Consider the following 141344-nt stretch of genomic DNA (forward strand, 5'->3'; position numbering starts at 1 on the left):
GCTGAATCAGAAGTGATGATACGCGGCGACATAATGTTGTAGCCGGTTGGGCGCGGACACCCGATATATAAGAGCAAGCCAGTCGGTTGGCGAGCCACAGTGCGGTCCGATGGGATAGGTACAACCGATTCTCTAGTCTAGTAGCGTGTAAGATCCCAACAGGAGAGAACGTGCCAAGTTCCAACGACGCGACGAGCAATGCTGCATTAACCGCGTCCGGAAACGAAGAAACCATCGTAACTTTTCCTTTCTTCGGATAATTATCGCGAAACTATTCGAACCAACCAATCTTCTCGAATGTTTGCCATTCGATAAACTTTTCCATCTAAATACAGAAAAGGTGAGTGTTTCGTACCAAATTGATCTTGATCGATAAGAACATCGAAAGTAATTGGTTCGCAATTGGGAAATCGATACAGGTGATCGTTCATCGCCAGGGAACAAATCTCGCGATTGAAATACGCGGATCGTAGACATTTAGAGAAGAATAGGAAGAAGAATCTGATAGGTAACGATTTTCCCACTTCTCTGTGCGAGCACGTGTACTTACGTAGATCTTCTGTTTCGCGTCTAACAAGCCGGCGAGTTAAAAATCTTCTTTCAACAATTCTTCTTTCAAAGTTAGATAATTCGTTGTGTGCGTCATTTTCGTAACGATAAATCACGTTTCCGATCAAACGTGTCTTACTATCGGCGAGACATTTCTCAAATTCGCGTAATTTCTCGTTTCAAGCCTATGCAAAAATTCTCGACGAGAGACAACGTTTCTTTCGTTCATTGAAACGAGAGCGTGGGATATAAAAGTTCGAGAACCGTAATAAGATCTGTTGCACGTCCTTCCAAAAGTCTGGTCCTACTATGCTGAAATAGAAACTTCCAAATTGTATAAATAAAGCGAAAATAACAAACCTGATTACAACAGAATGCTGACTCGCGTTTGCCCTATAACTCATCGATTAGGCCGATAAGCATTAATAAAAACACTATCGCAAATTGAAACCAATAACAAAGATAATAATGCTAATAACGAATAGCGTTATCTGCGGTTGACGTAAAGATCAACGATTCAGACAAGATAATAATCAATAACATAACAAATTAGATCCAGGAAAGGACTAGACTAGACGATAAAAGAATATTTTAAGAACAAAGATAAAATATTCGATAGCGACGAAGCTTTCTCTCGTCTAATACGGTCTGATACAAGCGAATCGTGCTCTTGCAGTTCGTCAGGAAAAGATCGAAATTTTCTGTACACATCGGCTTTAGCAAAGCACAAACAACTACGAGGAATCGATGTGCGAATACGTTTCTTTGAACGTCGATGAGAAATTAACGATCGTTTAGCGGTGATTTCGCAGGTATTTGCAAAGCATGCGTATAATCGCGTGTACAATCGTAAATAATTGGACTGTCGATACCGTCTGTGAGAATATCATTCCCATCGTTATAAACAGTGGCAATTGTTACATTCTCATGATGTCCATTCGTAGAATTAGGGACAGCGACGACGGTGTGCACGTGCGACACGAGGAAACGATTTGATGCTTTGGGAAGGGAAGTCTGCTCTCGTAGGAGGGCACCGTGCCAGGAAGCCGATATTGATGTGAACGAGACCCTACGGTACACACCAGTTACTACCTCCTTTTATATTAAGTTAACCCATTAATAACCAACATTAATTTTTTATACACGCGGCCGAGGATGTTGCCTCTGTCGATCGGATGCAACGATCGATAATTAGAATTTTTCATGTCTTCGATCGAATGTCTTTAACGAAGTCAATTTTAGAGTTTCGACGAACAACAAAATTAAGAATTAGATACACGTAGTTGCACGTTTATTATAAATAGTCTCGAACATTGAATATTTTATATTTAACGTACATACTTGACATTACGGATTTCTAATTCTTTATCGTTAACCGATACCGCTGACTACTCGTATAATTGAATTCAAATACACAGGATGAGCCTAAATAAAACGTTACAGGCTATTTCCTTAGAACCAACGCAGACGTCGATTTCATTTTTCCTATTTTACTCTTCGATGTTTCTAGGACGATCGCAAGGCGGCAAACATTTATCTTAAACGATTGCGATAAATTTACCGTTAATAAAAATTCCTTATTGAAAAAGTACCTCGCCATAGTTTCTTGCGTTTCCAAAGAGAATAGAAACGTAATCTTTCGTTCGGTTATTTCGTTTCAGGAAAATCACGGAAAAATGTGGCGTTTAGTGTTTCTTGTAATTAGCGCGGTAATGGCTGGGGAATCGGGTCCAGAAATTGAATATCCCGAAACTCCAATAGAATATTCGCCTCTGCCCCAGGAAGAGGATATGCCCTCGCCACTCCCGGGAATGTTATATCCACGGGAAAGTGAATCGCGAGAGGTAATTTGGAATTTCTTATTTCTATCGGCGGTACGCGTTGTCACGTGCTTAAGGGGGTATTCTGGTCTAGAGGCATGAATTTTGGGCGATTTTTGAAGCTCTGTACAAGCGAAACAAAAATATTTTTGTTATCCTTCTTTTTAGCATTTGTTTATTGATATTTCTAGATCACGTAAAAAATTCACTGAAAAAAAACTCAATATTTAAAAAGTTACGAGCTGGCAAAGTGGGTGCTGCTAAAAAAATGGGGTGCCGTGGCGTGCATGATATCAACCCTTCTGGTCATCCGAAATAAAAAATGTGAACGGATTCTTAATTAGTATGGATGCCGCTATCGTCTGAACCTTGGAAAAGACAATACAACATTTTTTCACAAAATGACGGCCGTTTGAAAAAAAATTTCTTATTTCGCACGTTTTTTTGACAATTCCGAACGTTTAAAAAATAGTAATATTAAAGATTTTGAGCTGAGCGTGGTCAGGACGATAGAGGAGTATATAAGGAATATTCAGACCAAATTTAAAATAAATCGGTTCGTTAGAACTTGAGATATCGTGCACGCCAACTCCAAAAAGGTAGTTTTGAGAAAAACGCGTTTAAAGTTTTGAGACAAGTTTACTCGGACAACGTCTACCGTCTACTATTCATTTGTTCCGGTCAGACCGGACCAGATGCCGCGTCACAAAAATCGCTGTAACGCATAAAATAATTGAAATTTTGTAAAATCCTTTCAAGGGCGTATTCTTGAATGTGTAAACTTTGGAAATATGAAAAAAAAAAAATTTTCGATTTTTTTCAAATTTCTAGACCAGAATACCCCCTTAAACGTGTTGCTTACATGTCGCAAATTCTAATAATAAAAAAGCTTTAGCTATGATATTAGGTGAAGTAAAAAGTTCTGAGCGCTTTTTCGCTTTATTTCGACGATGAAATTAACATAGTCAAGATTATTCGATTTAGATTAAATATGCGCCGTTTTGTTCGATTACTTTTGTCCATTTTGAAGGCAATTTCATAATTCCGCGGTTGAAGAAGTCCTCGTCCCTATTGGTAAAAAACTTGACCAGCTCATTTTCACAAGCCTCTCTTGAGGCCAGTTTTGTACCATCAAGAAAATTTTGCAAAAACTTAAAAAGGTGATAATCGCTTGGTGCCAGGTCTGGACTGTACGGCGGATGCGATAGAACCTCCCAGCCAAGCTCTCGGAGCTTCTGACGCGTCGTTAAAGATGTGTGCGGCCTGGCGTTGTCTTGATGGAACACAACACCTTTCCTATTGGCCAATTCTGGCCGCTTCTGGTCGATCGCCTGCTTCAGTCTGGTCAGTTGTTGACAATAGAGGTCCGAATTAAGTGTTTGCCCCGATGGGAGCAGCTCATAATGGATGATTCCCTTCCAATCCCACCAAACACACAATAAAACCTTCTTGGCCGTTAATCCACGCTTGGCGATCGTTTGGGCCGGCCCACCGCGATTGGACCACGATCTTTTTCGGCTGTTGTTCTCGTATGTGACCCATTTTTCATCGCCAGTCACCATCCGCTTCAAAAATGGGTCGATTTCGTTACGTCTCAACAAAGAATCGCAGGCATCAATTCGGTCCAAAAGGTTCTTTTGCGTCAATTCATGTGGCACCCATACGTCGAGCTTCTTCTTGAGACCAGCCTTATGCAAATGGTTCCAAACGGTTTTCTGGCTAATCTTCAGTTCCTGGGCAATGGAATAAGTGCTCACATGCCGGTCTGACTCGACGATTTCCATGATTTTATCCACATTTTCGACGATTGGCCTACCAGAGCGTGCCTCATCTTCGACGTCCATATTACCAGAACGGAATCGTTGGAACCACCGCTTTGCTGTTGCATTCGATACTGTACTGGGTCCATAAACAGCACAAATTTTTTTGGCCGCCTGCTCCGCCTTTTCACCTTGGTCGTAGTGGTACTGAAGAATGTATCGAATTTTCTCTTTTTTTATCTCCATTTTCGAACGCTGTAACACACAACTGGCTTCACCGAACACAAAACTGACAAAGAACCTTTTTGATGCGTAATATCACCTTGAAATCGGTGTATACTATGACTCGATGCGATGTGCACATCGTGAGATATGGCTCACTAAAGACATCTAGCGAAAAACGCTCAGAACTTTTTACTTAACCTAATATTAACATGTCAAATCGCTCATTCGACAATTAGGTTATTCAATAATGATTAAATTTAATAAATTCATCTGTTATTAAGGTGAAATCTCTAGATGGTATGTGGGATTTTGTCATTTCCCCACCAGGAGACGCGCTAATGGGTTATAGAGAGGCATGGTTTGCCGATGAACTATCAAAGGTATCGTAAAACAAAAAGAAACGTTTTTCATTTCTCTTATAGTTAAAGCAAATATAGATAGTATATTCCTATCGATTTAAACAAACGAAAGTAACGTTAAAGTAATACGAAAAGAAAATCGTTTCACAATATCTGTAAAGTAGATAGTGGATTCTTATAAAATATAAGATCGTATCAAGATACGTACAAACACATGTATATAAAAATCTTCAAAGTTCGTCGTAATATTCGATAGACGAGATAAATTTTTATTTACGTTTTAACTCTCTCGTTGTATCGATAGAAATATAAATTTGCACGAACATGCGCGATCTACCGAGAACGTTAAAGTCATCGATTGCAAATTGCTATGTTAGATATACTATATACCTAATACCATACAACCACATACATATATACGTACATATATCCTATATTATAATCGTCAATTTTTCATTAAATCGTAGCTTTATTTTAGTAAGTATTAAATTAGAGAAATTAGATTTCGGAAAGTTCAAAATGTAAAATAAAATGTACAGTTTAAGATGACTTGCAAATAGCGAAAGCGATACATTTTGCTTAATTGTACCTGTTGCATAAACGCGCAGAATTGAAGTTGCGTAAATATAAGTTTTACGAAATTATACGTTGTCAACGTGGATTCACTTATGTAGGTGTGTATACCGCTTCGTCTAGGTAGGAAATGTGATGCAAATGCCAGTACCTTCGTCGTATAACGACATTACAACCTCCAGGGATTTGAGAGATCATATGGGCGGCGTTTGGTATCAACGATCTTTCTTCGCACCTCCTTCTTGGCGAGAACAAAGAGTCTTTGTCAGATTTGGTTCTGTCAATTACCTCGCGCAAGTGGTAACTATTTTACCTTTCTATTATTTTACTACTTTACTATTTTTACAACAATTTTTTCTATCCTTTGTTAACGTCGTACGATCCACACAAATTCTTAAATACAAAGAAGATGTAACAAACGACAAATCATTAAACTTGAGATAGATTTATTATTAATATTTAGTACGCAATCTTTTTTTTTATAACAGCTTTCAGACGATTACGAATTGAACGTAGTAATATCTTGGTGATTTTTGGACCTACTTCGCGCCATTCTTCGAGGAATACTTTCTTCGAGTCTTGCTTAGACGTAATACGATGCGTTATAAATTTTGTTTCCTAATTCGGGACAAAGATACACTGCAGGATTTAGATTTGCTATATTAAAAATGATTCACCGTCTAACAGTATAGACTGTATGTTTGAGATCATTATACCGTTGAAAATAATAATCTTGTTCTACATTTTATATTTCCCCACTTTTGCTTTAAAATATTTAAATAATCACATTTGTCCAGGATATATGACCTCCTACATCAAGAAAAGCTCATACAAGCCCGTACCATTACCCCGTCACCCCTGTGTTTGATGGCTTGGACAATGTTTTATTCATCTAATTCGGTATTCGGTTTTCGCCATATTAAAACCCGTCCATCACATTGAAAAATATGAAACTTGCTTTCGTCTGAGAACGGTATTTTGTCCCAGAATGCTATATTTTCGTATATACATAATTAACAGGCAACTTCGATCACATATATCTTTTCTTACTTTGCTAATTCATGGTATTCGTCTTGCAACTCTTGATTCATATACAGCAATTCTCAGTGGACTTTGAACTGTTATGAGGCGTCTTTCCTTAGGTTCGCTTTTTACTATTCCAATTATTTCCGAGGATGTAATCTTAGGTTCTTCTCTTGTTGTATCGACTATCTTTCTTTTTCCTCGGTCTGTAAGCCCCTGGACGTCCGCTTCGTGTGCCACTTGTTACATCTTTTTTGCCAAGGAATCGTTTAATCACACTTCTCACGGTATGCGGTTGGGCACGTAAAAATCTCCAGCCGATGGCACGGAGACGCAGAGTTGTCGGCCAACTGCGGCCGGCCAAAGACTTTTATATGCCTAAACCCATACCGATACTTCGTTTCGAAAGGAATGGTACGACCGAGACGAATAAAATGGGAAAAACTTAGGACGGCGTTGCCTTGAAAAATAGATTTATCATTATTCGCAGTGTCCACTTCGAGCCTGACAAAGTTCGCACAGAAATAATAGTTGCCAACATTACTTACACGATGGTGGGCAATGTCAATTTTTCTCGTGTTACAGCGCGCCATATTCGAAATTCTCGAACTATTTCTTCGAACTTTGCCAGACAACGGTGTGTAATGCCGACATTGTTTGGGTAAAACCGACACCGCATACCCTGCGGACTTTGCCCGCAACATATAAATATGTATATCGTTTGGTTATACATACATATATATATATATATTTTCCTTTTGTATTCTAGTGGATAAACGATGATCTGGTAACCAACCATGAAATGGGTCATCTTCCGTTTGAAGCTGAGATATCTTCGTATTTGATTTATGGCGGTAAAAATCGCATAACCGTCGCAGTCGATAATACTTTGCTTCAAACCAGCGTACCACAAGGAAAAATTATCTTCACTCCCGTCGATAACGGAACGATACGCCTGCAAACTTACACTTTCGATTTTTTCAACTATGCTGGCATACACAGGTAAGCGGGGAAAAGTTAGCGTTTATACGATTTTTATATTCTTATATCTTTTCAACATCAATAAGATATATCGAGCGCTTTCGATACTCGAAACAAATCAAATATAGCTTTATTTACATATAAATAGCAAGGAATATCATATATGTATATATATTTATGTGTTTTTGCTACAGTAAAATAGCACAAAATATATATGTGTATAACTGATTTATAACTATCAAATGAAATTTATATTACGTAGTAAAATGGCCTATTTGTTGGCCTTTCAAAAAGTCTCGCCTTTCTCACTGATGCGTAGAAACAACGGTGACAAAATAGATTCATAGGGATACATATTTACGAGACGAACAAAAGCAAAGTAACAGAGCGGAATAATTTACGCGGAATAGTTGAAAAATACGTGCGAGCAAATTCACCGACTTTCACCGCAGCGATAAGATATCAGACAGAGTTAACGTAACGTTTCCAAATTACAGACCAGTTTTGCTGCATACAAAACCACGCGTCTATATCGAAGATATTACTGTAAAGACCGGACTAATCGGTGATACTGGTATCGTAAAATACATAATTCAACCGGCAGGCCTGCAGGAGCATGAAATTCCTATCTGTAGAGTAAGCCTGTTCGATGCCAAGGATGTTTTAGCTGTACAGGAGCCTATTTACGGACTTTCCGGTACGCTAAAGGTACCATTTCCTAAGCTCTGGTGGCCTAGGGGTATGAATCCTAGTCCTGGATACCTTTACACCCTAAAGGTATGTAACGTATACTCTATCTTTTTTCTCCGTTGTTCTTCCTTATTTCTAAAATAACAGTAACACAGTGGTTTAAACGATTCTTGCAAATTATTATCTTCTATCTATATTTCGACCAAAATTTGCCCAAGCCTGCAAAATATATTGCAAACGTAACCAGGAATAACATTACGATTCTAAGGTTACATTGTCGGTGGCGAATGACAGCAAAGTAGACGTCTACAGGCTTCCAATTGGCATCAGAACATTGGCCTGGACGAATACGAGTTTATTACTTAACGATAAGCCTGTGTACATGCGAGGATTCGGTAGACACGAGGATTCGATTCTGAGAGGACGCGGTCTCGATTTGGTCACCGTTGCTAGGGATCATGAGCTACTACAATGGATCGGTGCTAATGCCTATAGAACCAGTCATTATCCTTACAGCGATGAAGTACTCGATACTGCTGACCGGTAATCCCCACTTTCTACTTTTTATCGTATGAAAATATCCAATATTACTGATTACGTGTCTTTTTTTTAAACAGTTTTTAATGTAAAAGACGAAGCGGCATCGGGTAAAACCGAGACCGTGCAATAAGAATAATCGCGTATATATTATATATCATTTCTATAAAAAAATATCACATAAATCAGGAGAGGTCAGCATACTCTTCAATTCGATTTTACCTTTGACTGCTACATATATCTTTTACTTTATTTGTTTTCCAAAGGTTAGGCTTTCTCATCATCGGCGAATGTCCGTCGGTAGACACTGAAAATTTTTCACCGATTCTTCTTGCACGTCACAAAGACTCGTTATCGGAGCTCATAAGGAGAGATAAGAATCGACCTTCGGTAATTATGTGGTCCATCGCAAATGAACCCAGGACGCAACTTCCCGAAGCTGGTGAATACTTTAAACAAGTTGCTCATCATACGAAAGCACTCGATCCTACCAGACCAATTACCATTGCCATGGCTCGAGCAGTTCAGGTTACTTTCACAAACATTTATATCGTTTAGTCGCTATCGTTTTCCTCGTAGAATAGAATGTTCCAAAAAACTATGTATCGCATCTTTTCTCTCGACGAAATCTCGATATAAAGTCTACGTTTTTACACTTTTCAATGATGAATTTACCTAGTACGTGGTGACTGAAGAGCGAATGAAAAAAAATTTGTTTTTTCGCAAATTAGACGAATAACAACTGCGATTGTGAAATTTTAATTGTCGAATCGAATTGTATAGAATTGAGTTTGAAATGTCAATACTTTATTCTTTAAAAAAGTGTTCTGTACATTTGTAGCGTAACTAAGCGAATTTTCTTCGATATCGAACGATTTTTTTCCAAATACGTGCGTTAATTTATAAAAATTAATACATTTGACTCGAATCTTCGATAAAAATCAGATGATTATTTTGTAGGAAGACAAAGCAGGCGAATACCTCGATGTAATTAGCTTTAATCGTTATAACGCTTGGTATAATAACCCAGGTCGGCTCGATACAATAACGACCAGAGTCATAGAAGAGGCTGAAGCGTGGCACAGAAAATATAATAAGCCTGTGCTTATGTCCGAGTATGGAGCTGATACTATGCCTGGATTACACGAGGTAAGTTATCCAGTAATTACATGGAATTCAAACCAAATAAAAAACAGTAGCATCTTTTAATTTTTTCTATGCTTTAGGATTTTCCACGTTACAAACTTATGACTTAAACATCAGAAGTAATTGTCAATATATACATATATATTAAGATTAATGTCGACGATATTTTATTGTCTTTCAGCTAATTACAAGATCTAATTACATCTTTCATTCATATTTAGTTGGTTGAGTTTAGTGTTAATCCTTTTGCTGATGCGTTTCGTATTAAATATTAGGAAATATTTCACTAGGAATAAAATATTTTTGAATCTATATATTGTTGCAATCTATAAATTGTTAACAACTACTTTAGTATAAATAAAATCTTTTAAATCTTAATTAAAAGAACTTCTTTGGACTGCAGTTCAAATTTATTAACACTGTTCGTTATTTTCCAGTTGCCTGAATATATATGGAGCGAAGAGTATCAGAAAGAAGTATTATCTAAACATTTTGAAGCCTTTGATCAACTAAGAAACGAAGGATTTTTTATTGGGGAATTTATTTGGAATTTTGCCGACTTTCGAACAGCTCAAAGTAAGCAAAAGTATCGAGAAGAAAAAAACAATTAAAGCTATTAATTAATACAAACACTAATAGTCAATAATAAATTTATGTTTATAGCATTCATTCGAGTAGGTGGCAACAAGAAAGGTGTATTTACAAGAGATAGACAACCAAAAATGGCAGCTTATCATGTTCGAAAAAGGTATTATTTTCTTCAAAAGGAATTGGACGGAACAGAAATACCGACAGATCTTGAAGATTATATATCGCTTCACTATTCTTTTCATTCAAGGCTTTAATATCGTATCTTTTAGTATTTTACTATTTTTGTTAATCACTTTTTAAAGAGAACAATTTGTTATTTATCTATATGTAAACATTGTATCAAAATTATTTGCTTGTTTGTTTCTGTTTTAACATGTAATCTTCATCTTTATGAAAATGCTACCATCCCTGAAGTCTAAATATTGCCACCATTATATAAGCATACATCAGTTATTATCATTTTATGTTTAATAAATGCAAATTTTACATTGATTTTTTAATAAATGTTTTTATACAAAATATAACCGGAGATTTATGTTATTTTGTACCTATTTATAACAATTTAAAAATTCATTTGATTAACTATAATGCTATTTAAGCTAAAGAAAAAATTTTCTAGAGGAAATATATTACCGATTATATAGATACAGAGGAGAAGAAGTATAAATATATAGAAATATTTTATTGTAATTTCCTCGTACGTGTTCTAATGCGATATAGATCTATATATATCAACATGATTCATTGTTAACTTCAGGTTCAACAACTTTCAAACAAGCATCTGCCATTTCTACGAATATTGGTTCAGTCATAGCTAAAGCGATAGCTCTTGTTGGATTCTTATCTGTTAAAATTGCACGCATTATATTTCGTACATGCGGATTCTTTAAGCAGTTCTTCAATTCTTCGCTATGATGTAACTGGTTCAATTTATCAATGGGAACCGTGTCTTCTGTTGGAAAATCATAATTGATTTTATTCTTCGTATCTTCTATAACTTTGTTCTCCTGAGACTTCGACTTCGATGATTGACAATTATTTAGTTTATGCTCCTTACAGCAACCTATGGAACAACTAATACACACAATAAACTATTAAACTACAGAATAAAGTTGTCTTTATAAGAAATATAATATTTTTAAATCAAAGAAAGAACTAATGCAATATTAAGGGAATATTTATAGTTTTAATGTACTACTAACATATAAATATTTCCATATAAGGAAGTTTATCAATTTTGATTAAAAGAAATCTGTTCTTATTATTTATTCTGATAAATCTTCGCTGAACATAAACAGAATTTTCTTATCTCAAAACTAAATAAATACAAACTAATAACAAATATTGTTACATGTTACTATGCATTATCATATTAAATAATTTATATTTTGATTAAAATTACAACATTATCATTTACAACATCTCATATACATATGATATACATATGTAAATATATTCATATTTCTTAAAATCATTACACATTAAAACTTATTTAAAATATTGTAACTATGAACATAACCTCTATTATACTTACTAAGCTTCTTCACATACAGGACATTTATACGAACATTTCGTTTTCCCACATATGCAACAAATATTTGCCATGATGGTAACCACACTGGTATATCACAGAGTTTTAAACAATTAAATATATCATTCAAATCATTACGCACTTTATGCATCTACCGTTGGTGATTGTTTACTTTTGACCGTGTGACATGACAAAAATTGACAACTCGAATGATAAGTTAAATAATATATTTAAAATATGTTGATTCTATCTATCTATCATTCTATCAAATATAAATGACATAATTAAATTGAATATAAATAAAACTTCATAAAATCAATTTCCCGTGGCCTTGCATGTTCACCGTTATTTTCTTGTCTGACATTTAATGTCGAAGTTAACATTCTTGCCATGATCCGTAACTATTTTCATAGAGAAAAGTCAAGACAGAATTCAAACGCGATATTAATATTTACAACGTCATTAAAATTAAACAATTTGCTTAGCATCTAAATAGCTTGATTTTTAACGTATAATATATCATGTGTTCGAAAATTAACAAGATATCCTATTGTATTAACTACAAGTGCGTTGATCATATAGATTAAAATGGAAATATCAATTTTCCATATTTTTTCAACGATAAATACATATGTATTTATACCAGATATGTTTTTATTGCTATAGAAAAGAATTAAATAAATTCTAATTTCTAAGTTAATCGACACAACGAATGTATAATTTGAAGGGTTCAAATACAACAAATGTAGTTTCTTTCAATGAAAAGATTTCAGAAAAAGTCTATCATCGATCAAAAGGTATTTTAAATTGTTTTGGAAAAAAGTGTTATATAAAATTATTTTTATTCGTAAGTCCATGTACGAACGTTGTTCATTTATTTGTTATTTCAGGTCTTACTGACAGTTTACAAAAAGTAGAAAAATTAGAAAATAATAAAGTAAGTTTAATGATAAAATATATTACGTTTTAGGAAATTTTATATTGAATTTTATTTAATAATTTACTTAATAAATTTATCCTCTTAAAATAACAGCATGATGTATATCAATCACCAGAAATAAATATTAGGAATATAAGAAAGATCAAATATCTACCTATAAAATTTCAAAAACTAACGATTCCAAGGAAAAATACAAAATTGAGTTACCATTTCATTAGTAAGATTTTATGTCATCTATCTGTTAATAATTTTATTCTTATTATTATTTATTTTTAGCCATATTACTATATATGTAATATACTAAAATAATAATGGGATTTTGCTATAGAAAAGAATAATAATTCATCAAATGTATTAAATGTGCGAAGAAATAGTAATATCAAAGTAGGTATTTTTAGTTTATTCAAAACTAATATCTGCGTGATATAGTGTAAATAGATAAAGAGAATTTTTTTAATGTTACTTTATTAGCATATTTAATAATATTATTACGCTAAAATGGTACTGTTTGTTATTACCTCGCAGCAGAATGTACTCGATGATTCACAAAAGATGGCAGTCCAGTCAGAATTCATACAGGCGTTGGCAGAAGAAAAGTATAGAGCGGATAAAATAAGATTTGGGAATATAAGTAAAGTTAGCATACTTCTCTTGTATCTCCACTTTTTGCTTTGTTATTATCTCTCTTTTTCAAAAACAAGCCATTTTGTTGAGCTTTTTGAAATGTGTCCGGCGAAGAACAATGGAGATTGATTATAAGTGTTTATATAATATTTACAATTAATAATAGAGGTAATGATGCATTTTGAACAATGGTAAAGAATTTTTTATTACAATTTTTATATCAAAAAATGAAGCATATACGTATATGTGAAAAATAAAGTTAACATAAACCTAAAATTAAGTATCCGTGTTTATGCTAATATCTTTATTATCCAAAGAAAATAGGAGTTACTTTTACAACATTAAGTAACCAATAATTACAATCATGCATAGGATATAATAAATATAAATATATTGAGAGATATCTGATAGTGTAATTTCGAACGACATCAAATATTTTATTACTGCTCAGCTTCTACTTTTACGTTTAGTGTGGCACTAGAAATTAGCTTGTCACCTTGCTTGAAATCACATTTTGCAACATAATCTCCGGGTTTCATACTGCTGAACCAATCGCTTACATCGCAATCTGAAGCTGCTTGTTCACCCTAGGTGATGAAAACCACATTTTAATATCAATATGTAGCTTAAGTTATGTATACGTAATATATGAATACGTAAATTAAAAAAAAAAGAGGTACCTATATGTATAACTTGTGCTGATAATTATGTAAATGTATCGAAACATACACAGGTTTTACAATTATTTAATTGTGCCGGATATGTTTCGTATAATATACAATTAGTATTCTTATCAATATAATTAATATATATTATTTCATATATAATATGTAATTATGCAACATTCGACTCAAAAAGAAGAGATTTCAAAAAGTTGATGAAATATTTTGTATTATATGTATATAAATTTCTTACCTGTGCGACGGAGCACGAATCATCTCCCGAATCTGGGGTTTCTATCGACGCACAAATATCATAGTTTTCGAAGTCCTTCATTGGTTTATCAAATTTCTTGTTCTTTTGACTAACTATGTCATCGCCTTTATAAACCGTTATATCGGCCTAAAATGGAATATCAAAATATTGCTACCTATCGTATCAACAAGCTTTATGAAGAAATTAGAAAATATATTAAATTTTTGTAGATAACTATCTAATTTACTTAGGAAGGATGATAGGAATGGAGAGGAGAAGATAGAGTCCGAAATAGTAAATAATAGCGTTAAAATTAAATAATATTTCAATCAAGATATACCTCTATTTCACCTGGACAATCCTGTTTGACAAAAATCTGTGAAGAAATAAGATTATCCGCTAGGCTGTGACTCCATGAATCGATTAAGTCGTTGTCTGGGACATCTACGTAAAAATCGGTAACTGTAACTTTGGTGGCAGCCTAAAAAATATAAAGAAAGAATTATAACTACTAGAACTATATTATACAGGGTGGTTGGTAACTGGTGGTACAAGCAGAAAGGGGGTAATTCTACGCGAAAAAAGAAGTCGAAAATATAGAATAAAATTTTTTTTTTTATTTTTTCATCGAGACAATGATCTACATTGAGATCCGTTATAACGTACCGCGCGCGTACCGAGCGAAAATTCAAAGTCGATTTTCTCGAAAACAAAGCCTCGAACGAAAAATTGTTATTCTATACTTTCGACTTCTTTTTTCGCGTAGAATCACCCCCTTTCCGCTTGTACCACCAGTTACCAACCACCCTGTATATTCGATACTGTGGATTTATATAATTGTTTCAATCTTTACCTTGACATGCGATAATGAAACAATAGACAGAATAACCACTGATAATAATTTTTCAATCGATAACTTCATGATGACGGCTTTTAACAGAGATCGTTCAACAATTGTTAGCAAAATCTGTATGTTCTCCAAGTGGTGTTCGGTTCATATTTAAAGGCATAAACAACCTTCTGTGTACTGTGCTGTCGCTATGATTGGTTGTTTCGAAATAATAGATCATTAACAATCGCATTCTTTTAACATTATAAGTAGATCGAAATAAGTATAATTGTGGTTGCGTGACTTTTTATAGTTTATCAAACACGAAATCGCGGGAAGTAAAACTGAGTGCAGAAAAAATATCGTGTATGATATTGTAGAAAATAAGAAAAACAAACAAGATATCTAAGCATCAATTTTTATGTCTGTTATTTAACGAGATTATCGAGAATAGTCTGTAGGAAGTTACGTCTATTTCGTTAGTGTTTCGTTTTTCCTCAGATTTCAGATTTCAGATTAAATAACAATGGAGATTCTAGTTCTATCAGATCAAATTCCTATTATAATATCGACATTTGAAAAAATTGCATTTTACAAATAAAATTTGAGAAAAATTTTTAGATTCGTAAATTGCCTAACTCGATATATCCAAATTTCTCAAAAACGTTTCGCATGCACCAATTTTTTAAATTATCTAATGCGCTTTAAAGATTATAATTTCGAATAGTCCCGCACTTAGGATTGAGATCTCGATTGAAAATCGACCTATATCGAATATCATCGATACTAATTGTTATAGCAAGTATTCGATACAGAGTCTGTCGCACATGGTTTATTGTGGGCATCGTAGCGCAAATGCAAGTTGCCGAATTAATGGAGTTTGAAGATAACTCCGTTATGTTATAAAACCGATAAGAAATGTTGCATGCTTTTGCGGTGCAACGATTTTGCAGTGGTTCGCTTAACCAGAAGTGGTCATAATCAAATGTAGATGCCGGTTCGTGCAATAACATTGTTTTGTGTTTTCTGAAACGGGGGTGTGACAGTTCTTGTGCATTTCTAGAGTATATATCTTTTTTTCTTTTGAAATGAAACTGAACGTTGCATAATTTTTACCTTCTGCTTGTTCAGTGAACTCAAACAAATCACCATTGTGAGATATTTTCAACATATACGTTGTACTTGAGATTGTTTATTTTTCTTTAACTGAATCAACAATCCAATCATAGCCGAAAGCACATAAAATCGATCCCAATTACGCGATTTGTATCTTTTTTAAGAATTCGTGCCATATTTTAATATTATGCAGTTTTAAACGACACACGAACAGATACCAAAGTAGCCTGAGCTATTTATAGGTTAGAAAAATACATGCGTGCTGTTGTCAGTTGCGGCAACGGCGAATCATCAAGTAATCTTTAATGCAAACCCTATGCATTGGCTTCAAGCAACCAACATACGTGAAGAGATGCCGTTAAGCCAAATAAATCAAAGTAATTTTGTTAGTACCAGTGAAAGTGTAAATCCTGGCACTGAGATAGCATCAACTTGTTATACCCCTCCACCTTCGTATCACAATATTAATTTACCTCTGGGACACCCATCGACTCTGACTAATGATTGTGGTGCACCACCTACCTATGAAGAAGCCATAGATCCAAATGGTAAATAATATTCTTAACAGAATATGTATCTCTGTCTATCTCGAATTGTTTCTGTAATTTCATCGAAGTAAAGACGATATCTCTACCATCCGATTCTCTACGATATCATTGCAGAAAAATCTTTGTTCGGTTTAACTTTGAATAGCAATTTATAGGATTGGAATGTTGAAGAAGCGATTGTTTCTATTTTTTAGCTCCACCTCCGTCTTATGATTCATTGTTTGGTCGTATGAGGGAAGCTCATAAAGTTTCAAAAGGAGTGTTTGATTTTTTGAAAAATATTATTGTTTTACTTCTAGGCACTAGTAAGCAAAAATGTGAATTAATATTTTGTTAGGTTTTAATACAAGGATTATTAATTTTGTATTTCAATGGTTGCAGTTGGATGTACTATTATCTTAGGAGTAACAATAGTAGTTCCAATATGTATGATGGTCATTGGAGGACTTTATCTTTATGATTGCCCACAAGGAGAGTATATTCCTGTTTATTTATTAGTGGGTGGTGGTTTTGGTGTTTTCAAGCAGTTGTTGCATTTGTCTGCAAGAGTACGTCAACGTCAGGAAGAACGAGACGAGGAAAGAATACGACAATCTCCCACGCAAACATTAATTAATTGTTTTATGCTTGGCTGGTTTATTATAGGTTAGTAACACAAATATACGAATCAAATGTTTCTCTGGGTGTTTATAATTTTCCAATTTCTATACTCTGTGTTTGCCCACAGGCTCAATGTGGGTATATAAGGAATATGAGCCAAATTACGATCCATCTCTTGGCAAATACTGTAACAAAACATTGTATTTATTCGCCTTTTGGCTAATTACAGCCGTTTACATATTCTTGGGAGTGATAACCGCTGGCTTTTGCAGCATTTCAGTTGCAAGCATCGCGTTTCAAAGACCACCGCCTGATCTAATGTAAAACACTATGGCGTCATTTTAAAGGAGAGAAACAGTCGTTCAGAAATCTATCATTTTGGGAACAAAACGACAAATTGAAAACAAACATTTTTTGTGAATATACAAAAATCACGTTATAACAGGGCACAAAATTTCGTCCACGCTTTACGTACCTGAGATGCTTAAAACAACAATCTACAAACGGATCGTTTGCACGTTTAAAATGCACATAAAATGCGTTCGAGTTCCCAAATTTGATGCTTGCAATCGTCGCAACGTTCCCTTATTTTTCAAGAATACTCAATTGTGTTTCAATGTCTAATTAATTAAGGCGACTTTTGCTATGAATTAGGTCAAATCACCATAGGAAAGCCGATCGATTTCTTAAAATTGGTGTATACGTAGAAAAAGTGGAAAGGAAAGAAGGAAGTAAAAATAGTCGATGATGTTTTAATCGATTCAGGGCTGTGGATATTTCGCAACAAATGCGAATTTTTTTGATATTGTGCCAAGAAATCGTAAAACAGTAGAACGAAGTATTTTGCTATCGAAACATTGGTCGCCCGCATCAACACCTGATTCGAATTCTTAACTTGTGCAGAATCTCAGGACGTGTCATAAAAAGAAGAGAGAAAAAAATATTCTAACACGGAAGTGTCATCGAGCACTGTGATAACATATACGAGAAATTATGCCGTCATTAACGTGTTGAATCATGACATTCATATTGTGGCGTCTAATTAAACAGCAGCTGTTCTTTTACAAGTGAAAATGGTTACATTTACTTGTATAATAGCTTATTGTTGAAAGACTGCGATACTTCGCAAAACACGTTTTTTTATTCCTTTGCCCTCTCCTCCGTCCTTTTAAAACCTTTCGACCTTCATTGAGGCTTTATGTCAATGTAGTCGAATAACCGTTTTATAAAGACTCGTTTGAAGATTAAGGAGTAAACTATATATATATATAAAATATACATATGTATATTAAAATACACGCTCCTTTTAGTATTTCGAAACTATTTGAATGCCAGTATTTATTAGTACCGTCAGAAAGAACAATTTTTAAGACATCTTCGTATTTGATTGGTATTTAGGTTAATGTAATGGAGGATGGAGAATTTTCGATTGGAAAAGCAAAATGTATTCCTCGACGTTTTATTAATGTAAAAAAAATGTTCTCCACTTTCATACGACTTATGAACTAATCTGTACTATTTGTATTTTTTCAAAGCAGCATTTTCGTCTTCCTATTTATGTCCGGTTTAACCAAATGTTGTAAATATATTTCGAAATCATCTCTCTCTCTCTCTCTCTCTCCCTATATATATATATATATCAATCTATCTATGTATCTGAATATTTACGTGTTTCCATCGACGAACGTAATTTTGAAATACACACGCTTGTACGTTATAAAAGAGAAAAAGAAATAAAAAAGAAAACTTAAATAATCGAACGATACAAGCGAGCTTTCGCTTTCAAGAATACATATAGAAAACACACAAATCATTTGCTTATCTAAAACTATGTTAAATCGATCTTTGGAGTAAAGCTGAATAGACTGCAATCGTATGTCGAGCGTACGCTTAGCTAATATTATAAAAACGTATCCTCGTTCTATCTGTTGCTGATATTCAATGTAATACACCTTACGTATGTATACATATACGTTACATATATACTTTAAACACTTCGTCAAATGAAACTTCCGAACAAGACCTACGTGTGCCTGTAAAATAAGTTCTTTACATTGTCTGATATTATGGGCACATACGCACATTTATTATTATAATTTCCTAAATAAAGTGCTTAAAAACACGTTGCGTTTTTGCCTAACCATATGTAAAATTGTTATCGAACATGTACAAGTTTATATTGTATTATAATTATCTTTTTATACTTTTATTTGTTATTGTGAGAAATATTTTAGCGAATTTCTATAACCCTCCTCCTTGTGCACAAACCTATCACCTTACGGTAAGAAAATAATATTGAAATTAGATCATAGAAAATCTCGATTCTTTAACAAATGGCGCAAATGTTTATAATCGAAGAAAAAATTAATATTTCTTATTTCGCATTTAACGTTGATTTTTTTTAATTAAATTGCTTCAACGAATGATCCAGGATAATCAACGTCCTCGTAATAACGGCCGCCTTCACCTTCGTATTCGTCTTCGTACTTCAAGTACCGTTCCGGTGCCATTATTAAATCTTCCGAACACCTATCTAACAGAGAGTCCACAGATACCTAGAAATTAAATATTTTTTAAGCAATCAAACTAGAACGAAAAAATATCGATTTTCCTTCATTATTAGAGTTGTACGAAAGGAACTCGTATTTGCGAAGCTTCATGACAGATAGCTCGTTGAGTAACTCAATTGTTTACGGAATTACAAAAACGGATGTATTGCGTAAGATAAAGCGAGATTCCGAATGCAGATATCGCGATTTTATTAATAAACACAGTGTCGACAATCGGTCAGATAAAAATGGAAATAACTGGAAATATTCATTGAAAGAATAAGCAATTATTTCAGATGGTTCATTTTTTCTACTTGCATTTTTCTAAAGCGAATCTCTGCACACTCAAGCAAATTTTTGAAATCTGAATATCGTGGAATAGTTGTGCGGTATACGTTTATATATAAGCATGGTTTAGTGAAGAAGGAACGAGCACGCTGTATACATATATATAATTCCTATTGATTATGCATATCTCACCTCTTCCTGTAGAGGTACTGGCTCAGGTGGCAATAAATCAGCATTATACGGTGTAATGCAACGGGCTCGCCATAATGCGATAACGCCTTTCTTTAAAGCGAGTGGTTCGAACGACTCAGGTTTAGCTTCTTCCAGTTTCACACCCTCGGTATCTTCTAATTTTTTATTTCCTTCGCCAGCTTCAGCTTCTAACGTGACAGGTTCAGTTACTTGTCCTTGCTGAATCGAATATTTATTATCCTTACGTAAGAAAGTTAAATACCTTGAGAAATGAATTCTCACCTCGACAGGTTCTTCCTTTGTCTCGTCGTAATCAGGATCTTTCACGTGCACGTAGTGTCCATGTTGCATGCAAGCGTTTTCAAAAGTGAAGCAGCCACGTCCATAAGGCTATTACGTTACACTTTTGTTAATATTTATCAACGCCTTGATATATGTAGTAATATACTAATAAAACATTTTGGAAATAATTCGTATAAATATTAACTCGCCAAATTCAGTTGCCAAAATCCGTGGAATCGATGTCGAGGGTGAATTAATTGCCCAGGCCCTTGCATACGATCTTTGATCCACGTGCCCATAAATTTCGTGTTCGTATCGGCGTAAAGATAAGATCCCATGCCGTGTCGACAATTTTTCTTCCAGGAACCTTCGTAAACGTCGCCATTTACGTAATAATATACGCCAAAACCATATTTCATGTCACGTTTCCACTCACCTACGAAACGCGCGAATAACCTCGTACGAACATACGTCTGTACGTACGTTGATTTTCGAGTTATGGATGACCAAAGAAAATTTTTTCGAAGTCTTCGACGCAAAGACGCGCAGACGCTTCCGATACTTTCTTCGATCGTTCATAATTCGCAAATTATGCTACGTAGAACGTACGACTCTTAGTTACATATTTTAATATGTAGATTCATTGCCTAAAGCATGAACATTTATTTACGAATCACCCTATATGGTTACGAAAAATTCACGCCACTTAAAAATGTCAGATCTCATAAAGGATATAACCTAACAAACACGAAGATGGTACCCCGCTGAGGGTAGTCACCCACATGATAATCATACAGCCAAAAAATTCTACCAAATGTCCAAATCGGACAAATTGTGAATGTAAACAACTAAATAAAAAAAAAAAAAACTTAAAAATGTGAATCGTGCTTTAAAACGATAAAAGAAAGATAGAGATTTGATTAAATAAAAGGCTTCGGATAGTACTAAAAAAAGCTTAAAAGTTTGAATTTCATTATTTATTTATTATTAAATTGTTAGTTAGTCTCAAAATTGACCATCCTTTGTCGTCATCCTTGCCCAATGGCTATCTGTCGTTTCTTACCCTCGTATCGCGTTCCATCGGGGTACCAAAATGTTCCTTGACCGTATTTAACGCCTTGTCTCCATTCACCATCGTAACGAGCACCGTTTTTAAATACGTAAAGTCCTGCACCGTGCCTCAATCCCTTGCAATATCGTCCGACGTACATATCGCCGTTTGGAAGCAAAGCTTTTCCATTACCATGCCTATCACCTTTTTCATTTCTTTCGCCTTCGTAAAGCTGCAAACGTATTCCGATACGAAGGAAGGTTAATTACGAAGGTTAACTTTCCTAATAAGATAGCACGAAGCTATGAAATTCAATTTGATAAAACGATTTGATAAGTTTGCAATACCGTTGTAAATTGTGAAACTAAAAATTACTTAAAAGAATTCGTTGTGAACTGTAAATAAAAAACTCTCTCGATCGGAAGACAAGTTATTAATTTAACGTACTCCTAGTGGATTTACTTCCTCTTCCCCTCTCTCGCCAGCCATTTCTCGACCTTCTAACATATTATCGTATATGCGCGAACCACCCTTGCACTTGTAATGTCACGACGTCATTGAAAACCTAGCATCTCTGAAGTTATCTCCCTAGATCAGTATCTCGTTAAGAAACGAGATTATTCTTTCTATAGGTCTCAAAATTGCAAGTTATACAGATATCGTTTTACTATTTCTAATTATGCAGATTATTTTACGAGATTACGAGATTATTGTTTCTATAGGTCTCAAAATTGCAAGTTATACAGATATCGTTTTACTATTTCTAATTATGCAGATTATTTTACGAGATTACGAGATTATTCTTCCTATAGGTCTCAAAATTGCAAGTTATACAGATATCGTTTTACTATTTCTAATTATGCAGATATACGGCGAGCAATTGAATTAAATTGAACATTGCTATCAACGTTCCTTCAAAAGTCGTGCAATTTATTTAACCAAATAGAATTAATTTGATGCCAATATATGACACGCTATGAAAAAAGTCTCAGCTTTTTAATAATCTATACGATACAAGAATTAAAAGTACGAAATACAGTATGATCTTTAAGCTCGACAGTCAGCAGCATTTTGCACAGGAAGAAATTTCACACTTTGGTAGATCGGAGAAATAAAGCGGAGAGTAAGTGGAGCCATCGCACGTGCAACGAATACAGTATCGTACACAGGATGGTGGTGGTTCTATTTTTGGTGCTGGACATTGAGGTAGCTCTGGGCAAGGAGGTGGTAAGCAGTCAACCACGTACAGCGCGGGTGGTTTCGGTGGTGGTTCTGGACGTTGTCTACATACCTAGGAACAAAACAAAACAAAACGCGTTCGTCGTTGAAAATTATAAAAATTTATTTTAGGGAGCTTCAGGAAGAATTCTATCGTATCGAAAGAAGAATGAAAGTTTTGTAAAATATGTAAGAAGGTTAACCTTAAATCCAGTCTCGTTAATAAAAATTGTAAGTATTTTGAAACGTACGAAAGGTGGACACGGACGAGGACAACGACATTTTAGCGGTGGGTATTGCTGAGGAGGTGGACAGCCGTATTTCGGACAACAGAACGGCGGAGGCTTGCAATGACAACACGGTGGAGGCAGAGTGCTGGTACGCCTTTTTTCTTCGCGACAAGACATGTTTATCCGGAGGATTTATTTCTACGAAAATCGAGACTGTTTCCTACAGCATCTTTAGATATAAATTGTCCAAAAGGAAATAACAGCTTGCTTCGCGCGACTTAGAGATTTATCGACGGCATTGCCTAACAAATTTTCATCGGATTTGTTCGATACAAGGACAATTTACGCGGACCTGTGTATATTTGCTTCGAATCGATCACGTTTCTTCTGTTTTTCCTCTTTGACATAACTAAACGAATATGTTCACAAGTATGCTCGATTGTTTGATTTTTTACTTAAAAGTAACATAGCTAACTACGAGACCTTCTCTCCTTTCTTCTCGACGTTTACAAAAACAATAAGAATTACGAAAGAGTTCTGTTAATTTACTGTCGGATATAGCGGGCTTGATAGGTAGAATACGCTCCAGTTATCTGACTCGAAGTAACAGCAAATTGTTCTTTACTGTTTTCGAAGTTTCGTGAAAAGATATATGTATTTCCGACCAATCGGGGGGAGACGCAATCGCGAGGAAACACGTCAACGGGAGTCGTAAATTCCCGTTACGATTGATCGATCCCTGATTTCCGTTAAGATAATAGGGGTGGTTAAGATAGTATAAAGATTAACAGGGTTGTAAGGTTATATTTCCAACACTTATGAGGTACACTGTTAAGCACGTTTACGTTGAGTCAATGATTCATTTAAGGAGAGTAACCCGTTAATGACTCGTTGACTATTCTGACGTTGAAGAATAAGTAAGGTACAGTGACGATGCTGTGTCGGAGGAAAGCTAACAATGGGTATGCACGGGACCATCGGATTTGTTCATGACATTTTGGTCAGGAAAGTGAGGGCAGTATACATTGTTTCCGATTGGATAAACGAAGGTTGATGGATTAGGAAGGGTCTTAGCCGCCCTCGATAGAAAGTTGCTAGTAGGAAGCATCGTACGTGAGAAAAATTAACTTTCCCGTGTCAAGCCGATAATCTTTAGAAACGAAGTCAAGACGATAATCTTTAGAAACGAAGTCAAGCCGATAATCTTTAGAAACGAAGTCAAGACGATAATCTTTAGAAAATGATTTAGAAACAAAGATATTTGTTCGGTCTGAAGGACCTCAGCTAGCAAATTACTGAGATTTACGATGGGTCGTTAAGACGATTGAGGGTACGCAGTAAGAATGAGCGGACATTCGGTTCCCGTCTGGCCCTCGGTGTATGGCCTGGTTTAGGTAGAGTGCCGCCCGACGTAACAATATAGTTAAGAGGAATGACCAAAATATAGGCAGATACAGAAAATTTCTCTCTACGTATATCGAAAGAATAATTTATTAAAAGTATAAACAAATTGGTCTTCCGCGAGAATCGAACAATCTCGCGTAACAAGGAGCTACTTTCGGTGGTGGTATCTCTGGTGGTGGACAGCATATCGATCGCGGATAATAGCAAGGCGAATACTTGAGGCTGTGGAAAAAAAATCCGTGATATATTCCTCGTATATTCCTTTCGAAGTTAATGTTTCATCAACATACCCGTTGCGAGTGTAGGTAACTTGAAAATGAACCGAAGACGTGCCATTTGTCGGTGGCTGAATATTTGGACACGGTGGACACGTTGAGAAACAGGTTTTTCTAGACTCACAGCGCGATGGGTAGCTGGGTGGATATCTGCATAGCGCGTCTTCTAACGTGGTTGACATTTTTCTCTGTTATCAATTCGCCGCTATTATTATTGCTATGCCGAAACAACGAGTTTTAGTTTTACATTGCACTTGCACGTCGAAAGAGTATATTAAATAAATCGATAATTTCGAGACAGCGAATAGAAAAAGTTGAGAGAGATAAAAGTTGTATTAAAATTTTGTAGGTTATGTAGTTCAAATTGAACATGGTTTCGTAGATGGAATTTTGGTCGAAAGAAGAACGAGAGATTCGTACGTGTTTGGATAACGATTTCTTCTGTCTTTTGTTTCGAAAAGAGATAAAGATAGAAGGGATAGAAATAGACGACGAAAGAAGACAGTTTGGTAATCACAACAGATATTATAATAAATCATATCTTTACAGAGGCAGATACATTGTAAAACGAACAAGGATACTTTCACGAAATATACACGCAGTCGTACATTGATCCAGGAATCGATCGGCGACACTATGTACAACACAACCACGGAAGCGTGTACGATGCCCTGTCGAAAGAATTTACAGACATCGCGATTCCACTTTCCTCAAATTTGGCACGCAGTGCACCTGTTCGTATATTATTTCCTTTTTTATTTCTTTTTTCCTTATCCCAGTGTTTCGATGCCCTCGCATTCGACGATTTAACCAATCACAAATTCGCTAGTCTCGGTCGGAGAGAACGACACGCAGGAACCTGACGTTATAACCTTACTTTACACTTTATAATAAATTAATTTATTTCGTGTTTACCTTTTTCGAAGCGAACGAAAGATGGAAAATCCGAACGAATGATCAGCGTACGTCGATATAGAGGGCAAAAGAAAACATAAAAAACAGAGGAGAAGAGAAAACAATAAGTACTTAAGGCGACGATATTATATAACGAATCGATATTGTATACGCGATTCCCTGTAGCTCGTTCTTCGAAGAAACTTCAAAAATCCGGAGCTACGTCAATGGAAACAAACATTCACGATGTCAATTGACATCGGTTCATTGATCGAGCCTTCGTTCGGATTAGTCGAATTATTTGGATTCAGGTAACTCGATTAATCCGAACGAGGGTTTACCAAGTTCATTTCCAAATGAAAATGACGACGAAAAGAAATATGAAAACAAAAGAAGAACAAGTTGTATTTGTATAATATTTAAGTACATGGATCAATCAACGTCCCTTTTCTCTTCCACGCGTGTCTTCTATACGAGTTTCGCGATAAGTACCTGGCGATCGGTTCGCGCTTATGCCAACTCGATGATCGTTCCTCTCCTTTCTTGTTTTCATTTTATTTCATATTCTTTTGTTCTATTCTTTATCTTCCTCTTTTGTGTCGATACTCGTTCGTTTTTTACTTTTGTTGCTTTTGATTTACCGGACGGACAGAAGGTGGCTCAAAAGATCAAGCTGAAACCTCGTCAAACGATCGAGAACGATATCGGACTGGATTCCCCCATATGACGAGCGTCGATTACGTGTTCCGTTTCATCATGTCGCGGTACAGTCTGTTCAGAATCGATCGATCTCTCGAGCGAACGAAAATAACACCCATCGTTTCGTTTAGCCACTGATGAAACTTAAAATTTGAAATCTAACGTCTTTGCGTCCACTTGGGCTTTTATTTTATATTTGAATCGCCGCTAATCTTTAAATTCGAAGACCGTGGCGGAATTAAACACGCGTTAGAACGATAACAATGTCGATAGCTTACGACGTTGAGTGATAAGCAAAAAAAAAAAAAAAAGAAAAGAAAAAATAGTTTTTAGGTTATAATTCATTCCGAACAGACCATATTTTGACGTTATTAAATACAAAGTATTCCTAAACTGTAGAAGCAACGCGATTTGTGCTGAGAAACGCTACCGAACTATTTACAAGGATAACTTACAATCATAACTGAACGAAACCTCGGCAACGAAGAACGTTGTTTCTATTTGCGTTAGGATCATCGCCGGCTCGGTGAACATTTTCTTCTCGTATTCTTACACACATACTTTCACTCACTCAATTTCTCCTTTTTTTCTCTTCGCCTGTTCAATTTTACTTCCTCTCCCTCGCCCTCTCCGTCTCTCTTATTATCACTCTCTTCTCTTTTAAATAACTACTATTTATATACAATGCACACACACGATTCGTCGAAACGACGATCGAACACGTACCCTCTTTATCGTCAACCACGAGAGGTCATTCTAGTTATTGGCCCACCTCGTTTTACCCCTGTTCGATGTAAATCCCTCGCCATGATGTTACGTATGGTGTATGGTTTTTGTAATATCGTGCTCTCGAGTCTTTACGACCGAGGAAAATTTCAAGAACAATTCGTCATATTTGTCTTATACGGGCATTTAGGATTCTCACGATTATAGCGTTCTTAGGATAAGTTCAACGAATTGCGACGTACATATTTCCATCAAATAGTAAGTAACTAAGTGCCGTCAGATGTAGCTACTATCGTCGCTGTTTTACACGAGTAAAAGAACTCGCTCTATAAGCAGCAAAAGCCTTGTAAATTGCAACTCGAATGTATTTTACGAATCTCGTTATCTGCCATTTCCTTATCTTATTTTCCCTCCAAAATCTTACTACTTAAGCCTTTGTCAAACTAATTCTCAGGAATTAGTATCCCTAGAACTTTTGTTAGAAGCAACGAACACAGTTGTAGTCCTTTCTGCACACATGGCAAGGGATTGAATCATCGTGGATCAATACACTTGGAGGAACGAAAAGTTGGAACGTAAACCGAAATGGAGACAAGCTTCAAGACGCGATAGTAACCCCGTGTTTATCTTTATATAGGATGTGGAGAGCGTTCACGTGTCTCCGTAATTGTTCAACAACCGACATAACTATGTAACAATCCGTAGTATTATATTCTTATTATAAATTCACGTTGGAACGCGACTCCGTATATCCGTATATCGTTGCTCTCGTGTTGGCTCGTGAAACGACTTTCGTGAATATTTTAGCTCTTGTTCTTTTATGTCACTCTAATTTTTCTCTGTGCGGTTTCTTTTCATTTTGTTTCAAGCGGAAGCACCTTTCGCGTTCTAGTTGCGTGAATCGTCATCTAATGGCGTCACTTACAGACATTCTATGCAAACATTTTACATTTATCGTTATCGTATATCACATTGCTAGAAGATGTTGCAACTTTGTGTCTGGCAGAACTTTCAGTTACCCGCGGATATTTGGAACATGTGTGCAGACAATGTCTGTAGTGCCATACGCAAACAAATTATGCATCGTCGTTGTGATTCTGTAGCAGTGACGGTACGCGATTTCATAGAATATCATTGACTAAATTTCATCTTAAGAATTTTTTTGGAAATCTGCGAAACACGATTCTTTCCTGCGTCACAGCTACACAAAATCACAACGATGTTGCAACGCTTGTCTGTATTAAGCTTTTAACGTTAACACGATCATTGGAATGCTTCGACCCGCTCGTACGTACGATATTAGACAACGATAGCGTGGAACGTAAGTACTGACTCTAGAAATTCTTTAACATCTAATCTTTTCTCTTAAGTACACTAAGTTGTATATGCGTGTGTTTAGGACTCGTCTAGTTAATTCTGCCGGCTAGAGAACGATAGACTCTGCGCTACCCAAGCTCGTAAACGCTTGCTTACGTTCCAGACGGGAAATTCGCAATTCATCGAGCAAAGTTTACGACAGCCGCTCGACCCCATCCTCGTCTTTAAGTACTGGCCACACCTCCGTGTATATCACAGTCCGTCATTTTGCTACTCAGTCGCGTCAGTCGTTTTACAACGCCTGGTTATCGGATTACGTAGGGCCACGTACAGAAATTTTATTTTTACTTGACTGCAACGCCATATCGCGAATCGAAAATTGTCCTTGGCTGCCTAAATTATTACCAAATACGTAGGCGATATATATATATATATATCAATTTATTCCTTGCTGCATCGTGTCTCGAGGCCAAATCCGTCACAGACTTCAAAAATATTCAAAGCCCGGCCAAATCGAGTATAACATCTTAGTAATTAATAAATACGTACGCTCGTGTCTATCAATGTTATTCGAGAAATGAAATCTACTGAAAATCCCGACTGGCCCTAAATCGATCACCAGGGGCGGTATACGTCGATATATTTCTTTTCTGTCTTTATCTCTACTTATTCTCCTATCTAAAATTTTCCTTGCTCGTAATTAAGAAAACTTGTCAATTCCTGATACTTCGAGCTGGGTAAGTTCGACAGAATTTTTCATTCGCGGCCATCGACCGTTCGAAAAGAAAAATAACTTTTCTGTCGAGTCACGTTCGTCACGTGGACCCGCGGTCGGACTAACTGTAAGCTACTAGCGTCGTGTTTTCACGTTATATTTCTCGTAACTTTTACGTTATATATGTTTTTTTGTTTTTTTCTTTTTTCTCTTTTACTGTTATTTTCGACGAAACATCAGATTGGTGCAGCATAATCTTGGGTGCGTGAAAATTTCGCTTCATCATGCATAACGACGGTAACCGTATTCAGTCTAAACTACTCAAGATTATTGTACACCTCGTTTTATTAAGTACTTTCGTGATAGACATTTAAGTTATCGATACCAGCGACATAATCTAGCTTCCTTCACGAATAAGGTGCGATGACATCTAAAAACAGTATCGTGCGATCCAGGTCGATCGATCGACCCGAATCTCTTATTTAAATAAATCCACGTTCACTTCACCAACGCGATTGAACGCGTGGTCCCAAAAGACGCAATTTTAATTTACCTCCTTTACCCGTCTCTTCTCTTTCGTATCCAAATTCGAGGTTATCGAGGCTATGTGTGCGTAATCTACTAATGTCTAAAAACATCGTTTTTTTTTTTTTACGGGTACGTGTTTTGTGCTGATTTGCTGTTTATCGTCATTGCTACTAAACATATCTCTTCGAGATCGATACGTATATTCTCCGTCCCCCGCTCCTCCTCGATTTCTCGAGGTTTCTCGTTACATCGCACGATGCTTGGACCGTGTCGCCCGACCGGAAACTTCATTCGAGAAAACTTCGCGGTTTCATCGACGTTTGACGCGTTTCACGTGTAATACTTCCGGTCGTGCGAGAGGTCGAAGCGCGAACGGACATGGAGTCGTCACTATGTGTTAGAGCGGAAGTACTTGACAACGCTATTGATGAACTCCTGGCGCTACAATTGCACCTGGAACGCTTGAGTCGCGTTTGGCATTATGAAGGGGTTCGTCGTGCTCGATTGTCGCAGGTTTCTCGCCGCGATCTCAGCCCATTCCGCGTCAAACGGATCCGAAGGACCGGACCTGGTGGCCTGTCCCATCGCGGCCGAACCGAGCGACAGGGCTCTCGCGTGCAGCGGTGGCGCTCGTCGAGGACTCGTTTGTCCTTGAGAAGGAGATTGCACTGAGGGTGGCACCGAGCTGGTTATACTGCCTAACCATTGTTCTGGTTTTGGCAACGTGGCTGTCGTTGAAACAGGTTGGACCTGGAACGATAGAAGAACGTTGTGAAATTCTGTTATTTGCTGACTCGAAGTTGGAAATTCTATAACGATCCTACAGTAGCCTAGCGACAATTATCGATACACTCAAGAATCTAATTCGCATCGTCTGCATTTCTCTTCTTGACACAAACTGTTCGAAATGTAGAGAAAGAAGGTAATCGATAATTCCTACAAAGTACAAATCCGTGTCTCTTGACAATTCAAAATTGCTTACCGCTGATGTGGAAATAGTATTAGGTACTGAGGTTTGGCTAATCTGGCTAGTATCGTTAACAATACTGCCAGACAAAGCCGGAGATACGGATGCCACGCTGGTGGTCGGTGAGTTTGTCTTCGAAATCATCACTGAAGCCACAGGAGGAATCGGCGATCTATTCACAGCTGGCGTGGACACGTTCCCTAAGGAAGACGTAGACGCCGTACTAAAAGCTGGACTGGCCGAGGGTGGTGTTCCAAAGACACCAACGGTGGTGGTGGGTGCGGGAGTGCTCATAATTATCGGTGTGGGCGCGTTGGTTCTTGGAAGGATAGGACTGAGATTACTGGTTTTGTTCAGGATGGGCGTAAGCCTGTGATTCGAAGCTAAAACAGGCGATGGAGCTTCCTGCCAGCTGGGTCCAACATGGTTCAGATTACTGAGATCGTCGTTTTTGTCGTTATTGTTGTTGTTGTTGTTGTTGTTCAGACTCGGACCGTTTTGCAGTTTTAATTCGTCTAAGGAGTTACTGCTCGTCACTGTAAGACGATATAACGTTTCGTGATGTGATAAAATACAAAGTTATTTTTCTTAAGTAATAAATAACGGAAAAATCGATCGAATTTTTTTACCAAGGCTAGAAACTTAGAAATTTTATTTTACTTAAAGTCCCGTTAGTGAAAAATGTTAGCGTAGGCGATATGCTTGATTTTATCAAATAATCGCTATTATACGATAAAAAAAGTTGTGTTATATTTTCCATCGCAAATTTGCAATATACCTAATGGAGTATTATTAATCGTAGTGCTAGTGAAGAGCTGCTTAGCAACAGTGCTTGTACTGCTCTGCGCAGGGATTGGTCCAAAGTCATCGCTGCTCGAGAGAAGCGAAAGCCCTTGTGAAAGTTGCTGACACATCGCTGAAACGCTGTCCTGGCCCGCAGGCGATATTTCAGGTATTGGACTAACTGTAAAAATAAGAACGGAATTTTAATACATCGAATACTCTAAATAATAAATATTGCTAACATACTAGAATTTGGTGCTTCGAACTGGTGCTTGAAACTACAGAACGCATGCTGCAGACACGTGAACACGTGTTAAGCGTCCAACAGTGATATACAAGATGTTAACAAACGGATAGTTCGGACAATTACAGATTTGTAATATTTCATGAACTGAGCGAACCGAATGCAGAATTATAGAAGAAGATAACGAGATAATTTCGTGAGCTGTGCGACATATAAACGGAATCGTGACTTACGAAAAATAATTTTCTTTCAAGAAAGTACGAGTACAGGCAGAAAACAGATCCATTATCGTGAAAATAGAAAAATGCAATTTATTTAAAAAAAAAAAAAAAAAAATATATCTATCTACGATTGCTCGATATCTAATATTTTCTTCGTCTATTTCGTAAAATAGTACAAACGTGTAAATGCCGAGTCATCCTATTTTTATGTCGTGTGTAAAAACGAACTACGATTTCAGAAAACAAAATTGAATGCAAGGAGGTACTTCTTAAAACGGAGACATTTAGAAAACTACAGGATCGTCGCTATCGCGAAGAACGTCCGAATTCTCTTCTCGTTTCGTCTACTCGTTCAACTCGTTGAACTATGAATAACATATCCTATAGGTACACTGGTATATTTGAACACAAGGGAGAAAACGAGCACCATTCAAGAACATCAAAGGAGGGCCAGGCAATATGAACAATTAACAGAATTAGGGAATAATGACCTTCGTCATATCCTTCGAATTCTATTGCAAAAATGAAGAAGTATATTATTCGATGTTAGGAGTGGCTTAAATATGTTAGTATATATGCAGCACATGGAAGAAAACGACTTGATAGAACATGTTTACGATCGAACCAAAGATCCTACGATATCTTAAAATAATCTTGTAGTTAACATATAATCACAAAACTTTATCTGTACTAGATATTTTATGGGAATATTATTCGACATATTTATTATTCAATTTACGATGAATCCGCGGATTTCATAAACGTTTCACGATACTTCGAGATCTCCACTCTGTCTTTTATACATCGTAATCCTCTTTTTGAATGCCAGCTTATCAAATATACTATCACAGTATTGCACACGTTGCACGTGAATATAATATATATGTACGTATGTATGGTGCTATATATATATATCGTGTATATTTGTTATATATTCAAAAATACACGATTCTATCGGACAAGATGGTCGTACGTATCTGCGTAATCGCTTCTTTACTGGAAATTATATTAAAAAGCTTACCTGGTGGCTTCAAAGGTACAATGTGAGAGATAGCAGATGGCATCCGTGACAAATCCGTCGGTTCCAGACTGTGGCTACGTGTGCGCTCAAGATTACTAGGAAGATCGTTGATCCGTAAACTAAGCTGTCTTTTGAACGGCGATGCTTGGTTCAGTTGCGTAAAACCGCGGAAGGAACCTTGTCGTTCGAGCATCGAGGGAGTAGCGTGCGGTCTCTCGATCGCGAAAGGGTTGTAGACTTGTTTTATGGGAGGTACATCTGCGATGGAATCAGTGATCGTTAGAAACGTATTATACGTATCTATATACTCGTTTTATTTCCATAACATTTTTCTCAGGCGAGAATTGTTTATGATTTCGTTTAATTTTCGGTATTGTACGATTGCATCGAGTTAATCGAAGAAATTACATGTATTTGTAGAAATATGGTTAGAAAGAACGCATGACTCTTTCTTTGAAAATTGCAAAGAAAATACGAAGAAGACAAGTGACTGACCTACGGCGCGCTCGCGCGAGTCCTGCAATCGTTCGGTTAGGGATGGCTGCCTGAAACTGCCACTCCTCGTGAAGGTTGAAGTTTTTGAATCGAACGTCATCGTGACGCCGCATTCCTTGTCCCTCCGTTGCTTTCTTTCCAGGCACGCGGCAAAAGCGCAACCCACTGCATGACTCAAACGCTCTCCCTGTAAGAACACGGTGAATAATAAGCGTTGATTCGTAATCGGCGAAACTCGTACGATAATATTACTTTCTTTTGTAATTTTCTAAAAGATATTTTTCAAATAAACGAGGTAGATGATCGAAACTATTTTTTCCGATTTTATAACGCGTTAACTCGCAATTTCAAAATGTTTTACATTTGGAAAAATCATGCATTGAACGTAACAAGACAGAAAGAAAGTTAACGAAATTTCCTAGGAAACGCGTCAGCGACACGTACCGACTCTTTCAACGCCAGAAACCCGTGGCACATCCAGCGTCTGGTCGTTCCGTCTCTACAAATGTAGCTGAATCCCTTCTCGTGATTTCGATCCGGAGCACAAAAGGAAACTTTCTCTATCGTCTGGTCGACGATAAGTCCTTTTGTCTCATCTTCAACGACTCGCAAACCGTCCCCTGATACGTGTAGCACTGCGCGTACCGGTCGCCGTCTCGAGTTCTGCAAGAATTTTATTACGCAAAAAATCGTTTTAATAGTTTTTAATCCAAGCAGGCAAGTAGTTTCTTTATACAGAAGATATTGGAATTATTAAAAGATTTAATTAAAGATTATTATTAAAAGATTCTGTGTTACGTACCCTAAGTACTTTTAGAGCTTCCTCGCATACTTGCATACCCCTTGACTCGAACACCTCCACACATCCCAGGTACTGTACCATCAAAATCGATAGGATCAATCGATACGTACGAAGAGAATGGCGTTTGACGGATAAAGGGTGATTTGCAAGAATATAATAGAAATCAGAGCTAAACTATAGTTGCACAATTTTTATATCGAAATTCAAGGACGTTTTAATACGATAGAAAAAGTGACAATATCATGTAAATGTTAAATGACAAACGAATGAACATTTCGAAAATGTAGAGATGGTCTATCGAAATGGATGAAACTATACGTCATCGAGGGAAAGCATAATGGAACGTTTGTTATTCGAGTATCGATTATCTGGATACGTGCCAATTTTACGGCTGTTGGCTGCCAGATTTTCGATTATACACGCGTTCACAAGTTTCCGTGCATTCGATGCCGGAAAGCATTTTCTTTCAGACGGTGAAATTCGTAATCCATGTTACACGTACGTAAGTTTGGCGGATTAAATGTCGAGTCCAGTCGGTAGATCCGTTAATAAAGCAAAATACGCGGCTTTGTCTAATATTAAAAATGCTTTTTGGAATGGGACATGTCCATTTAAAATGAAAAGATTGGTTCTTGCAGCGATAATAAACCGTCGATTGTAGTACCTTAACGTGGAAAGCGCAGGTAGCTGAACGGACAGCCGTTTCGTCTGCCTGCCATTGATGAGGTTTACTCGATTCCGGCACGTGAGGATCTTTTCGCCGCCGAAAGCTATCGCGGAAACTTCGTCGAAGTCGGTCCATTCTTTTTCCCGGTGACCTCTCGCGTTTCTGCAACAATACGAAAAAAAGGACAATTAATATTCTGCGATCAACCAAAGATCGATCAACGAGATAAAAACTAAACAGAGATTCGTTTCACCTTCTCGACTATTTCTTCCACTTTCCCCACGACATACCAAAAGAGACCCAAAAAAATACACGGAACACAATCGCGCGAGCAAACAGAAAAGAAAGGAGAGAACACGAGTAAAGACTCGAAAATGTGTCGCAGGAAAAGCAAGATCCAAATTGCGAAACATTTCTAGCGTATATCTCAGCAACAGACATTTTTTGTGACTAATTTTCTGTGTTATATACATGCGTCCAATTTTCTACCGATATTTCCTAATTGCCAATTGAACGCGGACCGAAGCGTTGTTCTATTCCTTTTGTTTACTCCGACAGGCAGCGAGAAAGAGACAGAGAGAGGGGGGAGGGGAGTTTCTATTTTTTTTTAAGCATAAGCAATCCGTGATTCCTCGCAAAATACGCTCGACAAACATCCAAAAGATCTAGGAATCGAATCGGTTAAGGAAGAAGTTGGACAATTTTCTCCGTATCTAACCGTAGATGCATTCTCCAACCGTCGTATCTTAGACTTTTAATATCGCGCATCCCCTGCACCGACTATGGCGTTTCTGAAGATCGGCGAATATTCCCAGAGGTCGAGCACTTTGCTTCGTTTGCCTGATGAGTCGTTTAACGGTGGGCCTTGAGAAAAATAGAAGGCAGCCAGTGTCTGGCAACGGCGGCGAACAGAGTCCAAGTCGTACAATGGCCTGTGATCGAATCTTCGCCTCGGTTCCCAACGAATCTTTTATATCAGAACCCTCGACGAACTCTCCCCTAGTACGGAGCCGCGAATTTACCCTCCTAAATCGACACCCCTAAGAACCGGCCAACGAACCAAGGATCGACATAGGTTGAGAAAATCTTCTCTTCGTTCCGTTTCCCTCTTTTCGATCCCTCCGTTTCTTTTCGCTTTGCAACCCGCTTTACGTCTCTCCGTCGCAAAGGTAAACAAAAGTTGTTCGTACAAATCGAGCGTCGATTAGTCTTTAAAAGGATAAGGTGCCTCGACTCGATTATCCTTTCCGTGCGGGATAAAGAGTACGTTTTATCGCTAAAAAGGTACACATTTTTGTCACGGTGACAAAAAGAACTTCTTCGAGAAATCATTCGAGATTTGATCGTTTTCTATCGAAAGGACTGCTATATACACCGTAGATTATTTAAACAATTTTTTCTGCAAGAAAGTATTCTCCAAGAAAATGTGGCAAATAGCCACATTATTTGAGCTACGTACATGTAGTGAACAATTACGTAGCCGAATACAGTTTGAACGATCCGAATTCCCACGATAGATCAATATGAAAATAGATGGAATTTTTTGAAATAAGTAGAAGAACGGCAACATAGTCTAACGATAAGACGTCTGTACGGTATTGTGCGTCTTGGTTAGACGTTCCCACCGAGTTTATGCGCGCTTACCCACCGTGTGAAAGAAATTTTCGATAAGCGATACATACGCGCATTCTTATTTTATCGACGAATCGATCGATACGATACGAAACAGACGTATATCGCGTACAAGTAAACAGAGGCACTTACTTGTTTAATTCAATTATTTCGTTCAACTTAATTTTCGTCGGAATTGCTCACCAACGAAAGCACTTTGACGCGACTCTATTCCGACGTTTCTATATATAAACGTATTACTCTTGTAATACAATCTGTGCTTTTAGCAAAGAAATTGAGCAGCCACTGTTCTATCGTCGGAGAGAAACATTTTTTGTTCTCTTCGTTAAATATCAGGTTGTCCGAAAAGCGTCTTTCTTTTACAGACCCGTCTTTTACAACGATGCATCTTTATACGAACACGAAACCTAATCTAACCTAAGATCTTTATTTTCATAGAAGAAAATGGATCATACGTTATTCGATAAAATAATATAAAACGGAAAATGTTGTTCATCCATTATTTCCTTATAGAACGAAAGAAACTTTTCGGACCACCTAATAGTATTACGACATAAACGATGGTTAGCTATTTACTATTACGAGCTATGTAGAAATGTAACAAATTTTGGAAGTGGTAATACCAATCGATAAGACGTATCGCAAGATCAAGCAAAGAAAGGAAACGTTAGGAACATTTATCGCTTAACATCCTCGGATCGTTCACCTTCGTTCGTATTTCAGTCGTGCGATGTTATTCGTCGCGTTCGATTTTTGTCGTTGATCGACCAAATGTAGAAACGACGTTAGCTTCTCGACAGAGATAACGCGATCATCTTATCTCGCATTAAAAATACGGAAACGCGTTAACTCGATGTTACACAATCCATGTGAACCAGATAACATGTATCGACGAGATCATCAGAGCGTCATCCCCGTTGCTATATCGTAAATAACTCGTTCTCGACTGTGAATACGACGCGGAGCACGGGCATTCCCAAGCGAACGACCGCTTTTTAATTCCACCTTTTCACAGTGTCGCCGTTTATCCGACCAATCGAACAGAAAAAGTATCAGCCCCGAGTGATATCGCACCTCGGGATCGATGGTTCCTCAAGTTGCGAATGGTGGCGGATATGGGGAATGAATGGGAATGTAGGGCGAAAATTTGTGGGCGAATGTAGGGACGAATTTAACGTAATCGTTATTAGTAATCGACGTAATAAAATCATCTTCGAATTATTCGTTAAACGAGGAATTCAAAACTCCCATGATCTATCAACGTTGATAAGCGATTTCCTACTGACAAATCTATCTATCTTCTAGAAAATTGTCCAAGCGAAAGGACAAATTATAATCGACAGGAAGATAATACAAAGGATAGAATAAGCAGAATTTTCTTGTATAGATTCGACCTATGAAATATATTCAAATTCGAGACACACGAACCAGCATTTATCGTACACGACGGTACGAAAACTTAAAAGCAAATCTAAAAAATTATACGTAATTTGTTCTCATTTTGGATGAGAAACGAAATAAAATTGTTATTCCTCGAATGATGAAACTTCCATGCATGATATTACGACAACGTTTATTCGTTCGCAAATCCAGAACGCGACATTTGATCGCATCTCGTGCGTGGTTTGCAGAAACGCGTTCCACGACCAAGCAAATATTGTCACGTACTTCCAACGATCCTTGCTCTCGACGATAGATCCCTGTTCGTGCAACAATAACGAAGCTGTCGCAGCTGTAACCACTGCGCACGATGATGAACCAGTTCGTGGACCGCTATGAAAATAATCGAACCGCGTGGCAACCAAACTCGAGGACGCTTTTTTCCATATGGAGATGGCGATCACGCACGAGGACCGGACTAATGGTTAAAACGTGCGAAAGCGAGCACTCTTGATCCGATCCGATTACTCAGGCTGTTTGCTTAGCCTGCTAATAGGCTTACGAGAGAGTTAGAATCGCAACGGGCCAAGTGAATCGTCGCGATGAGGTTCGATTCATGCAAGATGACATCCACGTGCTGGTCCCTCAGCTCCAAACAGATAATCGTTTCGAAGAGAATCGATAAGTGGTCACGCGACATCGTATTATGTCGTTCACGTGACGAGAAGGCGATGAATTTTACTGGCATCTCTTTCAATGTGAATTTTTTCGTTCGTTTGATTATTTAGCAGCAGAAGATAATATCGCTGGACGTGACAACGATGCCATAAAATGGATAAATAGCTTCCCTATTCTTTCCTATCGAATTTATCGAACTTCGAAGTTGTATAAATTCGCGCCTCTCGAGAGAACACGTTTAATCTTGATTGAATTGCACGAACGAAGCTTGAACGCGTATACGGAAGACATCGTATAACGATGTAATTAATGGGAAATGAAATATAAATATTCTTGATAAAATATAAATAAATCTATACGTAGGTTGCACGGATTGATCGACGTGAAACTTATTTAAAACTGTCGTGTGTCTACGATGGTTGGTGTAATTTCGACCAATCGCGGGGAGACGCAATCGCGAGGAGAGACGTCAACGGGAGTCGTAAATTCCCGTTACGATTATACTAATCGACACCACGAGTTGATCGATCCCCTGATTTCCGTTAGGATAATAGGGGTGATTAAGTTTATATAACACTGTGATTCACAGAATTATAAAAATATATATTCCCGACACTTAAACTACACTGTTCAGTAGATATAAATCGTCGATAACAACTTGTCGCACGAAGATGAGATAGACACGAATAATAGAGCAAAGTTCGTACAGTCGAATTTCGTATATTAGTGGACGTAGCACTAGAGGATACTTGATAGACACTAGATTTTGATGCTAGACTTCGACGTTGTAGTATGTAAAAGAAGTAAGTTGACTTCACCTAGCGGTGTTGACGAAATAAGCTGACTTGACCCTCCTGATGTAGCAGGAGAAGTCTTCGACTTGACCCTCCTAGATTCGTAGGAGAAGTGATGAGTAGGAAGCTTCCGACCAACGTGGTTCGTGAGTGACCTGGTGCATGGGAAAACCCAACCTGTTCTATTAGATAGATGTTCGGCTTTTCCTAATGGGTGCGTACCCGCTTTCTTTGTGTTTTTAATTGCGCCTAATAAACCCAAGGACCTCTCTAGAAACCTGATATGCGTCGCAAATATTTTTAGTCTTAAGAAATCTTTCAGGACAACGGATTGAATGAAGATACATGTGTACACAATGAAAGAGAAAAGTTATGGTTGGTCCTTAGGCTTATTGAGGGTCGAAATGACGTTACGCAGGTCATCGGCTGCCCGATCGCGAGAGCTGCAGCGCCGATGTTTTAGGCGACGTAACAGTTGGATTCGTCGATTAAATTACGCTCGTCCATTGATTCGCTAATAAAAAACCATCAACGCCATCGTTTCGATATCAATGAATTCTAAATCAAGTTATACGCGTGAATATCGTGCTCTCGATCATTTACTCTCTGTATACGCGTGTCAAGTCTACTAGGTGTTACATCCTAATTTGTTTGCCGCTGAATTTATCAAAATGTCAACTACAGAATATTTTCAGAGGGAAATTTAGAGTCAACTAGATCAACTAACGAAACGACGACTGGACAAAAATAGGTTCCCGAATCGGATCGACGATGACTAAGGAAATAAGAAAGGATCCATCGTGTGAATCAGTGAGCGGGATCATCTGGCGCATTTTGTTCGACGTCTTCGACGATACTTACAACTTTCTTTTTCTCGAGCTTTTCTCGTGAGTCGGACGATGAGTAACGTCTCGGCCATCCGGAAGTTGTCGGAAGGTTACAACGAAATTCTCGCAAGGTACGAGCTTTAAAACGTAGTCGTGAGAAATTTCGTTACAAAATCGTTTTAAAACGATTAACTCAGCGACGTTCTATTTTTGGAATTAATAAAATTAGGTCGCAAACAAACCAATCGTATCTTTCACATTTATTAACGAATTTCTTTAAAGTATTAAGCTTTACGCTTAAAAATAAAATTTCACGTTTCTTTCAAATTATAACGTAATAGTAAGGATAACAAGGACGAAATTTAAATAATCCTTTCCTGCTATTCGTTAGATACAGAAAAGATAGGGTCGCTTAACCTGTAATTATTCGCTACTTGAATAAAATTACGTTTCAAGGGAGTCAAACCGATCCTTGAAGTCATATTTTCTTTGAATGTCGTTCCTTGATTGTGTGTTGGACGCGCATCCACGTTTATCGTGCTATTTGATTGCAGGTCGAGCGTTATTACCCCTTAATGAAACCCACATCCTCGTCGTTATAGCATTGCCATGAGAAAACGGCTATTCGAAAGAAACGTTGTCTCCGACGTTACAGCGATGTGATATTAAATGCAATCCAATGGTAATATCTTCGTAAGTACATACGTGAATATATGGAGTGTTTACGTTATTAGTTGCAAATTATTCGTTCCGACGATCGTTCTCTTAACGATTCTGAATGAAACGATCCTCGTGATTGATTCCGCGAATGCCGTTCGATGTTTTTACGAAGCTACTTTTACTCGATAGAAATATCGATGTACTTCCTCAGAATCTTACGATTAGATCGACAAATATCGTCTAAATAATTTTTTAATTTGATTCGAGGACTTCAACCTGTACTCGCGGAAAGACTTTGGAGATAATAATTTTTCGCTCGTTTGAATGCGATAATATTCCCCTTGCGTCTGCAGATACGATTAGTCACTCGAAATTAAATTGCAATACACAAGCACAACACCGTTCTTATTACACATCTGATGACTCATTGTCAGCACTCGTTCCATACAGACATTTCGTCATAGTCTGTTTCCACTTTATCGGGAATGCACGATCCTTTGGACAAAACTTGCTTCGACGTAAAAGATAGAACAATCCCAAACGAGTCGCGACAAGTTTCGCATTATCGGAAGGACCGAATAATGAATTTTATTAATTTCTCGAATATAACGTTATCGTATCTTTTTCTATTTCGTTAGAATTTCAAAAGTCGAAGCAATGTTCACGTTATTTACGGTATATTCGACTTTCTTTCGCCGTATATCTTAATCTTTCCGTTTTTACGGCTATGGCCGATCCGCGCTTAATACGTTGACGAAGTACGTTGCCAATTGCAGGATGAGAAAGGAAAAGAATAAATTCGAATCGAGTTCAACAGCCTATTTCATGCCGGCGTTTCTTACCGTCTTTTATCTCGTTAGAAACCACAGATTGTCGTATCCTTTGCACACGGTGGCAAACCGGCTTTTACATCAAGGAATAAATTTCTTTCTTATAAATTACATTAATTTCTTCAACGACGTGGTCGTTCTTGCCATCAAGCAAGCTTCTTTCTAAGAGCGTCTTTAATATCGCTCGTTCGAGATGGGAGTGCCGTAAAGTCCACGGCTCGCTAACAGCAGGAAATTGCGGCGCTAGATCGACCTGCCTACGTTTTGACATGCACGACCCGTCTGCATGCACACATAATAACCGTACGTGCATTCTCCAACCGCCATATTTCCTTTCACGCCTCAAGGTCGAATCTAGAGATCACCAGCTAACGAAGTTTGTCCGTAAAATATCGTAAATACAAGAACAGGTAGCACGACCTGGCGCGCAATTATTCAGGATCCGACGAACCTTTCAACTTTAACGGGATCTATCGGGTTCTCTTGTATTTTCACGTACAAGAACAGGCGAAGCCACGGAATTCTTTCGTCAAATACACACGCAAAAAGAGATTTACATCGAATCTTCATTACATCTCAGTTTCGGAATTCCGATGGAATTCGATAAAACTTCAAACGACATTTAACTTCGTAAATGTACGTGTATTATCATATATACGTATACACGATGCAAGCGTATCCCTCAAGTATCGTTCGGATCGTGCCACTTTCAGTCGAAAAAGGCGCCGTCTCGAAGCGTCTGAAACGGTTGATAGTCCATGGCACGACACAGCTGTCCCTGACATATAAGCGGAACGCGTAGTAAAAACGGACCGTTCTAAAAAGAATCTGAATGGTTGTTTGGCACAGCTTCTCTTCGTGGCTAGGATTTCTTACTTTGGGGCTACGTGCCAATCGAAGGCATGGATCTCTTGGCCCCCGACTAGGTGTCGTGACCTAGAAAGGCGACGATGAGAGCCGGTATACATTCATGCAACCCTATCAGTTCGTCGACCCGCCGAGCCCGAGACACTGGATTCTGCCAACGTTTCTCAACTATTTTCAAGCCAACAGACCGCAGATCGTTGGGCATACGCACCGGTGTTTTAGCAACCGAGCGTCAAGAACCGTCGCTACTTCGGCAGCTATCGCTGCCTTGAGAAATCGATACAATGGGTCGCACCGATCGGAGGAGGAGAGCACGCGTTTTTCCTTTTCACCCTCCGATATTTTCAATTTTATAATATCAACGCGTTAACCGTTTGTAAAGTCAAATGTAGTAAAGTAAAGTTTCAAGTTTAATATTTACTTTGATCCGTTGGTCGAATAATGAAACTTTGAAATTTGTTAACCCAAGGATTCTCTGTTTTTCTCTAGAAAACGTTTCAAAAGGAAATAAAAATCTGACGAATTGCAAATGAAACGAATACACGGTTCTATCTCGTGGATGACGCATTTAAAGTGGAAAATAGCATGGCCAGTGTTTTATTTCCCAGACTTTCCAGCAAAACGCTTCTCTCACAACATCGCGTTAATTACACTAATTACATTAACGTCGGAATAAGAATGTTTCCTTATAATTAACCATTGTTCCTCTTCGCTTAAAGGATACGTTCGATAGTATAATTGGCACAATTATTTTTTTTCCAGGTTACGAACGAGACAAGACCGTAAATATTACCTTGTTCTTCTCGCTACATAAGATGCTGCTAACGCGACAGTCTCTCGCCATGTAACACAAGTGTCTTGACTTTCAAGCTCTTCTTCGAAATAAAAGATACTCGTTCCTTTGTATCTGTTATCGAAATATCGAAACGTTCGTCCTTGAAAACATAAACGAAATTGTTTAATTTTTCTTGACCACTTTTCCAAGCATGTATCCACATAGGTATTTTATACGTTTTCTAGGTTCCATATTTTCTTTCGTACGTGCAAGATAAAAATCGGAGATCGTTAGGCAACGACGTTGAATCGCGAAGAAAAATGGGAAGATACTCGTTACCTGAAATGGCAGCGAGTCTAACGATGACAAATATCTACGAGCGTCTATGAGTACTCGATCCTTTCACCGAGACAGGTGTTGCCGTGCACTGCGATGTAGGCAGACGCACATATGCACTACGATGGGCGGTGTTATTTACAGGACAATAACGCGAAAGCATCGTTGCGTCGCGAACGCGATTCAATTCCGTCTCAGCGGAACCAACACCGTGATTTACACCGGCAACGTTGAATTTTACCAATAGCACGGTGCGTCGAGCTGTAAACTACGTTTAAACAAGATTACTCTGTATCTGCTCTATCTTATCTTTTAAATTAAGTTATATTTCTTCAATTAAACTTTTGCTTTCGTAAATACAGCCCGATCTTCTTTTCGTTATTTCGTTTTATCGCAGTTTATTTCGTTTACTTTTCGATATTAACGATTTACAATTTTAATTATTATTATTATTGCCGTGTATTATTTCGTTTTGTAAGTTACAAATTAAATGGCTAAAATTAGCAGAAGTTACTTCGCAAATGTCGATGACAATTCGCCTATTACAAATCGATTAAAATCGAAAGACTGGGAATTTAGAAAATTTCGTTAACGATACTAGGGTCGATCGTTCCGGACGTTGCTAATTTGAACCGCAACCTGCGAAATACAGCAAAATTCGGAAATTCCGTAAACGCGAACTTTTTCCCGTAATTCCAAGACACCTTGTAGAATTCCGGATCTCTTTCCCTTGGTTGCTATCAAGCGGACGGACATCGATGCGTGTAGCACCAGTTATCCTTGAGTTCGATCCCCTCGTCGATCGTCTAGCAGTATGCGTGACCGTAAACGTAAGTACGCATGTACTTACGCGATTATGCGTCGATTCGATAGAATGCGTGTCACTCGCGTAATATAATTCGTGCGTAATCACAAGCGCCCCAACGAATTCGTCGTTTGAGTTATCTCTTCTTACGAAGCGTAAAATCCTCGTTCAGTCTGTTCTCGAGTGGCCGCAACGCTTCGATCGCGTTCAACGTCGAAGCAAATCCTTTCCTTCGTTCGATCCTCCTTCGACGTCACGTCGTGAATATTACACGCTACGTGGAAAAATCACGGCCCCGAGAGTGCACGCATTGTGGTCACGCGAAAACGTTGGCGAGATTCGTTTCTTTTTTTATCGCGAAACGAGCTCAGAGTATGTCATTTTGTAAAAAGGTTTATTGTCAACTGTTACATCGCGCAAGACATCTGCACGCTATCCGGCACTGCTTGACCGCCGACGGTCCTTCGACCCTCGATAAATCCAAGGAGCCTGTAAAACGCCAGCTTTATAACGCTATTGTTTTGACATATGTCGTCAATTTATCGAATAAGTTCCATATCCTAGAGATGCTTTCTGTTTATAGCCAGTTTAGAAAGGCCCTTGGATATACTACAATTGGATATACTACAATTACAAATACAATACTAATGGGCTATTAGGAAGCCCGGAGAAAGCAGGTAGTGACTTATGTTAATCACCGGCAAATCCAGGTTTTCCGTTAAACAAGACATCGACTAGTAACATTGGTAGGAGGCTCCATCCCCTCTGGTCATTCTATAACATTGACTTAAACCAATGGACATCGTAGATCGTTGCCCTCGCTCTACTCACGAAAAGTGTGAACAACGAATCCACGTCCTTAATAAAAAGGGAACACCCACACCGAGCTTTCTTCTGTAATTCTACGGGAACGAACTACAATTTTCCTTCAACATTCATCCTGTCGATTACGAGGTTACTTCGGTTACCTCTCTTACTCGTTCCTTGACTACGTCGTATCTTAGGATATCGTCTACGTTACTGCATATCAATGTATAAGTGTTGAAAATATATAAAGTTTATAGCTCTGTTGATCACAGTGTTATACTTATTCGATCGCCCCTATTATCCTAGCCGAAATAAGGGGATCGATCTACTCGCGGTGTCGATTCTTGCAATCGTAACGGGAATTTACGACTCCCGTTGACGCGCATTCTCGCAACCGCGTCTCCCCGCGATAGGCACTTTATAGAAGCTTAAATATGAAAATTTAAAAAACGACGTGCAGATGTTTCCTACGTTCGTCGTACGCGAACAAGTAGGCCAAAATGCGAACTAAAATTATTTCATAAAAAGAATGATACCGTACTTTGATTAGTTCGTAAATACGTACGTACCACCGATAAGTACGGAGACTCGAAATCTTCGAGTCAACGATATGCTGGAGACATTTTACGTTCGTGTTGTGTTTTAAGCGTTTTCAGTGCGTTTATCGGTTATTCCGTGTCTTCTTATTCGTAGAATTTACAACTACGTGTCATATCCTTCGGTATTAAGTTTCAGTAAAGTAATTTTAATAAGGTAGATAAATTTGACCCGTAAGCAAATCGTGAAAGATATAAGCAGCTCGAAGACAAACTGCGTCTATACATTTCCAAGAACTATTACAATTTTATATGAAGCAGTCGTTACCTAGATGCTATCTAACTGTTTTATCCAACCGTTTTCCAAGTCTTCTTCTAACGTGCAATAAGACGAAGTTGTGGTCGAATTCGAAGAAAAAATTATTACAAATTTCGACCTTCGACTATCTAGCAAAGCCGTACGACGTGTAACGCGATTAAATTCGATCCATATCTATCCGAATAATAAATATACGAGAATACGATCGATTTCCATGTTGTACGCGAACTTCAATTCTTTACACTGCAAACTTAACGGTTAAAATATCTTAAAATTTATTGTAAAATGTTTTCATTATATTAACAATTTTCCAGTTACTTGGCTCGTTTTGTTTAATATACAAATACCTTAGATTTTCTTCGCTGAATGTTAGCGTGTAACAAGACCGTGAGATAGAAGACATCCACTGAAACGTGGGCGAAGTTTCTCCTGTCACGAAGAACCTGTTTGTATCCTTGCGGAACAACATTCGCAAAACTTTAAACTCGTTCGAAAGTATCGCAAGACTTCTCCGAAATCGTCCGATGCATCCTTTGTCAGATCGAAAGAAAATTTCACGAATCGTTGAAATTTTTCCTCGAAATCAGCGTAATAAATCCCGTTCCGGTTCGATCGAAATAAAAGCTCCATCGTTACGCTTTATAGGTCGATCGTCTATTTAAAAAACGACGATGTATTTAGCGGCGGTATAGAAAATCGCATTTGTACGAGCGCGATCCATCATGATCGTATTAAACTCGCTTTATTAGCTTGGTTCGACGTGCTCCAGTTGAGGATGAACTTCATTACGATCGTCTTGCATCTGACTCAAGTTGCACGCGCGATAATTGATCGTAATAAACACAATGAAGAAAGTGTGATGGAAACGGATCAATGTACGCTATGATTCTCAGATACGTTGCGCAAAATTCATTCACGGTTATATTTCGCCGTTGTATCTCAAATTGTTTCAAATACGCGAATATATAATACTTTACGTTTGTTTCCGTAATCGTAGCAAATACAGGGTGGTTGGTAACTGGTGGTACAAGCGGAAAGGGGGTGATTCTACGCGAAAAAAGAAGTCGAAAATATAGAATACAAATTTTTCGTTCGAGGCTTTGTTTTCGAGAAAATCGATTTTGAATTTTCGCTCGGTACGCCTGCACTTTATCGCGTCTCGTTATAACGGATCTCACTGTAGATCGTTGTCTGGATTGACGTTATTTTTTTAATTTTTTAAATTTTTAAATTTTTATTCCATATTTTCGACTTCTTTTTTCGCGTAGAATCACCCCCTTTCCGCTTGTACCACCAATTACCAACCACCCTGTATATCGAGCCGATCGAATACCATTAATCTCGTACGACACGGTCATTTCTAAATCACGAAGCAACAAAAACCGATACGATTCATATACTGCCCCGCCAGTCTTTCTTCTGTTTCGTAAAAACATCGATTTAATCGTTACCACGAACAATACGGTCGAAGGATAAGACGAAGAGTAATTTTAATTTCTCGTAGATTTAGCACGAGAAACGAACGTTGTTCGAATGAAAAAATGGAAAATGATTAGAAACGATTAAACGGTATCACATGCCGCGAAGATTACGCGCAGTTACCTCTAGTTTGGTAACGTTAGTAAGATTTTTTAATCGCGTCTCCGCAACGATTACGCGCGCGTATCGCGATGGAAAGCGTCGCGTCGTATCGTCACGATCGAGCGAAAGCGACTACTCTCTCGAGATGCGGCTCGAGAGCAGCCAAGGATCGGCCACTTCGATGCCGCCAGGGAACGTTTCAACCAGTTTTAACCAGGGGTTGCCTTTTAACTAGAAAGATCGCAAAGTATCCCTCGACTTAGGATCCTTTTACAGCGCTGCTGGAATTTTCACTTCGTCGTTGAAAAGTTTCCCATTTATCCCGAAAGGATTCCGTCTACTTCTGTTACTTTAAAACCTTCGACGACAATTAAAAGTTCAGTACCGTTTAGAGTCATTGTCAAACACAATTGCGCTAACGGTGTTTCAGACAGGTTTCAGCACGCTTTATGCGTTCGCATTTAAAACGTAAACGGTGTAGCTATATCTTTCTAATGTTCTTTGAAAGTTACTCGACTTGATAATTTGTAAATAATTTACTTCTCTCTTTTGTAAATAATTCTCGATAAGATCATCGTTACGATATAAAGTTTTCGACAGTTTTACAAGACACTTTTCTTTTACTTCGTTGTCCGTGGAATGTTCGGTGCTCTCGGTTCGTCTTTTATGAAATACGATAAAAGATCGTCGAAAGCATCGGGCGAGACGCTGGATAAATTTCTTCCGTCCGTTCTAGATCCAGTGGCATTCGGTTGGCAAGGCAATTCGCCGGCGACGTGGCGGTAATTTCTTCGACTAATGGTTCGCATCACTCTTCACTTTTAGCGGAATTAAATTCTAACGAGATCAGAAGGTAAAAGATTGTACGATTCTCTGACGAAAGAAATTGGTGGAAGAAACATGGTCATCCGTGTGACTCGTTAATCAACAGTAAAACGGCGAATGCCATCGAGAAAGATAATTACACGGATGTAACTTGTAACGTAAAAACACGATTCTCTCGTGTAATTTCGCATTCGTAAATTATCGTCGCGTATTATCTTGACGTATCGAAGCTTCGATGAATCGGGAAACCGACCGAACGAAATCACGTGGTTTTCTTTGCTTCGATACGATGCAACGATAATTCGAGACAAAAGTAGTAGGAGACGAGAGATATCGTCCTGCTTCCTTCGAGTTCGCTTTGCGAAATGTATTTCCAAAGGATTAAGAAGCACGAGAGAAGAAAGTTTCGACGTCTCTTGCGAAGAGTTTCAGTTTAAGGATAAGAAGTTTGAAACTGTGAAACTTAACTTGTCGAGGTTCTCACATATCTTATCCATTTTTCTCAATTATTTTTCTTCCGAGGGTGTTCTATATTTGTACGAACTAACGCATGCAACTACAACGTAGTTATCTCGATGAAAAATATTTGCGAAATACATGCGATCGAGTTAAAACGAACAACTCGCCAAAGATATCTAATTACGTAGGTGTACATATGTATGGCTTTTTAAATAAAACAAACACCTTTTGCTTTACACGCTGCCTTTTTTGTCCGTCTCCGTTCGTCCCCGTTCCGCCGATCCTCGTCTTAACGCACGTTCGTTAATAACAATCAACCTCGATGTCACGGACTGCCTGACCGACGCTTTCTCTTCCAACGATCATTAATTAACCATTACGCAAATGACAATTAGTAACGCAAACCGCGTAACCTTGAATGAAAAATCCTGAAAACGGTAGCGTTCGTTAATAGCATTGTGCAACACGCGAACGCACGCGAATGCAGGCCAACGTCGACGATTGTTCGAAACACCGTAGGTTTCGCTTTTCTTCGACGAGAGAGCGATAAAATTTCACAGTCGACACAGTTCGAGTTTCGCCTTCGAAACGAATGTCCGTTCAGCTTACGGTTTACGGTTACTCCGCAAAAGTTTCAGCCGATATATCGAACAAAGTTATTTAAAATCTGCAAAAAATGTCTTACAGTTCGTTTCCGTATAACAGCGTGTGCGAATGTTTCGTAAAAGTAACTGCGTTTACTCGTCCGCTTGTAGTATCGGTAAGACAGACGGTCTAAGACTTTTACACGGTATATTACACGCAAAGCCTCTTGTGCAGCCGACTCGAAGTCCTCGAGGAGAATTTATCGGAAAGCCGTGTGTCAGTAGGAATTCTCGGAACGGAGCTGTCCCTATTACAGGCGAAGATTGTTCACAGATACGCATGAAACTACGTAATCGTGATTTGTAATGCACCGTGCATCAGAAAAATGGCAAAGATTATGTTAATGGCGAATCTTTCATTTCGTTTTTCCTTGTTACTCGCTGTTGTATCTTTTTAAAGCAAGCGCTCGTTGTGTTTAATCTGTTAACGTTTGAGCCGTGTGAACACACGAACATATTCGCTATACAAATTTAACGTGTGTTTGACGTGAAAATGTAACCGCGTGTAAGGCTCGAGTATTACATAAAAAATAAGGCGCTATTGGCACTCGACACAACACCGACAACTGCGATGCGAATAAAGAGAAGAAAGAAAAGGCCATTTGGTGGACGGTTGGTCGACCAGTCTTCAAAGGATCTTTACTACGGCGCTACTTTTCAAATTCACTGCGTTCTGTCGATACGAGTGACACGACAAACAGCAATTAGACAACGATGCAACGCGAAGCATATGTTCGTAATTTGTAACGCGAAACAAACTTATTAACGCTTCTATCGTGTTTCGATCTACACGACTCGATAGCGTCATTAAATCGATACATACTTTGGTAGCTTTGTTCCGAAATTTACCAGTCTTAGATCTTTTAATTTCATTTGCTTTATACGTATGCGAGTGGATTTTTCACCAGTTTCGCTAAACACCTATCTAGTCGTAATTGCTACGCGATCAGTACAAGCTTTTACGTAAATGAGTATGTAATAGGCGAGTTAATATTAGACGAACAAATCGCAACGAAATAATCATTTTTATGGCGAAGATAGGAAAAGGACGATATAATCGTGAATGGACGCGAGCCGAACGAAAAATTCAAGGGATCCGAAATCTGGGGAATAAAATGGAATGTAAGCGACCTTCATCGTGACCTTTACAGGACCAGTTTGATCCAGTCCACGAAAATACTCATCCGCCCACGACGAAGGCCGAATTTAATACGTGCTTGAATCGAAGAAGTTGGAAATCAAACGCCCTAAGTAATATTTCATAAAAATTATTTTTCTTGGACAAACAACGGAATCCAGTTTCGCTGCTACGGACAGTTTCACCGCACCGAAAGCTTTACTTTTTCGATATGTTTACTTCGTCTACATCTTTCGCTTTCTTTACATCTTTTTTCGTATTTTACGTAGGAAGATGTAGCATGGACATCTCTGTGTCTATGTCGGAACGTATCGATTTTTAAACTTTCACTTTTTAATGTAACCATTCGTATTATTGACGCTATTATTTGTATTATTAAGCTCGAGTGTATATATATATACATAGAGAAAGAGAAAGAGAAAGAGAGAGAGAGAGAGAGAGAGAGCAATATTAGCAAATACATTTTGCTAATGGTATGAAATCGTTCGTTCCTCGTATACTCGTATTCGCTAGTTCTCGTTAAGCCAATTTATTGTACACAACCTTCAAACAATATTCTTATAAAAAATTCTGATGCTATGGCTCAAAAGCAATTTCTTATGCTTTCTCTTTTAGAGTCTTTTGCCGCTTGAATTCTAAATATCTTACTCAAAATAATTAGAACACCGGCCATCTGGATAATTCAAGAAAATAATTCCAGTTTCGAGGATGGAACGGTCGGCTGTCGTAATATTTGCGCTAAACGGACAATTTAAAGAAGTCGTTGAAACTATCGAAAATATCGATTATATTCTTAAGTGATAAAATCAACCGAGTAGAGCGTCTGCTAATTATTTTTAGGAACATTTGTTATTGCTTCTGACTCACGATACGTATTTACGATCTCGATAAAATCTTTAGCGATAACAAACACGATCGCTGGAAATACGTAAAAATTGGACATTTCTGTCTCTCTAAGAGTATCCCATATTTTTTCTATTATTCTATGGATTCGCCGTTTCGAGAAAGTTTCGCTCTTATCGGGAGTAGGAGAGTAGAAGAAGAAACATACGAAAAAAGAATGTTTCCCGTTTTAGATTTTTCGTGTTTAGAATTCACTCCGCAAAGATTTTCTTTTACTTAAAAATTCCCGAAAATTGGTCGATTCTGATCTAGTACTTACGATCGCTACCACGTCACTCGATACTGTAATTGGTATTAACTTTTATATACGGCCCATCCCCTTTTCAAATTCTAATTTTACACGAAATATCCCCTATCCCATCTAAAAAGCTCGACCTGCCTCCTTTACGATAGTTTCTAAAATTCTGACCAAAGCGATCGACGAAAGCATATCGGCGGTTAAGCAAAGTAAAAGGCCGAAAGTGCGCGGTGGAAGGTCGAGAGGCTTCAAAGGCCGAACGACTCTGGAGGATGGAGGAACACGTAACACGCGAAACAACGTGTATACGCTCCATTTAACGATATTGCATCGAGAGAGGCGTGCACGTCACACGTGGGCATCTGCGAGAGTTATCGTTGACGTAAAACAAGATCGCGAACGTACCGAGAGGCGAAGACCATTTCCAGCATGGCTGGTAGCTCTCTCGAGCGGCTGGTGGGCGGACGGGTGGTTTCCCATTTCTCCTTTGGCCTCGATGTTTTCACAACGCGCAGTAGCGACCGCGTCAAGTATCCAAACACAACGTCCCGTGCCTCGTCGTTGGTTGTTTCCCTCCGTGCACCATGCACAGTGACGATATCATCGAAGCATCGTCCGTGCACTTTGCTTCTTTTCCTCTATGTCCACGGACGTTTTTCACGATCGTCGTTTATTCTCGTCGATTAATTTCTCCTTCCAACACTTTCTTCTTTAACGCAACCTTTACCTTCTTTCGCCAAACTCGCCACACTATCACGATATCGACGATCTCGTCCACGCGCACTCGATATACGCCATTAATGGCACTTGCCGCATGAGACACACAGTACAAACTAGAGTCAAGTCACCTATGATTCAACGAAGTCGAAGAATCGTTCAAACATGTATGAATTCGACGTTCCATTATCATTAATAATAGAAGGGAATTTTCGAGAATTTTGCGACTGACGTGGCCTTGCTTTTTCCGTTTGACTCGACGAGGCGAGCTAACGTACGCTCTATCTGCCAGATTTATGCGTGAATCGCGCGAGGCCCTTCACGTGCTTTGAATTCTCAACGGTCGAGTTTATCGTCGTTTCTACGTTTTGTTCGTGCCGCCACGTACCGCTTCGAGATGGCAAATGTATGTATCGAACGATTTCAACACCCAAGACTCGAAGAAGACGTTAAGAGAGAATCACGATAAGAGCCACGAATAACAACGCTATTAAATTACCTTGCACGGTCGAAACATAACGCGTCGTTTTCAATCGAACTCGTTACACTGCCGCGCTATTAGCAACGATCTCGTGGACGCACGTGCACCGTGCACGTACTTTTTCGCGGTAGTTATTCGATCAAGCTACGAATTCGCTCGATCGGATAAGATACCGTAGTGTCCGAGCGAAGGTGCAGCACTGAGGACTGAGGAGGCGGATAACTGTGGGGGCTTCCCGATCGACCAAGGTACCGTCACCGAACGACCGAGTTTCATCGTGGGTATTCGCGAGCCTCTATACGCTGCACAAATTCACGCACCACTACTTGTCACTGTCACCACATTGTGTACAACTCTGCGCAACACTGTACCTTTTCTTTCTACTCTTCCTCTTTCTTTTCTTTTTTTTTGCTTTCTATTAATCCCGACAAATTGCGAACCTCGACACTCTGACCACGCTCGTTTAATCGATCCTGAATATCGATCTTTCAAACGAATCTTCACAGTTCTTTTCTTTCGTCGATACTAACCGATACGATCGATCTCAAATAGAAACGAAGCTTCTACGTCCTCCTATTCGACTCTTCTACTCGAACGCGCTTGTCAAATTCATAGTCCAATCTGTCCCTCGATCGCTTCTGTGATCTGTCAACTCTGTCGACTCTGTGCAACGCTATACGACGCTCTTCTTTCTATTCTTCCTCTTCTGCCGAACAAACTCCTCGTGTCCTTTTACCTGACGCTTTGACCACGCGTTTGATCAACGATAGAAAGCCGAAATATTCGAAACCAGCTATTGTCTCTCGATGAATGATCGGAGAATGATTTTTGAATCGTAATGGCGGCGCTACGTAACGAGAAACCGGCCGGTAAAAACGTCGATGTATCGGGGACGGTTCGAGGAACGGGCGAACAGACTAGCGACGCTTCTTCCTCATCTTCTTCTTCCCTTCTTACCGCGAGCTAGCAGTTCAAACTGGTCGTACGACCTGGCCTCAGAGGTTGACGTCATGGACTGTGCCCAGAGTGGGATCTCAGCTACTCTCTCTCAGTTTCGCGCTCGTCGCGTCTCTTTTGTCTAGTTTACCTTACGTTAGAACAGTGGGGATCGACTACATTATATCCTGTTGCTCGTTCGCTATCCGTACGATACGCACCGCTTTTTACTGCTCGACGATGATCGCGTCGACGCGTCTATCTCCGTGGCTCGTTATTTTTAATCGATGACGAATCCTACCACGGTTATTCGTTCGCGGTTTAGTCGAGTTCACGATTCGATCGTGGCCGCATTGTCCCTTTAACTCGTGCGAGAGTCAAAAAGACTGTCGAGAGTTCCCGAGGGAAGAGAAATTCTCGAATCGTCTCGGAAGCATCGTACCGAACTAACAGCCTCTCTGCCTTTGATTCTTTGTCTTCGACGGATACTTCTCTCCGTTTCCTCTGTCTATGTACTCTCTTTTCTAATTACGAGCAGCCGCTTCCAATTCCTTATGAGAGAGACACGAAGCAAATAGTTCCGAAACCGTCGCAAAGGTGCAAATTTCATCGGAAGTCGCCTCGCTCGTCGACCGCTTAATAGTCGAGCGCTATTGTAAGAGAGAATTACGAGAGTGTTCTCCCCGAGTCTTCGAACGAGACGAAAAGCCTTTCAACCGCGTCGACAGGAAACCGTTACTCGAATGCGATTCCGTTTCCTCGCGGAGGTTATCGAATATTTACGAGCGTTCGTTTCGATCGAAAGGTCGATCGACGGAAGAACGTCATTTTATTTTTTACTTTTGATTGCGAGGTCGATTTGTTATTACGAAATATTTGAATCGTAACGAAAAGGAAGGAGAGGAGAGAAAGAAAGAGGGAGAGAGAGAGAAAGAATCGTCTGTAAATTATTTAACTAGTTTTACGTCTTGACAAAGGTTTTCGTCAAATATTCTGTCACCGCCTATTACTTTTCTCTTTCTTACGTCGCAGAAGAGTTAGTATACGTTCCATTTTTACAATTCGAGACAGAAGAAGAGTTTGTTCTTTACGTGGATGTTTTAACAAGATGATCGTATTTTAACACGCGCCAGCTAATGAAGAGTAGAGCCACGACGATACTAGTTCCCACGTTTTTCCGTTAGAACTGCCGCCGTTACGCTCAGCTACTTCCGCCGACCCCACCGGAACTGTAGCGTACGTTTGATCTGTCGCATCAACGAACTGACCGTCATCCATAGGAACAGGCCGCAGAACGTTCTATTTATTCCGAAAATATAAGATAAAGATCATTTATAACTGGATTTTACAAACTTATCACCAAAATTCCGTATCTCGGGTGACGACAAGTGTGGACAAAATTCTCGAAAATTCTGGCACGCGACAATTTTTCCAATTTTTCGAAGTGATGCTTATAAATTTTGCAAGATCCTAATGCTCGATCGGATCACACGCACATTCTCTTACATTTGAGTAAAACGGTCGTTTCTTATTCGAAGAACCTCCGCGCCACCTGGTGGAGGTATCATACTCGCGTGTAGCTTTGGATAGTCGCAGCTCCGTTTTATCAGTAAGGTAAAAACGAAAAAGCATCGAGTAGAACACGTTATCAGTCGCTTCACTTTCGTCGCGATATAGACACGAGGTGAACGCGTTTCACTTTCACTGAACAACACGAGGTAATAGAAAAGCTCTCGACGAGACGATGATATACACGTACAACTTTCCGGTATTCCGACACCAGAGACGTGCAAGAACCCCCCCCTGAAACACTCGGGACGTGAATGCCGTAGTTCAAACGGGCCCATGTCGCTCTACCCGGGTCCTACGGCGCCCCAGGCGTGTGCTTATTTCCATCGATGCCCTGTGTCTCTTCAAGTACATCTTCTTGTATGAACCAAAAGTCCAGAGGCAAATAGATTGTACACTATTTCGGTATCGTGTAATAAAGCTTGGAGAAAATTGTCAGACCGTGTGATACGATAAGAGAAGAAAAACGGGTAGAGTCAAGAAAAATTATGGCTCGAAGAATCCTGAATTCGGGGAGTCGAGGTCGAGTAGATTCCTTTTTACCTTTTTTAAAAAATATTTGCTTTACAAGTACACCTGTCTATAAATAAATATATTTATCGTATGTACAACGAGTCACAAGCGAATATATACCTTACAAAAATCAGATTCCTATAATATCGATTTACCTGTGTTTTACCATTAATTTGTACTTCCCTACATATCGTATATCGCTTTAACGAGTTTTCAATTTGTATAATTTCTAGTTTTCAAAATATTTGTAAGAGTCTTTAAATAAATTTTGTATATACAAGGTGCATAGTCATTTTCGGCTCTCGCCATACATATTCATATCTATCACGATTTACTTACAATTCATCGTACAAATCATATTTCGTTCGCGTTACGCAAATTGATGCATTCCAAGACTAACTTTTCTTCAACTAAAATTTCATCAAATTCTTCCAACCCGACCGTCGCTTTTGTTCTCTGCGGCCATTTTTCCATCCAAAGCATCTTACACATCGACAAATTTCCTCCTAACCATAAAAAATGTAATACAGGGAAAATTGAAATTAAGCTACTTTGGTGGTTCTCCAGTGGCTACGGGCACGAGATCGTTGTCCCTGTTTTTCGTCCATTTAGATACGAGCACGAGTCAACCCCCACTCCATCCTTGGACGATGAATGTTCCACTCAGACCCAGCTACCTTTTCCCTACTCTCAAACTAACCAGGGCTATACGAAGCGTTCTTGGTGCCTCTGTGCATTTCTCTATCGAATTTGCATCTCGAGAAACCGGTTTATCGCGCGATTACGAGATTACAACGGGAAATGGCGATCTGCGTCGGCCAACTTTCCATGAAGTAATACATTGCAAAGATCGGTGTGCAATTTTGTAAAAATTCCTCACGTCCAATACAGAATCGAGGAGGATATTTCGCGAAGATTCGGAGGATGGTTAAAACCGTGAGGGTAGGGTCAGGTTGAACGAAGATCCGGGACTGGTGCTTCGAGTTTACGGTGGTGAGGAGTGCAGCTGCCATGGCAAATGGTCGTACATCTGCTGAGACACGACTGAGAAAAGTTCACCGCGAAACCCAACAGGGTTTCCAGCGTTTATAGATCATTCGATAGAGATTTCACGTGGCCTTCTCGCGACAACGCCAGTAGGGGGCCAGAAGATTCGGGATCTCGAGTAACCAGACATGTTTCATTTAGCGTTTGATGTTATTTCGTATTCGATAAGGACATTTGCCAGATAGTCTCGAGTGGAACGAACGAACTGTTAAAAAATTTGTCGAATATGACTTTTTATTCTTAAACTCATCCATGAATTTCTATACGTATATGTTTCTTCGAATCGATTTGCAAAATGGGAGAAACATCCCCTTCTCGCTTGACATTTCCGGTTGACACAAACGGAATCAGGTTCTATGAGAAAAACGCGAGGTAAAATGCAAATAAGGTATTGAGGTAAGTGGCCTTAGAAATTCAAATTTTCTTCGGATACAGTCACGATTCGGAGATTATTATTCGTCGACGTCCACGATTCGAAGTCGATGTAACGTAATACGAATATGTTTGCTTTTCGAATGACTATCGTCGTGATTCTGTGTAGCAACAGTTAGAAAGGTAATGTTACATATACGTGTTTCAGTTTACCTTTTGCTTTAGATAAAAGCTCGAAGCTTCAAACTTGTTATAACTTGATCTTATTGTAAAATTGTTGCGATATCGAAAGTACAGATAAACGGGCTTTCTGAAATTCGTGATTACACATTCACGTAATAATGGCACTTGATATTTGGCTCAACGAGGGAAGAAAGGTATTATAACGAAAAACAGGTGTTATTCGCGTACTTTCAAATACAATTAAAATATCAAGCTTAGTGTAAAGGACTTGTCGTATTGCACGACGCAAAGTCAAAAGTAAAATAAACGAAAGAAAGACTTTATCGCAAGAATTACGAAATTGTTGTTACCAAATAGTTACCAAATTGCTAACGAGAACGGAGCAACTAAAACGACTGTATTTCATGAATGGCTGTATTTTTTCACGCAGCTGTGCCTCCTTGATTTACTTTTCGTACCAGTGTATCACTACGATCGTAGAGAAAGAAAGTTGGCAGCTGCATCTATGGTTTCGTCTTTCCTCGCTTTGTTTTTCGACGTGATATCAACGCAGAAAAACTACCACGTAGGAAACTTGCTGTCGAATTTTACGACCGTGTCTTGCAACAATAACCAACAACGCGAAACTAATGTTCAGAAAAATCGTTATACTTGGTTAATAAATGCTCGCGAGCTTTCGTCGTTCGAATGGCTAATTACGAGGCGAGGAAGTCGATACGTTTTAAGATTCATTGTAGTTACAAATCATGCGACGTATCTGCATACAATGATTTTTCTTCGTCGTTAACCTGTTTCGACGATTTTCGCCAATGCGCTGTAATTCTCAATACGAGTTTAAATATTATGAGATTAAATGTTAAATCGCAGAAACGTTAAACGAACAACGAACTGTAATGGGAAAAATTGAAATGTTAAGTAGGAAGCGAGGCACGATTTTTTGAAAACCACTGTAAAAGAAAAATCTGAATTAATCTGTACGCTGTGATCCGCGACTGAACTCGCAATTCATCGTAAAAACGAAGAAGTGTCGAGGCGAGAAGAAGCGAGTTCATTCGTTACACCGTCACGATCCGTGATTGTGAAGGAGCGCGAGGGAATCGAATCGAATTTAATCGAACCGAATAAATTCGCCCCGTTTATTTGCACGGGGCTCGCGTAAAATGACCCCATCGACGAAAATAACGTTCGAACAGCCTTGATCGGCACGTACAAAAGGTAGCAGGCTAACACGACTATTTTCGTCGACCTTTTCACGTGCGTACACGCGTTCCAGCACGGTACGATTGCAGCACGGTGTATATCGCGGCGACGTGCGTGAGCACAGGTGCACGAAGAAAGGAGCGGCACCAGAGGTGAAGGAAACGAGAGGACGCTGGCTAGAAGAAGAAGGGAAGAAAAGAAGAAAGCGCACTTGCGGTTGGACGAAGGTGAACTGGCGAGAGGGTTTGCTTTTTCTAGTCGATGTTATAGTACGCGTTCGAGTAAATTAGAGGAAGCGGGGGGTTAGTGAGTGAGTGAGAGAGTGAATGAGAGAGAGAGAGAGAGCACGTATGTAAGAAAGGCACGTGGATAGTTCACGGATGATCGGGAAAGAACCGATGAAGTACATCAGACGATCCGTAAGAAGAATCGTATTTGAGATAAGAATATAGAGAACGTGGAGCTTAACGCTTTATCGATGATGCGATTTACTACGTACGGAGTCTTGTTAGGCGTGTATTTTTAGAAAATGGTATCCAAACGGAATGTAAAATATCGATAGCTTCTTCCGAGTTGTATGTTTTAAGTTAATCGAAGAATAACGATATGAAATTCGAGCAAAATATTTGACAAAATTTGAGAGTACCTGTTCCGTTAGTACGTTTCATTTTACATTATGTACAAGTGTCGTGACAGAGCTAGAACGTTTCTTGTTCTCTTTTGTTTGTTTGAAGAGTAACGAGTGGGTCGACCATGGAAATGGATAAGTAGTAAGCTAACGTCTCGCTTCAGGAACGATTTACGAGAGAACGATTTTATCGTGGAGAAATCGCTGACAATGTCTTTACGTAAGTGGAAAGCACTAAATTGTTTTTTAAATTCGTATTGGAGAATTAGAAACAAATTTTCGACGCGTAAAAGAAAACAATCGGAGATTGGATATCGATTTACGGAATGACTTTTTAGAAAACTATCTTTTCGAGAAGGAACGACGGATGTGACAAGTGGTTAAACAGCAGTTTGACGTCGATTTCGATAATATGGAACGACAGATGCTTTTAACGAAGTATATAAATATTTGGTATAAATAAAGAATAAAGTAAAAATTGGAAAAATCGCAAACGTTGATTTAAAAAGTAATTCTTTAAAGAGCTATAGGTGAAAAAATAAAGAGCAGAGTTTCTGATAGAATGCCGTTTACGCTGGCCGGAAATGAAAAAGAAATATTTTTACAATACGTAACGAGCACGATGATATTAAAAGAAAGTAGCTAAATTAGAATTCATATTCACGAAAGCTGTATTTCGCTAACGCAATGTTGAATTCGCATTCACGAAAGCAGCACTCTGCTAACAAGCGTAAATAAACAAATTTTGTATGGTAAATTTACGCGTCATGGAGGTATATAAACGTACGCAAGGTAAAAAAGCCTATTTACGGTGAATATAACGAGTGAAGTTTTGAAAAAAAAAAAATGATTAGACGCTGCAAATATATCGTATTAATTTCAAAAAGATAAAGTTAAAACCCCGTTTTTTTCCCCACCTCGAAGAAAAAGATCTATCAAGAAACGATTAGACGTTATCGTTGAGTAGTACGATCGATATCAGTAAGACGAGCACCGTGATAAAATACAATTTTCCTTCAACAAGTCAAACGTTAAACGTCTCGCGAGTATCTTTAAGAAAGTGTCACTCGTTCCGAGGCATCGAAATTAAGCGATTACTCGTACTAAGGAGAAAAGTGGTTCGAATAAGAACAAATTTTTGTCTATGTAATCGCGTATTTCTTCAGTGCGTCGTTGTATCCGATATTTGTTAATCGCCCAAATAGAGATAGAGGACGAGAAGCGTTTGTATTTTCCCTTTAGATGTTTTCTTCGTTGCCGCGTTAAAGGCATCGTTGAGTCGCGAAAGGGAACAGCAGTAAAGACGAAAGTAACCGATCCGGAGTTGATCCGGAGAGCTCCGTCGTGGAAATTGATTTCAACGTGACTCGTTCAACGGGAAAATTAAAATCAGCTTTCGTCGTAGCGATTTCTATCGTTACCTCGAAATAGTTTATTCTGCTTTTACGAAATTTGTAATTTCAAGTACGAGACGCGTTTTAAACTTTTACCAGCAGTTCGTCGATTTGATCATCGGTCGTTCGTCGTGGTGTTGCGCGAAACTGTGACAGCGTTAAAAGACGGTGTTCTGCTCGGGATTTCTGTCTCTATTCTTTCGCACGTGCATTTTCCGATACGCCATATGGCCACAGATAAAAACCACATGCCGGTATATTCCCATGAACATCGAGCCGACAGGTACAAAACCTAACATGTGCTGCGATGCGCACTGAGCTTTGATATTCGTTTTATTTCAGCAGTATCTGTTACTAACTACATCATAGATTTATATCGGTAGATTTATTGAAATAAATTAATTTTATTAAATATCTCTTCCTATTCTTCTAAACAGCAAGTAGTTGTATTGAAAGTATTTGCCCAGTATTTTCCATGGCCAATCTCGCAATAAATATTTTCATTCCGTTTTTTAAATTTATCTTTGGTTAGAAAATATTATACGACACGTAGGAAGCACGTGGCATCGATGTTCGTATGTTCAGGAAGCGAATACGAGAACAGATGTTAGAAATCTAGTTTCTCAAAGTGATTTCCTCCAAAAAACAAAAACAGTTTTAAGAACGTGACATATGCGTCCGATTCTATGCTTACGAGGGATGAAACTGTATGGTTCAGTTACGGCTAATGACAAAGCTTACGTTAACTAGGTTTTACAGCAGATTTTATATTAAATGTCGCATTAGGTTACGCGTTAATTGGCATTAGATCTTGCATCGAATGTGATAAAAAATGTAAAAGACGCGTTACACACAAAAATTGAACATTTATTATGGAAAATATTTCTATATTTTTAAAGTAATTCGCTTTGAACGTTGGATTTTTGTAAACGAACTATCGAATAAAAAAGATTATATTTAAGCACTCACCGAAAAGTATTTGTATTCGACGCAGATTGAAGAGGATTTATCTGCAACATAAAATATATCGTGTTTGTTTTATAAATTAATTTTAGATCGATTATAACGTTACAGTCATAGTTACATGTAACATTATAATCGGAATTTTGTTACGAATCGTTATATTTTTATGAGTAGAGTTAACAACGTGTTTTAACATTTAAAATTTACTTTTCCTTTGAACCCCCTCGATTATCAAGCAACAATATATCATAAATGTGCTCGTTCGCGAAATGAAACACACGTTTATGGTAATTTCGACGTTTAATCAATAAAATAACAAATATTATATCAACTGATAGCATTAAGGAAACATTGCGAAACATTTAATGTAATCAGAATCACGTGATTGTGTAATTTTTATACATGCAAATTTAAGAAATGTCAGTCACGTTATTCTTTAAATAGAACGTAAAGAAACACGACGATTATTTGGAAATTTTACTAAAAAAAAAATTCTTTTTACAAATATTCTAAATACAGGGTGGTTGGTAACTGGCGGTACAAGCGGAAAGGGGGTGATTCTACGCGAAAAAAGAAGTCGAAAATATAGAATAAAAATTTTTTTTTAATTTTTCCATCGAGACAACGATCTACAGTGAGATCCGTTATAACGAGACGCGATAAAACGCACGCGTACCGAGCGAAAATTCAAAGTCGATTTTCTCAAAAACAAAGCTTCAAACGAAAACTGTTTATTGTATATTTTCGACTTCTTTTTTCGCGTAGAATCACCCCCTTTCCGCTTGTACCACCAGTTACCAACCACCCTGTATATTAATAACAAATATATCGAGATAAATATATAAGATTGAGAACAATCGATTAATTTTATTTTTTTTATTTTATTATTAAAGTAACTTTGATTATCATTTAATAGAATTGATTTTCCCAATATTAAACCCAAAGGATGAAAACTTGACATTTGATGGACTAACGTTTAAACGGCAAATTCGTTCAAGTTGTACATACGTACGTGACCTGTTCCTGTTTACTCGAAAACTATTCCCAATGCTCGCTTGAATGAATACAAACGTTAACTGATACATTTACATATATTTCTATCAAATATTGGATTATTGATCGAGCAAACAAATTCGTGCAAAGAAAACTACGTATATTAGGTTAATCGAAACGTTCCGTCTCTTCTCTCTTTGTCTTTTTCGAAGAGATAAAATCATTAATTTGAAATATTTTCTATAAATTGATCTGTAACGTACGAGGGAGGTAAGAGAGTCGAACAGTTCGTGTTCTTGTATTATATCGTTTTTTTAAAATTCTGCCGCATTTTCCTTTGAAAAATCGTTGACTCGATGTTACGAGCGAAGAGGATTAATTTTCATATTTAGGCTGTTTATCGTTCAAAGCCTCTGTACCGCGGACGCTCGTCATTTTTACAGAAATAGAAGAAAGATAAGTGGCACGGAATGAAATTGACATCCTTCTCCGGCAAAAAATTACTTTGTATTTTATATCATTTGGTTTTCCTTCCTCGGCATTTACGTCATTTGTCATATCTAAATTGTACGATCGACGAAGGCAAGATACTCATACAGGGGAAAATCGGTCGATAGTTGAGACGAGAAGAATCGTCGATTCGTTATATTACAAAGGAATCCCCAAGCTACTTGGTTACGTCTACGCGCCCCATAAAAATGTGCACGGTGCTTTACATCGAGTGAAACGGTTCCCACGACACCCTGTGCGTCGTACTCTATGGGAACGTTTTATTGGGGTGAAATTTTACGTGTCTGCAGCTACTCGTGTACGCACTCATACGATCAAACATGTCGCTCGTAGAAAGTCGATCGTAACGGTGAAACGTACGATCCTAACATGTAGATGTTGCTTGCAACAAAAGGTAGTTTCGTATTAGACATTTAATGGAAGGTTAATCGAAGAAGTCGCCTTTGTGCTGCCTCGATTTGCTAAATTAATTGATATATAAAATTGCAATTTTTTTCTATTTGGTAACTATACTTTGCTATGTATGTTAGACCGTGCTACAACATTTGCGAAAAAGATACGTAAAGTATACCCGAGGAAAAGAAATATAAAAATAAATGTTAGTAACGTAAATAGTAAAATACGGAAGATACAAAACGATTCGATACTTAAATCGTTACTTGAATTACGATGCTACAAAAACGCCTCCTTTACCGATCAATGCCATTTAAATAATATTCCGTAACGTCAAGTAAATATCAAATTTTCTAAAATTACTCCTTCTTTCCTTTTCTAACCATCTTCAATTTCTTTCTCGATAAATCCTTATTCAAATAAATCTGTTTAAATAAATTTGCACAATACAGAGCGAACAACACGTTATCAGAAACGCTATACGAGCAGATTACAAAAGGTCTCCACTAACAGGGATATAAATTTTAATACGAGAAATTATTTAAATCATATATTTCGACGCTAAATAAAATCGCGTAATCATTTGACCGATCTCTGACAAAATAAAGTGAACAATATTATACAATATTATTTGCACAAATTGCAGCTCTAAACGGCAAAAAAATATTTTGACAAAAATGCCAAATTGCTGGATCGAATGTTTCCAATCATATATAAATAACCGCAGTACCTTTCTTTATCAAAAGATTAAAGGAGAAAATGAAACGTGTACGATACGTTCGATCAATTTGATTATATATAGCGTAGTTGACATAAAAGTTAAATTATTCATCGATAATATGTCAATTATATGTCGTATCATTTTAATTAGCTATGTTTGTACATTGACACAAGTGTCGAAAGCTACGTGTGTTTTTTGACGGATAAATTATTTTTTACGAACTCTACGGCTTATATAAATGAGAAACGCAATATCTTGGCATTGTCTCAAATTCGTCGTGCCTGAAGGGGTCAAAAATGGCGAAAGTCGCAATTGTATTCTGTTTTTTCGTTATAGCTGCGTATGTAAGTGAATTTTTCTCAAGTTCCGAATTAACTCACAGTCTCTTTCCTTTTTGCTAATATTTTTCAAAATAATTTCATCTTCCCTTTTTATTTATATCTTACACGATGTTTCTAAAAACGAGTTACCTACGGATAGACATTTCCGCGCGGCAACACCACCTAACTTATCAAAAAATCTATTTTTGTTTTATTTTAGGGTAGTGCCTTTCCTGGATTACCAGGATTCCTTGATCCAGCGAGCAGAGTACATAAACACGAAGAAAAAGTTACGGTAAAAATAAAAGGCATCATTCAAGACGCAAAGGTAGTCTTAAAGCATCATAAAGAGGAAGCTAATTTTTATCTGAAGCAAATGAGAGAAAACGGTAAAGAAATAAAGAGGAATGCGAAATATAAAGTCAATGACATATTGAAGGATGTAAGTGTGTAATATTGTATATTCCTAGCAGGAATCATTCAAATTAAAAAGATTTGAAAAATACATTTGAGTCATTCCACAAGTAATACATATAGCTAATTGGATATTATGATTCAGATATATACAGGGTGCCTCATACAATTAGAACAAACTATAGCTTCGAAATAGAAAAAATAGAAAAAGATAGATATATGTGTGCTATGTTACATAATATATTATATTATATTATATATGTACATATGTAATGAATAATTAAATTATGACACAAGTTTCTCTGTGTTACAATGTCTTTTCACTTTGTGCATCTAGGTGGCACATGAAATGAAAATTTTAAAAAGAAAAGCACATGGAAATGATAACAACCAGTGCACAGCTATCGCAAAGGATTTGAAGAAAATACGTGACAAGATCTTAAATTCGGTTAATAAATGTGTTTCAAACTATATGGATGAAGCGATAAATGTGGAAAAGCAAATAGTTCGAGCTTCTGAAAAGTTCCTGTCCAAGACTGAAGATGTTGTTAACGAAGCTGCACAATGCGTCGTATCCAACGCACTTTTCATTGATGCAATTGCATGTTTAGATAACGTAAGTACTTAACCCGTTTCTACAATAAATAATACCGTTTCTGGAATAAAAAGTAAAATTATACACAAATATATTTTATTCAGAATAAAGGACAAATATTTTTAACGTAGTAATGCGTAAAACAACATACAAAAATATATACTATATACAGATATTATCTATAAATAACATTCTATAGTTTAAATGAACGACATTTAATTCCTCGTAACAATCATAAAAATTATCACAATTAGCAAAATATTAAAACCACTACAAATTAATATAATACAAATTTTATTTTTATCCCATACAACCATAATAGGCACTGCGGAAAGTAACGAAACATTCGAACACGGAACTTCCGAAGATTACAAAAGAAGCTACCAAACAGATTAAACATATGTCAACATTGAAACATACACTATCAGACTGCACTGTAACAAAGCTTCAACTATCTCTTTTTGAAAAACTTGAAAAAATCCTCAAAAAGATTAAAAAATGCAACAAAGATGAGCCTTCGACAACACAACGCCCGACACCATCACCTAGAACACACGCACCGCACTCATCAGACAAAACAACTGTAACTACGAAAGTATCAACTACTAGTACCACCCAAGGATCGACTTCCAGAAACACAGAAAAACCATCTAGTAGTGCAACTGAAAAATCAACCTCAAGCACTACAGAAGGGCCAGCTAGCGGCACTACTCAAAAAATTACCACAGGCAGCACAGAAGGACCAACAAGTAGCACTATCCAAGAATCCAGCTCAAGCAGCACAGGAGGTCCAAGTACTACTAGTACAAAGGAATCATCCTCAACCAGTACAGAAGAACCCGCTAGTAGCACTACCCAAGGATCCAGCTCAGACCCCACAGGAGGTCCAAGTACTACGAGTACAAAGGAATCATCCTCAGACACCACAGAAGGACCAGCTATTAGCACTACCCCAGAATCGAGTCCTAGCACCACAGAAGGACCAGCTATTAGCACTACCCCAGAATCGAGTCCTAGCACCACAGAAGGACCAGCTGTTGCCACTACCCAAGAATCTAGTTCAAGCAGCACAGGAGGACCAGCGAGTAGCACTACCCAAGAATCCAGCTCCAGCAGCACGGAAGCTCCAAGTACTACTAGTACAAAGGTAACATCCTCAAACACCACAGAAGGACCAGCTATTAGCACTACCCCAGCATCCAGTTCTAGCACCACAGAAGGACCAGCAAGTAGCACTACCCAAGAATCCAGCTCAAAACCCACGGGAGGTCCAAGCACTACGAGTACAAAGGAATCATCCTCCAGCAGTACAGAACAACCTGCTATTAGCACTACCCAAGAATCCAGCTCAAGCAGCACAGAAGGACCTGCAAGTAGCACTACCCAAGAATCCAGCTCAAGCAACACAGAAGCTCCAAATACTACTAGCACAAAGATAACATCCTCAGACACTACAGAAGGACCAGCTATTAGTACCACCCCAGAATCCAGTTCTAGCACCACAGAAGGACCAGCAAGTAGCACTACCCAAGAATCCAGCTCAAGCGGTACAGAAGCTCCAAGTATTACGAGTACAAAGGAAACATCCTCCAGCAGCACAGAACAACCTACTATTAGCACTACCCCAGAATCCAGCTCAAACCCCACGGGAGGTCCAAGCACTACAAGTACAAAGGAATCATCCTCCAGCAGCACAGAACAACCTACCATTAGCACTACCCAAGAATCCAGCTCAAGCAGCACAGAAGCTCCTGCAAGTAACACTACCCAAGAATCCATCTCAAGCAGCACAGGAGGACCTGCAAGTAGCGCTACCCAAGAATCTACCGTAAGCAGCACAGAAGGACCAGCAAGTAGAACTACCCAAGAATCCAGCTCAAGCAGCACAGAAGGACCAGCGGGTAACACTACCCAAGAATCCAGCTCAAGCAGCACAGTAGGTCCAGCTAATAGTACTACTCAAGGATCTACCTCAAGCGATACAGAAGGTCCTGCTAGTAGCACTACCCAAGAATCCAGCTCAAGCAGCACAGAAGGTCCAAGTATTACTAGTACAAAGGAATCATCCTCCAGCAGCACAGAACAACCTGCTATTAGCACTACCCAAGAATCCAGCTCAAGCAGCACAGAAGGACCAGCGGGTAGTACTACCCAAGAATCCAGCTCAAGCAGCACAGTAGGTCCAGCTAATAGTACTACTCAAGGATCTACCTCAAGCGATACAGAAGGTCCTGCTAGTAGCACTACCCAAGAATCCAGCTCAAGCAGCACAGAAGGTCCAAGTATTACTAGTACAAAGGAATCATCCTCCAGCAGCACAGAACAACCTGCTATTAGCACTACCCAAGAATCCAGCTCAAGCAGCACAGAAGGACCAGCGGGTAGTACTACCCAAGAATCCAGCTCAAGCAGCACAGTAGGTCCAGCTAATAGTACTACTCAAGGATCTACCTCAAGCGATACAGAAGGTCCTGCTAGTAGCACTACCCAAGAATCCAGCTCAAGCAGCACAGAAGGACCAAGTACTACTAGTACAAAGGAATCATCCTCCAGCAGCACAGAAGAACCTGCTATTAGCACTACCCAAGAATCCAGCTCAAGCAGCACAGAAGGTCCAAGTATTACTAGTACAAAGGAATCATCCTCCAGCAGCACAGAACAACCTGCTATTAGCACTACCCAAGAATCCAGCTCAAGCAGCACAGAAGGTCCAGCTAATAGTACTACTCAAGGATCTACCTCAAGCGATACAGAAGGTCCTGCTAGTAGCACTACCCAAGAATCCAGCTCAAGCAGCACAGAAGGTCCAAGTATTACTAGTACAAAGGAATCATCCTCCAGCAGCACAGAACAACCTGCTATTAGCACTACCCAAGAATCCAGCTCAAGCAGCACAGAAGGACCAACGGTTAGCACTACACAAGAATCCAGCTCAAGCAGCACAGAAGGTCCAAGTATTACTAGTACAAAGGAATCATCCTCCAGCAGCACAGAACAACCTGCTAGTAGCACTACCCAAGAATCCAGCTCAAGCAGCACAGAAGGTCCAGCGGGTGGCACTACCCAAGAATCCAGCTCAAGCAGCACAGAAGGTCCAGCTAATAGTACTACTCAAGGATCTACCTCAAGCGATACAGAAGGTCCTGCTAGGAGCACCACCCAAGAATCCAGCTCAAGCAGCACAGAAGGTCCAAGTATTACTAGTACAAAGGAATCATCCTCCAGCAGCACAGAACAACCTGCTATTAGCACTACCCAAGAATCCAGCTCAAGCAGCACAGAAGGACCAGCGGGTAGTACTACCCAAGAATCCAGCTCAAGCAGCACAGTAGGTCCAGCTAATAGTACTACTCAAGGATCTACCTCAAGCGATACAGAAGGTCCTGCTAGTAGCACTACCCAAGAATCCAGCTCAAGCAGCACAGAAGGACCAAGTACTACTAGTACAAAGGAATCATCCTCCAGCAGCACAGAAGAACCTGCTATTAGCACTACCCAAGAATCCAGCTCAAGCAGCACAGAAGGTCCAAGTATTACTAGTACAAAGGAATCATCCTCCAGCAGCACAGAACAACCTGCTATTAGCACTACCCAAGAATCCAGCTCAAGCAGCACAGAAGGTCCAGCTAATAGTACTACTCAAGGATCTACCTCAAGCGATACAGAAGGTCCTGCTAGTAGCACTACCCAAGAATCCAGCTCAAGCAGCACAGAAGGTCCAAGTATTACTAGTACAAAGGAATCATCCTCCAGCAGCACAGAACAACCTGCTATTAGCACTACCCAAGAATCCAGCTCAAGCAGCACAGAAGGACCAACGGTTAGCACTACACAAGAATCCAGCTCAAGCAGCACAGAAGGTCCAAGTATTACTAGTACAAAGGAATCATCCTCCAGCAGCACAGAACAACCTGCTAGTAGCACTACCCAAGAATCCAGCTCAAGCAGCACAGAAGGTCCAGCGGGTGGCACTACCCAAGAATCCAGCTCAAGCAGCACAGAAGGTCCAGCTAATAGTACTACTCAAGGATCTACCTCAAGCGATACAGAAGGTCCTGCTAGGAGCACCACCCAAGAATCCAGCTCAAGCAGCACAGAAGGTCCAAGTATTACTAGTACAAAGGAATCATCCTCCAGCAGCACAGAACAACCTGCTATTAGCACTACCCAAGAATCCAGCTCAAGCAGCACAGAAGGACCAGCGGGTAGTACTACCCAAGAATCCAGCTCAAGCAGCACAGTAGGTCCAGCTAATAGTACTACTCAAGGATCTACCTCAAGCGATACAGAAGGTCCTGCTAGTAGCACTACCCAAGAATCCAGCTCAAGCAGCACAGAAGGACCAAGTACTACTAGTACAAAGGAATCATCCTCCAGCAGCACAGAAGAACCTGCTATTAGCACTACCCAAGAATCCAGCTCAAGCAGCACAGAAGGTCCAAGTATTACTAGTACAAAGGAATCATCCTCCAGCAGCACAGAACAACCTGCTATTAGCACTACCCAAGAATCCAGCTCAAGCAGCACAGAAGGTCCAGCTAATAGTACTACTCAAGGATCTACCTCAAGCGATACAGAAGGTCCTGCTAGTAGCACTACCCAAGAATCCAGCTCAAGCAGCACAGAAGGTCCAAGTATTACTAGTACAAAGGAATCATCCTCCAGCAGCACAGAACAACCTGCTATTAGCACTACCCAAGAATCCAGCTCAAGCAGCACAGAAGGACCAACGGTTAGCACTACACAAGAATCCAGCTCAAGCAGCACAGTAGGTCCAGCTAATAGTACTACTCAAGGATCTACCTCAAGCGATACGGAAGGTCCTGCTAGTAGCACTACCCAAGAATCCAGCTCAAGCAGCACAGAAGGTCCAGCGGGTGGCACTACCCAACAATCCAGCTCAAGCAGCACAGAAGGTCCAGCTAATAGTACTACTCAAGGATCTACCTCAAGCGATACAGAAGGTCCTGCTAGGAGCACCACCCAAGGATCCAGTTCAAGCAGCACAGAAGGTCCAAGTACTACTAGTACAAAGGAATCATCCTCCAGCAGCACAGAACAACCTGCTATTAGCACTACCCAAGAATCCAGCTCAAGCAGCACAGAAGGACCAGCGGGTGGCACTACCCAAGAATCCAGCTCAAGCAGCACAGAAGGACCAGCGGGTGGCACTACCCAAGAATCCAGCTCAAGCAGCACAGAAGGTCCAGCTAATAGTACTACTCAAGGATCTACCTCAAGCGATACAGAAGGTCCTGCTAGTAGCACTACCCAAGAATCCAGCTCAAGCAGCACAGAAGGACCAGCGGGTAGCACTACCCAAGAATCCAGCTCAAGCAGCACAGAAGGTCCAAGTACTACTAGTACAAAGGTATCATCCTCCAGCAGCACAGAACAACCTGCTATTAGCACTACCCAAGAATCCAGCTCAAGCAGCACAGAAGGACCAGTGGGTAGCACTACCCAAGAATCCAGCTCAAGCAGCACAGTAGGTCCAGCTAATAGTACTACTCAAGGATCTACCTCAAGCGATACGGAAGGTCCTGCCAGTAGCACTACCCAAGAATCCAGCTCAAGCAGCACAGAAGGACCAGTGGGTAGCACTACCCAAGAATCCAGCTCAAGCAGCACAGTAGGTCTAGCTAATAGTACTACTCAAGGATCTACCTCAAGCGATACGGAAGGTCCTGCCAGTAGCACTACCCAAGAATCCAGCTCAAGCAGCACAGAAGCTCCAAGTACTACTAGCACAGAGAAATCATCCTCAGACACCACAAAAGGACCAGCTATTAGCACTACCCCAGAATCGATTCCTAGCACCACAGAAGGTCCAGCTAGTAGCACTACCCAAGAATCCAGCTCAAGTAGCACAGAGGGACCATTCAGTAGCACTACCCAAGAGTCTACCTCAAGCAGTACTGAAGGACCAGCAAATAGCACTACAAAATCCACAACATCTAGCAGTTGTTCATGCGCTACTGCCGAACCTAGTACTACTGAATCACCGCGGGATATGTGGTATGCATCTTTATTGCGCTGTCTAAAAGAGAATAATTTTGATGGAATTCCAGTTGTCAGTGGGCGCAAGGTAATTTTGATCTTACAACGATGTCTATTTAACGTTGGTACACTGAGTCAGTTTTTAGCGAAAGGCTCGAACGAGGTATCATAATTTTCATAATTATGATAGTGAACAAACGAGAATTTGTAATTTATACACAAGCCAGGGACAATGTTGCTACAACGAGCATTGAAGGAAATATCAATCTATTCCTAACTGAAATCAATGGAAGAATCGAAGTTTGCACAATAATTTCTAGAATATATTAGGTCGGTCCATAAATTGGTTTGTTCCTCTGTACTATAATCGTTAATAAACAAGAATATATGATACAATTTTTCTTGTACAAGATACTTTTTCTGGTTATTTAAAACCGTTTTCCTTAACACATAGGCAGTATAATATTAATAGTGTAACAAACAACTATGATAAAAAGGACTTTAAATTTGCTTGTTTATTTACCATTTAATTCTATTTACTGTAATACATAGTCTAATAATAATTTTTTTCTGATGCATTATTCTTTATCATTTTTATCCGGTTTAATGAACTACAGAATGCGATATTGAAAAGGTGACACTAAACTTGAGCCAAATATTTATCAAATTGGGAATCACTATTATATTACGTTAGCAAAACTTAGGGAATCCTAATATTTTAATAACGTTTATGCACTCTACTTCAATTAATATTTATAATATCGGAACCATTATCTAGAATCTACTTACGTATTCTAAATTTCTATAGCGTCAATGAATCCGTATAAAATCCATATAGATAATAATAAATCTAAATGGTAAAAGAATGCATATCTTTCTATAATGGATTGTACATATAACGTGCATCTAAATAATAGAATATATTAACCTCGAATATATGTACATATTGTTTGCGACATGTTATTACGCCTAACTATTGTCAAACGTGTTTGCATGCCGTTGCTTTGTAGCTATCGGTTGCCTACATTACGGCGCTTACAGTCAACTTCGCTTAATCATGAAACAAGATTAGAAGTTCAGTTTGATAAATGAAGCAATTAGCGTAACGGTTCTTTTTCTTTTGTAAATTATTTTATATAACAACAAAATGTTAACAAAACTGGAAAAATTAAATTACAGGTTACCAAAATTAATAAATTTTCTTGTACAATAGCAATAAATGTGGTAAAACACGTAAATTTCATGAATTAGAGGCTACTTGATTGCCTTATTTCATGTAATATTAGAGAAATATCGAATAACCTTTATATTTAACTATGTATTAGTATTCTTTACTTCCTATAAATCTACCTACATCGATACGTTCTTTTTGTGGCTGCTTCATTCTCGTGTTCTGAAGAATCTCATAGGACAAATAATTGAGATAAGACCAAAACGAATGAGTAACTCATTCCTTAACAAAAGTCTGGATCGTTTCGTCTGCTTACGTTGGTCCGATTGTTGCGGTAGACTCGTTTCCCCGATCATAAGCCACGATTCTCAAGGGAAAAGTGCTTCACGCCAGGAAAGGGAAATAAGTGGCACGCGAGACGACCAACCACGTCCTTCACAGCTCTTCCAAAGGCATCGTTGTATTTCTTCCAGCAAGCAATGGGAAACAGTCACCGTAGCATCCTCCAACAGTCGCAAAGGGAGAAGGAAGAGACGAATAACGCGAAAGGTGATTCGATAGAAACGTTTCGTTCGAAGTTATTTCAGCGTTATTTGTTGTAACGTCTGACGAGTAAAATGTTGAAATTACTTTGGAATTGTTTTTTATTTCATAAATCTTTAATACATATCTCTACTGTGAATTTATATCCGAATAAAATTCCGTTAAAAGATCATACATTTGGCATACAAAGTAGCACTCATTCCATGAATTTATATGATCCATCGTATAAATATTATCAAAATAATTGTTTAACGATTTTAATTAGAAATTGTCGGTTGCTTACGATGAACAGCAAAAATCAAATAGTTTGAATAATTGAAGAATGTCGACGGATAAGCAAATTTATATTATGATAGTTTGTAATATACAGGGTGATTGGTAACTGGTGGTACAAGCGGAAAGGGGGTGATTCTACGCGAAAAAAGAAGTCGAAAATATAGAATAAAAATTTAAAAATTTAAACAATTAAAAAAATAACGTTAATCCAGACAACGATCTACAGTGAGATCCGTTATAACGAGACGCGATAAAGTGCAGGCGTACCGAGCGAAAATTCAAAGTCGATTTTCTCGAAAACAAAGCCTCGAACGAAAAATTTGTATTCTATATTTTCGACTTCTTTTTTCGCGTAGAATCACCCTCTTTCCGCTTGTACCACCAGTTACCAACCACCCTGTATATTCCATCGAAATTATTTCCATACAAGTATTTCTGCATTTACAACAGAGTGTAAAAATCCTGCACGACAGATAGCGTGACATTCGCAGGAAATTATAGAGCTTAAAAAACGACTGAAAAGATAAAATTCCAAGAACCGTGATGAAAAATACACACCGTGGAAATCGAAGAATGAAATTGCTTTCGACACAAAAAAAGGTACATATTTCAATGAAAGGAATTGCAGCCTGTTCGCCATGCTTTTATTTCATCGTCAGTGTTGGGATTGCGTGATAAAGATCAAGGATAAACGCAAAAGTCCTCTTCCAATAATTTCATTAAATCGTATTCTAAATTCTGTCGAATGTCTGTAAACGATCGTAAAATTTACCTCTCAACGGAACATTATATAATAAAATAATGAAATCGTTTCGAAACCTTATATATGTATATTATACGCGATATATTATACTTATTATACATTAAAAACTATGAAATGTTTTGATAAAACAATTTTTTTTATTATAACGAAACACGTACAAAGAGTGCTATTGGAAAGCACTTTAATAAGAACCACACCTTTTTATCATTGTAGGCATTACCTTTTGAGATACTAAGAAAATCAAGGGAAAGATATGTCAAGGGTAACTTGACGCCCTCTATTGTCACGGTATCGAAGAAAATTCCGTGGGATGTAAAAAATGCTTTCGCGCGTTATATTCTTTGTGTCGCCAGAATCTGCAGAACTTTACTGCCTTCCAGAGAAAATTGTCTAGAACAAACTAAAAATAATATTCTTTCTAAGCTTAATACATAAAGTAGGATCTTATAAACAGACTACACTGGAGACGCGTATCAAGTTGTATGATAAATGCAAATAAATGTTTAAATAATAAATAAATGTATGTAATAAATAAATGTATGTAAATAAATAGTTGTATAATAATGCTATCCAACGAGGTGCTCTTTCAATCGTTTTAAAATCGTAAAACGTTCGATTGCGAAATTTAAACGATAAACTATGTAAATGGCGAAGACTTAAAATTGTTTGAGACGTCACAGAATAAATAATAATCTAGGACTTATTATTTATTATTCGTGTTTTCGTAGCTTGCTTATGGTTCTGTATTTCCAACAATTTCTCGGTAATATCAGTAAACGTTACATAGACACGTAAACGCGAAACCGCAAGATACGCGAGACACGTTCTGGTCTAAGCATAAATAAAGTAACGAATTGTTCCTTTTTTCGAGGACAGCGGTGTTTCAAATTGAAATAACTTTACAATATGAAACAGAAAGAACACGAGTTCACCGTAATAATATTTCACCACCGTCGTCTTTTAAGCTTTTAAATTTTACTAAAATAGAATTCTGCGACGAAACTCGGTATCTTTTTCCCATTTGACAGTATCTTAAGATTCGTCAGGGCCACATCTGGCGACCGGTACAAGCTTCCATTACGTAAAATTTGCAAGTTTCGATAGAAGCATAAAGCGTTCACGCAAGAGAATAATCGATATGTTTCGCTTTCATAAACCGAGGCACGCGAACGAAATAATTTTCAGAGGATAAGAAATTAGGACATTGTTAGATTTTTATGCGAAGACGTTCCGTTTATGAGATATCTTTGTCTCTCGACTGATACAAAGATAAAAGTTTAAGAATAAAGCGAAAGAAGGAAAAATAGAACTTTAGAAATAAAAAAGAACATAGTTATATTCTTAACTCTTATCGTTTGTCGCATTTGCCGCATTTCTCGTCATACATCCTCTAACAAGAAACCACTGTTTCAGCAACGAACAACTCTGTCTATCGACGAGGTAGAAGCGCGTACGTGAATTTTATTGTTTCCCGTGTGTATACATTTTTAACCGAATTCACGCGAGTCGAAGACGCGTCTATTGTTCTTTCTTGAAAATGTATTAGGAACTCGAGACAGATATATCTTTCTGTTGAAAGAGTAACACTATTTCGCTATTTCGTCCGACAAACTCGAAATAGAAGAAATATCAAAGCTGAGAGGAATATTTTCACACGTTTTACACGACGGAAAAGTTTGTAACGAGGAGAAAATATTCGTCGTGGTATTATATATCAAAGATCGGTATATATTTCAAACTGCTAAAAGCAAACAAAAACGATATCGTCGTGGTCGAGAAATATTTTTCTCTCGTTAAATAAAAAATAGAAAGGAACTTTTACATTTCGATTTCGTGAATCCGGGACAGCGCGAACGCAGGTCCCGACTACCAAAAATTGTGCGCTCGACATACCCACATTAGGAGTATTCGCAAGGTTCAGCTCTACCCAAGTGCAATGGAGGAGCCTCGCCCAGAAGGAACCGCCTTCGTGATCACGGTATCCTCCGCGCCAAGTAAGTTATAATTCAATACCATTGCCGAGAAATTTTATCGGCTCCGCTATCCTTCCGCGCTCGCGAGAAATTCTATAGAAAACGAATGTCATCTAGTGGACAACAGCCGATCGTGATCGGATCGTTTTCAGAAATGGCCGACGCTCGCGAATCTTTGTTCGCTATATCCATTGATTTTTATCTCCAACGATATCGTTTATATATCTCTTCTATATGACATATCTAGCATCGATGCACGAGGTGCAAAATCGATCTATCATCTTACAATACTTCGTGTTATATAAACTGAAATACCGATCGCGCAAAAAGAAGAAAACGTTTCGGTTTGCTACGATTTCGATCTATTTGTAAGGTTACAACGAATCTTACGATTTTAATTTTAGAAAGTACCTATAGCTGATCCAATCCATCGGTCGATCGGAATCCAAATTTAGTAGAGTTAGTTCGGTAGAGTTTAGCGGTGTTAGTCGTGGAACAAAATGTATTTTCTACCGCGTTTACGAGGAAACGTAAGGTTCCAGGAAAATATACATTTGCATAAATATCCGCCAACTATTTATTATTATTATTATTAGATATATTTATTAGATTTATCATCGCCGTTATCGAAGAAAATATCCAACGCGGTTGACACGTACGAGATCTATCCTGCGCGCGCCTTAATTGCCATCGATAAATAAACAGGTGACCTCCTGTAGCGAGTAGTCTCGTTAAAACAGTATCGGGGGAGAGAAGCGAGCGATGGAAAAGAAAAATACGACGCACGGTAAATATTTATGGGTCCATTGGCTCTTTTATAGACCCGAGCGTTTTATTTGTGTATCCATCGTATGACAAAGACGTATCCAAAGACAAGATCCATCGTATCAAGGCGTTGCGTTGGTAATACGCAAGGTTTCGATGGTATTAAAAAAAGAACCCATGTCAAGGCTCGATCAATGTTGCTACCTTGATGGAACGCTTTCATCTGTATTTAACCCACAAGAAAAAAAAAAAGACATAGAAAGATAATTTTATTTAAAAATCATGGAAAGTGAGTATAATTTTTGCCCCGTTCTTTTTTTCTTTTTTTTTCATAACGGCGAGACATAGGGCGAAGTCTTTGCTCTTGGAAGCGACGCGCAACAGTGTCGTTGTCTGTCAGTATCTTTGTACGTTCATAGTGGATCGTTATCAGATACGGGCTTTTATATCCCATACTGCTATATTTTCTGAACCCATTTAGAAAGATGGGGTGTAGCTAGCCATCTGTATCTGATTCTTTAGATATACGCAAAAATTATCTTTCTTCTCGTAGAATAACTTCTCCGAATAAGCTATTTACGATCCAATTGCCCGTGTTTGGCCCTTCCACATCGGTGACCCGAAAATCCTGTTACCAGAAACGTTTTATCTCCCTTTTACTTCAGCTAATCGACATTTTAATATATTTCGCATACTGCTATTTTAAGCCACTGAAACTATTCGGTGCTAACTATCGAGTCCCAAGACAACCTTTTGTTTACCAATCGTTAACGTTATACACGTAGCAACTTGTAACGCGCAATCGGCGAAGCAAATCTTCGCGAAGGAGAATTCTATCGACGAACTCGACTTTCTGGTCATCTCGGTCAGTCGATCTCATTACGTACGTTATAGGTGAGACGTGTATAATAAGTTTTGGCGAAAGAACGACGCAACTAACGAAAGTCAATTTTTGCACATTTAGATAGTTCAGGTATATAATAAATTTCAGTTGAAGACGTTTGGCAATCCATCGTGTGTATCGGGGTAATAGAACTTGTTGAGAGAGAACTTTTTTACGTAATAGCACGTTTAGAGCCAAGGAGGTCGCTACTTCACCGAGTATTTTTATGCGATTCACCCACTTCTTTTTTTTCAAAGGACACGAAACACGTTATACGACCTCGTTCTTTCTTCGATTCTCTTTTTTTTTTTTTGTTTCATGAAATTTACAATGTCGATGAATAATCGGCTTCGTTACGGAGCCTTCGCATGTTTGTTTTGGCAAGGAACTTCACGCGTGTGACCTGCTTTTCAAATTGTACGATATGGACGTAATTGGATTTTTATTTTCGCGAGGGATTAAGTTCGATTTACATATTTAACGTTCCATTTTTATGCAATAGAGTTACAACGTTAGCGTTAAGCAAACTATATCGTTCTAATTTCAAACTAATATATTTTTGTACGCTTCGTTTCGAAGAGAGAAAAAATATTTAAAAACTGATCTTTTCGATTTGCGATCGAACACGGCTCGAACGACACGATTGCACGGTATCGACCTTACGTGAAAGGCAGAGTTGTCGTTGGTGGAGGTTGCTTAGAAGAGGACGACAGACCGTCACCCACGTAGCTCGGTTTTCGTCACGCTCTTACGGTTACGCGGCAATGCGAGAACACGTTTCGTAACGTAAACACGCAGTCGGTCGGCTGTACACCGTATCCGGAGCGATGCTCTTTCAAGAAGCCCGTTACTTCGTCGAATTTAACCGGCCATCGTTACTCTGTCCGATGGCAAAACGCAAGAGGACGAAGCCGTTCAAATTAACCAACAGTGAGCGACAGACATTTCTCTTCTATCCTTTCTACCTTCTTTCACGCTTAAGAACTGTATTTATCGACGCGATCCTTCGTTACATTCTATTATACTTGATACTATTGGGTTGTCCGAAAAGTTTCTTTCGTCTTATAAGGAAATAATAGACGCACAATGCTTTTTCTTTTATATTAGTTTATCGAATTATGCACGAACACAATAATAGAAATAGAACGAAATAGATCATACCTAATTCGATAAAACAATATAAAACAGAAATTGTTGTTCACCTGTTATCACCTTATGAAACGAAAGAAACTTTTCGAACAACCTAATATGTAGCTACAGTCGATACTATAACTTTGTATGCGGTTAAGTTTCATTGTTTCGCTTTTTTTTCTCATCAGTTCGGTACATTTCCGGCTTTGAATGCCGAATGTCTTTTTATAAGTTTGACAAAATGTTACGGAGATACGCGAATCGAAGCAAATTTAATCTTACGTAGATACATTTAGTTACGTAATAAAATAGTACGACTTTAAGAATATCATTAGCGGAGAAAAAGTTTGCTTTCGTAAAAATACGCAGAATAATAGATCGATTTAAATGCAAGAGATCACCTTCTAACGTAAATTCAAAAGCAAGTATACTAGAGCCAGATATATGTACTTCTGCAATGTCGAAAACTTTATGACTTTACGAAGAATCGTTGAAAAACGATCATTAAACGCTCGTCTTGTTAAAATAAAGACATTGTCGTGGTTATTTTACATGAAAGAAACCAAGGATAAAGATAGATACTTGATGATTTACAATACGATTAAATACCGTATATATCGGTCAACCGGTTAATATCTACAAATAGTCTGCTAATAAAATACGAAAAGTTGGAACTTTCATAAATAAGTCTAATCTCCTTGAGACCATCGATCGCGTAATTCGCATGAAAGCACGCCAGTCCTTCTATTTCGATACCGGAGTGATCATGGTGAATTCACGTTAATTGCGAGGCCTAGCGGAGCTGATTCACAAAGTTTTCGCATCGGCAGGTCTCTGATATGGCGATACCGCAATCGTCTGCATTGCAGTTCGTCACGAATACCAGTGTCGTCTGACACACAAACAGAGGAAGTACGTTGGCATAATAAATGTCACGTGTACAGTAAAGACACTGTCGCGAGCAACGTGCATCTGAAATTATCGTGCGAACACACACGAATGCACCCATTGCTACGTACAAAACGGATGAACTTGAGCCTGAGTCCTGCTTTAATTTGTACGAAGCTATGGCAAATATGCGAAGACACGGCCGACGCGATGTTTTCAGCTGTGATTATTAAAGAAGGTCTTTGACAGCGACAATTTTTTCGTTGAACACGATAAAACGACGACAAACTGTATACTCGGCTTATGAAATTTTTCCACGGCGCAGCGAGATGATCGTGGCGTGAATTCCGTGAACGAAACATTTCGACTTGATGGAATTAAAACAATGCAAATGTAGCTTCATTCAGAAATATGGAAACAAAAAGAGATTTCTCTTTCCTTTCAACTACCTTTTCCTTTTTAGCTTCCTTTTTAGAAAAGCTTTTTAGTACACTGCGTGTAATTACGCGAATACACGTATATTTCATTATATTACGTATTTTACGTAAGTTGCCGATACTTCTATACTGTGCTAATTACACGATAATAATAATCGATCATATCTATATATATATATCGTTCCGGTGGATTATGGCAATCTCTAATTACCACACGTAATAGAATACAAATAATGCGTCGGTCTTCTAAGCAAAAAGGAAAAGGGGACACGGAGTAAAAGATGAAATAAAATGATAATATACGTGATATGATAATGAGATAATATACATAAGCACATTTCCTGCATATTTATGGAATACACAGCTTGAAGTTCGAAGACTCGAGGTTCGAATTAACGAACTTCGTACAATTGGACGTAGAATTAATAAACCTTGGAAGGACAATAGCATGACCTATCTAATTGGATCGTAGGCTAAGGAAGCGTCGAGACAAAAGGCAAACTTAAGACATCGAAGGGACGAACAATTCTACGTACATTTTCGGTTTAATCTCTGTTATGAATACGCAGTCATTGATTATTATTACAACTATTTTGTCGAACGATGCGTCTGTGTAGGTATATTTATTTTTTATATTGGTTTTTTACAACCGGAGGTACTCAAATCCTAAAATTTCATCGCTGCACTGTACTAATGAAATAAAAATTCATATTTCTTCCAGAGATGTGTTGTCTATAATTAAGGGATAAACATTTTTACGCTACAATGCGACCTACGTTGCTCGAAAAACTCATCCTTAAAGTGTCAGACGCACGTTCCACGTTTTCAAAGCGTTCCCTAGGACAATGATCGAATTGTTCGGAGGATAACGAGCATTTGCTTCGTTATGGAATACAATTGACCCGGTTGCCACGTGGCACACACACGTATCTACGTGCCCTACAGTCTGTTGGAAGTATTTGTTCAATTTATCCGTAGTTACCCAGCAAGATCGTTATCGGACCTTTCATCGATTATTCGTTAAATCAACGCACGAATCGCGAGAAAATTTTGCGCTGCTCTGAGAAACAGCTTGCGTGAGAGTCCTTACAATTTCTTATATCTTGATGTTACGATTACGTAATATCAAATCGATGCGCATGAAATGTCGTTTCTCCAAAGTTTGAATCTTTTCAGGAATAACACTAACATTTTAACACTATATCGAAGCTATATCGGTGTTATTAATAAACAATATCACAAGATGTTCTAAATCGTCCAAATTCGTCCCTTAGACGAGAACAACGAACATTAATGATCTTTTATGACAACTTTCTTAAAGAGTGACGAATAACTGATACTACGTGCAAATATTGGTAATAAGAGAAGATTTCACGGGAGCTCTATCGTTTTGATATAGTAAATATACCTATAATTATATTTCGTTACATACTTTACGCGGTAGTTGATATGTATAGTCGAAGATATAAATATTAATGCCTAATAGATAATGTGAGACTAACGCGACTCACATTGTTCTTAGAGTGTCGTAATTTCAATAAAATTGCATGCGCTCTGTTTTGAAATAACTACAGTACTCTGAATGATATGCGAAAAATGTTAGTTTCGTAAGCAATAAATTGACTTGATCGTTTATTTCAATTGTGCTATATGTTCTCATGTAATTCTTTTTATGTATAGACTTACCAAATTATACATACATATTATGTATTATAAATATATAAAATATATTTCAAATCTTTTGCTCTTCGTTTTCAACGCTCTTTCTGCTGTAAACAACGTTATACGTAAAAATGAAACCTACCTGAATATTTGTCGACACAATTACTTTCCAAAAACGAACAAAGAAGATCATAACGCTAACCGAAATCGAACCAAACGACGAATTTCAAATCTTTTGCTCTTCGTTTTCAACGCTCTTTCTGCTGTAAACAACGTTATACATAAAAATGAAACCTACCTGAATATTTGTCGACACAATTACTTTCCAAAAACGAACAAAGAAGATCACAACGCTAACCGAAATCGAACCAAAACGACTATGATTAATACAACGAGATAAGATTAAGAAATGAGTTTCGGTATCCTTCGGTTATCTCCCTTTCTCATTGCCATCTTCGGTCAGATTCAGAGAGGCTTCCTTTCGTAATTACCGCTAGTTTCTCTCCTTTATCACGACCACTCGCAAATTATTCCTTTACGAAAGGCAGGCATATTAAGTATCGCTTAGCACCGAAACAACTCCTGTTACAAACTAGATTTACTATCTATTCTTAACATGTTGTAGCATGTAGTATAGTGGAGTCGTTTAAGTTTCAAAGGTTAATTTGATTCGTGTAATAAAGATTTTAGTAGCGTAATTTTCAGTTACGTATCAAAGCAATACCGTCGACAAGAAACGTTTTTGTCTTCATTCGCTAATTTTTGCTTGTACAGCGCTCCCGTATGCAAATCTATCTTTGGTTTTTCAGATATCAATGCTCCCACAGAGTGCCGCAGTTCGTCTTGTAAAAGATGTTAATTATATTTAGCTTCTGACTCCGATAAGATCTTATCCACTGGTTACAATCAACCAAATTTAAATTTGTTCGATAAAAGATACAAACGGTTTGCAAAATGAAATCTTCGTCCGATAGCTATCTTCGTCTTGATCTCATAGGCTAACACATGCTTGGTAGTTCTTAGCGAGTAATGGAGCGAGAAATTTTTGAGTAAAGCAAAGAAACACTTTATCACATTTCCAATTTGTTTCTTTGCTGTACCTCTTTTGGTAAACTGGAGCTGTGAAAAATATATACACGTTGCTTTAACATGGATCTATTACTCAAGATTTTGATCAGATCTTGACCCGATTTCGTGGACAATTTTTATTTCTCACTAATTCTCGTGACTCTTTTTCACGAACAGAAAGTAAAAATCGCTTTTCTATTAACTACTATGTCAGTTTGAAGTCAACCTATTTTCAATTCATGTTAATTTATTAGCTGCGGAACAGGAATTAATTCGTCACTTGGGTATGATAATTTCGTTACGTAGAGTTTTTTTTATCTTTTTACGCGTCGTTCACTTTGTTACAAATAACTAATGCTTTGCTCCTGTAGTGTATAGTTTGAGCAATCAATAAGGAGTTATAATTGAACGTCGAGCACAGTACCTACTGAGAAAAGTTAGCAATAGGTCTGTATATCGACCGATTCGACATTGTAATGCACGCTATATTTATCTGACTAAAGATGCAACAAACATTTCTGATATTAGGCTGGTATAGCTACTTCTTATGCAAGCACAAATGCAATACCTTTTACGTATTATACAACCCATATTTGGAATTATAGACTTATTTTTTTGGAACAGATAGTTTTTCGCTTCTGCACAGGACACATAATAACAATTAAGATAGTTAAAATTCTTAGGTCAAAATTTTATTCAGCTTTCATCGCTGTGATACGTGATTTTTTTTTCGTCCAAATACGAAATAATATTTCGAAATCTTCAACATTCTGCATAACTTATCGCTCGATTCTATATATAGATACTTTTATACTAGACACTTTTATATTGTCATCTTAATCTTTTTATAGTTCTAAATACGATTCAATGGCTTGATCGTGATCGATTACTTAAAAGATTCCATCACCTGTACAATTCAGACGTTTAATAAAAATATCAAACGTTTCGCGATATTTAATATCAAACGTTTAGTCATATTGTATTGTACATATGATCTCATCATTCCCATGCCAGATATATAATTTGCGATGCGTCTCGTCCTATCATACGTATATAATATAATTAAGTTAGATTTCCGATCTACATACTTCCGTATAAATCAGTGAATCAGAGAATAGCAGAATAAGTTGACACGCCAGTGATTGATCAACATCTCCCAGACAAGCATGTGCAGACCCAGAGTGTACAAATTCGGAAATAAATTTCTCCACCGGTATATTATATGCGTATATGTACAATGTACACTTGCATATAAAGCACCGCTATCAATACATATAAACATTCGAAACACTCTCGCGATAACTCAGTCGTCACGATGCGTGTAATTAATTCTCATTAAAGACTCGTTACCTTCTGTTCGTGAGTTACGGTACCAAAATCACGCTTAAACTGTTAACACGCGTTCGCGAACGCGATTAGTGAACCCTCTATGCTTTCTCCGCACGCACATGAAACTACGAAAGAACGCATCGGCCGTGTAAGTGATATTTAGTACGATAGAAGCGCACTTATTCGGACGAGAACGTACTTAGTGCTCGATTAACCAAACTACTGTCAGTCGAGTTCATGTATGCATCTGGCCGTGAATTTCTATTATTTGAACAAAGAATGATGAAAGAACGATGGAAGAATTGGCAAACTCTAATTATATGAATTGTTTGTCGTGCAACGAGTGTAGATAAATTGAATTCTACTGCAGCGCCAAGGGAATGTTTTCTCTGAACCTGAAAAGTGGTCTTTTAGAATTTCACTGACTTATTTACTGAACAAATTTTTGTGTCTTGAAACGAAATCTAACCACATTATCTAGCCTATACGTTGACTTTGATGGAGCCTTTGACGTCTATGTCAATTAGTCATTATTAAAAGTATACCTTCCTCGATAAATAGCCAGATAAGATCCCTACTCGTGACCAGTTAGCGAAGCGGTATTGTATTTATGCGGGCCGATATTGATCATTGAAAAAACTTAATCCCACAAATAAGAAAGATGCGTGCAAGAAGGACGACCAGATAACTGTCCAGACAGGGCGCGTTCACACCGGAATCGATAATCGCGAGAAGCAGTAGCAGGAGGGGGCGGTCTATGATCGCCGCGATATACATTTCGAACATCGTGTCGGTCGGACGAGAACCAACCGTCAATTCTTGGTTTTATCGATTCGACACGATCGAATTACCGAAGCCTGATTCGCAGTGACAGGTGTAACGATCAACGACACTGATCTGGGAGGAGCCAATCACTGACACCGACACTATGTCGATCTTGCTTTTTCAACTCACCTGTTCGAATCGTCGGTGCAACTCCGTTAACAAACGATTACGAAACTCGTGCGACACTTCTACACTGTCACGATCTTCCAGTGTCAAATCTTGCAGTATCGTTTCGCGAAGGTGGGGACACACAGAGCGCGACCGATCTATGGTTTGCGAGATAGTAAAAAAACGCGCGAATAACGAGAAGGATAGAATGCACGAGGTGGAAAAAGCAGTAGAGTAGAACGAAAGAGAAAGACGGAGGAGACAGCGAGGGAGGGAAAAGCGCCGGGAAGATAACAGTCGCGAATCGGTGGAACCACTAACGCAGTAAAATTTGGTGTGGACAGTTGACACTGTTGGCTCGTTGCAGGGGCGCGACAAGCCCGGACAGAGCACACGGCACCGCGCGCGCCTCTATCACAGCGGCATTTTCACTGAGGAAACCGAGGCCAGAAAGCGAGAGGCCCGCGACGCAGCGAAAACCCCCCCAGTCGGATCCCGTTTTCGTAAACTCTCGACTCCGACTATCCGCGTATCGGGAGCGACCCGTGTACCTCGAAGCGCATGCGCATCGCACCGCAACGCGCACGCGTCACCGTTCGCCGCCGCTGCTCTTATCAGCGCACTACTCCACTGCCGCTAGGAATCGGGAACCGTGCGACGACACCCTCCCCACCTTTCCCCTACGCTCTCGTTCTCGTTATACCCTATACTCCCTTCGATTTCACGGTGAACCGCTGTTGGGAAAGGGCGAAACAACAGACGCGTGCGCGATGACACGAGTATGGGTAATTTCATCGCTACGGAGAATCGAAATCGTATGATTTGAATGATTGATTTCGAGGAAGATCAGTCGTTTTATTTCGATGAAAGTAAGTTCCAGTGAAACAATTTTAATACCGTGTCGTTAATTTAGTGTTAATATTATGGCGAATTTAAGATATTTTTCATCTAGTAGACGAATAATTTATTAATAGATTCATTCGTCGTAATTCTGTATATTCATAAAATTTTGTATGACCATTCTTCGACAAAACGTTTGAATTTTAAAATAATTACTTATTAGAAACCATAATATGCATATTCAGGAATAAAAGTACTTTAATTGATATATATATGTATATACATAGCTAGTTACAAATATCGATTTAATAGATTCATCGATTACTAATATTAATATTTTTAAATATTTTGCTCGTACAAGAATATTAAACTCAGTAGAATCATCGTACGCTTACTTGTACAAGAATCTATACCATAACTCTTTTTAAACGCGATAAATACACTTTATCGTAAGCCTTATCGACGTTACCATTGTAGGCATTCATGCCTCTTGTAGTATAGCTTAACATGTGAACTAGAAAGAGCACAATATCGCAAGCAGGATTTTGTAGATTCTACGTGTACATATCTAGGTAGATGTAACCGTAAAAATGTAAAATAAGCCTTTTGAGTAAAATAAGATTTTCAGATAGTAACATGTTAAATACAAACTAGGTAAACTGGAATTTTTCGCTTGTCGGCGATTTCTTTCAATCTCAATAAGATCAAGTACGTGACAAACATGCATTAGGGGGATTTCTTTCGCCCGAAAGATTTCTTACCCTTTTTACATGTACTTGTGATAAATCCATATGACGACACAATGTTATCTAATCCTATGATGGATCCGGAATAGGAATTTGAGGTATTCGTCCTTCCAACATATCGTGAAGTAGAATATTGATTTCCTACAAATAAATTACTTTCAGTTTCTTGGATGAATAGTATCAGTAAAATTAAGCTAAAGACTGTAATAAGATTGCAATAAACAGCCATTTAAGATATTAATCTTAGAAGAGAAAAATCCTGCTTAAAAAAATTAAAAAAGAAAAACAAATTATTTCCTTCCTTGCAACGTATAAATTAAATTATTCAGCGATACCTCTTCTCTCTGAGCTCGTAATCTGTCGATAATCGGTTCATTAAAGTTGGGGTCGTTACTTGGATCCTCCAGAATAATTTCGTTGCTTCTTGACTCTTGCGGTATACGAGTAACGTAAATCTGTTTGATGGTATCTAAGATAGCCGAAGGTCTGGTTTGAGGAAATTGCAAATCGATCGATGAGAGGGAGTCTGCACCGGCAGATATAGCTAATGGCTTCTCAAAATCTGTGCACTTGGTATCGCTGATTTATAATTTTCAAGAAAAGGCAAAGTATATCGATTCAATGTCAAAATTTTGCAATATCAAAATATATAACTATTATTTTGATAATCAATATAGAAACTTACGAAAATTGAACACCGAATCCATAGTGAGATAACAAGTCTTTAGTTCTTCGTAATAAAGATTTATCTTTTGCAGAATGATAATAGAGTCCTGCGCCTAAAATGTGAGCTGTAGCTCTTAATACTTTCCCAACTAATTCTATTTTATCCAAACTTAAATCCTATTTCAAAATCGTTAAATAATTTATTATTTCATAATAGTTTTCAATTTAATAACTATCTATAACGATATATTTTACATTGGAAAATATGCTTTATGATACCTTAAATTGATCATATTTTCCACCAATAAGGCAAAGTTTCATCGGAAATGGATCGACTTCTCTTTCCACTGCTTTTTTTCGTTCTTTAATACGTTGTTGTTTGAGTTCCTGAATTATTTTATCATCATAACTCATTTTCATTGCATTTCGAACTACCGAGAAAGCTTCTTCGAAAGTGGTCCATAAAATCTCCGGTTGCGATAAATCCAACATAATCAATACCGTGATATGATGAGGAGAATGAGTCAAAGACGAACCTGTCATTGCGGCTGATACTAATGAAGAAGTTAAATGTCCTACTTCCCAAACATGCACGATATTTTTTATCTGCGCCGATAATAAGAATTAAACAAGAAATAAAGATACAGTTAAATATTTGTCGTCATCGTCATAACGTGTGTACACAGTTACATAATAACATGTTTTGTCCTTTTTTATTTCTACTGTTTCTAAATACATTTTCGATTTGTTATTTTAATTATTGATATACTATGATTAAAGTATTATATTTTAGCGAATGAAATATTCTTAACCGATTCTTGCGAATAAATGATACTTTCTGCAGTGTAACGTATACGACTGATATATTTCTTATTTATTTTCTATTCAATTAATTTAATTTTAACTTTCTCTAAACATTATTCGAAATTTGTATACTTAATTTCATACTTATTTGTTATTTGAATGATATGGTATCATAAAATAAATGAAAACTTACTAAACTCTTCCCAGCTTTACGTCCAAAAGAATAATCCATCGCGATAGTTGGTTTCGGTGCCTCATCTTTTTCAAGAAATCGATGTACGATCGTAGTTTTACCCTAAGAATACACATTTCTTCTTCATAATTATAAATACGTAATTTTTATTGATAGATCATTATTTAATAGTTTTAGTCAATTTATTACATACGACCCTCTTGCTACCAACAATGATAAATGAACGTTCATGTGTTTCAATTGGATTAGTCTTACGGTGTTGCTCTTCTTCTAAACAAAGACGCAAAGCGTGATCTCTAACATTTTGTTCACTAAAACATAACCACGTAATATCCTATGTATTTTCATTGTCTGCATTAGTGTTCATAAATGTACAAAATATTCGACATTTTAAAAATATATAATTAAAATATTTCAAGTTAACGTAAATGTTAATAACTTGCAGTATAAGTACATATTAATAGATACATACGAATTTTGATCTGTCATTTTATTTTTGACCCAAAGATTTCGAACAAATGTTTACAAATATTATAATAATCGCACAGTGATGTAAGTATATTTTCTATATCGTTCCGTACTTAGATAGGTTATGAAAATGTTTTGATTTTCGTTGTTATAGCAACTGAGCAATGTTTCATTCATAAAATTGATAGATAAATAAAATTCAAGATTTCCTTCTATCTGGCGAAATAAAGACGTTTAATATGTTATCTATTGAAGTAGTTATATTTTCTTATTTCTACATGCATATCCAACAAGGCATCACGAGTTTCGACGATTAAATTTACAAGATTACTTTTTACATTAATTAATCGCGGTCACTTTCTTGCTAATTTAAAATTTCTTTTGTTAGAGAAACTTGTTTTAGGGGTCTCTATTATACCACAATGCTTTTGCTTTTTTCTTTAAACAAATTGTTTATGAATTAGAAAAATACAAGAAATTATTGTAGTGTTTTTATTTATGTACAAAATGGACTAGATGAAGTTAATAACGGAATGCACCATATACCAGATATTTATAATAAATTAAAACTACTCTAAACAAACGTAATTTCAGAAGGTCATACAAGCCTGCCACATCGTAACTGTATAATTTATTAGTAATTGAAGAATATTAGCTATTAGTAACCTTATCTTTGGTTATGAGGTTGAAAGAAATATTTACAATCCATTATAAAATCCATTACAATGTAATTAAGCTGTAATTTATAATTCTTTTCAATATGATTGAATAGAAATAAACACACGTGATAAGAAATTAAACGTTACTTGAAATGGAGTATTTTTTAATCCTTTTGCAAGTTATTACTTAGGTTTTTGCAATTGTAGCTTTATAATATATACGTTTGTTGCATATACATATACATTCATATGCAAAAAAGAATATGAGAGACAGGGTATTTCAAAAACTTTGATAAAAATCCCCATATTAATATACTCTAATAAAGAATATGTTCAACAGTAAGATATGCTTACTATTTAGAAATTAGTCATTCAATAATCTGTCAATAAAAACAGATTAATGCGAACAGTATGCTATATATAAAAATGTTTAAATAATCATTGTCGCAATCTATCTGTCAACGTACTCTTTATAATCAGTTCGAGTAATGAACACAGCAATAAAAGCAGTCATATTTCATCTTTAATTATTCTTATGCATATTTTAGGTCTTGATACGTTTCATTAACAAAATGTATAAATTTCTAATTTCTTATTCTGTAATATTATATTTAAAAAAAATTCTAATTTTGAAGAATAAAATATATCCAAATAACGCATAAATAGTTATGGAAAAAATGAACAAGTAATTTAGTACCTATCTTGGTCCTTCTACTGCATGTTTACTTTTGCGTACATGCTAAATTCAATTCATTTGAATCATTTCAACAATAACAAATATCTGACATGCTTACTATTGTATTCAATTGCAAATAAACTTCGTATATTTAATCTTATTGGTATGGAAGAAAATAATTTTCTACTATTTGTATAGATTTCTTTGTGTAGTTATTCATACTTACATATGAAATTTTATATTTGAACACTATGGCATATAAGATTACTTGGGAGACGCAAAATATGTGTAATTGAATATTAGTAATCGAGTTAACTTACAATTTGTATTGAGATGTCAACAAACAATACAAGTAATATCATATTTTTTTAAACAAAACTGATTATTATTTACACATATTTTTAAAATATTGAATAGAGCATTTTATAAAAATGCTGCTTGTTAATTCTTTATATATATATATATACATATATATATATATATATATATATGTATATAAGAATATATTATATATATATATATATACACACATATTAATATTATCAAACCGATTTCGTATTCCATACAACCTTATAAATAAAATAATTATACATATTTATATGGATAATTTCAATACAAGCCACATTTTTAAAAATCCGTCAAAACGTTAATAATCACTGAGATGTAACGCATGTGAAGGAAGACTGTAATAAAGATTAGTCACCTTTTTCTACAATATTTCATTGCTTCTATTATGCAATATATCACGCGCTCTGCATGTTATCTGGTCCATATATCACTCATCCAATTGTCATCTAATTCATTAGTTGGTAACACTTTTAATTTTCGTAAAGCCTCTAGATAAAATGTAAGTTCAGATGTGACTACACCATGCTGTGGACCACCGTTATTCACTATATTCATTTTGACTAATTGTTCTCTAAGTTTTTCTTTGAAGGATATATTTACGGTACGATATAGAGTTTGTACTTCAACTGCTGGAAGAATTCCAGAAACTGCTTCGTGTAATTTCATTAAATAACTGTAATTAGAAATTTCAGATGTATAGTAATTATAGTTATAATAAAATAATTGAATCGTGTAATGGTTACCTAGAAATATTTCTAAATGATTTTGATGGTACTGGTGGTCTTGCAGTCCATTTTGATATTTGACCACCTAGTAGATTGTCGACAATAGTAAGAATTTTGCTTTCAATTTCTTTCACATGTGCACGGATATCTTTTTCAACGCTATCCAGTAATGCAACGCCACCGCTTATACTAGATGCACCAAGTCCACGACCAGGTTTTTGTTCTGCAAACGCTAGAAGAAAATTCTAGTATTAATATCATAATCGTAACGTAAGTTGAATGCTAAGTAAGAATCAACTTACTTTGAAAGTGTGATTTAACATAAGGCATAAACCACAAAATTAGTTTCAAACTGCGTGCTGCTAATACAAGTATTGTACTAGTAATAGTCTTTAAACCAGCAACTTGCATTGCTCCAGCTCCAAGGACAAGTTGACAACAACGTGAATTGTAATGTCGCAGTAATTCAGCTAAATGTCTTCCAATTGTTCCTGATAAAGCTATCAGTTCACTGCCAGTTCTAAAAATAAAATTTCATTGAGCGTTTCATAAAATATTCATAGATTTAGAATTAAAATGTTACCTGCAATATTCGTGTATCATTTGTATAAGCATTAAAGCTGTACCAACAATGGCATATTTTTCATCTTCTATCATAATGAAGTTTTGGACATTATCCTTCTTGACTTTATCATCAACTTTAAATAGATTCGGTGGAAAAGCTTTGTTTTCATATACATATGTTACTAATGACTGAAATTCTGGTGGTACATCAGCTTGTTTCCACCGCTCAGATTCTAATAAAAGGGTAAGCTTTGTCTTGAGCTCAGTATGAAATCTTTGAATGAATTTACCTGCTTGTGCCTATAAAAAATATTATATTAGAAACTATAAGTTACAAAATATAATTTATATATAAGCAGCACACACCTTAAACGCAGATCGTAAACCTGTGCATTGTTTACCACAGAGTTTCTCGCAAGTTTCTGTAAACTCTTCAACTAAATTGGCTAGTTGACATACTTGAGCTGTTGTTGCCCTTTTGCTCAACCATGATGATTTATCATTCCAATTTTGATATTCTTTTTCTTCTTGTTTATTATTTGAATTTTCATTGTTTAGTTTCTCTTTTTCGCTTTGTAATCTATCTTTATCATTTGTACCTGCAGAAAGCAGATTTCCCATTCGCTCATGACAATAATCACAAATCGAAGTTATCATATCATTGAGTTTTATTGTTACTCGCGAATGTTCTGCTTGAGTTAATAAGCGATCGGGAATCGTATCATCGAATGATCCGTCACGTACTCGGCCTGCCGCTAAGTCTACTGTATCTCGCATTACATCGTGAACAGCCTAGGAATGTGTATTGTGTCAAACGGTTATATTTTATTAAAGAATAATTTTCAAAATATGATGTAGTATATACCTTAACTCGCAACAAGAGGAATGTTAAAGATTGTATAGCATTGTGAAGTAATGTCAATCTTTCCGCGAGGGAAAGTCCACCAACTTCTAAAGCTGCAGCTTGTTGATCACTGCAACAATCACTCGCTGCTAAAGCTTCTATGACCCTCTGTTTTGTTACAGCTCGGACCGTTGTTACAGCTTCCTCTTTGTAAGTATCCACAAATTGAAAATGTTTTTGCCGCAGGAGACCAGAAATGATGGAAACAAGTTTATCCTGTTCGTTGAGGATGTACAAATGATCTCACTGGGAAGAGATGCATGAAGGTTTGTTTGCTACAAACTAAGTATGTAAAATTTTTAAAAATTTTACATATACTTACACCATCCAAAACTGTATTTTCCTCGCCTAATGGTCTGTTTAAATCTGCAGTTGCATATCTTTGAAATTCTGTAGATAACATTTTATCAACAAGTTTTTCCATTTCTGTCAATTGAGAGCTTAAATGTCTAAGCAAGACAGAAAAAAGGTAAATAAGACATATATATATAAATATATATATATATCTATATATATGCACATGTATATATTTATCTTATTAGCAGAATATTTATTTATATAAATATACCTAAAACTATGTACTCCATTCAATTCCTGTAAAAGTATTTCTTGTGTTGTAGCAATGAGATCTAAGGCTGCAACATAATCGGGTGTAGATAACAACAGTTGTATCATTGGTTGACTTTGGTGTACTGTAGCCATAAGTTTCAGCTTTTCTTGAACCAATAATCGATTAGATCTCGCTCGTTCCAACCTAGAAATATATCCAAATAAAAATTAATATAATACTGCGAAATGTCAAATAATTTGATAATTCACCTTAAAATTTCCAAAGAATCATTGACTAGATGCTTATCAACTTGGTGTATATTTTTTCTAAGGGCTTTCAAAACTGTGATAGTTTGTGTAAGTTGCTCCATTAGGGCGTCGTGAGAAGTCATAGCATGGAAAAATGCTTGAGATTTGGAAGCAACTTGCTCTGCTATTCTAACTTCAACAACATCTAAATAATGACTTAGCTATTCCACAAACAAATTTAAAATACATTATTGATCTTAATTCTTGTATTTTATGCGATATTTAATATCACTGGTATACCTTCTCTTGCATTTGTTTTACATTCAGAACTATATTAGAATCCTCATTTAATAATCCATTTTTGGCAAATGGAAATACAGCATAAAAATTATCTTTCTGAGAAAGATCCAAATTAGGTATCAAGAAGATTTTTGGGATATTAGATAAATCAAATTGCATTTGATCTGTAAATTTTCAATTTAAGAATTCTATATCACGTAACAAAGAAAAATATCGCTATTTCATTATAATATTTATATAAATACTATATTTACCTAAAGATTTAACTTTTCTTAAGCTTGGGAAATTTTGTAACAACTCGTTAGGTGTAGTTGATTTATTGGCATTTGAATTCATACGAGAATGTTTTCGGTATCTCTGTAATAAATACGATCTTTAGATTAGTTATATTTCGGTGGGATAAGTATATCACTTTTAAGCATATGTATTAATTACCCTTGTAATTTTCTTTAAATACGATTCAAAATGTTGCATCGTGATTTCAGGAAGGTAGGGACTTTTAGGTATATCAACTTTCTCTACGAATCCGTCTCCCCAAGTACGAGTTAAAAAGTTACTTTGTTTTCCTTTGAAAGGATCATTTAAAACAGCTGGTAAATTCTGTGCCGCAGAATACACAGTCCACGAGGAAGAAGGCTCTGACAATTGACCGTTGCTTTTACGTTGTTGTTGCATCGTTGCGTGCTTAGTAGCATGTGCTATATAATCTTTGTCAGAAACACCCTCCACAGGAAGACTAGTGCATACTCCATTATAACCATAAAGGCACACAAACGAACCTCCCTCCCTAGAACAATGCTGATCTCTTAAATGTCTGAAATCAAATTACATACTGGCGGTTAATAACATTTAACGTTTAAGTTGTACAGAAGCCAAACTAATCAACCAAATTACGATCAATCGTTTAGTGTTTGAAAAATGAAACATTAATCGCGTGTATTTTAAAAAGTATCAAAATTAAAAAGTTTTCAGAAATTGAAATTGATCAGTTTAGTTTCCGAGTAGTTTATTTGTCGCTATATTATACTTTCTGGGTGTGTAATTTATTTTATAAAATCTATATTCGGATCCGCGAGCGATATAATTAATTTTTCATGCGATTTAGATACAAGTTAAGTATGATACAATACGTGTACAAAACTTATCGAGAATTCTAAATGATTTGTACTGTCCAGGTTATTAAAAATGCACCAAAGCTAGAGGCATTTTTTACGAGATATTTTTTATGACAAATAGATCAGGGACAGGTGGACCCACCTTATGAAATCTTCTATTTGCTTGAACGTAAGGTTAGTACAATATTCACAAATCAGAACGGTAGGTAACGATTCGGATACTTTCACGACTTTCGCCATTTTTCATTTGCAACCTTACTTCGCCATTCTGTCACCGATTTGTATAATTTACAGCACATCGAAGTCCGCAAACGGTAATTAAACTTTTGACAACTACTTCGCAACTCTACTTATTCCCTATCGTTCAGCGTCGAACACACGTCGAACATAGTCTCGCTCTTTACTCTTTAACAAATATAACACGTTTCACAATTCATACTGACCAACAAACAACGAAAAGTTCCTAGATATACTACTTCCAAATGCTCCAGATTTAGTTACAGATATATAATATATTTTTGTGCACAAACTACAAACAAAATAGTTTGCGTTACGTTCTACAAGGAGTTCTATGTAAACGAATAAAAATCACGGAAATATAAAACATATATATGTTTATGAATATTGAACAACAGGTATCTAATATTGTAACAGACGTAAGTGCTTACTTAATTTTTTGAAACCAGTTCTTCGATCAATATGAACAATTTTTCAAAAGCACAGAAACATCGATACAAAGTAAAAGCTGCATAATTTGCTTGTTAATGTCTTTTTATTGATCGTTGTAAAGTTCCATTTCAGCAGTTTTAGTCGATATTCTTCATCGACTTTAAAAATATATATCGTAGATCGTGCCTTTCTCTTTATTAGAATTGGCTTTCTCACGCACACATATAATTCGTTTGTATGTATACAATCGTTCAATAAACTTGGTAAAAAAATTGCATCACAAAAACAGGCAATAAAAATATGTCTTGTATAAAAATAAAACACATGTCGGTTAACAAACTCCGGTAAACACGAATCTGAAAATATTATCCTGTTTTAACAGGCATGCCATCGATTCTAAAATTCCATTTCAAAAAGCTATCTCTTTTCTAATCGTTAACAACAGGATATTTTACGCTATATAAATCTTTCATAATCGTTACATTTTCTCGTCTTTAGGATCTTTAGGATCACGTTTAAGATTTACTCTAGCAGCCGAAATTTGCAAGGAGACTACGATTATATTAAAAGAGGCATTTCGAAATCGAAAAAAATGAGATTGTTTCATCTTCGATATTTGCCAGCATTACTCTCAACAAATTGAAGATATGAAATCTGTAAAACGTTCTCTTGTTAATACGGATGCCGTCAATCGCGTTAGCATTTTCTTCCAACATAATCGTAGGCTAATTAAATCGTTTTGAACATCGTTGTTCTATTACTTCAATCATCGTCCGTCCGACTGACCGTAAAACCTATAAGTCCTATAAATATTTCCTTAAATCTTTATCGTTAATTTTGTCGATTCTCGTTGCTGGAACTAGCATTTTGAGGCATCGGTGGTGGTGTGGGTATCTCGTTATTGAAAGAATTTTCGCTATTTTGCTGGATTTGATCTTGTTGAGGTTGATGTTGACTGCGGTGAACTTCCAATGCTAACAGTTTCTGTCGTTTCTCCTCCATCAAACGTTCACGGTGTTTATGAATGTAGTCGTTTACGTTTGGTAAACCCATGATTACGCAGGCTGATAACGCCGAACGATATACGTTCATGTCTGTTGCTTCGTACCTGTAGGAAGCGATCGAATCAAAGTGGAACGAAGCAGACTCTTAATACATAGTATGAAAATTCCGAATTTCTAATGATAGAAATTTGTAACGATAGAAAGTAAAGAGGGCATAACGAGCGTAACATCATCGTCGCTATTTTCACGCGATTTTCTGCCTCTCATTTTCTCGAGAAAGAATCTATGACGGCACTTTTTAAAGGTTCGCCACTTTCGAAGAAGCAGCGATCGATTCCGAGGTATGCATTCGCGCGTGAATAAAATAAAATATCTTCTTTTTAAACGCGCGTCAAGAGCAATAATTTGTGTTCAGAATTCTTTTATACAGATCATGGTGGCAAATCCGTTCAACGCAAATATACGAAGCGAAAAGAAAGAAGATTAGAACGATTTAAAAGAATTTTCGTACTCACCATTCGTTCGTTTTTTCGTCGTAACACTCGACGTGATATATCGTGGTAACACCGTTGAAGCCACCAATGGCAAAAATCATGTCGTCGATCACTTCGATCGCGAAATTACTACGCGAATTGTACATATCAGGGATCGGGCTCCAAATATCCGTCGCAGGATTGTATTTCTCTCCACTGCACATTCTTGATATTCCATTGAAACCCCCTAGAAAAATGAATTGCCATTCAATGGGTAAGAAATGCGCAAAAAAGAATTCTTTCGATAAGGATTTGAATAATTACCAATAACGTATACGTTGTTGTGATAAGCTATACAGGACACTCCACTCCTACGCGATCTCATCGGAGCTATCATAGTCCACTGATTGGTTTCTGGATCGTACACCTCGGCCGAATTTAAACATTCGTGGCCATTGAAACCGCCCGTGATGTAAATTTTGTCTATATTAGGCGAAAGTTAGTATCTGATTAGCTATGTATCTATAGGGCAGAAAGAAAGCGATTAAGATGGAATCGTACCATTCAAAGTAGTTGCACTGGCATCCGATCTTTGACAATTCATGGGTGCTATCAAGGACCATTGGTTCGTCTTATAGTTGTAACGTTCCGCGGTGCTTTGTCGATAATATCCGTCGTATCCTCCCATCGCGTAAATTAGATCGTTGAGTACGGCAACGCTAACGTAACACCTAAGATTTCAGATAATTTGTTCGAGAAGATATTCATCGTGTGGAAATTTTTGACAAAATTTCACGATCGAACACATCCATTAGAAGGGAATCGAACGTTTTATATATAGTTTAGTTTTGAAATTCGATCTTTGTAACCTTCTAGCGTTCATCGGAGCGACTTCTCTCCATATTTTAGTGACAGCGTTGAAGCAACGACAACTGTTGAAATAGTCTGCACCGTCGAAACCACCGATCACGTAAATATTAAAACCGACCACCGCAGTTCCATGATACGCACGAGGTCCGATCGGATCTACTTCTTCCACCTTTATTTTTTCATCATTTTACATAGTTACGATTATTTCCTCGTTAAACGCGAAACGACTTAACAACTATTATTTAAAAGCGTAATCTACTTCAACTTAATGAAATATCTACCTTGACCCATCGATCCGCTCTGGTATCGTAGGTTTCTATGAAATTTGTAGGACTTCTGCCACTCCATCCACCTATAGCGAACAGTATTTCATGGGGAACTCTCGGTCGCGCTATTTTCGGCGTCGGTACCTCTCCATCCTTTTGTGTAATAATCTCCAAATCGTACAAGAATTTCAAGGTTTCGATGATGATGGGTCGACAGGCTTCGTTTCCAGTGACATACGGATGGTCTTTAACATTTTCGAGAAAAAATTGCGTATCCAAAAGGCCAAGGCGAATATTCTTCATCAGATCGACGATAAATTCTTTTCGAGATCGAGGATCGTAGTCGATCCACTTCAATACCAGTTCCCAAACCGTGTCCTCGCTCTTAACATTGAGTTCGTCGGCTCCGATCAGAGCGGTTAGCTCTTCGATCGGTAAGTCGAGAATTTCCTCGCTTCGTTGAGCTACCTGCATCGAATCGAACCGTCGGTGTGATTGTTTGTTACGCCGAGTTCGCGGACAATAAGAAAAGGCGGAAAAATCGATCAAGTATAAAATACTAATTTTATTATGTCACCGACGACGTTCAATTTTGATACGACTCACCAGTAACGTCGCTACACTTTTTTCCTTTAGAACGAAATGTTTCATTTCCCAAGAGAAAGATCGCAGACATTTGTCAATTTATCGAAAGGAAAAAGAAATGGGCCGCGTGAACGTTATGAAAGTTAAAAGCGTTATCAAGCGCTATGGAAGAATCTTAACAAAGTAACGAAAGCGTAATGACCTGTACAAAATGTCTCATAACGTAACGATACGCGCTGTTTTCCAATCCTTTGCAGAAATGTTCCCTCGCGAACCTCATGATGCTGATGCAATTCTCCGGCGCTAGATTTTGTTTGAGATACTCGCAACAGAAATCGAGAACGCCGAGAATATTTAGGTAATCGGCGGTGACCAGCAGTTGACACACGTTCTCGTTATTTACGTTGATGGAACGCAAGTACGCGTACTCGAGAAGCAGATTCATCATATTGCTACTGACACCAGGCAGAAGCACGTCGGTTTTCTCGCGCGAGTGCAACGTGGTTGTGAATAAAGTTCTAGAAATGATCGATACGATGTTAAAAAATACATAATACGTAATACGGTGGCATATTATGTGCAATTATATAGACCTAAAATACGGACTGCAAGCTGACAAAATGGCGCGGTGAATCGGAAACACGCCTCCATCTTCGAGCCTTAAGACCGCGTCGCAGAGAAGGTTGTTTTGTCGGAAGTCGTAAAGCGATTGCATCGCTTGCGTGCTCATACATCGGCCACCGCTTTCGGCGATCAGTCGTTGTGTGTTGGTTTCGTGCAAATCGATATCCCTGCTGTTGTCGTTCGAGTCTACATCCATATCAAATTTCCTCAAAATTCCGCCACGAATCTGTTCGAGGATCCGCGACGACAAAGGTGGAGAAACACTTTATCCAGTTCCGACGATCGTGCGACGCTTGAAAATTTTCTAATCGTATCTTTTATTTTAACGATTAACGATTTCCATCGTTGAATACTTTTCGTATTTCTTTTTAAATAGTAGAGCTATTGATACAGAAGTAAGTAGGTAATTAACGAAAATGAAAAGTAATTTACTGAGATGAATGTTTGATCCATTCGTTCGTTTGTTACGAATCGTCTAAAATAGTCGTTGATCGTATAATCGAATTAGTTTCTTTATCGATTAACTAACGAATAATCATGATCATACCTGTGAAACGAAGAATACCGATGACTTGGTTAATTTTCAAATCGTCCAAGAGGTTAGAGTTTCCAGTGCTTGGCAATGATTTTTATCGATTAGACGGTGCAATTTTTACGATTTTTACTCTTCGAAACTCGATCGAGCAAATACTATCGATCGTAATCGTCGGTTGAGTTACGATTCGGTAGCGATTGTAGTGGAAAATGTCTTTGACTGATACTTGTACGCGTTGCAATTTCGTATGTGTCAAAAATGATTCTGACACGTGGACGGACGGACTCGAAGACCAGAAATTGTACGATGAAGATTTAAAAAAAAGAAGGGAAACGATGCGGAGTGGAGCGGAGGAGATGGGTGGCAGACAGATACAAACTATTTTGTGTGATTTTAAAAGAGAGTAAATGTCGCCTCTGGCTGTGACATAGGTCTTACATGTCCGCCGTTCAGTCTAGGACTGTCTTCTAACAAATGAGCACTTTGATGGCAAGATTCAAGATAGTTATATTATAGTAGGAAGATCGGGCTTGTAAACCGGCTTTTAATTAATTTATGGAAATAGTTAGCGCGCGATTTCGATAAATGCGCGACAACCGAGGAAATAATCTACGAATATGGAAAAGAGATATTTGACGAAATATGTAAGACGGAGATATGTAATAGCGGGAATTTAGTCGTAGGTTGATGCTTTTTGGAATTTGATACGTATATGGTATATCAAAGATAATGTCACGTTGAAATCCATTAAACGCGATAAGGTTAACGTTCACGGAGCAGTTCGAAGCTCTTTATTTCGAGGAAAATTATTTGAGAAACAATAACAACAGCGACATCGACAACAACAACAACAATAACAACAACAACGACGACGACGAAGACGACGACGACGACGACGACGACGACGACGACAACAAACAAAATCATAACACGAATATAAAAATAAAATAAATTCTCGAGAGTCACTCGAATTACGTCACATATCACCTCGTTAACGATATATTTTCATCGGTACTTTCGTCAGTTTTGTTTAGAAAACTAGTACATCTCTAAGATTTCCGAAACTCAGAAAATCGTGTTTAGCGTCTTACAGTCCTGTCCACTTTCTTCTCGACAAGTTCTTTCGAATTTTCGACATCCTCCTTGGATGTCGTCGGTTTCTCATCCTCTTCTCTGCCAAATTTATCTCCTCGAGTTTGTTCTCCGTACTTGACCCCTTCCTTTGTCCATTTCTCGTTATCCTTGTACTGGACGGACCACTCTAGCTTCAACTCGTCGGTGGACGTCATCGACAACGTGGAATATGGTAATCCACGAGTCACCATTCTTCTGGACACGCTGGTTAAAAAATTGTTCCACTGTTCCAAGAAGGGTTCGCGCATATCCAGACTCTCGCCGATCGATTCCATCGATATCTGTTTTTCTTCTTTCTTTGTGTCTACGTCCTCTCGACCCAACAGTCGGAAAGTCCACGTGACTGCGGTGAATGTCACGGCATTTGTTGGAAACGCCCTGACGATGGTCGAGCTGAGTCCCCTGTACAGGCAAGAGTATCCTTCCGTTTTCACCGACTGTCTCAGACAATCGATCAATCCGGCGTAACGATTTCCATCTGCTTGAATTCGGGATTTGATCACGTCCAGAGGATAAGAGATCACCCAAGATGCAGTGCCAGCCAGTCCTCCGGCTAACAACATGCGTGGCGTTGAAACAGGAACGTTATCCGGCATTTTGGTCAAAGCTTCGTACACGAGGAAGTAGATACCGAAACTTGGAGCTTCTCTGAGTAACGTGACGTTCAAGCCTTTGAACACGCCGCGGTATCCTTCGTGCGTGTACGCGTGTTTGAGACATTGCAGCGGACTTGAGAATCGAGCGGCGGAGGCTTGCAGTTGCATACGTGTTTTTGCTAGTTCAATGGGACTGCAAATGGGACTTTGAACAATCCCTGCTAAGGCACCAGCGGCGAAGTAGGAGGTCAACGAGGCAGGATCGGGTATGTATTTTTGGGTTTGACCGTAGACGCCAAAGATCACGGCGTTCACCAATGCCACGCCTGCCAGCGGAGACGACATACCCCGGTAAAGTCCTGCTACCTAGAACAATTAGTCGTATCGATTGAAACTGGAAGATCGTATTAAAATTTGATGATCGATCGATTTATGATACGACGAGAATTAATTCCAATCGTATCTTAACAGTAGCCAATAGCTGTTAACAGTTTTTACTTCACTTTATGTTATTAAAAAATATTCGTCTCTGACTATTCTTGCGATCAGTGCTATCCTTCGATCGTTAGTTTCTTGATTTGTGTGTATAAAATACCGATTCTTTTGCGAGTAACGTCCGAAAGCAATGCCAGTTGCCTTTGTACTTCGGGTTGCGATAGTCTTGCGTTTGCATGTGCACTTTGATCGTGTCCAAAGGATATCCCACCACAATACCGGCGCACCCTCAAACAAATTATTTCACACTTTTATTTCTCCTGCAACATCTTATTCTATGGTTATTGTATAGATTATTTGGCGGAACGAAGATATTTTAATCGTGAAAGAAATGGAGGAAAAATAAAAATTCAATCACATACGTTACATTTTCTTCTGCGCAAAGCTAACAAATTATCAATGAAAGCAATCGTAACGATCGTTTTTACGACGAGAATTACAATCGTTTGACACGTTGTACATCGAAGACCGTAGATTTTGTTATCCTCTAGTGGCATTATTTTTATAATTTTATAGTCGCTCGTAAATATTAATTTTATTCTAAAGATTTGCATCTTTTTGCAAGATTCGTTGTATACGCTTAACGTTATTCAACGATGACATCGCGTATAAGGAAAGAAATTCCTTTTGCACGCGATTTCTACTCAAAAGTCTAGAAACGTGTTGTTAAATGTGATAATTCGGGACGTGAAAGTCTCCAGTCTCTTACAAAAAATTTATTCGTCGAAACAAGAATGAGATTGGCATATAAAAATTTGGAGATTGTAGCAGTATTAAGAAAAAATGCAAATGAAATTGAACGAAGCGAATTATCTACCTCCCACGCATCCGGCGAAAAAGTCCAGGGCCATTCTCGTCTATTGCTTATCTCTACCCGTTTCTTCCACCCGTAAGGTGATCGTGAATTCTGCACGTTGTTATTTTCGTAAAATCTTTCCGTTACGTTTGTTAAGGAAGCATGGACGCAAACACAAATCGCAAATCGGCTCGTTCTCGCTAGTGGATAAGTGGAATCCATGTAAGATTGATCACAGTTTTGTCGTACTCGTGCCTGCAACGTGAATTTCGATTAAAATTCTCCCGCAACTTATAAATAAATATACAATTTCGGTGGAGAACAATCTTCTTTGAACAAATTTCCTGCCACGAAATCAAATTCTTTTAGATAACAACGAACGTGTAAATTTAATCGGAAAGAATTCTTTCGAGCGACGAAACGAGAAGAAACGCGGACAAACGGGATTTCCATAATGACAAAGCCAATATCCACTTACCGAGTAGTAAAGCATCGCTACATCTCAAGTGGGCCGAACTAACGTACGTGTTGATTCGTTCTCTATAGCGTTGTGATTCACTTAATTGGAAATTCGTTTCTTTTTAATTAGAAATCTTTGGAGAGAAGACAAGTTTCTTCCATGCTCTTGCGATCGAACACAATTTTTCACAGATACTAAACGTTTCAACGAGTTTCTTGCCTTTCTTGGAGCAAAGATCATACTCGAATTATCATCATTTTGTTGCTCTACCAATATTAAAATCTTCGCTATATTACGACAGGGTTAATAACTCTCGCGCATCCCCACGTGACTTATTATCTCTAAGACACAGTATGAGGGTCAAGCGTTGATAACAGCACGTCCAATCAAATTATTTGGGCGTTCGTTGGCGTTTATTGGCGTTCATATTTGGTAAACAGTTACTCGGGCTCGATTACATTGCCGCGATTTGATTAATTATTAATCGTATTAAGAATGGACGAACGATGTTAAACAGCGGTAGAAGCTTCAAGGAGAACTATTTGCTTCGGAAAATTTTTCATTTTATCGTATTTTCCGATTTCGCTTAATAACGATATATTTGTGAGCGACCTTATCGTAAATTTTGTGCAACGTAACTGGTTAATTTTAGACTATTTTTTCTACGAAATTGTGATTCCATTGGTAAATTTTAATGAATGGGAGAATGTAACTTTCTCTGCTACACGTAGTCTCGATGATATCTACTGCGCGATATATCGCGCATTTTAAAGTCGATGGAAACGAATGGCCGAGTGTTCATCTTGTATGTATTGCAACGACAAATTGCTGATCATTACGAATCATTTTTATGCGACTAGAAAGATCACGCTCCCAACTTATCATCTTTTTGCGTCTTTTATTCTCTTGATATTACAATAAAATTATAATAAATGTTTTACTTTAATTTTAGGCTATGTTACACGTACATTTTTGCACGTTTACATTTTCTATAGATTCACGAACATCCTCGGGCTATCGATATCGTGAAAAGTAGGCTCTACGTGAAAATCATTATGTGACAAAATATAGCGATATTAAATCACTCACAGACATTACTCGAGACGTTTCAACCTGTTCAACCAAGACATCGTGTGTTTTGATCGTTTAAAATTCACCTTTGTTATATTGGTATTTATTCGCTGCTTTATTCTCATAGACGAATATTTCATATGTAAACCTGTAGCGGCATCTCATTAAAACAGACCAGCTCGACGAGACACGAACCAGTCCTATCAAGACGCTCGTCTCGGGAAAATCGTGACACTATTTTAATTCTTCTCGCAGTTCCATACCGTCGATCGTGACATGTACGCGAAAGCTGTTGCAAAATCTCGACCGATGTCTCGAAATGACACGTCCGATTCTTCGATCCTTGACAAGGTAAGGGAAAATTTACGAAAAGATAACATCGAGAACAGAATGAAAATCTTAGTTTTGACATATCGTAAGGAAGTAAATGAATTAGCACGATAACGAAGTACATAATCGTTTTATTCTGTGTATCGTCAGCTTTCTTCTTAAAAGACGAATTTTCTTCGGAATTTCTCCAACGTCGTTGAAACGTAAACTGAAATGAAACGGAGAAACTTCGGTAAGAAATTAATTGTCACTACGTATACATCGTGAGTGATAATATCGTGATTTTAGTTCTTATCGATAGCAATTTAATAATATATTTTCACAATGTTCTGTTAATACGGTGAAATATTTAACAAGGCATTTTTTGTCACATTCAAGAAATTCCCAACCTTCGATTACAATCGCGTAATTATTTCTTGTCGAGATTTTTAATTATGCGATTATCACAATGCACTCGAGACCAGTTTCGCTCTAAATTGCGTTTTACGTTCACGGCCAATTCAGAAAACCCGTTTGCGCGAGCAAGAAAGGAAAACGCTGATACAGTTTCTGAAGTACGATTCAAATAAATCGCAAGAGAACTTGTACGTTAATTATCACTCATGTTTATACGCATTGCATCGTTATTACACTACTACCTGTATCGTCATTATGGTAATATTCATAATAATATTTATTTTCTTAAGAACAGCTAAATGTTTATAAGCCTCCCTCTTTGTAATTTAAGCTTGATCTAACGTGAATCTAAACATTTGCATAAACATGCAATCATTATGTAACTGAACTATACATCATAGAAACCTTGAAGCAGCTATTATATATGTATATCAGTATATCGTGAATTATAATGCACGAATGCACGTATTTTATTTGTCACGAGGCTTGATCCAGAGTAAAAAAATAAGTTCGTAATTTGTTTTCATTTACATGTCAATTTACATATATCGTTGAACGATTTTCACTAATTATGCAATGTCGATTATAATCCTGCTATGTAAATAATGATTCACTTTACAACACGGCGATAAAATATTTATTACGTATATATATATATATATATATATATATATATATATATATATATATATATGTCAGCGAGAGAAGGAGTTTGCACGCTTTTTACACAAGTTCTTTTCCAGTAAATTTTTCTTCTAACAAGTAGATTATATAATTATTAACAAGTACAATTATTATATAATTAATTATATATAATTAATTTAATTATATATAATTATATATAATATAATTTAATTATAATTAATATTAAATAAATAATATGTGCTGGCATGCACAAATCATCGATTTATAATCGGACATTTCCCAAAGCTCTGAGAAGTTAATCATATGTGAGCATCAGATTATATATAATTCCGTTAATAACATGCTTGATTAATAGTACAGTAATTTGTATATACAACTACTTACCTCGTACATTCTCGCTCAAATTTGATTATCGATCTTTAAACGTTTCGAAAAATACACGATACGCTTTTACGGAAAAACGAAGTTGTCGAAGTCGAATCGCTCGTTCCAAAGTATTCTTTACGAAACGAACTCTCCGATTTGTTCAAGAGAAATCAGAATGGCGAAAAATTACGCCATTTACTTTCACTTCTTCTTCTTCTCCTTTGATTTTATCATAAAGTAACGAAAATAATTTCCTCCATCGTCTACCAAAGTCAGACGCTTGCAAGGAACACACGTATTGCATGTTTCCTCGATCACGAAGCGATCAACAGTGATGACTGTCGACGACTTTGCATCGCATTCTCTGCATTGTTTGTCGAGCAAAAAGTTTCGTCCAGTGAAATCAGCCTTGACATCTAGCAATCCTTCGTCATGGTCAGCATGATGCAAAAATAACGAAAAATTGCACTGAAATAGGTTGTATTCTTTTCATCAGCCAATTTTCCTAGAAAATTTAATCGATTATCACGAATTTCGTTCTTCCTGACAATGCAACGAGTCCAAAGTCAAGGAACGAGCTATCGGGAAAATTACAAAGCCTATTTCTTTCTCGTAAAATGCCCAAGATGGTTTGAGAAATCAGGAACGATAGTTAGAAAAGGAGGGGGAAGGGGAAATTGTCGGTGAATGTATAAGTACCTGTGACGGATTAATGGAGCGTAGTTTCTGCAAACGTGTCTCAGGACGATAAGTCGTAACATGGTTTACGAGGAAAAAACTTTACCTCCGTTCACCTGCAAGAATCACTCTCAACTCTTGCTAGCGATGCACGATGTAAGGACTAACACTTTTGCATAAGGATTCTTTAATTTAGAAGTTTCCTTTCTTTTCTTTTCTCTTTCTTTTCTTTTTTTTTTTTTTTTTTTTGCGAAACGTTTTTCCCGATCTTTTTAATCTCATTACACCGGTATACGACTTTTATTTTTACAGCTATGCTTCGTAGATTATTTGTACTTGGAACAATCGAATTTGCTCGATGTGACTTAGAAAATATTTTCAGTATTAAATTTGACGACTAATATGGTTATAACATATCCTTTTTTCAATATACCTTTTTCCATATTACGTACCTATGGAAGAATTTGAAAACAAGTTCGGTTTATAATCGGCTCTTCTCGAAAATACATTTAGCCGATGAGATATCTTCATTAACATAAGTGTTAAACTTAGAATTGATATTTCGGGACAAGCAAATTCGTATGCAATCGCGTAAACATTCTGTAAAAAGATTTGCGATCGGACTACGTATATTTAACGATATTACTATTTTCAAAAGCCTACGCTGATACATGGGGGAAACTACATCAAAGAAGGTAAGGACTCGGCAAAGAGCACCTGCCTGATCTTTTCACCCAAGGAAGAGGACTCCGTCGGGGCGTTGAGCAAATATCTTAAACTTTTCGCTGTAAGTACCATCAATGTTATCCATTAGCGAGAAATATATCGAGTATTATCGTAGCGACAAAATTGAACGTAGAAATTACATTTTTTTTTCGCAATAATTTCAACTTTGATTTCATTCGCAGGAACATAAGGTTAATCTGTCGCATATAGAATCCAGAAGCTCCCTCCGTCGAACGAATATGTACGAGTTTATGGTGGAATGCGTGCCTGGCGGAGACCTTGGAACAGTGATTGAAAAACTGCGCCAACAATGCAGCTACTTCTCGATCATTTCTAGGTGAATGTTTAATAATGAAGAAGGATCTTTGAATATCTTTTTATACATAAAATAATCTTTATAAAATGATCTTACATATTTTGCGAATCATAAATATTTGAAAACTAACATTTTTCAGAATTCTTTCATTTTTAGGCGGATGTCGTTTAATTTTCAATGTTATTCATATTTATAGAAATCACAAAGATAACATGGGAACTGTACCATGGTTTCCAAGAAGAATCAGAGATCTGGACAAGTTTGCCAATCAAATTCTCTCGTATGGAGCAGAATTGGACAGCGATCATCCTGGATTCACGGATCCTGTTTATCGACAAAGGCGCAAATACTTTGCAGATTTGGCGTTCAATTACAAATAGTGAGTCCTATTACAGGAAATGAACAATATATATAGGCATTCGTAATACTATTCTTATATTTTCCTAGTGGTCAATCGATACCAAGGGTGGAGTATACCAAAGAAGAAATCGAAACGTGGGGTGTAGTTTTTAGAAACTTAACGAAACTTTATCCAAAGTATGCCTGCAAGGAACATAATCACGTGTTTCCTTTGCTGATCGAAAATTGTGGCTACAGAGAGGACAATATTCCACAATTGGAGGACATATCAAACTTTTTAAAAGGTATTAGTCGTTTCATTCAACCTAATAGATAATAGTAATATCTTTTGTTTCCAATTTTGGGATACTGAATTTCTACGATATTCGTGCAACAACATAAAACAACAGCAATGAGATTTGTGTATTTTCACCTGTCGTTATTATCAGCTGTTCGTCTTAATTTTTCCGATATTCTTAAATATCTGCATAGATTGCACCGGTTTCACTCTTCGACCTGTGGCTGGCCTTCTATCTTCGCGTGACTTCCTAGCTGGTCTGGCTTTCAGAGTATTTCACTGCACGCAGTACATTAGGCACGGTAGTAAACCATTGTACACGCCTGAACCTGACATTTGTCACGAAGTACTGGGTCACGTTCCCTTGTTCGCTGATCCGTCGTTCGCACAATTTTGTCAAGTCGTTGGCTTGGCGTCTCTCGGATCTCCTGACGAGTACATTGAAAAACTAGCTACGGTAATTTCGAAAGATCTCCTTTCATTCGCTATTTATTCATAGTTCTTCGTCTGATTATCCATTACGTAGACTATGTCGTAAACGAAAAGAGAACATGTAAAATTTGTTGCAGTGCTTCTGGTTTACGGTTGAGTACGGCCTGTGCCAGCAAAATGGCGAGCTAAAGGCGTACGGTGCTGGATTGCTTTCATCTTTCGGCGAACTCGAGTATTGTTTGAGCGGCAAACCGGAATTGCGTCCTTTCGAACCAGCAAAGACAGCGTTGCAAAAGTATCCGATAACCGAGTACCAGCCTGTCTATTACGTTGCCGAGAATTTCGAGGACGCCAAACAGAAAATGATGTAAAGTGGATCGATCTAAGTTTTTAGCATGCTTATCGTCTTATCGCGAGTGAAAGAAAGATTTTTATTTATTATGAAAACGTTTCATCTTCAGAGTTGCGTCAAATTTATCCTTAGCCAACGATGCACGCGATTTAAAAGTATGCATCCAATTATATAATCGCGCAACATAACGAATCGTGTAACTTTCATCTCTATTACGCCACGGAATTACGAGAATCTATAGTTTCTTGCCTCTTACTGCGTATAATGACTTTTAACTTATGAGATCAGCCATTCTAAACAGTAAATTGTTATAAATACAGTATAAGGGAGGGAGAATCGGTAGTTCTTCCTTTCACTCTCTTTTTATCGAATTATCGATCGAACGATTTTTCATTTCTATTTTTGTTCGCAGTAAATTCACAGAGAGTATACCGAGGAAGTTTGGAGTGAGATACGACCCGTACACCCAGAGCATTAGCATAATCGACAGCAAGCATCAAATCGAGGATCTTGTGCACAACGTAAATCAAGAAGTACAAATTTTGATGGACGCTTTAAGAAAATTGAGGCAATAGAATTTTCACATAATCTTATCGATTAACCACGTTACATATAGTAGGTATTTAACAATGCGAAACTGTTTATACGATGAAATAAAATAAAACAGCAAGAAGAGATGAAATACTTTCGGATTTAGTTCAATTCGAGGGAAATTGTTTTTCAACCTGAAATGAAAAAGAAACGATTAACGACTCGAAGACGAACGATATGACCACGATAATCTCGCTGTTTTTAGGAACCTTTATTTGCACGTTGAATATGAATATAATTCTCAAATTTTTATACCATAATTTACAATCATACGTGAGAAAAGTTATTGTCTTAATACGTAATAGCCTGCAGATACGTTTATCGGGATTCGGCTAATTCATCGGAATGTATATGAATCCTATGTTTCAATAAATATATGTATAATACGTATAATATGTATACATACATATGTATAATCCGTCTAACACGATCATGATCGTAAAATATATCGATTTCGATGCCATACACACGGGTATAATACACGTTGTTTCTCTATAGACACGTACATTTACAAATAGCTTATTATCGTGATACATTTACAACAAAATATATTATTGTACTTTCCTTTTTTCGCCTTCTTAACCATATATATACAAGGTAAATTTGTTGAAGTAGACGTCAGTGTTTTTCTAACAAGCGGTAGGTTCGTGAGAGAAATAGGACACGCGTTTTCTGTTTGTTTCTCTTTCGTCGTAAAATCTATCGTTTACAAAAAAAAAAAAAAAAAAAAAGACGCTGAGAATTCGTAACAAAAATACCTTGTATACATACATATGTAAATATACCCTGTTTTTTTTTTTTTAAATTCGGTTCTCTTTAGTTTCTATGTGGTCCGGTGAATAACAAAAATAATTCTCAAACTTTATCGTCCGAGATGCACATGCATTTTGAACACAAAGCGTTCGATCAGAGTTTCAAGTAATTTTACCTGTGTTTTGTACTTTTTTTAAATCAATCAAACAACTATCCTTTTGTTATTATCCGACTCAAAGAGTCAGTTCACGCATACGCTGCCACCGAGTGGATAAACTTTATACAGAATTTTTACACATATGTATATACGTCGTGGGAGATACAAAGTGGCCCCTTAAACTTCAAGGGATAAATGTCGACGATTCGGAGAATTATCTCGTGTCGATCGTAAATAAATAACGAAGGAGTTTTGCAGCGATTTTTTAGTATGGTACTTTCTACATAAATTGAACAGACAAATATAGACGATATGCAAGAGAATTTTGACACTCGAGAATGTGCCACAACGATAAAAAGTACCATAGCTCTGAACTCTTTACCTTTTCTTTAGCACAAAAAATCTCTTTTTGGTCGAATTTTTCTTCTTTTCAAAAAATTAACGCAAGTATGATCGAGAGGCTCGATCAAAGCAAACAGAAGTTTTCATCATCCGCGTTATAATTTGCGTTACAAACACGATGTCGCTTCTTACGCGGAATATCTTCTGTACATACATCTCACATTTGTATAAAAATACGAAATCCTTCGTGTCTCGTTCCTGCGCGAGACGCGAATAGAATTGCATGACGCGTTTCGATTCGCGACGATCGAAGCTACGTTCCTCGATATCCATTCCATCTTGGACGAATCCCCGATCAAATTTCTTTTCAACTTCAAATATCAGTTCCTTAACCGAAGAATTTCAACGAAGATCCCCGATAGAGAATCAAAGAAAGGGTCTTTTTCAATTTTGCGACGATCTCTGTTGTTGATTCGCGGATGGCTCTATCTCGTTATACAGTATATCCGCTTGATGTGGACACATTTGGAAAGGCACGAGATCCGGTGGGTTGCCATTTTGTCGCGTTGGCGCTTGCTGTTGAGACTGTTGCTGCTGATGTTGCAGCTGCTGGTGCTGTTGCTGTTGCGTTTGGATCATCGTACCTACGTTACCTTGCGCTGTAGTTGACATCGTTGGCACTGGACTGACCGTCAATGGATGAGAGAACAACTCTGTAGGCACGATTGGCACTGGAACGGTAATCGGTAAAGGAAGAACGTTTACTCCTTGAACGTTACTAGACGTTGGCAACTGAACGTTCGAATTGTTCGTATTGCACCTATTCATCTGTTGACACGTATTCGCAGTATTGTACGGCATGCCCGTCTAAAAAAATATTCGTGATTTACAAAACAAATGACGTGAATGTCATGATTTGATCCATCGATGTTGGCTTAGCGTAACATTTTATTCCCGATATTTCGATTTACTTGCATGAAAATATCTAATCGTAGAAAACATCAACGCGCTTATAAAAATACTTACATTGAGCAACGGCGATAAAATACCGTATCTAGCGATGAACAACTGTTCCGACACTCTTCGTAACTCTTCTTGCTGATGCACTATTAATTGTTGCAGTTCTTCGTGTTTCCGTTGCAGCTCGTCTTGAATTTGATTCTGTGCTGGTGTCATCACGATATCTTGCTGATGTAACATCTACAAATACGCAGATATTTATGCACGATACGCTGTATCCTCAGCAGCGTTTTAACGACAAACTGATTTCATAAAAATATATCGGCTGCGTTTCAATTTCGAACAACCTAATAATTGTTGCTTTACCTCGTGTGTTGGCAATGTGGATATAATTGGCGCGGTAGGAGTTACGAAGCCTGTGCTAACCACAGGTTGCAAATTAACAGTCGTGTACTGCGCTTGTTCCATAAAGTTGATGCAACTTTGATCAACCTCTAACAAAGATTGTTGTTGCGACTGTTGCTGTTGTTGCTGCTGCTGCTGCTGCTGCTGTTGCTGCTGCTGTTGTCTGTTATCGATTTGAGGCATTTGAGTTTTCGACGGCACAGAGCTATTCGCCGAGGCGCCTTTCGATCGCGAAACGTGCGTTATCTGCGAATGCGGCGAGCTTTGCATAGACGCCGACATCGACGAACTATCGGAGCTCTCCACGTGATGTCGTGGCCGTGTGTTCGATGCTATCGATTTCGACGTTTTCGACGATTTCGCTGGCCATTGTGTCGGAGGAACTGGACGAGACGTGGTCACCTGTAGGAAGATCGCGCACACGTTATTCTACAGAATGTCTGGAATAGTACAATCATGGAATTTAATAGCCATGACATTACGTTCAGGCACGTATAAAATTTACACAAGTAAATTCACCTGCTGTTCCACTGGCATCAGAACATCCTGACTCTGCTCCTTGTTAAAACTTTCCGACTCCTTACGCAATTCCTTGATCACATCGATGTAACTGACAACGTAATGCGTGCAGACGATAAATTCTGGCTTCGAATTCCACTGATTGTACGTGATATAAAATCTAGTTTGCAACCATATCCATTGTTGCCCCTTCGTGAGGAATCTGTAGTAACAGGAGGTTCCTTCACCCTTCTGCATCACTATCAATAAATTTCTCATAATTTCAAACTCATCGTTCTTTCGCGATATTTTCTGCCTTTATCGTATACATACGTGATTCGTGGCAAGTAACCACCTTGTCCAAGTCGTCCACGTGATAATAATCATATCCAGACGTGCCTAACACTTCGAACGGCAAATATCCGATAATAGGCGGCGCTCGATGATCCAGAAATAGGAATTTCCACTCGAGGCTATGTCGCGAAGTGAATTCCGATTTTGTGTTATCCATCACCGATAATTCGCGAATCAACTGTGGCGTCTGGAGGCGTCCTGTACCCACGAAAACTAATCTAAGAGAACACAAACGAGTTTATTGCGACGGTTCGATAGATCACATGTTTGTACGTGCTTTCCATCCGTGCAATTCTTTCATTCCAAATCTGTTGATAACGTATTAACTAGCGACAACGATATAGTTAAATCGAAAGCAACTAAACGTACACGGCTGTTTTACTTATGTCTTATCTTATTAAATGAAATTACTTCGTATCTATTCCAGTAGTATTGCTGAATTTCGTGTTCGGAAGCAAGTTATCCGCGTCTGTATCGACGTCAGAACCTGTAAGCAAATAGGTAAACGTAAATGTTTAGATATCTGTATATATATATATCGAAATGAAAGATAACGTTACATATATATATAACATTATTATATGTATATATAATTACGTACGAAAATATCCGACAAATTGCACAAGCTCGTATATTGGGTTTTCTTGAACATTTATGCCTCCTCTTTTGATATGACAGGAAAAAGATATTTTCTCCTCTGTAAATACGCATAACGATTTTAACACATTTACCGATGTACTATACTCGATGTCCTTTTTCTTCCAAAAAATGTATTTCTTAAAAAATAGTACCCTGTTTAATGTTTCGTTGGTCTTTTGTGATTGCAGGATTCAGAAGTACGTTGTAGAGAGGAGATTGATCCTCTTGATAAGTGATATCGTAGATCGTCGTGTTCTCCAGTTCGTTCGGAAGATACCCGAGAAGAGACGTGACGCTTTCAGACACATAATAAATGCGCCCGCTTGAAGAAAATACCATTATAAAACCGTCCAGAGCCTAAGAAACGTCGTTTGTGTTTTTATTGGTAAAATCTTTAGTCGGGTCATATCGATCGTGCCACTTTCAGTAACATCTTTATAAGCTTGAGTTCGTGGCGAAATCGAACGAAGATAGTATATTACAGAAGTTGTTCGTTCTTTTCTCTATGCGACAAATTACAACGATACAAGTTAAAGAGTTCGACGATCTCAACCTTATAACCAACAGCGACACTGTTTCATATCGATGACTATACACACGATAGAAGAATATGTACGTTTTATTACACAATAATCGTACCTCTAATATGAGATGCGTAAATTCTTCGTTGGACAAGAAGGACGGTTTCCAATCTTCTTGAATCTCGTGTACCCTCGATCTGACAGCTATTTCTACGGCATTTTCAAGCTCGAAATTAATAATATTCGCAATTAAACGTAATCATCGAAAGAAGAAGAGAGTAAGAGCGTAAGACGAGTTAAATTATTCGAATTATTAAACGATGTGTACCGTTGTGATTTTTTAAAAACAAAATGGTGGACTTCAGTACTGTGGATTTATCCATTTTCCTCGTATTCGAGCTGACCATGCTACCAAGTTCGTTCACGAGCATATTGAACTGATCTCTCCGTTTCTTTTCACTCAGATTTCGTGATTTTCTAAGGCGGTGAAAGATTCTACGGTTAGTTTGGCACCTTCGCAGGCGTTGCACGAAGCAATAACGTTTCTAATTGAACGCTTACCGTTTCGTGTCATCCTTCTCGTCAACGTCATCGTCCATCGTATCACTGGACAGGAAGCTCATGAATATATTAAGAAAAAATATTATAAATTTACGAAGCATCGGTGTTACCAACGTTGCTACCATTGTAACATTAGGATTATCGTCGGTATTGATATACCCGAACGTATTTTTACGATATAAATTTCTTTCTTATCGATTAAAAGAAGAAAGAGAAATAGGAAATATTATTTGCTCCTTCGATACTATGTATTTCGTTGAACGGACATTTAAATTCGAACGTAGAATTATCCGATGATTATGATATCGTAATTGTTTGATATTGCAGATTTAGAATTGAAGTTAGAAACGTAGAATATGTAGAATATAATAATCGTAAAATTAGATTATCAGCATCGGGTATCGAGAGGGGAAGAAGATAATTTGAAACGCATCTGCTTGTGATTTTCTCACTCGGCACAAGGATACTACACGTGCATTACAATAAAATCAATACCACGAACTGCTTATTGTGTAACAGGTTTGGCAATCGATATTGGTTAGAATAACGTTATTTCATGAGATTGCCGGACATCTAATACATCGTCAAACGTGTATCTCGCGAAATATTATTTACTTTCGTGTTAAATCGTTCAGTCGATATTTTAAAATTACTAATTCGTCTATAAATCGCAAAGAGAATTTACAAAGTATAATATAATAAAACAGAAACCACGTTTCTGACGCGGCATTATATCAACCAGGTAAATTAAATATTTAATAATTAAATATTTATTGTCAACGGCAAGACGTTAACAGAGGACAACGAAGTTACTATGAGTTCATATAGGAATGCATTATCGCGAAGACTAAATATCGAAATTAATAGGAAACGATGTATCAAACAATATATATATATATTCTAAGGAATCGAACAGAGAAGCTACAAAGTATAATTCCCTAAAAAAATTCGGAGCGATACAAAATAATAGTCATTGATCCGAGTGTAGGAATATCGGCGCGCGAGTGCATCGATCAGAACACGTTACGCGTCCCTGGCGATCAGACGTCTGCGAGCGATCGTCGGACGACCAACGCAACGTAGTGTACAGCACCAAGCTCAACCTTATCGATTGTATAAATCGCGGCATAATCGTTGATAATCAAGTTGCAGCATCGATCTACCGGTCGCGCGCTGCACGCCGTGTTAATCGTGCCACGATAACAACGGCGAAGACAACGAATCGTAAATATCGATTCGCGGTATCGATCGATGGAACGTTCAACGGAGCACAGTAGATCGTACCAGTTCTGACCAGACGCTCGCACCGCTCCTAACAATCAGCGAAATAAAAATCATCTGCGTTCAAATAAATGACAAACAATATCAACAGATCGGTGACTATCGAATTTCATCGTAATAGATCGACTGGGCTGACGTGCTTTTCTATCGTTCGTTAAATTTTCCAATTTTCATCGTCCACGTTTATCGAATTTTCAGACGGCCGATAAACAGTATCGTTGTTATTATTCGTTGAACGATGTGCTAATAGTCGCGTGTCACTTACTCGGATTGTCTGGAGGATCGCCCTCGTGAATAACTCGCCATGTAACTTGACGTATGTGCGCTGTCACGTCCGTGTATGCGTGTTGTCGCGGACACGCCGTCGATCAGTAGCCTCAGATCTTGCGATCCTCGTTCTCTCGAGGTTTCCCCTGTTGACGAGTATTCGTCGACCACGTAGAATTCACAAGCTCGGGGTGCCACTTCCGCGGCAAGCGCCGACACATTTTTCGAACGACACGCGCCAACAGACGGGTCACTGGTTAGCGCGCCAGCAAAATCCGTCGATGAAGCCTCTAACGATCGCTCGAGATAGCTTACGGTGCATGCACGTATGTACGTGCGACGCTTACGTACGACTTCGCAATGGAAGGTCTCTCGTTGCACCGTCTGAAGTTGTACGCGCTCAATTCTGCGGGGCTCTAATACCGAGAACACGGCTGCGAACTCACGATGGCAGAACGCATGCTCGGATTTGAAAAGAGAAATGGCAGTGACACTGCGTGCTTCATTCGCCAAATTCCACCGTCGCACGATTTTCTTCTCTAACGTTCGTAGAATCTCCCAATATTCTTTTCCGACGTTCGCTGAGTTTATAGATATGGTTTGCCAGTTTATAAATATACAGCGTACCTAGATTAGCTTAAATAGCTATTGCTTGGATTAATAGGAAGTTCAAACGATAAAAAACAAAAGCATAGTTTTATAGGCGAATACTATTCGATCCGACTGATCGATCGAAAGCTCGTTACAGACAGATACATTCTAGTGACGTAAAATTCTTTACCGACGCTCATCTAAGTATTCTTACGTAACGTTCTACGTTGCTGACACAATAACATTTCAAACTTTATGCATCGATATATATTTCTTGATCGAACGTTTTCATAGACAGCGATCGAAAATGTCTTTTGCTTATATCGATATTTCCGATACCCCTCTCCCTCCCACGTCATCGTGCTACCTCGACGATAAATTGAAAATTTACTTTAAATTACGATATAGATTTATTTACGATAACCATAAAACGATAGTCGCAACGGCAAACTTATTATTCCCCAATGTAGACAAATTTCCGCTTTGTTTCGAAATTTCCTTTATGATATTTAAACAACGTAAGAAAGGCTGCACCGTGTCTACCATCTACCATCGTATCTCCTTTCTCCAGCGTTTGTCTCACGATAGTACGTGCAACAGAGTATCGAATGGACCAGGGACGTTGATAAGCGTGTTAGATTGCGGCTAACTTCAAGCAAATTATCCGCCAACGTGATAATGGACGCTAAGCATTTTCCCATTGTGCGCAGACGCGTCTTGTCAATGCATCACCGCCTAGCGATGGAATCAAGTTTGACATGTTTTTACCAATCCAAGTCAGTTTTACTTTCAATTTATTTCTAACAAGCTCGTATCGCCAAAAAATAGTACTCGAACCTGTCGTATTAATATATATTATAGAAGGTAAGGTACTCGTAAAAATTCGAGATTACCTCGAGTTGATATTCAATTATACATCTATATCTGCGATTCTTATACGCAATTCGAAACTGTCCAGGATAAGTAAGAATCTATTTCAACATATTCTTTTCTCCAAGTATTCGCAGGGTATTTGGAAATTTACGATCGTATTCGATCGCATATTTGCCATATGCTCCATTCCATCGCTACCGTCGCCATGAAAACTCGCATACCAGATGAGCGGCATCGGTAGCGGCACGGAACGCTTCTTGTCCGCCAGTAAAATCATGCCTGATTGGTCAGACCGTGTTGCGCTATTTCCAACGTCGTGCCAATCATACGCAGTGACGTATGCGGTTCGTAAAATAACATGTTAGAACTTATCGAGAAATGCGATTAACGCGTCTATCTCATCAACGATACCAAAGAAGTTACATTCTCTTGGATGGAATTATAAATTCTGCGGAACTTAAACGAGATACCGAACGAAGGAGATTTTTTTTTTTATAAAATAGCACTATGTCATTTATTAACGCGACGTACGTATTATTTGTGTATTATGGACGTACGAACGTTTTTATTAAGTGGAAAATTAATGTTGTTTTATATTTCATTGAAAATTGTCAAGATCTTGATCGACATAATTTCCGAATAAGATACCGAGGAGTAGATGATGTCACTCGTAGCACGGCGCTCTTAAGTAGAATAATTTGGTGCAGACATATGGTCGTCTATTATCTACTGTCCATTTCACTGCTTAAGAAAGCAGATTAGGGAAAAAGGAAGAAAAAAACCGTGTAAATTTTACATAATGTTTATTATTTATAGTGTACTCAGAAATGTTGGGCCTCAACCAGTGGGCCTCCTCTTTTTTTTTTCTTTTTTCACTTTTTTTTTCTTTTGACATATTTGATCAGTAAACATCACAATGTTATCTTTTTCCTCTAGTCCGTACAGTTTTTCCTCTCTCTCTCTCTCTCTTTTTTGTAATTTCTTTTTCTCTCCATTAAAACCAACGCGCAACCTGCTCGTATCCGTTTTGCCTCTTCATGAATTTCTTAACACCGAGACTTCACGTATTCATCGATTTCGGTAACTTTGAATGTTTCATTTTCTTTTTCTCTCCTTCCTATTTCTTATTCTCGTTGATTAAAAGATTAAAAAGTAATCATCGAAACGTATTAAGAAATCTCAGCTCTCTCTTCGTTCTTCGTTTCCTTTCTTTCAGTTTCGTCGTTTCTCATTCATTTTCGAATTAATACGATCCACACGTAATACACGAACGCGAAATCTTGCGTACAAACCCGTCACGAGCAGATTGTGCCTCGCAGAAAATAAATAATCATTCAGCTTCTTACGGTGTTTGGTTTCTCACCCACAAGATCAACATGCCAGCATATCCGTTACAACAAAACATCGAAATATAACAACTGTATAGAAAAACGCAAAACGGAAAAAGGAAAAAGATAAGAAAAAAATAAAAATAAATGATCTGCTACGCTGTATCGGTAATTTATAGATCGCAAGAAATGTATTGTTCAACGTGATGAAGTTTTCAATTATACTTTCTCTCATTCTCCCTCTTTCTCTCTTCCTTTCTCTCGAATTTCTCTCTCGCTCTCTCTCTTCCTCTCTCTCCCTTTCTCGCTCTCTCTCTCTCTCTCTCTCTCTCTCGCTCTCTTGCTCTTTCGCTCTCTGGTTCGTTCGTTCGATCGTGTTTCTGCTCAATGACCAATAATGATATAATATATATATGTATATATAATATGTATATCCGAGGCATAAGTGTATTCGGTTAAAACACAACTTAGCGTTAGTAACGTTCGCGTATTACAAAAGTTGTCGCCGAATACGAAACGGTTGATTCGACAATTAGAAAAAACGCATCGTTTGTTCTTTAATATTTTTTTATGTTCTTTCTATCGCTTTCTCTCTCTCTCTCTCTCTCTCTCTCTCACTTTTTAAAAATTCTTTTTATTTTGTTTTCCTCGTTTCATTCTCTTTCGTAATTTTTTCCTGTTTTTTCTTTTTTATTTTTATTCGTTCTGTCGTCTCGCTTCCACCTCGGGCCGATATTCGAGGAGTTTCTAAAAGTGTGTTTGAGTGGACACTAAAAGTAGGAGAGAGGAGGACATAGGGAACGATCCAGGATGCTTTCTCATTCTTTACTTTTTCTCTTTCTCTCTCTCTCTTTCTTTCTCTTTCTCTCTCTCTCTTTCTCTTTCTCTCTCTCTCTCTCTCTCTCTCCCGAAACGGGCGGTAAGGTTGTAGAAGAATTGGGATAGGGGAAGTGACTTTCCTTTTCTCTTTTTCTTTTTTATTATAGTTATAGTAACCAACCACCCCCACTGTACACGCTTCTGCACGACTCTTCGTCCTCTCGTGGACATTGAAAAATTAGGATACGCACGTGTCAAAGTCGAAAAATGAAATTCTAGGGACGGTGGCCATTCTTGTCCGTCGATCGATTATCATCGTATCGACGTTAATATCGTTATATTGCCATCCTTGTCACGCCTTCGTTTCATTCTTCGATTCGATCAATTGAAAATTCTGCCGCAATTCGGTCGTCGAACGTTCGTGAATTATTTGCAACAACAAGAATTTCCTTCTTTCTCGTCACTCTCTCTCTCTCTCTCTCTCTCTCTCTCTCTCTCTCACTCTCTGTTTCTCTCTCTGTCTGTCTTTTCTCCGTCCGACGAGCACTTCTTTTTCCTTTTTCCTCTCTGTCTACCCTATTAACGACGTTCAAGGTCCCAGTGGCACACGAAAAGCATACGAGGATCTATCTTAGAAAAGTCGAACGTCGTCGAAAAGATTCGTACGAAACACCGTTCACCGCGCGATTATCTTTGTGTCTTTTTCTTACTAATTTTATCATTTGTCAGTTCATTCGTTACGACGCGTTCGATCACGAAGCTTCGTCTATTTTATACGCCGAAGACAGCTTTACGTTTCACTTCCTTATTTTTCTTCGTTCGTTTCTTAAATTTTTGTACCAAGATACGGTACCATTCCTGAACACAACGAGATCGTGACGCGATCTGACCGTTCAACGACCGATATACGGCCGAGCGCTAAGAAAATGCCGCGAAGCGATAGTGGCGCGCGGGTACGCGATCGTTCTTTTTTTTATCCTTTTTTTTTATTTTTAAAGATCTCGTTTATATAAGGAATCGTCGGGGGGACTGAATATTCGAAAAACCTTGGTAAAAATATGTTGCGTGCCGTGACCCTGCGCCACTCGCCTCGCCGACGTTTCTGGCCCATCTTAATTAATTGTTTTTTCTTTTTTTAAAGTTCTTTTTCTTGTTTCGTTAATCATCCTTTGTTTCTTTTAAACTCCAAACACTTCGTTCAGCCGTTGGCGTTATACGAAATGATCAGTTACAATATCATATTATATATAATATATATAATATATAATATAATACATATATCATATTCTACATTACATTACTATGTTCGAAAAATAATATTACAATATATAGTGTGTGTTGTTATGTGTATTATCATATTATTATTATTTTTTTTGCTGTTTTGTTACTCTTCTTATTCCTCCTCTCCTCCATGATAGTAACGCCTCGCTTTTTTCTTACCTATCGCTTTTTTAAAATTTCTCTCTCTTTCTCTCTCTCTTTCTCTCTCTCTCTCTCTCGCTCTCTCGCTCTCTCGCTCTCTCTCTCTCTCTCTCGCTCGTTCGCTCTCGCGCTTTTCGTTTTCTCTCTCTTATCTCTTTCTTTCTCCTATTATTACGCGCGGTAGTATCTAAAATTTACAATTAGTTTATAAACCGACGACGATGCTGCTGAGAGGGCAAACAAGAGAAAATTTCGTTTAGCGATAAAGAGGACACAGCTGGATGTCTGTGTTTCCGGTCAGCGTATCTGCTGCGTGTGTGTATACGATAGTAAAAAATTATTATATTTTCGTGATTCAGTTTCGATACGATTACAAACGGCGGTTTTTTTTTCGTTTGGGAAGTTCATTTCGCGTGACTCAACGAATCACAAGTGGAACCAGACGAGAACGATCGACTCGAATCGACAATTCCGTCAATGTCGATCATCGAACGATTCGTTCTGACCGTTCGTTATCACGGAATGCCCTAGAAGATTTATTCTTCAGCAGTGGAACGTTATTCGTTGCTTCTCTCAGCAATACGACGGGTCACGTAATTTGTGTGGATGTAAAACCGCTAGGCGCTTCTCTCTTCTCGTTCTCTTCGTTCTTTTTTTTCTTTTTTTAATTTGAATAACAATCACTTTTTTAAATTTGTTTTACTAAATATATCACAAACTGCCGGTGGTTAGTGCAGCGCCCGAGTTCGTGCTAAAATCGTTTATCATTCGTGCCGCTGATATCTTTTTGTCTGGTAGATAGAATTCGATCGTTCTCGATGAGAAAAAAAAAAAAAAAAAGAAGAAAAAGGAAATTCTTCGACTTGGGCAAACTATTTTTTTACGTAATTTTGCCTCGAAGCGTCGTGATAAATCGTTTGACACGAACTCTGAAGCTACCACCGGAAAAATATAACGTTAAGGGATTACATGTTAATAGTTACATCACTGTCGGAAGACGCTTAGTTCCGAAGGGTTCTCGATGGACAATCGCGAATTTTGGAAGCGTTCAACGAAAACTCTTCGGTCTCGTCTCCAACGTACGGTTAGTTTAAGTTGTCGAACTAGTAAATTTTTTTTATTTTCCGTTTATTATGCTGCCACAGAAGATTCTCTTTTTTTTCCTTTTTATTCGTTTACTCGTAAACTGTAAATATCTTTATAAATTCATTACCTTAAAAGTATATATTTATAATTATATTATATTACCTAATAATCTTCGTTTCGTTTTGTTTTTCATTTTTTCTTCCTTTCGTAACGATAGAATTATATCGCGGATGCCCAATAGATCGATACGCAATTTTGACGTTTACGATATTTCCTTTCTTCCCTTTCTGTTCCGTTTCTATCTGTCTATCTTTATTCCGAGAAACTTGTTGTTTCGTTCTATCACTCGCTTCAATTTTCGTTTTTATATTTCGTTCTTTTTTTTTAGAAAACTTGTAGTCAAGGGGGGCAACCGTGTTTCTTAATTACGTCTGAAGGATATGGCAGGGTCGGGGGAGGGGGAGGGTGGAGGGATCAAGGACAGAGGAAATCAAGCAATTCTTTCCAAGTATTACAACGAGATACAGTAACATCGAATTAATTCCGCTTTTCTCGAGGCTATATAGGCGTTTTATCATAGTTTCGCCATAGAGACAGCGAAAATCAAGTACACTAACGTTCAATCGGCCGACACTGGGCTTAATATCCAGAGAAAACAATTGTTCGAACGAAAGTGCTTTCTCGTGATACCAGTCGAGCACCCAGATTGCATCGTTGTCGAGTTAAAAACGTTCTAACGTCTTCTCGCTCTTTTCCTTCCTAATCGGAAATTATACTGCCGGGAAACGACACCTTCGAATCGAATTCGAAACAAAGCAAATCGTTGCAAACGAACAAAAGCAAGACTGCGGTGAAATTTCGTTCGAGGAACTTTACCAGCTAGGAACCTATATATCGAGATTACGCTGCGATCGTTCGCGTAGTTATTTTTAAAGAGAATAATGTATCACCTTATTAGTAACTAGACTGTATACCTGGAACTATCGCTGTAAAAAACTACCACTGCTGTGAATCGATGGCAAAAGAATACTCGACTAACGAACGAATTCGATAACTTTCTAACGCGTTGATTCTTCCGATTATTTTCACACAGAGTAATAATCTCGAAGAGATTATTTTAAAATTATAATTACGATTATCGCAAATCCCAATTTATCAATGGACATTGTTTGGAAACTGTTTGCAATCATCGCGTATAACGGAAATATTGTTCGCGATGAATTTTCGTTATCAAGTTTAACTGATTTAACACGTCGTTATACGAAAAGTAGAAAATTGTTACACAAAGTTATAGAGGAGAATGGACGCGTTAAAAATCTATCTGTACGATAAAATGTAACCAATATATGTGATAAACTTGCTGAGGTAAATGTAATCCTTCGTAGTACCCTGAGGTCGACTTGCGAATATTTCGATCGGTATTGACAAAAAATTGATTAACAACGAAATACCGTTGAATAACAAAGGGACAGACACGTTTGTAGAATTTTTGTAAGGCCAGAATGTTAAGAAAACATGTCAGGATATCACGGTAAGAATGAAAATAGAGTACGAAGGATTAACTATAATCTAGAAAGCAACGAATATTGGAAAATCGACGCCGAAGAACGTGTTTAAGACAGCAACGACGAGTGGGACATTCTCGACGCGGAACGAGGACATTGGAACTAGCGATCAGCAAAAGTGACACGGTGCAACTTCCTAAGCAACTATCTATCTCTAGAGAGTATAAACACCTGGGCGATTAACATACACGTATAATAGATATAATATATCAACGACAATCGTCTAATCGTAGCGTAGCTGAGGCGTGCGCGTTCGCGTACACGCAAATGATCAAGAACACCTACTATTTCCTAATACATAGTAATAATATATTACTATACTAATAATATATCACATGTACTGATAATATATTATATATTATAGTAATATATACTCGTGTGTGTCTGTATATATGTGTGTATAATATATCGTGTATACACGTGCCTCTACGTAGAACTTCGAAAAGTGTCTAACGAAGCCATAGGTGCAGAAGCTGATACGTGAAGCAAGGGAAAAACACGAGCACTCTCGGCGTTGTTCGAGTATCGTTAAAATGCGAACGTTCCTGGAAATGGTGGAGCGATGGATTAAAAAGGATCGATAGTTGGACCTATCGTCGGAATTGATCGATCAGATGATCGGTTGTATCTATAATATCCTGGGAATTATTGTATACGATTCCAAGATTCTTCGATTAACTTTCGTTAATTTCTTTTCTCCCTCGAACAAGTTGGTTCGTGGGTGTGATTACTATTAAACGAACGATTACGCGACTACTTTAACCTTTCATTCTACATCGCTAGCGCGGAACAAGCGGGGGTTAGAGCTTTTGTCGCGTTCAACTTCGACGAACGAGGATCCGATTTTCTTTATTTTATCGTAACGAAGATCAAGGAGAGTGATTTATGTGTTTGGTTAAGGGCTGGGTGTACAGGGGTAAGGAAGGGTTATCGATATTTTTTCTTTTCGCTATTCGAAGCTTCGAAATATTCCTCAAACGGAGCATCTCTTTCTGTAATCTTTCGTTCTGTATCGTCTTAAGTGTTTTCGTTTTGTTTCTTTTCTTTTTGTTGATTCTTTCTTTGTTCAAGGCAAGGTATTCGTTTGTAGAAGATCCTGCACCGGAGAGCAAAGTGTAGGTTGGTTGTATACTCGCGGTGGGCGCACGCGCCCCTAGTCCCCGCCTGTCGACAAGGAAACTATAGTGAAAGCGATCGGTTTTTTCATTTTTCTAACCTCGTTTTCATCCATTTTTGTTTATCTTTTAGTTTTCCCGTTAAATACCCTACGTCATCTAAATTGTGTTTATATCTTTAAGTATGTAGTTATTTAGCGTTTATTTTATTTTACTTTTTTTTTCGCTTGCTCGTTATTTAGAGAGTACGTTGTTTTTTTTTTCATTAATAGTATTTAATATTTAGACACTAAGCGTTACTCAGCTTCGGTTTTCTTAAAAAATTGGACAAGAAGGAGGAACCCAGAAGGATCGGTTTGGTGGTGGGGCGGGGGGGGGAGGAATATGTAAGAAAGGAGCAAAGGGTGTAAAGAGAAGACGTGGAAACAAAGTCCAGCGGGAGGAATATCGAAGGAGGGACAAAGTCGCGATCGCAAGAGAACCAAAGCGAATGCCAGGAAGTTGAAACCTGACAAAGAGAATGTGCTCGGGGATCGTTCGTTGTACAATAAGAAAAATTGGACAGAATCGTTAGGGTTATCGAGGAAAGCGTTCTCTATAGACGTTTTCTTTTATCTTCTTCTTTTTAATATTAATCGTAATTTGCTCGTCCGTCTTCGTAAGGAGAAACGGCGGGCGGACATGGCGGATTAAAAAGTTTCTCTACGACACACTATCAGAAGCATACTAGGCGTTTAGGCTGAAATACAACTACCATGCAATTAGTCGAGCTAGTAAAAGTTTCATTTTGTCAACTATCAGCTAAGAATCGCGTACTTCTACGATGTTTAACGTTAACTACTTGATTTTTCTTCTAGTAACTTTAAACTCGAAAAATACTATTTAGTCTTTGTTAACTTAGTTTCGAGAAAAAGTAATTAATTATTCGTCGTTACGTTTCTAACTCTTCTCTTCCTTAGTGTTCATTCTCTCTCCCTCTTTCTCTTTCTCTCTCTCTCTCTCTCTCTGTCTCTTTCTCTATAGATTTTAGACATCGAAACTATTAATGTCAAATGCGTTTTTATTTTCTTTTTCATCTTCGTTTTCTATTTTGTTCGTTTGCCTAGAAAGTTCAAGTTTAAAACGCTGTGTGTTAGCGTGTACGTGTCTCTGTGAGTGTGCGTGCGTGTGCATGTTTAACTAGACAATTTTCCCTCTGCTACGCTACTAGAATCGAAGAAACATCTCCGTGCTTGTCCGGGTATGCATTGATCTTCTCACTAACGATCTTTTCCATTCCTTTCGTTCCACGATCGCGTTAGTACGATTCGCCCTTATTTTTATCGTTTTTCGTATCTCGCGCCATCGGCGGGAAAATCGTCCGTTTCAGTTCTGGAAAAAGTTTGTGTGTACAGTGAGATATTCTGAAGAAAACGGAATTCTCTTAAAGAATCATAGCGTCGAAGGAGCATCGGCTCGATCAATACATCTCTGGGTATATATTTTTATACGTGTATAATATATACCGCGTGTGTGTCCATTTATCTGTCGATCTACGTGTACGTGTCTGTGTATCCGTGAATGTATGTGGTAAATAGGTATGCGTGAGTTTGCCACGTAATGCACGTATAACGTAAAAATCCAGTTTACTTCGCTCTTCGTACTCTTCGTGAACCGCGTTCAACACCTTCGTTCATTTATCCCGTCGATTTTCCATTTCGTAGCGTCAATCTTTACCAATCCACCGACAAGGAAAATACTTACATCCACCGTGCAAACGACGTTACATTAAAGAAACACCTCGCTCTACAGAGAAACGCGGATTCAATCGCTTTCACCCCGTCGAATTTATTTTCACATCCTTTTTCGAGTATAGGTAAATTCTTCCTTCCCGCTTTCCTTCTCCTTTCATCTCTCTCTCTCTCTCTCTCCCTCTTGTCGAGAAGCTTTTCACTTTTTCTTCCTTTCTTTTTTTTTTTTTGTTTTTGCTATTTTTCATCGATGCTCGTTGCCAGCGCGATGTATCAATGTCGAATATCGTCGATCAAACTAACAAGTGTAGTGTAAATTGCGACCAAGGAGGCTTGTCCGTTGTCCTAGGGGTAAATATACATTATACATCGTACACGGTCCGCTTACGAGTTACTGTAGAATAAAAGTCAAAAATATATTATCATTATGTATATTCATATATATATTTCGTTCTGTTTCGTAGCCTACTATATTTAATTATTCTAATGTATGTACTGAGAAGCGTGTACGCGCGAGTCCGTGTCGCGATGCCATTTTACATAGATGCCGTTTCTCAATCCTCGCGTTTCTCAAGATGACACGCATGTCGATTTAGAGAACTGAAGCCCATCGTGCCACTTCTCTTTCTCCCTTTTCTCCCGTGTCTTACGGTTCGCACGTTTAGCAGCTTGAACAAAATTCCTTCGACTGTCGCATCGCTATTATCGTTCCTTGTTTTCGATCCTTATCCTTTTACTCTCTCGTCGATTAGCGGACAAGCTTGTCCCTGGTGTGGACGGTCTGTAGTGTATTGTATTTCGGTATATATCCGCGCTTTCTCGTTTTTCCTTTTCCACGTTCCTTCGTTTCTTCTTCGTTCTTTTTGCGCTAGTTCGTCGATATCTTCTACTCCGTTGCTTTCAACGAGAAACACGCTTCTCAACGCGCAATAGTGGCAATTATAGCCATTCGAGTTCCACGAGCCGTGGACGGGTTATCCGAGCAAATCCGATCGGACGTTCGTATCGACAAGTTCGGATGGGGCTCGGCTCGGTCGACAGGAGACAATCGGATTAAGCGCGCGCCAAAATATCCGAACATCCGGCCGCGTTTTTGTTCGAATATGCGTCACGAATTTTCGGACTCGATCTACTCTCCCTGCAGAGCGAAACGGTGTTCTTTCTTCCTTCGATCTCGTCGATCTCCGTTTTCCATCTCTTTCTGTCGGCAACTTTCAAACCGGTAGCCACTCCATCGTTTGTTCCTTTCCTTTCTTTCGTTTCTTTTTCTCTCTGTTCTGTCGTTTTCTCGGCATAGTCGAAAATGCGTTGCGCGCAATAGAAGCTAATGAGTAGGTACACGCGAGCAGTATGCTTTGCAGCTAGTTGAACGGTAGGACGCGTGATAACGAGGCGAGCAATCGTGGACGGTTGCTCCGAAGTATATTTGCATTTCTTCGAAGAACGACTACCGATCGATCATACGTTCTTCTCTAAAAAACAAAAAGATCAAATTTCATCGGCATTTACCGCATCGAGACAAAGTTAATCTTACGGTGAATCAAAGTCGCCTACGGAATCGAGTTTTCCTATCTTTCGTAATATTCGACGTACTACGGCCGTAATATCGAACGCAATATCGAACATCCACGTTTACTCGATATCCGCGTCATCCACGTGAACCAGGGTTATTCGTTAGCCACGCAAAGCTGCGTTCATTGTTAAAGCGACAGCATATATTATAGATCGTCCTACGAACCCGTTATCGCCAGACTAAACTCGGACGATCGTTGAAAATCGTCGATTCCCTATCGGTTAAAAAAGAATCGTATTACCTCTGGCGACACAGCATTTAGCGCGAGCGAATTCTTTGCCTGTTTTACAAATAATTTGTTTTTATCGCTTTGTGTGATTGCTTGCTGCAACAGCTAAAACCCTTGACTCAAGTTGGGAAGCTTAAACTCCAGTGAATTTGTCGTATCGTTATTATTTTTTTTTTTCTTCCTTGAGATTTCTCGTCTTCTTCTTAATCATCGTTTCTTTCTCTAATAATATTTCTCTCTTAACTCGCGTCTTCTCTTATCCCTATACGTATATACACATATGTCTCTTTGTTATTTGCTATTGTTAATTCTCTTTTCTTTCTTCTTTTTTTATTTTTTTTATTTTTTGACATTTTCAGAACGGTAACGGAATAGTAGTAGCATTTTGTAGCATTTTTCGTTCCTATTCTTCGTCTCTCTTTCTCCTTTCGTTTTCTGCCGTTTACTATCATTCGTTATACTTCTACTTGGTGTATACGGTTGCTGATTTGGTATCGAAGGGAAAGACGGCTTCACGCTTTTGCTCGATCGTTCCTTCGTTCTTCTTCTCTTCTTTATCTTTCGTCTACTCTATCTCGGTTCGTTCGAAGATTCAACGCATCACCGATCCAGAAATCGAAAAATTCGTTGATCGACTGTAGGAAAATCTTTCATTGGAATTTCGGTTACGGTTTCCTTTTTATTTCTGTATTCTATTTTTTGCTTCGACAGGGCAAACCCTTCGTTCTTCGCGTATATTTCACAGACGAAATGAAAATGTTATAAAATAAAAGTTTTTAGTTGCAAAGACTGGCAGCAATCGGGACGAATTGTATTTGAACGTTTCACTTGGACTATTATCGACAAATTCTAACGACAACGATCTCAGTTCACCCACGATCGAAGCAGAGGCATCGAGTTTCACGTGAACGGAAAAATTAGTCGAAAAATCTGGCCTACCGATAACATCACATTAAAAACATCTCGCCGTTGTTACTCACGGCGCTATTGAACCACTTAAATGGACATTCGTTTAATTATTGTACTTAGTTTTTATACATACACGATACAACGTACTTGCGTACTTCTCGAGTTTATTATACTTTTTCTTTATCTAAATTCTATGTATGTACATGCATATGCTAGTTGCGGGCACGGAGGAACTCGTCCGTCTATTATCGATTTCCTTTATCATCTGTCGCGGTAACTCGTCTATCGAACGTTTAGTAGCCCAAAGGAAAATAGAAAATCGAAACAGTTGTTCAGAGTTTTCCTTCGATGATATTTCGTAAGGTGAGCCGAGTTTAAACATTTTCAAGAAACCGTATTTTCCACTAATTCGCGCTAGACCGTACAAGGAAAGTTGACAACCGATCGCTGTGTATCTGGAGACGATAAAGAGTGGGTGAAAAAAGGTAAAAATGGAAAAAGAAAAGATCGTTCGTATCACGTTCGTAGACGTATCCAACGTTTTAAGAATTCTCGATACTTTGTAAGTCCTCTGGTAAGTTTCTTTCCTTTTTTTCTCTCTCAAAGTAACATTTCTACCTTATATACACGAGTACTCTACAAGTGTCGAACTTTCGCTCGTGAATCTTTCCCCCCTAATACCAACAAAGAAACAAAAGGAAATGTACAACAAGAAAGAAAGCAAGAAAAGAAGAAGGAAAGAATGTGAACGAAAAGAAGAAAGAAAGAAAGAAAAAAACGAAAAACGTCGGTGTGTATGTGTGTATACATATACACATATATATATCTATATTTCGATTGATTCGTTCCATTTCGTTTTTCGTTCACATAATTTTCATACACGCTCGTTATCCACGAGCGTGCGTATATGCTTTAATTTCTCCTCTCTTGTATATATGTATATACGTGTTCTTTGATTCTTAAATGCTGTACAGGAACATTTATACTTGCTTAATCGTTTAGATCGCACTTTCCATATTTTTTTCCTTTTTTCGCTCTTTTGTATTCAATAATAGTTTTAATAACCTATATTTATTATAATACGCTTATATCCTGTCAATTAGAGTACTTTGTTATACTTATGTCCGTTTAAATAATTAACGCTAATGTCCCGTTTCTCGAGTTATCGTAGTTAACAAATCGATCTTAATAAAAAAATAGAAAATATTAACAATTAAAAGAAAAACAGTTTGTTTCGAAATCGTCTTAGAAAAAACAAACGACGCGACTGTCTCGCTCTGTGGATGAGTGTCTGTATCTCTGTATGTATTTTCGTGTACGGAGAAGTAGAGATGCAGGTAGAGATGCCACGATTATCGCTATATTATCGATAAAATATCCGATGAACATATACAACGATGATACGATATCCGGCGAACAGATGCGACTGCAAACACTGTACGATGCTCAACGAATTGATCGCTAGACTGCGCGTGGTGATGCATTTATCGCGAATTTAAACATACAAAAATGTAGATAATTTCAAATAGACAAATTTGCAGATCCATCTCATTTCTTTACGAAACGAATCTTCGGACAGAAAATACGTTTCGTTGCGCGTTTAGTTCGATTTAACTTATCGATAAACCAACGATACAATCGATAATGTTACTGATAACAGCATCTCTATCGAGAATTGAAAAGAGCGCGCAAAGGACCCCGGCCCATCGCGAATAATGACTAGCGCAGCAACGTGTTTTCTCGTTTGCAATCTTAAATCCGAGAGATCGACGAACCGGCTCGATCTTTGAGCCACTTGGTCGGGAAAGTGGGTGAAAGTCTTTCCTGGACGGTCATGTTCTTTTATTTTGTTTCACTCTATATGTAACCGAACTTAAGAAACAGATAACAAGAGAAATAATCATAGTAGTAATAATATTAACTCTCCGTAGCACCTTTCGATTCATTTGGGTACGAGCCAATATCTTGTTCGAACATTGGAAAATTTTAAATAAACAAAGTGGCACCGAGAATACTATAGAGAGTTAATAACAAAAATAATAATATAATAATAATAATAATAATAATAATAGTCAGATAATAATAGTAATGATAATAATAATAATAATAATAATAATAGTTAATCCTAAGGATAACAGACATCGACTAAACATGGAAAAAATCAAAGTAACGCGATTAAAAAAAGTCTCTCAAAGAATAAAAAAACTCGTCAATTGAAACTAACGATAGACGGAATAAATACTTCATTCACATCGCGAAACAGTTTCTCTATACTTTCTCACTGCCTTTTTCTGTTTTTTTCTTTTTTCTTTTTTTTTTTTTTTGTAAGCTAGTCGCCGACAGAAAGGACTATACGCAATCGCGATATAATACTCTTTACGTTGTATCGCACGACGATTGCACTACATTGTTACTTTTATTCCGATTGCTACGCTAAACGAACGAAAAATGGATAGAAGGAAATCATTAAAAGAAATAAACGTGTAATAAAATAAAGGTTGAAATAAATGTGAAGAAGAGGAATAGGTGTACGGGCAGAATTAGGGAATTAAATACTAGTACGGTAGATATATCGGTTAACGTTCCTACGCGATATATAAAAAATAAAAACGAATATTAATTGTACAGCTAATATCGTGAAATAGAGACGGGGTGAAGGAACGAAAGACAAAACGTGTAAAGGTATGTACGGACGACGAAAAACTTCGTTGTCGACGGTGGGTCCTTCGCGCGACACCGGGAAAAACTTAAATCGATCGATCGATCGATCGTCCTTTTAGTCGTTAGGCTATGAATACTTATGCGTTTATGGAAAATTTAAATATAGAAAAACGCGCAGAATGCATCTTCCTATAACTGTCAGCGTCTCTACAACTGCCATGATATTCTACTTAATAGGATAGTAAAACGTATCAAAGAGAGGGTTTTATCAGCAAGTTAGATTTACACGAAGACAAAGGGACAGCACGGATGTTGTTTGTATCTAGTATTTAAAAATCAATCTTTGAAAACCATAGTATAGTTCTAGCATTAAGAACGCCACTACGCAAGCAGAAAGTAATTACAGAGTTAGACAGTCAATAAAAAAGTCCGGCAGTCATCTGATCACAGTCATTGGGACTGACAATTATTGGCTGACAGTCATACGAATATTGAAATCTTTCGCAGATTATAATCAATTTTTTACGCTCAGGGCATAAAACTATTTCTCTTTTGCAAAAGACATGGCAGTTGTAGGAACATCCGCCCTATGCAAAAATATAGAAAGTATCTACGAAATACTCGTTATACTACCTCAAATTTGAAACAAATTTCTGTTTACATTCCGTTTGTTTAGTTCTATGCATAAAAATATGAATTTGCACGTATATTCGCAATTTAGTTTCTATTCGCGTCTAATGGTTCGCTGATAGCGCACGTGAATTTATACTTTATCGAAAAATATCATTGGAAACGCAACGTGTTTGAAAGAAAAGTAGGAACCGAAAAACTATTTCACGTCGAATTCGTCTTGCGAACAGCGATAGATATAAAAAACAATATTTTTATTTCTCGTGTGTGGTCTTTTAACCATTGTCCGTGCTAAATCTTTTTTCTGTACTATCTTCCTTTCTATCTATCATTTCTCCATTACTGTTTAATTAAATATAATTTCTTGTATAATATGTATATATGTATATATGTGGGTATGTGTGTGGGTACGTATATGTATATATATACATATATATATATACATATATTTATCACGTACATTCGTCGTAATGTTAATATTTAAATAGCGTTCACTCGGCTAAGAGTATGTCGATCATCGGTGTTTCCCTTCGCGAAATGGAGACAAATATGAAAAAAAAAAGAAGAGGGAAAAAGTGAATGAAAAATGTTGCGGAAACTTTGAGACTCGCCGGAAACCACGTCATAAGGCTTCGTACCTTCCTTGGAAGGATACATTCATTTTTGTTCTTTTTACGTACGTATATATATATATATATACAATATACACACACACATATGTATATATATAATATATGTGATATATATATGTATATTTATATATAATACGCGTAATATACGTGTATATATTCGTTTCGTCGTTTAATCTACGATTGTAATTCTGCTTTTATTATTTCCTTCCTTTGATTTCCATTTTTATATTTTCTTTACCTTGCCGTAAAATTTCTTGCGAAGTCAATGCCGCCTGGCGCGTATGCACGTACATTCGATCGATCAGCTGAAACGTGCGTGCATACGCGCAATTATATCGACGTAGAAACAAAATATCAGTGGATTTCGTTTAGTGTATATACGAGTATAAAAAACTTCGTTATTCGATATATCGGGGTCAGTTCTCTTCTTTGACTGCGCATACGTCCCTTGAAGTTTGTTAGATTCAGTGATTGCCATTGCTGGATTTATGGCTGACCAATGTACATCTTTAACCCTCGTGATGATGGTAATTGATTTAACTTTGCTCGAACTTCTAAACCAATTCGACGAAAGAACGCAGAGAAATTATTTTCGGGCGAGTCGACGATGAAAAAAGATATCAACGTTAATGGTATCATATTATGTACAATATGACTTTCTTAAGATGTAAATTATCTTTAAACTATCTCATTTTAATAACTTATCTAGATATATTTATCCATGCTACACACTATATAAAATATTCTATGAAGTATTCATAAAATATCACAATAACGTTTAAACAGAAATTGCGTTAACATTTCGCCCGTTGTCGAAATCGTTAATCAACTTCTCCCAGCGTTCTTACCGATTCACTGAAATACGATAAAATAGCCGAACCAACATCAAAAGGATTAAATAATTCTATCAAGTATTCCCATCGGTCTGAGCCAGCCTACTCGTACGATATGAATTCGTTCGATTGCTACGAACGTGGAGAAATTTTACGATCCTACAACTCGGAATTCTCTGTTCCCGGGAGATCGTATAACTCCTAACCACGTTTCCCTCTGTATGCATAGTACGTGTATAATATACGTACATATAGCAGTACCAAGATCTTTACGGAACATCAACGCTCTATCAGCGTATTCCCTCGTTTTACTCTCGCGAATATTCGCCTTTCTGTCTAGAAAATGTGTCTCGCCATGAACTGCCAGCTACGTCGTCTCGTTTCTTTTACCCGTTTTCGATCAGCAATCGCGTGGAAGAACATAGAAATCTCGAATCCAACAAGACACTCGAGGCAAATGGAAGTTTTCAAAGGAAACGTGTGCTTTTGAAAACTAGTTGCAAGGTATTTTCAAATTAAAAGATACTTCCAAGTGGATGTAGCTAAGAAATCGATAAATGGAGAATACGATTTAAAAAATATAACGAGTTTTCAGGAAAAACGGAGATTTGGTTTGAAAAATTTGACGGTCAAATACTCGGCAGAAGTACGAAGACTTGAATCTTCGTTACCTCGTTACCTTCGGCAATTCTATCGTAAATTAAGTATCGGAAATTCGATAACAGTCGCTTAGAAACGAATTACATATGGAATAATCAAAGTTTGGAAAGCAGGGTCAGTTAACTCGTGCGATACTTAAATTTCAAATGAATAAAAACGCTTAAAAAGCAGAAATTGTCAAAATCCACTTGCTCTCTTAGCGAGCTAGACTAGACAGGTTTCTGACTCTCTTTCATGGAAGTCTAAGTGAACGAAGAAGGAAAGAAGGCAAGGTTAAGGAAGACCTCGTGTACTGGCACTCGATCGTGACGTGTTTCGAGCATCCTCTCGAGGACGTTTCTCTCGCTGACGCGACGCGACTTGGCTGATTTTCAATTTCAACGACCACTCGATATGTCTGCTTCAGTCAGAAATACCGTATCCTCTTTTTCTGACCAATTCGCACGAACGAAACGCTTTTATCGTCTCGGCGTGGAGAAATTTTCGTTCTCGCGAGATAATCGGCTAACCTCGACTCTCGAACAGTAAATTACGCTTCGTGGCGACTAAACGCGCAAATAATCTACGAATGGTCTGCCAGAAATCGATAGTAAATTTCCATCCATTGGGAGTGAAGCTCGCAGAATCGCTTTGACGAGGGAATTGTTTCTACGAACGAATTTAATTTCGTGCGTTTCTTCTTTTTCATCTTCAAGGGACGACATGAGAAAGAGAATGGCCAGGAAGAGAAACGAATTCGTACAGTTCCTTTTTCAACTCGTGAAACGACGAACGACGATTTCATTCCTCTGTCCGACCTTTCCTCTTTGATTCGCGTTTGATACGCTAGCCTTTTCTCCTGATCTCTATCTGACTCGACGAAAACCTACGCATTGGAGGAGATTCGCAGAGGAGGATGAAATAGAATCGAAACTCGGTTCTTTCGATGTCGCTAACAACGACGACGACGACAACGGCGACGACGACGACGACGATGACGACGACGACGACGACGACGACGACGACGACGACGAAGAGAACGATGAGGACGAAAACATTGAAACACACATTCCCCTTGATACGTCTCTCTTTTTCTTTTTGTTCTCGTCGATCTTGTTCAACGATCAGGATGATCGTGATCCGGCAAAACCTGCGCTTGACAAGCTCTTGTGTTTGTTCGTTTTCTGGTAGTGCCTCTTTCTCGTTCTCGTCTTTGTTCGTTACTTGTTTTTTTTTTTGTAGTTTTCTTTTTGTTCTTTTTTTGTCCCTTTTTTTCTTTGTCAAGTCCCTTTTTTCCGCTCTCTAGCTTCTGTTACTGTATCACTCTTGTCTGTCGGTTCCTTCTTGCTCGCCTCGTCGTGAATTACATATATCCGCTAAACGAGAAGGAGTAACTAGGGTGTCGCAGGCGATGTGATCGCCATCAGAGGTGCTGGCGGCAACGCGACCGGTATGTGATAATATTTACACTGGGGCCGCATGCACGCGCCCTTCACTGCGTCCCTGCACACGGTCACGCGATTCTCGATCACCTCCACGTTTCCTGGAAATGTTCAAACGGTCATCGATTAGACATGTGGAAAAATCGATAACAATTTTTGGTGGATTTTAATGTGTCGATGTTCTTTGTATAATGACGCTTTATGATTAGCTAAGGATATCTGCAAACGTTCGCTTTCGCTTGTAATTTCTTTTTCCATGATGCCAAGGTATTATACTACGTTAATTATAATTATATATGTAATATTTATACTATTTATAAAATGGATATATATATATATCTAATAAGATGGTATTATGATTATACGATAAACATTACGATTATTTCTTTCTTTTTGAAATTCTTAGAGTTTTCTAACTTTTTGCGGTCATTCCTGGAATTTACAGACTATTCACGAGCAGTTTAGCAGTAAACTATCATTTTTATTAGTCGCGGCTAGCTAGTCTAGTAATTCGTGACTTTGACGAAGTTACGTGCAGTTGGAAACAGCGGTGACCAATAGATCTGTCATCCGTCGCACATTACGAGCATGATTGTTTTGTGGCGAATGCGCGGTCGTCAACTGCAAAATGGCTGCAAAATACAAATGCTGTTTGGCCGGCCATTCGATACGATATCTAGACCGGCACAAATACACCGAGCTGGAATATACATAATTTGAGAAATTCGTACATTCTCTTTACATCGAATCGGTTTTAAAGTAATATTTTAATTGGAAAATCTAATTAGTCGATTCTTTTTACCTCCTGCCACTGAATCTTCAAATTCTTTAAACTCATATTTGAACAAAAAGATTATATTTCAACCAAAGTCTTTTAATCTCGCTGATAACGCGGAATAACAACCTATGGCATTGTACTCACCATCTTGCGTCGCTGAAAGAAAATTCAATTAATCGTTCAACGGAATAAAAGCGCAACGGAATAAGAATAAGAAGAGAAACGAAGGAACTGTTAAAAAAAAAAAAAAAAAGGCAAAGGAACGATAAGCTTCGATGTTCAACGAAATCGCCGCAAGTTCCCGAGAGGAACTGCGGCAAATGGCGCCGGAAACTCACCGTCACTGAGATGGATAAACTTGCAGGCGGGACGGTTGCACACTTGTCGATTAAAATCTTGGCACACCGGGAGGGTGTCCAGTAACTGAAAGAAAATGTGCCAGGTATTTTTATAAAACGGATAGTTTCGAGATTCACGCGAACAATAGTTACAAGGAAAAGGAGGGAAAAAAAAACAACTTTCAACAGTGTCTCGCATCAGTCGTTCTTCACAAGCAGACGCCATTCGCGCGTTTCCACAAACAGAGCGAAGACAAGTGTCTTGTCTTTCTCTCACAGAGACACCCACACGCACACATGTTCTTTGAAAATCATTGAACACACACATTCAAACTCATTTCAGTGTTAGAGCATATTCACGGTACATTACATGCTCTAAAAAATCGGATCGTATATGAATATTAATTAATTGCTACTGGCACACGAATAATCGACCGAGCGTGATAGATCTTGTACGATTTGAACGATTCTTTTTTTTCTGGTTCGTCTGGTTTGAAAAATAGTTATTCGCGGAGGTCGATTGTTCGTGCAGATCGAATTAAGAAGAAAATTTGCAGTAGAACTTTTCTTTTTCAAACTGGTCATTCCCTACTTTCTCTATCGTGAGTCGAGACATTGTACTCTATGAGACTGATTACTTCTTTACTTTTTCATTCGGCATCGACGTGAAGCAAGTCGATCATTAGCTTGCTACTACCGTGATCGTTCTTACGACACGACACGACACGACACGACACGACACGATACACGTTCATTGAAAGAATTGGTGTGATTCGAATGGGCGAGAACAAAGGACTCGTTTCACTTTTCTATGCGAACTGTTTTTCACCCGTGAGTCTGTAACATATATGTAACAATTTTATCTATCTGTTTTTTGCCATCTTTTCTCTATTCGATTTTCTCTTTTTTCTCAACATTCCCAACACTTTGTGTGCAAGGAGCGTGCCTATAAACGAGGATCGTTTGATTCGCAAATTTTCATCACGAGACATTCGACGTAGGAATTATTGCGCTAGAAAAAAACTGTATCTTGCTGAAAGTCGATTTTCAGTTACTTTACGTGGTAAAAATGAAATAAAATGAAAATGTAATATATCGGTATTCGTTCTTTACGTAAGAAAGAGCTAATCAATTTGCGAATCAGGTGTGGAAGCCCTCTTCTCAGCGGGCCATTCAGCACAATGACTAGACTGAAGTATTAGTGTTAACAAAATCTGTGTATGGAATACAGGAAGGCAACGAGCATCGCTCGTCTAAGCTGTTCCCTTTCTTTTTTCGATTCTTTGACTGGGAACCGAGGGTGCTAAACAGTGACTTTAAAACGCAAAAACCTGGCTGCAGCAAGATGAAAAAACAACAATCGTAATACGTAAATTGGTGTGCATGTATATATATAATATGAGCGTGGCTGAACAACACACGAGAATATATCCTTCACTACTTTTTCTTTCTTTCGTACAAGCTCTGATTAGTCGAAATACGTTTTTACGATTTCTTCGGTTTCACGAGTTTCGCAGAAATTTGAACGAGAACGACAAACTTTGAGAAAATATTTCTCAAATACCAAGATAAAAAAATTAAAAAATTGGTAAGAGAAAAAGACACGAAAAAATGCCAGTTCCAGATTATCAAAACGAAAAATGTGAATTACAAGAAAAAAAAAAAAAGAAAACAAAAAGAAAAATAGAGTCAATAAACGAAGGAATTTTCGAACGATGAAAATAAAAAATAAAAAGGCTCAGGTGAAGCGAGACATTTCTACCCAACTACGTTACTATCCGTTCCTTTGATTACCCCCGAGCGAAAGATGTTATGCATATTATATGTACACACACACACATAGAAACACACACGTACACTCGTATCTAGGGAAAGATTATCGATGTACATATGTATATATATATGTATATATATATATATACGTATACACACATATATATATATATATGCCCGAGAGAATATATATATATGAATATAGACAAATGCAGCAAAAAAAAAAAAAAAAGAAAAAATAGATTAAACATCAAATTCCAGAGAACTGGTATTGGTGTTAGCAAAAAACGTTAGGTCAGAAGCAGTTAACAACCTACCAGAGACAGAGTATTATGTATATGAAATAAAAAATGAGAGATAATTAAAAACAAACAAAACAAAGAAAAGAGAAAAATAAAAACAGAGGGGGATCAACGAGAATAAAAACAACGAAATCAATCGTTTAAATAATGGATCGTAATGATAATTGTCGCGAGCGAAAGTAATAGTACCATAGGCTCACCATAAAAGCGTGCAAAATATACTTGTAACGAAAAAGATTAAGATAAACAAATGCTGAACTTGTACTGACAAAAAAAAAAAAAAAAAAGAAAAATAAGAAAAGCGGCGACTGGAATTAAATTACGTACTCTTCTCTCGTCACGAAGCGATCATCGATCGAATTTTTCTCGCGTGTTATGCAATTGGAAATTGACAACCAATTGGAAATTGCTACAGAGAATAAAATAAAAAAAAAAAGAAAAATGGAAAATTATGGATAACGAAGAACCTTTGCGCGAGAAACAAGACATAATAAGATGGTAACAACGAATAATGGTACAGATATAGAGTAACGAGACTAATCGTCAATCGTAATAATCAGAAGAATAACGATAACAAGAGTAAGAATAATAACTATGTAATAACTTTTGCAACTGCGTAGAGATAATTTGCTACAAACACAGAGTCTGGTCATGCAAATAATGGCCCGGGAGAAGGGGGGTTGGTTCATTCTGCTTGGGTGATCGATTAGAGTCGCGATTTTCGACGTTATATTTCTTTTTCTTTCACGAAGATC

At 37.8% G+C, this 141344-nt stretch overlaps 15 protein-coding genes and 1 non-coding gene across 36 annotated transcripts in view; 4 read left to right on the forward strand and 12 right to left on the reverse strand.

Moving 5' to 3' along the window:
- Nucleotides 1-285: 285 nt before the first annotated feature.
- LOC138183456 (beta-glucuronidase) lies at nt 286-10778 on the forward strand. Of its 6 annotated transcripts, none has more exons than XM_069120368.1 (14): nt 286-340; nt 420-508; nt 1226-1398; nt 1494-1623; nt 2211-2393; nt 4636-4734; nt 5410-5586; nt 7079-7311; nt 7788-8067; nt 8249-8523; nt 8784-9045; nt 9478-9666; nt 10101-10239; nt 10327-10778. In XM_069120368.1, exons 5-14 carry the CDS (start codon nt 2226-2228, stop codon nt 10506-10508), a joined length of 2004 nt encoding a protein of 667 aa, XP_068976469.1. In that variant the 5' UTR covers nt 286-340; nt 420-508; nt 1226-1398; nt 1494-1623; nt 2211-2225; the 3' UTR covers nt 10509-10778. The 6 variants fall into 6 exon arrangements, with proteins under 6 accessions (XP_068976469.1, XP_068976471.1, XP_068976472.1 ...); XM_069120370.1 differs by having other exon boundaries at nt 1226-1361; XM_069120371.1 differs by lacking the exon at nt 1226-1398.
- Nucleotides 10564-11979, reverse strand: LOC138183470 (zinc finger HIT domain-containing protein 3). The gene is made up of 2 exons (XM_069120397.1): nt 11789-11979; nt 10564-11328 (listed from the first exon to the last, which is right to left on the reverse strand). The coding sequence occupies exons 1-2, from the start codon at nt 11857-11859 to the stop codon at nt 10986-10988; spliced, it is 414 nt and encodes a 137-aa protein (XP_068976498.1). The 5' UTR covers nt 11860-11979; the 3' UTR covers nt 10564-10985.
- A 1661-nt stretch (nt 11980-13640) lies between these two features.
- On the reverse strand, nt 13641-16245 carry LOC138183222 (uncharacterized). The gene is made up of 4 exons (XM_069119893.1): nt 16210-16245; nt 14605-14745; nt 14265-14411; nt 13641-13936 (listed from the first exon to the last, which is right to left on the reverse strand). Exons 1-4 carry the CDS (start codon nt 16243-16245, stop codon nt 13790-13792), a joined length of 471 nt encoding a protein of 156 aa, XP_068975994.1. The 3' UTR covers nt 13641-13789.
- On the forward strand, nt 15924-18488 carry LOC138183464 (uncharacterized). Its single transcript, XM_069120388.1, has 4 exons — nt 15924-16757; nt 16952-17062; nt 17139-17402; nt 17485-18488. Exons 1-4 carry the CDS (start codon nt 16526-16528, stop codon nt 17679-17681), a joined length of 804 nt encoding a protein of 267 aa, XP_068976489.1. The 5' UTR covers nt 15924-16525; the 3' UTR covers nt 17682-18488.
- Nucleotides 18489-19016: 528 nt separating this feature from the next.
- On the reverse strand, nt 19017-22369 carry LOC138183474 (radial spoke head 1 homolog). The gene is made up of 6 exons (XM_069120403.1): nt 22167-22369; nt 21732-21951; nt 20878-21104; nt 20669-20776; nt 20387-20605; nt 19017-19912 (listed from the first exon to the last, which is right to left on the reverse strand). The coding sequence occupies exons 1-6, from the start codon at nt 22224-22226 to the stop codon at nt 19763-19765; spliced, it is 984 nt and encodes a 327-aa protein (XP_068976504.1). The 5' UTR covers nt 22227-22369; the 3' UTR covers nt 19017-19762.
- A 210-nt stretch (nt 22370-22579) lies between these two features.
- Nucleotides 22580-23670, reverse strand: LOC138183475 (small proline-rich protein 2D). The gene is made up of 2 exons (XM_069120404.1): nt 23189-23670; nt 22580-23010 (listed from the first exon to the last, which is right to left on the reverse strand). The coding sequence occupies exons 1-2, from the start codon at nt 23342-23344 to the stop codon at nt 22780-22782; spliced, it is 387 nt and encodes a 128-aa protein (XP_068976505.1). The 5' UTR covers nt 23345-23670; the 3' UTR covers nt 22580-22779.
- A 1681-nt stretch (nt 23671-25351) lies between these two features.
- Nucleotides 25352-85892, reverse strand: numb (NUMB endocytic adaptor protein). Of its 6 annotated transcripts, XM_069120364.1 has the most exons (11): nt 85752-85892; nt 61969-62009; nt 34923-35087; nt 34259-34330; nt 33901-34119; nt 33457-33643; nt 32962-33219; nt 32432-32452; nt 31471-31656; nt 30708-31228; nt 25352-30475 (listed from the first exon to the last, which is right to left on the reverse strand). In XM_069120364.1, the coding sequence occupies exons 3-11, from the start codon at nt 35058-35060 to the stop codon at nt 30167-30169; spliced, it is 1911 nt and encodes a 636-aa protein (XP_068976465.1). In that variant the 5' UTR covers nt 35061-35087; nt 61969-62009; nt 85752-85892; the 3' UTR covers nt 25352-30166. The 6 variants fall into 6 exon arrangements, with proteins under 6 accessions (XP_068976465.1, XP_068976466.1, XP_068976461.1 ...); XM_069120365.1 differs by lacking the exon at nt 61969-62009 and having other exon boundaries at nt 85752-85886; XM_069120360.1 differs by lacking the exons at nt 61969-62009; nt 85752-85892 and adding an exon at nt 52365-52663.
- LOC138183223 (mucin-2) lies at nt 60612-72304 on the forward strand. Its single transcript, XM_069119894.1, has 6 exons — nt 60612-60720; nt 64730-64923; nt 65120-65341; nt 65651-65929; nt 66231-70440; nt 71641-72304. The coding sequence occupies exons 2-6, from the start codon at nt 64876-64878 to the stop codon at nt 72078-72080; spliced, it is 5199 nt and encodes a 1732-aa protein (XP_068975995.1). The 5' UTR covers nt 60612-60720; nt 64730-64875; the 3' UTR covers nt 72081-72304.
- Nucleotides 76501-76663, reverse strand: LOC138183743 (U1 spliceosomal RNA). Its single transcript, XR_011174137.1, has one exon. It is a non-coding gene; the product is annotated as a U1 spliceosomal RNA (small nuclear RNA).
- Nucleotides 85893-86810: 918 nt separating the features above from the next.
- On the reverse strand, nt 86811-91616 carry LOC138183461 (cytoplasmic dynein 2 light intermediate chain 1). 4 transcript variants are annotated; one of them, XM_069120381.1, is made up of 7 exons: nt 91486-91616; nt 89173-89290; nt 88980-89081; nt 88262-88588; nt 88002-88159; nt 87652-87895; nt 86811-87457 (listed from the first exon to the last, which is right to left on the reverse strand). In XM_069120381.1, exons 1-7 carry the CDS (start codon nt 91503-91505, stop codon nt 87386-87388), a joined length of 1041 nt encoding a protein of 346 aa, XP_068976482.1. In that variant the 5' UTR covers nt 91506-91616; the 3' UTR covers nt 86811-87385. The 4 variants fall into 4 exon arrangements, with proteins under 4 accessions (XP_068976482.1, XP_068976485.1, XP_068976483.1 ...); XM_069120384.1 differs by having other exon boundaries at nt 89169-89290; XM_069120382.1 differs by lacking the exon at nt 91486-91616 and adding an exon at nt 89452-89560.
- Nucleotides 91385-95961, reverse strand: scat (VPS54 subunit of GARP complex scat). The gene is made up of 13 exons (XM_069120353.1): nt 95679-95961; nt 94857-95235; nt 94676-94778; nt 94422-94585; nt 94143-94342; nt 93892-94077; nt 93646-93772; nt 93285-93539; nt 92786-93211; nt 92439-92719; nt 92158-92375; nt 91874-92087; nt 91385-91803 (listed from the first exon to the last, which is right to left on the reverse strand). Exons 1-13 carry the CDS (start codon nt 95774-95776, stop codon nt 91542-91544), a joined length of 2913 nt encoding a protein of 970 aa, XP_068976454.1. The 5' UTR covers nt 95777-95961; the 3' UTR covers nt 91385-91541.
- Nucleotides 95962-96310: 349 nt separating this feature from the next.
- On the reverse strand, nt 96311-100395 carry klhl10 (kelch-like protein 10). Its single transcript, XM_069120191.1, has 8 exons — nt 99997-100395; nt 99606-99921; nt 98834-99286; nt 98552-98721; nt 98244-98413; nt 98007-98165; nt 97725-97929; nt 96311-97313 (listed from the first exon to the last, which is right to left on the reverse strand). Exons 1-8 carry the CDS (start codon nt 100221-100223, stop codon nt 97037-97039), a joined length of 1977 nt encoding a protein of 658 aa, XP_068976292.1. The 5' UTR covers nt 100224-100395; the 3' UTR covers nt 96311-97036.
- A 1138-nt stretch (nt 100396-101533) lies between these two features.
- LOC138183678 (mitochondrial basic amino acids transporter) lies at nt 101534-104856 on the reverse strand. 4 transcript variants are annotated; one of them, XM_069120984.1, is made up of 4 exons: nt 104062-104855; nt 103605-103838; nt 102888-103015; nt 101534-102658 (listed from the first exon to the last, which is right to left on the reverse strand). In XM_069120984.1, the coding sequence occupies exons 2-4, from the start codon at nt 103636-103638 to the stop codon at nt 101642-101644; spliced, it is 1179 nt and encodes a 392-aa protein (XP_068977085.1). In that variant the 5' UTR covers nt 103639-103838; nt 104062-104855; the 3' UTR covers nt 101534-101641. The 4 variants fall into 4 exon arrangements, with proteins under 4 accessions (XP_068977085.1, XP_068977086.1, XP_068977087.1 ...); XM_069120985.1 differs by lacking the exon at nt 103605-103838 and having other exon boundaries at nt 104062-104856; XM_069120986.1 differs by lacking the exon at nt 103605-103838 and having other exon boundaries at nt 102796-103015; nt 104062-104856.
- Nucleotides 104857-105140: 284 nt separating this feature from the next.
- Hn (phenylalanine hydroxylase) lies at nt 105141-110976 on the forward strand. Of its 3 annotated transcripts, XM_069120981.1 has the most exons (9): nt 105196-105213; nt 105288-105465; nt 108188-108316; nt 108438-108592; nt 108768-108950; nt 109019-109215; nt 109403-109665; nt 109778-110007; nt 110405-110976. In XM_069120981.1, the coding sequence occupies exons 2-9, from the start codon at nt 105391-105393 to the stop codon at nt 110565-110567; spliced, it is 1395 nt and encodes a 464-aa protein (XP_068977082.1). In that variant the 5' UTR covers nt 105196-105213; nt 105288-105390; the 3' UTR covers nt 110568-110976. The 3 variants fall into 3 exon arrangements, with proteins under 3 accessions (XP_068977081.1, XP_068977082.1, XP_068977084.1); XM_069120980.1 differs by having other exon boundaries at nt 105141-105465; XM_069120983.1 differs by lacking the exons at nt 105196-105213; nt 105288-105465 and adding an exon at nt 107448-107685.
- A 977-nt stretch (nt 110977-111953) lies between these two features.
- Nucleotides 111954-118012, reverse strand: Clk (circadian locomoter output cycles kaput protein Clock). 3 transcript variants are annotated; one of them, XM_069120978.1, is made up of 12 exons: nt 117320-118012; nt 115774-115830; nt 115541-115689; nt 115331-115416; nt 114844-115048; nt 114654-114749; nt 114464-114539; nt 114032-114270; nt 113720-113958; nt 113162-113602; nt 112862-113035; nt 111954-112702 (listed from the first exon to the last, which is right to left on the reverse strand). In XM_069120978.1, the coding sequence occupies exons 1-12, from the start codon at nt 117358-117360 to the stop codon at nt 112280-112282; spliced, it is 2226 nt and encodes a 741-aa protein (XP_068977079.1). In that variant the 5' UTR covers nt 117361-118012; the 3' UTR covers nt 111954-112279. The 3 variants fall into 3 exon arrangements, with proteins under 3 accessions (XP_068977079.1, XP_068977078.1, XP_068977080.1); XM_069120977.1 differs by having other exon boundaries at nt 115331-115422; nt 117320-118008; XM_069120979.1 differs by having other exon boundaries at nt 115331-115422; nt 115774-115818; nt 117320-118006.
- A 19347-nt stretch (nt 118013-137359) lies between these two features.
- The window catches only part of LOC138183667 (protein muscleblind), a 401637-nt gene continuing 397652 nt past the window's right edge, over nt 137360-141344 (reverse strand). The window contains exons 11-12 of the transcript XR_011174114.1: nt 138515-138599; nt 137360-137499 (exon numbers count right to left, since the gene is read on the reverse strand). The gene's annotated coding sequence lies outside the window, so the exon portion shown is untranslated. The remainder of the gene's footprint in view (nt 137500-138514; nt 138600-141344) is intronic.

Source organism: Bombus flavifrons, chromosome 9, assembly GCF_040668555.2.
Source record: "Bombus flavifrons isolate JBK064 chromosome 9, iyBomFlav1_principal, whole genome shotgun sequence".
Classification (NCBI taxonomy): Eukaryota; Metazoa; Arthropoda; class Insecta; order Hymenoptera; family Apidae; genus Bombus; species Bombus flavifrons.

Bases quoted from the DNA above. Each gene is read 5' to 3' on its own strand.
- LOC138183223 (XM_069119894.1), top strand. From the start codon at position 64,876: ATGGCGAAAGTCGCAATTGTATTCTGTTTTTTCGTTATAGCTGCGTAT. The intron at 64,924-65,119 runs GTAAGTGAATTT...GTTTTATTTTAG, and splicing joins TTTTCGTTATAGCTGCGTAT to GGTAGTGCCTTTCCTGGATT. The intron at 65,342-65,650 runs GTAAGTGTGTAA...TTGTGCATCTAG, and splicing joins TCAATGACATATTGAAGGAT to GTGGCACATGAAATGAAAAT.
- klhl10 (XM_069120191.1), bottom strand. From the start codon at position 100,223: ATGGATGTAGACTCGAACGACAACAGCAGGGATATCGATTTGCACGAA. The intron at 99,287-99,605 runs GTCATTACGCTT...GATTCGATGCAG, and splicing joins TTATGAGACATTTTGTACAG to GTAGCTCAACGAAGCGAGGA. The intron at 97,314-97,724 runs GTGAGTACGAAA...CGCTTCCTACAG, and splicing joins GACGAAAAAACGAACGAATG to GTACGAAGCAACAGACATGA.
- LOC138183470 (XM_069120397.1), bottom strand. From the start codon at position 11,859: ATGGCAAATATTTGTTGCATATGTGGGAAAACGAAATGTTCGTATAAA. The intron at 11,329-11,788 runs GTAAGTATAATA...TGTGTGTATTAG, and splicing joins CCTGTATGTGAAGAAGCTTA to TTGTTCCATAGGTTGCTGTA.
- LOC138183474 (XM_069120403.1), bottom strand. From the start codon at position 22,226: ATGTTAGAAGGTCGAGAAATGGCTGGCGAGAGAGGGGAAGAGGAAGTA. The intron at 21,105-21,731 runs GTAAGAAACGAC...CGCGTTTCGTAG, and splicing joins CGATGGAACGCGATACGAGG to GTGAGTGGAAACGTGACATG. The intron at 20,777-20,877 runs GCGAGTTAATAT...GTAACGTAATAG, and splicing joins GATTTTGGCAACTGAATTTG to CCTTATGGACGTGGCTGCTT.
- numb (XM_069120360.1), bottom strand. From the start codon at position 52,439: ATGGGAAACCACCCGTCCGCCCACCAGCCGCTCGAGAGAGCTACCAGC. The intron at 34,120-34,258 runs GTACGTAACACA...AAATTCTTGCAG, and splicing joins AAGCTCTAAAAGTACTTAGG to AACTCGAGACGGCGACCGGT. The intron at 33,220-33,456 runs GTCAGTCACTTG...ATTCCATCGCAG, and splicing joins CTCGCGCGAGCGCGCCGTAG to ATGTACCTCCCATAAAACAA.
- LOC138183461 (XM_069120381.1), bottom strand. From the start codon at position 91,505: ATGAAATATTGTAGAAAAAG. The intron at 89,082-89,172 runs GTATGTAATAAA...GTGTATTCTTAG, and splicing joins TTGTTGGTAGCAAGAGGGTC to GGTAAAACTACGATCGTACA. The intron at 87,458-87,651 runs GTATCGCTGAAT...ATTTATTTGTAG, and splicing joins TACGAGCTCAGAGAGAAGAG to GAAATCAATATTCTACTTCA.
- Clk (XM_069120977.1), bottom strand. From the start codon at position 117,360: ATGGCGAGTTATTCACGAGGGCGATCCTCCAGACAATCCGA. The intron at 114,271-114,463 runs GTAATTTCATTT...GTGTTCTCTTAG, and splicing joins ACTACTGGAATAGATACGAA to ATTAGTTTTCGTGGGTACAG. The intron at 113,036-113,161 runs GTAAAGCAACAA...GCGTATTTGTAG, and splicing joins CCACATTGCCAACACACGAG to ATGTTACATCAGCAAGATAT.
- LOC138183678 (XM_069120984.1), bottom strand. From the start codon at position 103,638: ATGGCCCTGGACTTTTTCGCCGGATGCGTGGGAG. The intron at 103,016-103,604 runs GTAGATAATTCG...AATTTGTTTGAG, and splicing joins TTTCGCCGGATGCGTGGGAG to GGTGCGCCGGTATTGTGGTG. The intron at 102,659-102,887 runs GTATTTTATACA...TAATTGTTCTAG, and splicing joins CGTTACTCGCAAAAGAATCG to GTAGCAGGACTTTACCGGGG.
- LOC138183456 (XM_069120368.1), top strand. From the start codon at position 2,226: ATGTGGCGTTTAGTGTTTCTTGTAATTAGCGCGGTAATGGCTGGGGAA. The intron at 4,735-5,409 runs GTATCGTAAAAC...CGCTTCGTCTAG, and splicing joins TTGCCGATGAACTATCAAAG to GTAGGAAATGTGATGCAAAT. The intron at 8,524-8,783 runs GTAATCCCCACT...TGTTTTCCAAAG, and splicing joins GTACTCGATACTGCTGACCG to GTTAGGCTTTCTCATCATCG.
- LOC138183475 (XM_069120404.1), bottom strand. From the start codon at position 23,344: ATGTCTTGTCGCGAAGAAAAAAGGCGTACCAGCACTCTGCCTCCACCG. The intron at 23,011-23,188 runs GTACGTTTCAAA...TTTTGTTCCTAG, and splicing joins CTCGTCCGTGTCCACCTTTC to GTATGTAGACAACGTCCAGA.
- scat (XM_069120353.1), bottom strand. From the start codon at position 95,776: ATGGCGAAAGTCGTGAAAGTATCCGAATCGTTACCTACCGTTCTGATT. The intron at 94,343-94,421 runs GTATACCAGTGA...TTTGTGGAATAG, and splicing joins TAAAACAAATGCAAGAGAAG to CTAAGTCATTATTTAGATGT. The intron at 93,540-93,645 runs GTAAGTATATGT...CTCAACGAACAG, and splicing joins AAAATACAGTTTTGGATGGT to GATAAACTTGTTTCCATCAT.
- LOC138183464 (XM_069120388.1), top strand. From the start codon at position 16,526: ATGCATTGGCTTCAAGCAACCAACATACGTGAAGAGATGCCGTTAAGC. The intron at 17,063-17,138 runs GTAAGCAAAAAT...CAATGGTTGCAG, and splicing joins TGTTTTACTTCTAGGCACTA to TTGGATGTACTATTATCTTA. The intron at 17,403-17,484 runs GTTAGTAACACA...GTTTGCCCACAG, and splicing joins GCTTGGCTGGTTTATTATAG to GCTCAATGTGGGTATATAAG.
- Hn (XM_069120980.1), top strand. From the start codon at position 105,391: ATGTACGCGAAAGCTGTTGCAAAATCTCGACCGATGTCTCGAAATGAC. The intron at 108,593-108,767 runs GTGAATGTTTAA...TCATATTTATAG, and splicing joins TACTTCTCGATCATTTCTAG to AAATCACAAAGATAACATGG. The intron at 109,216-109,402 runs GTATTAGTCGTT...ATATCTGCATAG, and splicing joins CATATCAAACTTTTTAAAAG to ATTGCACCGGTTTCACTCTT.
- LOC138183222 (XM_069119893.1), bottom strand. From the start codon at position 16,245: ATGGTGATTTGTTTGAGTTCACTGAACAAGCAGAAG. The intron at 14,746-16,209 runs GTAAAAATTATG...TATATTTTTTAG, and splicing joins GTTCACTGAACAAGCAGAAG to GCTGCCACCAAAGTTACAGT. The intron at 13,937-14,264 runs GTAAGAAATTTA...TTCATCACCTAG, and splicing joins ATTCGTGCTCCGTCGCACAG to GGTGAACAAGCAGCTTCAGA.